At 38.9% G+C, this 144,179-nt stretch overlaps 1 protein-coding gene across 1 annotated transcript; it reads left to right on the plus strand.

Annotated features, from left to right (window-relative positions):
• The first annotated feature begins 14,541 nt into the window (after nucleotides 1-14,541).
• On the plus strand, nucleotides 14,542-89,160 carry LOC128660131 (cryptochrome DASH). The gene is made up of 14 exons (XM_053713778.1): nucleotides 14,542-14,699; nucleotides 18,592-18,764; nucleotides 20,593-20,686; nucleotides 22,924-23,054; nucleotides 24,213-24,361; nucleotides 27,103-27,188; nucleotides 39,053-39,126; nucleotides 43,760-43,849; nucleotides 46,098-46,177; nucleotides 47,093-47,152; nucleotides 47,271-47,428; nucleotides 71,739-71,858; nucleotides 73,137-73,313; nucleotides 86,947-89,160. The coding sequence occupies exons 1-14, from the start codon at nucleotides 14,634-14,636 to the stop codon at nucleotides 87,052-87,054; spliced, it is 1,566 nt and encodes a 521-aa protein (XP_053569753.1). The 5' UTR covers nucleotides 14,542-14,633; the 3' UTR covers nucleotides 87,055-89,160.
• The last annotated feature ends 55,019 nt before the right edge of the window (nucleotides 89,161-144,179 follow it).

Here is a 144,179-nt window from a genome sequence, read left to right on the forward strand (position 1 = left end):
CTCGTGTCGTACACCCTACATACTGTTTCTGACAAAAGGTACAAGTTATTGCATAGATTGCAAATTCAGAACGGCAGTTGGTACAGAAGTTACAATCAAAAACTTGTTGCGTGTAGCATGACTGAAAAACTTTACTGCTTGTAGTGTAGCTACATGCTGTACAGCCATGTGAACCACACTTATAATGCCCTTTACAACTGAGCCAACTGCTTTCCTTCTGAGGCTTCTTGAGAGCACTAGGTGAGACAATGTTGCCAATTGTTAAGTTTCTTTTTGAGACAAATTGGCAACCTTTGTCAATCACATCTTTCAGTGCTTCATCTGCCCTCAGAATTGGCAGGTATCTCTTAATAATCTCACAGACCTCCCTATATTGATTAGAATAGTTGGTCACAAAGGCTTTCTACTTGGTAATCAACTTCTCTGGAGCAGTTACGTTTCAGCCTTATGAACTGTCCCTTTGCCACGCCATAATTCATATGGCGTGGATGACAGCTCTTTGCATGAAGAAGGGCGTTTGCAGAAATTGGCTTTACATATAGGGTCGATATTACAGCTCTTTCTGCTATATTCCCTTCCAATTCAACATCTAAATATGGTACTTTCTTGGTGTCAAAAGCATATGTAAACTGCAAGCCTGCCCTATTGCAGTTTAAGTATTCCACAAAGGATACACTCTCAGCTTCCGTACCTGACCAAACCATTATCAAATCATCAATGTAGCGTTTGTATGCTACAATTGAGTCTCTAAATGGATTATCATCTGCATAGACGTGGGACAGCTCCCACCAACCCATGTAGATGTTGGCAAAAGCCGGGGAAAATTTTGCCCCCATGGCTCTCCCACGTCTCTGCAGATAAAACAAACCATTGAACTCAAAATAGTTATGAGTTAATAAAAAGAGGAGTGTCCGCAAGATACAACTTTTGAAGTTGGTGTCATAATCGCTGAAGCTGTCCAACATGTATTTAACAGCTTCTAAGCCTTCCTTGTGGGGGATAGCCGAATAAAGGCCCGCCACATCTATGGTGAGCCAATTATAGTTTGGTTCCCAAACTAAGTCATCTGTTAAATTTAACAAGTGCTTAGTGTCCCTTAGAAACGATGGCAATTTCCAAACGACGGGCTGGAGCAGAGATTCAATCCAGTTGGACAGGTTCTCAAATAGAGAACCTATGCCAGACACGATTGGGCGTCCTTTGACATCCTCCAAGGTCTTGTGCACCTTCGGCAGATGGTGGAAGATCGGAGTGACCGGTTCCTCCACCATCAAATACTCAAAGGTATCTGGATCTATCACCCCAAGCTCCAGCCCGTCGTCCAGCAAACTCCTCCTCATGATTATTTTCAGGTGAAAGATGCAGTAGATTTTCTATATTTGTACCAGCTAGAAAAAGATAGCAACATACTTGAAAACACCAAAAGTTCACATACAGGTTATAGACCTAAGTCAGTATTTTACCCTACCAGAAATAGAGGGAATATATTAGAACAATTTCACAAGAGAGTGGAGGAAGACTTAGTGATACTCAAGTCACAAGGCAAAAGCCATAGAGAGAATCTAACAGCTAAACAAAAAAATGACCTAAAACTTCTGAAACAAAGGGATGATGTGGTAATAAAGAATTTGGACAAGGGAGGCTCCATTGTCATCATGGATATAAGCTCCTACGTCCAAGAGGCATTGAGGCAACTCAATGATGAAGAGGTGTACCTTGTGTTACGGGGGAACCCAGTTTTGACTTTCCAAAAAGAGATGAGGAGTTTGCTGGACGACGTGCTGGAGCTTGGGGTGATAGATCCAGATACCTTTGAGTATTTGATGGTGGAGGAACCGGTCACTCCGATCTTCCACCATCTGCCAAAGGTGCACAAGACCTTGGAGGATGTCAAAGGACGCCCAATCGTGTCTGGCATAGGTTCTCTATTTGAGAACCTGTCCAACTGGATTGAATCTCTGCTCCAGCCCATCGTTTGGAAATTGCCATCGTTTCTAAGGGACACTAAGCACTTGTTAAATTTAACAGATGACTTAGTTTGGGAACCAAACTATAATTGGCTCACCATAGATGTGGTGGGCCTTTATTCGGCTATCCCCCACAAGGAAGGCTTAGAAGCTGTTAAATACATGTTGGACAGCTTCAGCGATTATGACACCAACCTCAAAAGTTTTATCTTGCGGACACTCCTCTTTTTATTAACTCATAACTATTTTGAGTTCAATGGTTTGTTTTATCTGCAGAGACGTGGGACAGCCATGGGGGCAAAATTTGCCCCGGCTTTTGCCAACATCTACATGGGTTGGTGGGAGCTGTCCCACGTCTATGCAGATGATAATCCATTTACAGAATCAATTGTAGCATACAAACACTACATTGATGATTTGATAATGGTTTGGTCAGGTACGGAAGCTAAGAGTGTAACCTTTGTGGAATACTTAAACTGCAATAGGGCAGGCTTGCAGTTTACATATGCTTTTGACACCAAGAAAGTACCATATTTAGATGTTGAATTGGAAGGGAATATAGCAGAAAGAGCTGTAATATCGACCCTATATGTAAAGCCAATTTCTGCAAACGCCCTTCTTCATGCAAAGAGCTGTCATCCACGCCATATGAATTATGGCGTGGCAAAGGGACAGTTCATAAGGCTGAAACGTAACTGCTCCAGAGAAGTTGATTACCAAGTAGAAAGCAAGTTACTATGGAAGAAACTTAAGGCTAGGGGTTATCCTGATGGGCCTTTGCGTAAGGCTTACTTTGATGTTCAAAAAATCTCTAGGGCAGATTTACTTAAACCAAAAACACCAGGTACTACTAAAGGGTCAAGTGAGATAGCCTTTGTGACCAACTATTCTAATCAATATAGGGAGGTCTGTGAGATTATTAAGAGAAACCTGCCAATTCTGAGGGCAGATGAAGCACTGAAAGATGTGATTGACAAAGGTTGCCAATTTGTCTCAAAAAGAAACTTAACAATTGGCAACATTGTCTCACCTAGTGCTCTCAAGAAACCTCAGAAGGAAAGCAGTTGGTTCAGTTGTAAAGGGCATTATAAGTGTGGTTCACAAGGCTGTACAGCATGTAGCTACACTACAAGCAGTAAAGTTTTTCAGTCATGCTACACGCAACGAGTTTTTGATTGTAACTTCTGTACCAACTGTCGTTCTGAATTTGCAATCTATGCAATAACTTGTACCTTTTGTCAGAAACAGTATGTAGGGTGTACGACACGAGAGACACGTGAACGGATACGAGAGCATCTAAATGACATTGAGAGAGGGAGGACAGCAACAGGGGCATCAAAGCATTTTATCTGAGCATGGAGGTAGTGCAAAAACATTCACCTGGATGATCATAAATATCATCAAAAATAAACCAAGAGGAGGTAGTAAAGTAAAGGAGTTATATAAGAAGGAGGCTTTTTGGATCTTCAAATTGAACACACGTATGCCGAATGGTTTAAACATTGAGACCGATTTCATCAATCATTGGCAATAATAATTGAAAATCCAATGCAAAAAAGGAATACTGTATATTTTAGGTCTTCTAATCCAGGTTATAAATAATGTCAATATACAGATATGAATATTGCACTACTAACAGCGTAGCACATAGGTATTACTATACTAAGTATGAATAGTCACAATAAGGAGGAATTAGAAGGTTTCCCCAAATAGTTTGATGTTATCAAGCATACATCAGTTTAGTTGACAAACTGAGGGAGATATCAAAAACCTATGTAAACCCCTCCTATTATCTTCTTTTGACCCCTGCTTTTTCCCTCCCTCTTTCTCACTACCAAACATTCCTACCGCGCCCCTCCACCTTGGCTGTCAACAACATACTAGTATTTGGTATATTACAACATATATTACCTGAAATATTACTAACTGGTCACAACAATAGGAATGAGGAAATATATATGAATATAAAAGCAAATACAAGTTGAGTCATGTGTAAATATGGTGACACATTTAATCAGAGCAAGAAGCCATAGGTTATAATGGGCATTATAAAACAAAAGTAAATGATGTATTAATGTCATATTAACTGTGTTACATATAAGGTAATAATTATGGCCAAGAGTCTGATTTTGATGAAATTGTATATACTTTCTTATATATAATCCTTTGGAGCAGTTTACAAATTAATATTAATTATTTTAAATCTAAGGAGCATATGGTGAGCACAAGAGTATAATTAGCGTTCTCTGATAACTAGGGTCATAGAATAAGGATTACAAAGCACAGACAACCAATCAAAGAAGAGGGAGTGAAATAAAAGTCACCCAGCTGATTTTGACAAGGAGAGTCTATGATTAAGGCTAATTATGGCTGAAACATGTTAGACGTGTCTATCTGTCTGTGCCATGTTTTTACATTGAGCTATGTTTTAAGATGAAGAAATAAAGATTCTATTTTTAAGTTTTAAACCTGTGCCGGTCTTTTTGGTGATTGCTGCAGTTACGGCATAGGAGAGTGCCGTCCGGCCAGGTGAAATTAAAACTTTTTGCATCCAATTCCCAGTGGTATCTGGGTCATCCCACAGTACTTGCCAAAGTGGACCGCCAAGACCGGTGACACCCCAATCCATAGAGGAACCCCTCCAGACCGAGCGAGCAGAGGAAACGCTACAATCCAACACCAGAGGCAGAGATTAAGTCACATGACCGGAGAGGCCGGGTGATGTCAGACGCCACAATACTGGTGAAAGGAGTAGAAGCTGAGCGGCAATAGTCGGCACTTTCAAACCGAGTAACCGGAGTAGGTGAGCCGTGAAGAGCCGCCGGGAGCCGCCCAGAGCTTGCTGCAGGTTAACCTTAAAACTCGCTAGAGGGAGGTGGAAGATTTGGAGAAAAATCGCTGAGGACGGGGTGTCACTGAGAGCGGTAAGATTCTTTTTGCTCATTACATTGCTTACTCTTACTGTTAATTGTCTGTCAGTACCTATAAAAAAAAAACATTTTTAAAAAGAGTTCTGTAGTGTAGTGGTCCCCTCCCCCCCTCTGGACCGTTAGTTAGGAAGAGCCCCCAAACCCCCACCCCCACTTTTTCTGTAGCGTAGCTCCCCATCCCACCCTGTCCCTTTATTTTTAAACACAGCAAACTGGTAGTAACATATGTTGCAAAGTTATTCCCATTCGTAGAACATTGTAACACTTCAGGCCGTGTATCAAAGTGAGCGGCCAAAATAATCAATCGTCTTCAAGTGTAACAAACATAGAAATTTGCATCCAGAGTACGATATTAATATGTTGAGTTGAACGACTTACTGCAGTATTATCACATAGTTATGGCACCCACCACCTGATCCCTTCCGTGAGGTCTGTGAATGTCTGTCGATTCACCGTGCAGTGTAACAGTATGTGAACACAATTGCATGGTTGATACTTAAGTGTGCATCCTTCTCCCACGCCGGCTTGCCTTGGTCCAGCTAGCGTCCGCTAACCGCTCACGCTGGAAGGGCTCTCCCACACACCCTCAGTAAACAGATACAACTCTCCGAAAGTCAACGTTGATGCGGAAAAAATTTGAAAAGTCAGTGTCACGAAAACCTCAGGATTTAGCAAAGAAGGGGTTAATTCTGTGTAGCTTGAACTCAAAACAGTTATTTGTTTTCAAGAAGAATTGTGACTTGTGTTTTCTTTGAACTGCCAGGAGTCTCCTAAATAGCCCCACCAAATGTTATTGTGTATGCATTGAGTCATAAAGCCACTCAAGCTCTTAGTCCCAGAGATACACAGGATAAAGTTTATGGCTTAGACTGTCAATAGAATGCATAATGCAAGACAGGCCCTTCATCACAAAAACTGACCAGGTCACTGAAAGGACATTGGTATATTATGTACATATGTGTGTTAAAACTGTTATAACCTTAAAGGAAGGTAAATATGACAACCTAGGGCATATTTGATATCAAACCGATTCTCCCAATAAAACTAAAAGGTTCTAGATATGTAAATATAGAAATTGAGTTACCTAGCAGAACTTATAATGTATTGTATAATTTCAGGCAAGAAATTAGTCTATTGAAGGTCATAAAGACAAGGGGGTTTTCTTAGCCGCCCAGGAGGGTGTGGTCAGGCAACTTGATCTGTGGAAAATGGTATAAGAATTTTATGTTTTAACAATAAGATTGTCATTCTTACAAGGGAGGCTGTGACAACACAGAGTAAGGACCCAATTGCTTCATGCCATCTCTCTGGTAACAGATTCCAAAGACTAGTACAGTGTAAGGTTTCTAATTTTCTTCTTTTTATTTTGAAAAAACTGCGTGTGTAATTTTATTTGTAACAACTTTTTATTAATAATGCATTGTGCATAATATTTTTGGCATAATAAATAATTCCTTTATTAAGTTTGGCCTTTGTCTAATAATTGAACCAGGTTACTGAAAGAGACTGGAATATTAGAACTGTATAATTTAGGTTATTTTCTGCTAAATTGTAATTAGAGAGTTAATGTGTAAAGTCTGGGTTTTTTTCTTAGGATTTTCCCTTTAATAAATTTCAAGTGGTGGCAGTATTTGAGCTATAGGATTGTTGGTTTAGTGTGGGTGGCATTAAAAGGGAGTCTAGGGCATTTCTCTTACGTCTAGTACAGACTAGGGAGTGGGATTAACCCTTGCACCCACTAAACTGAATCACAAGCTTGCCTGGTGTGGCTAGATTGTGACCTATTGGTGACAGAAAATGGGGGCTGATAACCCTTTCTGTGCCAAATAAGTGACTGGCGCAGGGTTGGATAACCTTGGTTCATCACAGTCAGGATTAAAAAAAAGTAAAAAATTCACTTCATTTTGTACAAAAGATAGAAAGTTCATGCAGGGCACAGCACACAGACGTCACAGCTGACGCGTTTTATGCCTTTACGGCATTTAATCAGAGCTAACATACAGGTAACAGATATGGGGTGTTAACAGTTAAGGAGTTGTCCAAACCATCCAATCAGATTGCATTGTGTAGTTTTTTTCACAACAATGGTTAGGGAACAGATACAAATATCCTTAACATAAACATGTTATTATAATACTTAGTTAAAAACACATAACTCAAAAGTGGACGCGTATTTTAATTTTTATACCATTTATGCACTATTAGCTTTTTGAGGCTGACCAGGGTAGCCTAATTAACAATACTACGGAGTTGAAAGGAAAAAGGGTTCTGCACTACCATCAATAGTATTAGTCACTATTAATATTTAATAACATAGACCTTACTTTTGTACACAACATTTTAATGCTTATTAGTATATGTGTATTTAAATAGATAAGGCACAACCTTTCCTTATACTCCTCACATTTCTTTATTACCAAAAAACAGACACTTTCAGAACATGTTGGTTTCTGATCTAATTCTGTCCTAGATGAGACTTATGTATGGTCTATATATAATTTCACATCACTGATTTTTATTCATACCAAGCGGATGTCCAATCTTAAGGGTATGGATCCAATAGATTTCACGCTTGCTCAATGCTGCAAATCTATTTCCTCTTCTGAGACCCATTCTATACATTGGAAGCAGAAAGCATTGGATTGTGTGCCATGTTGGGCAAAATGTTCCGCCACTGGGGTCCGTGGTATTTCTGCCTCCAGGGATAGAAGGTGCCCCTTTATTTTTATGTAGGACCATCCCACTCCCTCTCCATTGCTGGACGGCCCACTCACCTCCTGGATTGCCTCCCACACCTTCTGCCGGCACTAGCAGATGATTGTTACAGACGGTGACACACACAGTGTCACCGTCTGTAATGATCTGGCATCTGCCTGCACATGGAAGCGGAGCACCGATCTCGCTCTGTTCCATATGCAGGCAGATGTAACTTAACAGTCAAGACGGCTGGAGCTTCCTGCAGCTCAGACGTATATACAGTATATATATATATATATATATACGTCGGGTTGGGTTAAGGGGTTAAAGGTCCATTACACTGGAAAAATTAATTCTTTACATGCTGTCTTCTCACTAGAGACCCATCAACTGTATGTGTTTAACCCCTCCAAAGGTGTTAAACACATAGTAAAAGTAACTTTTTGTTATGGCGGAGCCAGTGAATCCCAGGTTCTAATGAAAATGTTAACAGTGAATATGGACAGCTCAAATAAAGGTTAAAACACTTATTAGTAAACAAAAGCCAACTATACTTTAAATTTAAAAATCTCCACGCGTTTCAGAGGATAGTAGCGCAATTAAAAAGTAAAACTATTACCTTTTTATTGTGTTCCTGCAGCGTTGCACTTTGTCATATCTCTAGCGGACCTTGTTCTCTATCTATCCTTTGGCCTCTAAATCCTTGCACCTTATTTCGAGTTCATTTCCTCCTTACCCTATAAATGATTACCGCACTCATTCACACCTGCTTGGAATTCTTGTGCCGCCTACTCGCAACACTTGTTCACAAGCTTCTCAACCAAGCTACAGACTGTTAGCAATTCCGAAGCTCCCGGCAGGAACAGTTTCGGCTGTGATGTCACACGCCACCGGAACCTCACTCGACATCGGGAACCTTAGCCTTGCAAAGCACAACCACTTGCAGGAAATCTTCTACTGCTCTGCTCGCTTTCAAACTAATCTTAGAGTGCTTACCGGTAAGTGCCTTACTCCATTGTGACTTACATGAAATTACTGCATAACCGCAAGATCTATTTTGGAAAATGGAACTTTACCCTATGTGACAAATATGTCTTATGGCTAATAGGATAACTAGACAATATTTGGAAGTACACTCTCTGTATATAGATTAATCCTTAGCAATTAATATGTTTGTCTAACCTGAATAAGAGTCGGATTAACCTCTCAAATACCAGATTGATACTTTCCAGCTCTGACATTATCAAGTCTAAATCGAAACAGGTTTCTTTTGTCTTTTCCTTTTATGGTTAGCTGAACTTACTCTGTGCAAAGATATAAGGTCTGTCATCTCAGTTGTTAAGTCAGCATTGCCAAATATTATAAGGAAGGAGAATGAATGTACACTGTAGCAATATGTAAATATATTTTCCTTGATATACAGTGTTCAACATTCCCCCATTCAAACATATCAATATATTCTGCAGTTGTGGTCCTTTTCTTATGAAACTTATTCTTATTTCAGGAATAGATACGTAAGCCTGACATTAATTCCAAGCCCTTACCATGGACCCAGCAGCTTTAATCTCCCATGTGGAAGCTCTCACTCAGACTGTTGACAACTTAGCAAAGGGAATGACAGCCCTACAGACAGAGAATACTTCCCTGAAACAGTATATCAATGAAAAAATTGATACCCTTAAGATCACTTTAAATACTCATGAACCACAACCCAACCCACCTCTACCTTTTACTGGACAAAGGAACGAATTCAGGGAATTTAAGAATTCGTGTTATCTATATTTCCAGTTAAAACCTAAGACCTACCCCAACGACCATTTAAAGGTCCTTACCACTATAATATCCTACCTACGTGGTGAACCACGAGTATGGACCAATCTCTTCTTTGAGTCAGATGATCCTATTCTGTATTCACTCGACCAATTTTTTAAAGCGATGGCTCAGCTTTACGACGATCCCTTTAAAGAACTCTCAGCTGAGACAGCCATGCGATCTCTTCGCCAAAACAAAAGACAGGTTGAAGAGTATATAACCGACTTTAAGAAGTGGTCCTCTGATACCCTCTGGAACGATTTGTCCTTGCGCAATCAATTTCGCTTGGGCCTATCTGATGCTTTAAAGGACGAGCTAGCCAGACAACCTTTACCAGATACCCTAGACCAGCTTATCGACCTGTCAATCACTTTAGACAGACGCATTAGAGAGTGACGTACTGAAAGACGATACTCTGACTCTACACAAAGATTTCCACAAGTCTATACAGCTTCCCCCTCCAAGAATAAATCAGCACCCAAATCTTCTACAGTGCCTATGGAACTGGGTTTCATCCGAGGACCTTTAACTCCACAAGAGAAGCTCAGGCACAAGGCAAATGACTTGTGCATGTATTGTGGAGGCTTAGACCATACCATCAGAGAATGCACTCAACTTCAACGCAAGACTGGTAAGCACAGGAAATTTGAGATTTGCTTTTCATCAAAACATTTACAAATTAATCATTGCTCCCTACCTGTTTTGTTACAGTGGGAACACCTTCGACTAGACTCTCAAGCAATACTTGATTCCGGTGCTAGCCACAACTACATTTATGAAGACTATGTACGCATAAATAAAATACCACTGGTTAAAAAGTTCAAACCAAGTCTCCTTCGTTTTGTTGATGGTAATGAGATCTCCTCCGGTCCAATATTATTTCACACTATCCCTATACGTGTTACCACTAACACCCATCATACTGAATTTGTAACTTTTGATGTGATTCCATCACCTCTGTACCCTGTAATCCTAGGTATTCAATGGTTCAAAAAGCATGACCCCAGTATTGTATGGTCAACTTCTGAAGTAACTTTTAACTCCTCTTATTGTAAGGACAACTGTTTATATCATGAACAACTACTTATAGTAGATCCTCTCATAATACCCAAGGAATATACATTTTCTGATGTATTCAGTAAAAAGGAATCCGAGACATTGCCACCACACAGGGTGTATGACTGTCCCATAGACCTACTACCAGGCGTGGACATACCCTACGGCCATATCTTCCCCTTATCTGAACCAGAATGATATATTTAGGGACTTACTGGACCTTTTTGTTGTTATCTATTTAGATGACATTCTCATTTTTTCTCCCTCTCTTGAGGAACACATAAAACACGTAAAGATTATTCTCACACGTTTAAGAGATAATTCCCTCTATGTGAAATTAGAGAAATGTATCTTCCATTCAAAACATATTAATTTTCTTGGCTATGAAATCACACCAAAGGGTATTCAAATGGAAGGAAGTAAAGTATCAGCTATACTTGACTGGCCTCCACCCAAAACTAAGAAGGATGTCCAGAGATTCATGGGTTTTGCCAATTACTATTGTAAATTTATTAAGAATTTTGCCGCTTTGACTAAACCACTAAGCAACCTTACCAAAAAAGAGGGCAGATTCCTATGGACTCATGACTTGCAGTATATTTTTGACTATTTGAAATCTGCATTTACATCTGCTCCCATTTTACGGTTCCCGGAGCCCAAAAATCAATACGTATTAGAGGTGGATGCTTCCAATTATGCACTAGGGGCCATACTGTCCCAAAGACAAACCCCAACAGACCCTCTTCATCCAGTAGCTTTCTATTCCAGACTCATGAAAACTCCTGAAATAAATTACCCCATAGGGGACAAGGAACTCCTGGCCATCAAGGCCTCTTTAGAGCACTGGAGACATCTGCTCGAGGGAACTAAGATACCGGTTTTGATATACACAGACCACAAAAACCTAGAATATCTCAAGAGTAATTGTACGCTCTCTTCACGACAGGTGCGTTGGAACTTGTTCCTCTCACGCTTCAACTACCTTATCACCTACAGATCTGCTTCAAAGAATAAGAAGGCAGATGCTCTATCACGTCAACTCTCGCCCCCGGTATCAATCCCAGATGAAAGCTCACTCATTCCTCTGGAAAACTTTTTAGGTCTCTCATTAGACCAGATGGACACTTTCAAAACAGAACAGACACGGGATACAACCTTACCTAAAAGAGTTCTGGCTCAACATAACAATGGGTTGTATTACCGTCAACATCAGGTATACGTACCACCATCTCTCAGACAGCAAGTACTTGCTACCCTCCATGACTCAGTTCTAGCGGGACACCCGGGTATTAACAAGACACAAGAATTAGTTGCTCGATTCTTTTGGTGGCCCAATTTCTTGAATGAAACAGCGGCATATGTGAAATCTTGTAAAGTGTGTGCCGTTTCGAAGTCCACCAGAACATCGCCTACGGGTGAACTGATACCGCTTCCTACTCCCGATCGTCCATGGACAGATATAGCGTTGGACTTCATTGTAGACTTAACTCTTTCGAAGAAACAAAATACTATCCTGGTAGTTGTCGATCTTTTTAGTAAGATGGCTCATTTTATCCCGTTTCATAAACTACCCACTACTATGGAGACGGTTACGTTGCTTCTATCCCAAGTCTTCAAACTCCATGGCCTTCCTAATTCCATAACCTCAGATAGAGGTACTCAGTTCACTAGTAAACTTTGGAGACAAATATGCCTTAGCCTGAACATCACAAGGCGTCTCAGCACCTCTTTCCATCCGCAGACCAACGGTCAAACAGAGAGGACCAACCAGTGGATAGAACAGTATCTTCGCTGTTTCATATCAGCCCGTCAGGACGATTGGGTTGACCTCCTGCCCTCAGCGGAATTCGCTTTCAATAATACATACCACAACACCACCAAAACTTCTCCTTTCTACATCAACTATGGTTTTCACCCCACGTTTCAATGGCAGCGTAGCAATCTGAACACCTATCCAGTGGTGAACGAATTGATTAACACCATCTCTGATGCTTTTGCTGTTGCCACTGAAAACATCAACCTCGCTAAGGAACGTTATAAACGCCACTATGACAGAAAACGGTTGCCTTCTCCAAACTACCAGGTAGGGGATTATGTTTGGCTCTCCACTCGTAACCTACGACTGCCTTTCCCAACCAAAAAGTTGGCTTCTACGTATATATAGGCCCATTCCTGATAGACAACATAGTGAACCCGAATGCTGTAACTCTTTCTCTGCCTGCTCATATGAAGATCCATCCTACGTTTCATGTCTCTCTTTTGAAACCTTATAGAGCTTTGCGTCACCATACCGTCCAGGATCTACATCTACCTACTGTTCCAGTTCCGCAGGATGTATATGAGGTCCAGCAGATCCTTGACTCCCGCATACACCGCGGGGCTTTACAGTATTTGATTCATTGGAAGGGTTACCCTGACTCTGAGGATTCCTGGGAACCTGCCTCGAATTTGTCTGCGCCCCGGCTCCTAGCTCAGTTTCATGGACGGAACCCTGACCGTCCTGGTCCTGATCCCCGGTGTTGATCATTTGGGGGGGGATCCTGTCATATCTCTAGCGGACCTTGTTCTCTATCTATCCTTTGGCCTCTAAATCCTTGCACCTTATTTTGAGTTAATTTCCTCCTTACCCTATAAATGATTACCGCACTCATTCACACCTGCTTGGAATTCTTGTGCCGCCTACTCGCAACACTTGTTCACAAGCTTCTCAACCAAGCTACAGACTGTTAGCAATTCCGAAGCTCCCAGCAGGAACAGTTTCGGCTGTGACGTCACACGCCACCGGAACCTCACTCGACATCGGGAACCTTAGCCTTGCAAAGCACAACCACTTGCAGGAAATCTTCTACTGCTCTGCTCGCTTTCAAACTAATCTTAGAGTGCTTACCGGTAAGTGCCTTACTCCATTGTGACTTACATGAAATTACTGCATAACCGCAAGATCTATTTTGGAAAACGGAACTTTACCCTATGTGACAAATATGTCTAATGGCTAATAGGATAACCAGACAATATTTGGAAGTACACTCTCTGTATATAGATTCATCCTTAGCAATTAATATGTTTGTCTAACCTGAATAAGAGTCGGATTAACCTCTCAAATACCAGATTGATAGTTTCCAGCTCTGACATTATCAAGTCTAAATCAAAACAGGTTTATTTTGTCTTTTCCTTTTATGGTTAGCTGAACTTACTCTGTGCAAAGATATAAGGTCTGCCATCTCAGTTGTTAAGTCAGCATTGCAAATATTATAAGGAAGGAGAATGAATGTACACTGTAGCAATATGTAAATATATTTTCCTTGATATACAGTGTTCAACATTCCCCCATTCAAACATATCAATATATTCTGCAGTTGTGGTCCTTTTCTTATGAAACTTATTCTTATTTCAGGAATATATACGTAAGCCTGACACACTTTGTGAATTTTTCTTCTGTGAGAGACAATTTTTAGAAGAAAACCTGATTTTTTTTTTCTTCATTAGAACCTGCGTTTGCTCTTCATTGCTATAACAAAGAAAGATTTCCAAACCTGTCTGAGAAGAGACCAGGGGTCATTTGTATTTATTACTTAACACTCTACACGTTTTGCTATTTATTTATACATAAAGTACCTCCCTAAAGCCACAGATAACTGTTTGTCCCCAGCAGAAACTGACCATGACCCTGCAAGCAGCAATAGTTGCATGACCCAGAAGTGTGACTACTGCTGCTGATTGTCTCTGTGGCAGGATTGACTCAACAGCAGTTTCTGCTCAGGACCAGCAGTTCTCTGCAGCTCTCATGTGATACTTTAACTATTTTAACATCTAATTGTCCTCAGCAGAGATTGATAAGGGAAAACCCTAGGTTCCAACATGGCAGCGCCCATTTACTTTATAGAAATGACAACTTTACACTTATATTTTTAATATTTAAACAATATTATCTTTTTATCTAGTGTGTGTGAGATCTTTGGCACAGGCTGTTGGGGACCCCTATACTTTTCTATGGCTGCTAGAGGAGCTGTCAGTGCAGGAGTGAGGAGTGGCCAGGAGGGATCACTATGACCACCCTTAGAGGAGGAGCAGTAGGAGGAGGGGCGGGGGTTCCTATGTGCTGTAGTCCTGGCTGGGTCTATGTGTTGTTGTCTGTTTAACACTTGGCTTCCTGCTATATTTTGTGGTTACTATGAATTCCCCGGCCAGGACCGTCATCTGCTTGTTGAGAAATGATTTGCGACTCCATGATAACGAGGTAACGTGCTCCGTGCCTTCTACATCCTTCTGTAGTGGGGCTCCTTGTGCATTACAAGGTATGCCAGCCTATTCTAGCAGCGTGTGGTGCAGGTATAAGTCATTGTTCTCCCCCAGCCTGCAGAATATCATTGTAATTCTAAGTTATAAAATAGCTAAAGTTACAAGTAGCTTCACAGAGTTTTGTTTCACTGACTGACACAGATTATTGTATAACACCATTTAGTAGACGCTGGCTTGATTTGTTATACAACATGACGCTGTCGTGGTGACATCTAGCGGACACTCACAGTATTACACTGATACACGTGCGTGTTTGTGCTGTGTGAAACATCATATGAAGTAGACGCTGGCTTGATTTGTTATACAACATAATGCTGTCGTGGTGACATCTAGCGGACACTCACAGTATTACACTGATACACGTGCGTGTTTGTGCTGTGTGAAACATATGAAGTAGACGTTGGCTTGATTTGTTATACAACATGACGCTGTCGTGGTGACATCTAGCGGACACTCACAGTATTACACTGATACACGTGCGTGTTTGTGCTGTGTGAAACATATGAAGTAGACGTTGGCTTGATTTGTTATACAACATGACGCTGTCGTGGTGACATCTAGCGGACACTCACAGTATTACACTGATACACGTGCGTGTTTGTGCTGTGTGAAACATCATATGAAGTAGACGTTGGCTTGATTTGTTATACAACATAATGCTGTCGTGGTGACATCTAGCGGACACTCACAGTATTACACTGATATACATGCGTGTTTGTGCTATGTGAAACATAATATGAAGCGTCAGCTCTTGTCTATAGCAGTTTAACAAACTACAGATTAAATCTGTAGTTTGCAGAATAACATTCGTATTATCAGTACATACCTGTTAATGTTATCAATTTGCTAGAAGTTTAAGTGACAGTAAAGTCAAAAATTTAATTTTCTAAATTAAATTTCCAATTTACATCTAATATCAAATTTGCTTTGTTCTTTTAACATCCTTTGTTGAAGAGTAATCCAGGTAGGCTAATTGGAGCTCAGTAGTGTTCACGTGTGTTTAGCACTCTTTGGCAGCTGTGTTTGCAAACATATATAGCATTATTATAAACAACATTGTTACAAATAGATATGTGCATGGCCAAAAAATTTGGTTTGGATCGATTAGAATTCGGAAAATTTTGAATCGGTTTGGATTCGCAGAAATTCGACTGGATTTGGTTCGGAAATTGGAATTTCGGTAAGTGTTAGGTGGGATTAGACTAGTATTATGTACTGTATATTAGGTGTAACCCATAGCAGAGTGATATAACCTAATATACTGTACAATACTAGTGTAATCCATGGCCATCCGAATTTACCGAATAAATCCGAACTAATTCGGATTTATTCGGTCAATTCGGCAGTATTTTAATTCGGAAATTCGGTTCGATCCGAATCAATCCGAAACGAATTGCACATATCTAGTAGTTAAAAACTGCTGCGAAGTGACACATGTGCACGCTCCTAAGGTCACCTGGCATTGCTCTTTCTCAAAGGATTACCAAGAGAACTAAGCAAAATGTATTACAGGAGTAAATTGTAAAGTTGCTAAAAATGTGCTCTATTAAAAGTAATTTTAAGTTTAGTGCCTGTCAGTTGCTGTAATTTACTGTGAGATATATAGTGTTCTACCACCTGTTACTAGAGACAGCTATAGATAAACAGCACAAAGTTTTCCCCTTGGTGAGAATGAAGACCCTTGGTGAAACTCTGAGAGCAGATAAACACTAAATAATCCACCAGCTTTATTTACATATTTTTTTTCTGAAGTTTATAAGCTCAGAATATCCAGATGCACAGCCTTGAATTTCCTTACATTATATGTTCTACATAACCACCTGTATTGTCCGAGGAATAAACCACCCTTTCTGGAAAGAGGTGTTTGCACAAATCTACTACTCTACAACTTGACAATGACACCATGTCCCCCCCCCCCCCCTTGTTCTTTTTGTGAAATCTATTTATATACCTGAAATATCAAGGTATTTGAAAAATAATTTTTAAAGGGACACTAAACCTTTTTTTATTTCTTGATTCAGACAGAGAATACAATTTTAAGCAACTTTATAATTTACTCCTATTATCAATTTTTCTTCATTATTTTGCTATCTTTATTTGCAAAAGCAGGAATCTAAGCATAGGAGCCGGCCCATTTTTGCTTCAGAACCCTGGATAGCGCTTGCTGATTGATGGATAAATGTAGCCACCAATCAGCAAGCGCTACCCAGGATGCAAAACCAAAAAGGTATTTTTTAGGCCTCATGTTTTAGTTGTATTGTCTTTCAGTATTTCCAATCATTTGCCGCCTATAGGTTCTACAGTTTTGTTCATCTTGATTCAGATAGCAACTAACTTTATACAACTTTCCAAATGATTTATATTCTAAAATGTACTTGGTTCTCTTCGTATCCTTTGTTGTAATGAATACCTAGGTAGGCTCAGGAGCAACAATGCAGTACTGGGAGCTAGCTGCTGATTGGGGGCAGCATATATATGCCTCATGCCACTGGCTCAGCCAATGTGTTAAGCTAGCTCCCCGCCTAGAGGCAGAACTTGTTTTCACTTTCTGCAATGAGATTTTTATAGTGAATTATTTTTGCAAAGTTACACTAAATCACTCGCTCAATTTCAATGTGTTGATTACTAGAGAATAAAGCAATTTTTAAAGTTTTATAAATGCATTGTAAATTAAATGCAGAGAAAAAATACAGTTTTTTTAAAAACATTTTAAATTGTCTCTGAAATAAATTTGTTTCCTTTTGCTTTTGGTCTAACATCACTTAAATATAAAAAAATGTAGTAATAAAAAATAGAATTTCTCACAAGAACTTAAATTCAGGAGTCATAGCTTTGCAGACAGAGAAAGAGGGGGCAGGTTTAAATAAAAAAAATCCCTGAGAGACAGCATCAATCAATGTGCTGCTGCTTGGTATTTGACTGTTCTCTTCAAACAGTACTTCTCTCGGGCTGCACTGTGCTAAGGAAAGCTTATACAGAGCAGCCAGAGCACAGCACTGTTTGAAGAGAACCGCCTGATGTGTAGCAGCGATTCAAAGCAAAAGCGCTAACCACATGTGTCCCATTGTTTCTGCAGACATGCTGCATTTTCTGCGATGGCATCTCAGATAACAGCATGTTCTGACCTTCGGGGCTGTCAGTAATGCATTCCTTCTCCTTCAACAAAGTATACCAAGAGAATGAAGCTAATTTAATAATAGAAGCAAACTGGAAAGTTGTTTTAACCCTTTGAGTGCTAATGACTGTTTCCCACTCTGGTGCTAATGACGACTCAGAGCCGTCACTAGCAGTCTCCCACCTTGAGGGAGATCTGGAGGCTCCTACCCCGACGATTGTGCCTGTAGAGTGACAGGCATTGCTGAGGCTTCCCATTTTGCGTGGTGACATCACGCGCAATAACGTGACGACGTCACCGCGCAACTTTATTTATACTTAACAATGTTAAGTATAGGAGCAGGGGGCATGCTGCTTAGAAGCCTGTATCTCAGGCATCTAAGCAGCTACAGATCCCCAAGACCCACCATTGGAAAGGTAATTGCCAAACCTTTCCAACAGTGTAAGTCTTGGGGGTCGGAAAAAAAATGTTTAAAAAATAAATAAAAAAACATTAAAAAATCTTAGCACCCAGGTGGGAAAGTGCTTAGCACTCAAAGGGTTAAAATTGTATGTTCTATCTGAATCATGAGATAATCATTTTGACTTTCATTTTATTTTTATGTTTGCATCATGTGATATTTTATGATATATTAGAACCATTTTATTCTCACTTCTCCAGCTGCGCAATTTTTTTTATTTGAATATTTTGATCAGTCCAATCTCCTGTTTTCTAGGTGCTGCATTGGGCTCAGAGGAACGCAGATTATATCGTCCCCCTCTATTGCTTTGACCCCAGACATTATGTACAGACGTATTACTACAACTTCCCTAAGACTGGGCCACATCGACTCAAGTTCTTGTTGGAAAGTGTTCAAGATTTGAGGAGCACATTGAAGAAAAGAGGAAGGTAACAGACTTTGCTATGTGGGTCTTCGGAGGCTGGAGATGAAATTGTTCACGACAGATTCAGGCTTCAGTTAAAGACAGGCTTGATAGCCAATTAGTTTCCCTACAAGTGTCACATGGCCTTCACTGTGTGTTTAACTCCGTGTATCCACCAATCAGTGGCCTGTGTCCAGCACAGGAAAAGTGCATTGCTGCTCGGAAGCCGACATAAGCTCTTTGTAGGGGTGAAACACAAGTAATTGTGCAATAATATAACACCCTACATTTCCTTATTACAGCTTTGTCTCTTTAAAAAGCACAGCTAATTAAAATTTTATATGTAATTATTTATTTCACAATTTTCATAGATTTTATCCAAGGCAATGTTTTTTTTTATGCCTATTGATTTTAATTGGGGCAGCTATGACCATATTCCTGTAAATTTGATAATAGATAAATAGAATATTATAAATATTATAATTATGTTGGTAATAGAATTAGTAAAAAATAGAAAAGTATCTTAAAATAACATGCTCTGTCTGAATCCTGAAAGTTTCATGTTGGTCATTTGGGTTACTCTGAAGGCACAGGTTTTGATTTGAACCCAAGATTTGAGTATATACAGACAGTAAAACTTCCTTAAAGTGGTATTCATTTGTAAGCACTTTTTGTGGAACCGGAGCTAATAGTAAGCTATGTTATATTGGGACACTATCATTTTGGCCAATCTAAGGGAGATGTCCCTGAGGTTTTTATGTGATTTTAAATCTTGATAAAATTGTTTTTGTGAAACTCTGCTCCATTAAATGTTTTCTTTTCAATTATCCTAGTCTGTCTCTGTTTTAGATATTTAGTATAGCAGTATCTTTTTAAGAATTATCAGCTCTACAGTGGAATCCTGGAGTTTCAGGTTTTATAGTTGCACTTAAAGGGCCACTGTAAGTAAATATTTTCTATGCCTGTTACTAACTAACTACCCCAAATACGCTTTTTATCAATAGCATTTCATTAACATATCTCTACCGTATATCAGAAATCTTGTCTGCAAATTTAATTGTTTTCCAAACCCACTCTGTGGGTATCCTTTGCTCTGTACCAATCCGTTTACAATACCTAGGTTTCAAAATGGCGCTTTAAACACAAAGTTATAGGTTTAAGTATTTTGAACACTCAGTGCTGAAAATAGTGGGCAGGATAACGTGACATCATCGGCGAATAAAAGATATAACTTTTAGAACGTTATGAAACTTCGTTTTGGAGAAAATATAGGTCAGTAGGTTTTAATTAATGTTTATTAACTTTAATGTTGTTTAGCTTAAACATTATAACAGAAAGTAATCCTTTAAGGGAATATATTTTTTCAGACTTTAAAGTATTTTTTACTGAGTTTTTTTAGCGCCCTCTAATCGAATAATTTTTATTTTAAAAATACTGATAACCCTGTGAGGAGGCTACCTCTAGAGAGTGGCTTACACACAATTGGTGTACCTCACTTTTTATTCTTATACAGAAAACAGGGACTCATTGTAACTGTGGCTAGATAATAGCTACAGGATCATGTCCTGTTTAGTCGCAATAAGGCAAAGTTGATGGATTCTGATTGGTTGTACCGCCTGCTGTCAGTCAAAGGTTTAAGTGGAATGACGGGGAAAGCTGGTAAATCACATCTAGCAGGCGCTTCATTTAAAGTTTCAGTTGCATTAAATTCTGTTTTAACACCATCAATACCTCTCATTTTAACACAAGCTCTATTCAAATCTTAGTGTACTGAAACAAAGTGATTGTTATGTGATGAACATACGCTGACACTGGTCTCCTTGGTTCACCTGTACTTGTGTTTTACTCTTCAGTAATCTGCTGCTGAGGAGAGGGAAGCCAGAAGAGATCATAGAGAATCTGGTGAGACAGCTGGGCTCTGTGTCTGCGGTGGTACTGCAGGCTGAGGTGCGTATCACACATCACATGATCTTTAGTCTTCATCAAGAAGGGCAGAGGTTATACTTTAGGGAATAATTTGTAGTCTGCTTATGGATATTATAAAGGGTTTCTAACAGAATAAACCATTTCATCAGAGGAGGTTTTCAGTTAAAGGGACAGTAAAGTTAACATTAAACAGTTATGATTCAGACAGAGCATACAATTTAAAAAGAAATTCAAAATTACTTCTATTATCTAATTTACCTCATTCTCTTTGTATCCTTTGCTGAAAAGCATAGCTAGGTAGTCTCAGGAGCAGCAATGTACTACTGGGAGCTTGCTGCTAATTTGTGGCTGCACATAGATGCCTATTGTCATTGGCCTACGCCATGATCTCAGCTAGCTCCCAGTAATGCATTGCTGCTCCTTCAACAAAAGATACCAAGAGAATGAAGCCAATTTGATTATAGAAGTACATTGAAACATTTTTTTTTTTTTTAAAAATTGCATGCTCTATCCGAATCTATGAAAGAAACATTTTTGGGTTTCATGTCCTTTTTAAATAAGCTTGCCTGGGAATTCTAAACAAGAAGATCCTAGCACCAAATACTTATGTTCCTCACAAAGCTTTATTAACATAGACGTATAAAAGGTTTAGTTATCTGTAATGAAACAACTTTGCAGTATATTTTATGATATTTTATCCCCTTTTCATGTAAATTCGCTCTGAAAGTTGAGAATTTTCTAATTTTCAGAACTTGAAATGCACCCAGCTGACTTCTCATGGCTAACTCTATGTATCTGTCCCTTACTTTTGTTGTCTACAGACTAAAGCTCAGCTTGGCTTTTATAGCAGCACAGAAATGTTTTGTAATTCGGTGTTTACTGTCTCTTTAAGTGACACAAGGACCACACTTTTTTTTTTTCTTCTGCTAAAATCTTCATTAAAATAAATAAAAATAATTAAACTAACAGGAAGTGCAGCTTTCTAAACATCATTCTTGAGTTTAATGCGTTTGAGCATGTCATTTTAGCACTAGCGACACTGCCAGTCTATTTCTTTCTCACATATTTTTTAATATAATTTCAAAAACGTTTTCAATTTGTTTCTATTATCAAATTTACTTCACTCTCATGTTATTCTTTGTTGAAGAGATATCTAAATAGGTAGCGTGCACATATCTGGAGCACGACATGACAGGAGATAATGCTGCCATCTAGTGTTCTTGCTAATGTATAACATTGTAGCAAAACTGCTACCATATACTGCTGCAGACACGTGCACGCTCCTGAGCTTTCTTTCCTTCTTTTCAGCAAAGTATAACAAGAAAATTTGATAATAGAAGTAAATTGGAAAGTTATTTATAATTGTATGTTCTGATTTATGAAAGACCCTTTAAAGTACCTCTTGCAAGCTGCAGAGAACTGCTGGTCCCGAGTGGATGCGGTGCAGTGAGCCAATCAGCAGTGGAAGCACACGTAACTTTTGATGCTCTTTAGGTCACTGTCAGTTTCCACTTGGGACCAGCAGTGTTCTGCAGCAATCAAGGGTCACTGTAGCTGTTTTTAAGGGTGTTTGTGAGCCGTGTACTATTTTAATTGATGTCTAAATAAAGGTGAATATTATTTTTACTATTTTTTGCCCTCTGACTCCTTTGCTAAAGTGCTGCTGTATCACCACATTCAATATTCATATAAGGCTTCACCGGCCGTTTCATTCAGCAAGCACCCCTGTTTACCTACATGCTGCATGGACTGGTCCACCTCTGCTCACCGGTGACGTCGGGACTTCCGGATCTGCAGCGGTCTGGATAGCGTGTGTTTGTAACTTTTTTTAACCCCTTTGCGAGAGTTAAACACACAGACTTGCAGTGTCGCTAGTGCTACATTATATTCTAGAATGGCCCTATTAATTGCTGACTGGCTGATGAGAGCAACTTCCACACGACCAGTGAGCCAATCAGGGGCTACAGTTGCATGACCTGCCTGTCGGCAGCCATGTTCTGCTTATGAGCTGCAGCACTTGCAGCTACCATGCAGGACTTTACCTATGTGTTACCCATTTGTAGGGTTTAAATACCGTTCTCTAGGATCAGTAATGCAAAAATGACATCTTCTAACAAACTAGAACACATACAGTTTGCATTGAGAAGAGCAAATAATGAACTATGAATAAAATAAAGACACGCTGGATACCGTTGTCGAGCAAATTGTTTAGTTCTTCTGTTAACAGTAACTGATCTCTGTTTAAATTTTGTTCACAGGCAACAAAGGAAGAGCTTGACGTTGAAAGTGCTGTAAAACAAGTCTGTAATCGCTATGGAGTTAAATATCAAACGTTTTGGGGATCTACCCTGTATCACCGGGAAGACCTTCCGTTCAGACACGTCTCCGGGTAACTATTCCCTAAAGTTTTACTTAAAACCAGTTACTTATGCATTGTAAAAAGAGCAGTTTATTTTGTCCTGATTTTCATCTTTCACTCCTCGACTTTCTAATCCTTAAAGGGATAGCAAAGCCAAAATTAAGCTTTTTTTAAAAATTCATATAGATCAGTGGTTCTTAAACTTTTTCAAGTCACTGCCTCCTTGGTTCTATAAATCTGGAGTTGATATCTTTTCTTGGAGCTTAGTTGTTCTACTGCACCAATTAATCAATTTTTATATAAAGTGTATTCTACTTACCAGTTATGTAGTGAACCCCCAGATTATTTCTGATGCCGGAAGACCTAAAAACATTAGATGGTTGTCTGTGTACAAAGCTACTTAGACAAGCACAACAGACCTTTTCTGTGTTTCCTGCTACTAAACAATTATTCTAAACTGTGCAGTTAATATAAATAATAATAAAGAACACAAGCCCACCGCACAAATGGCTGCAATTTATCGTAGTGAGAGAAAGTGTAAATTGCTGACAAGCATGAACTATTGTAGAAGAAAAATCCTTGCTGAAGCATTAAAACTTCAAATACAAAGCAAGAAAGTTGTTTTACTTTGCACATCTAGGATAAAGCGCCACATATTATGATAATTGGAGGGGCCCACTCACTTCCTCTTTAGTCTTTTCCTGTTAACTCCCCCTATGGTAATCTCAGTGCCCCCTTCCACCTCTTATGCATATTAGTGCCCCCTAAGTAATCCCACCACCCCCAGTGGGCAGAATTGCCCACTTTGGGAACTACTGATATAGAAAATGAGATTTTAGACAACTTTGCAATTTACTTCTATTATTTAATGTGCATCTCTTGGTATCATTTGTTAAAAAGCATACCTAGGTAGGCACAGGGGCAGCAATGCATAACTGGAAGCTAGTTGCTGATTGGTGGCTGCAAATATATGCCTCCTTGTCATTGGCTAATCTGTGTGTTCAGCTAATTTACAGTAGTGTATTGCTGCTTATTAACAAAGGATATTGTAAGAATAAAGCAAATTTGATAATAGAAGTAAAATAAGTGACTTTCATACCCTTTTTCCCCCTCTTTTCTATTAGTGCATATTTATAATGTTGTTGCTGGAAATGTATATGCTCACGGCTTTCTCTGTATGTGCGACAGCTTACCTGATATCTACACCCTGTTCCGAAAGGCTGTTGAATCTCAGAGTAGGGTGCGGCCGACTATGCAAATGCCGGAGAAGCTAAAGCCCTTGCCAGCTGGCCTGGAGGAGGGAAACATCCCAAATCAGGAAGATTTTGGACAACAAAGTAAGAACCTTTACCTTCCCGAGATCTTCTTAATTAATAAGCGTACCACAAAACTTGTCCTGCGTGCAGCGGTGATCGCTGGTCTCATCCTGTCACTTTTATAGTTTTATTGGCAATAATTATGTTAAAATTCATGAGCTTTAACTCTGTACTTAATATTGGTGTATCCCTTGCGCAAGGATTTAGTGATTGATAGAATTTTATTTTTTTTTCTTACAGAAATTTTAAGGTTGAGAGAATGAACATAGAATGATTTTAATGAATCAATATATTGCAGTGAAACCTAAAGATGAGTCTTGCCCAGTGTGTAGCATTGAGATATATATATATATTGGCAGGAATTTTTTTACTATTTAATGTAAGGTTTTTTGTTTTTCATAAAAGCTTATACAAACTGCACAATACAACAGCATATAAAATGCACACCAGCCCCTTTAGGGGAGAAGTAAAAATACAGTTTTCAGTGGTGTGGATCATCTTTCACTATAGTGAAGAACATTTACACATCCTATATCCCTTAGATATAGATTTGGAGAGTAAAAGGTCTGTTTTTCTTACCATAAATAGATTTTTTTTTTTTTTTACTTTGCAATTGTTTTGCTACCGACAAGTTCCCACAGTCAGTGGCGGTTCTAGACACATTTTATGGGGGGGGGGGTAAGGTGGGCCAGTGTTTAATCAGAGAGGCACATTAAAAAACGGAAACAAATGATGTTTAAACGTTAAATACTTTAATTTTGCTTTACATTAAAATCATACAAACGTTTATTTTGTACATAAAGAGTGCATCAATTGAAACAATAAGGTAAGGCCATCACAAATTAGAAATGAAATACAGTAGGGCAATGGTGCAAAAGGTGGGCATGAACCCCTGAAAAAAATGTCACCACAGATAATATTTAACTGATGATGAGCCACTGTCATCAAAAACAATGTAATTTCCCCACACTTTATAACCTTCTGACATGAAACTATGGAGGCCTTCAGCATGAAACATTGTGTAGACCTAGCAAGGATACTGACATTCAGATATTTGCTTCTGCTTCGATGAGTTTGCTTAGATATTTAAACATAGCGAGACCAGACATTTACAAACTTGATTTTGTTATCGGAGTGAGGATTAGGAACAACAGTAACACAGTTACGTACAACAAATTTACTTTACGAGATGAAATCGTTTTGCTTACCTTCACCTATTGCAAAAAGACATTAATAGCTCCTCTCTTTGACTTCAATACTTGTTGCTGCCGTTCTCATTCTCATCTCGCATCCGGCAAGGCAGTGTTTAGATGCGTCGCTATAATTAATCCGTGTAGAACACACTACATAAGTTCCACTTTTGGCGCTAGCTCGGGGGGGGGGGGGGGGTTTGGGACAGTTTTACAGGGGCACTGGCCCCTGTAGGCCCCCGTGTAGAACAGTCACTGCACACAGTGGATCAGAAAATAATATTTAACAAGAGTATAGTTCAAAATTGAGTTTTTGTAAATATTACATTACATTTTTTTTTATCATAAATTTTATATCTAAAGTTCAGCAAATTTTGTATTTTTTACAGCACAGTCCCAATTTCCATAACAATTGTGGGCTTGCCATTAAGAATCTGTTTTTCTTTTGTTTTGCCTGAAAACCTATGAAGTAAACACTGTTTTAAATGAAGTGACTGTAGACACCTTGTAATTACAAGACCTTTTTTGCATATATACAATCAAATGTTCAGCATCCCTGCAATATCTAGCAGAGGCCACTCTTACCCGGGGGTCTGCACAAGAATTCCAATAGCATAAAATCATGCTATCCAATCACATTACTCCTTTAATATTACATAATCTTCAAATGCTTTCTTGGGTGCAGAAGCAATATATCAAGACAAAAAACAAACCACTCTCAATCTATTCAAACAGCATTCAATATAAATAATATAAATGCTAAAAAATACTCCCATTTCCTTTTTAAAAGGTATATACCAGCATATGTAATTCAGAGATAGTACCATCAACTGCTTTCTTTTTATCATTTTTTCTTCAATATGTAAAAATGTAACTAATACAAAACAAATGCATAAATACACCTATGCTTTTATATTAAAATTGGGATCTTAGTCACACATTATGGCCATATTCTGCTTAGCCAGTCACCATCTTACAAGGAGTCCCAATGTAGACTGGTCCTAACACTACAGCACTTTGCCTTTATGGGCTGATTTATTCCTGCTTTTTCTCCTTATACCAGAATGAGACTCCCTGGCTTTATATACACAACTCCATTACACTGTCAAGAGTACACTGGCGACTGGCTAAGCAGAATATGGCCATATTGTGTGACTAAGATCCTAATTATATTATAAAAGCATAGATGTGTTTTGCAGGCAATTTGTTGCAGCATTTAAAAATGTGTTATTTATTTGTAAATGTATGTGGGCCAATACCCTTTGTTTTGTGTAACTGTTTGGTCTCATTGACTGCACTCCCTAAGATGTGTATGTAAACCTTTTGTAAGGTGTGCTAAACCAAACCTGGTATTTGTGTTTGTGTGTGTATGTCTCAGTGTTAATTGACTTGTTGGTGAACATTAGCAGAAGCTACATATCAACCAATGATTCACAGGAAATAGCCATCAGCAATAGGAAGTGCCAAGTGTGTTGGTTCATTTGGTATCATTGCACCAACAAAACTCCTTTTCAGCATTTTGGTTATGGCTTTTTATTTTTCATTTTGCTCACATGACTTCTTCTCTGACAGAACTTTCAGACCCAAGAACAGCATTTCCCTGCACCGGAGGAGAAACACAAGCCTTACAGAGACTGCAGTATTACTTCTGGGATATGGTTGGCAAATCAGGTTTTTTTACAATAGAGCTGCTTCTTGTTTAAGGTTAATGGGACCTGGATTTGTATCTGTGTGTCATTGCCACTTGTAGTAAAAGGACACAAAACTCAAAATTTTAGTTTTATGATTGAAATAGAACATACAGTTTCCTTCTCTTGGTATCCTTTCTATGAGAGCAGACCTAGGTAAATGTCTTGAGAGCTGTATGGCAAAAGTGTATGCAACAATCATAACATTGTTGCAAATACTACTACTATATATTGCTCAAGGGATGTGCGTGCTGGTGAGCCTACCTAGATATGCTGTTAGAGCACAGAGATAAGTTTCATCACAGGAAGCCAGCCATATAGGTACATTTGATCATTTAAAAGTAAATTGTAAGGATTGTTTATGTATTTTTCCATCTTAAAGGGACACTCAGGTCAAATTACATTTTCATGATTCAGATACAGCATGTAATTTTAAACAACTTTCTAATTTACTTCCATTAAAAAAAATGTGCACATTCTTTTATATTTACACTTTTTGAGTAACCAGCTCCTACTGAGCATGTGCAAGAATTCACTGACTATACGTATATGCATTTGTGATTGGCTGATTGCTATCACATGGTACAGGGGGAGTGGAAATATACATAACTTTGAAATTTTGTAAGAAAAAAATCTACTTATTTGAAATTCAGAGTAAATGCTATTGTATTGTCCTGTTATCTTGCATTTGTTGATTATGCAAATATACTGTGTTGACTGGTCCTTTAATGGGAGGAGAGTCCCCTGCTTCATTCATTACTTGTGGGAATTAAGAACCTGACCACCAGGAGGAGGCAAAGACACCCCAGCCAAAGGCTTAAATACCTCGCCCACTCCCTCATCCCCCAGTCATTCTTTGCCTTTCGTCACAGGAGGTTGACGGAGAAGTGTCGGAAGATTCGGAGTAGTCTCTTATGGAGGGTAGTACTCTTTGCAATGGGACTGGAGTTTTAAGTAGTCCTGTCAGCCTCTCAGTGAGAGCATGGCTGAAAGTTAGAGTCCGGAGATGCAGGGAGAGTCTTTCTGCGAAACCATCCCAACTCATGTTAACAGCTCCTTAAGCATTCAGCGTTGACAAGTTTCGCTGCCTGCTTTCTGCTCTCAAGTCCATGTCAGGAGCCATGCTACTAATCTGTCACACTTGAAAGGCTGTGTTCCTGTTCCACGGCATAGATTCTGGTAAGATTGTTTAATTTATACATATATGATAACGTAAGAAAACAGGGTCACAGTGTGTCTCCTTTTTATCTGTATAGAATCAAGGGTTAATACCCCAGGAATAGAGGTTATTGAACAGGGGGATTTGTGCACAATATTGTCTACCGTTTATTATGTTTAATGCTGCGACATGTGTGAGATGAGGCTCTGTCAATGTGCGAACAGTTAGTTTTTTTTTTTTTTGGAAATATGGCGCAGCCTTTTTTGGCGCGTTTTCTCTTCAGTGCAGGGGCGGTCCTGCATGGCACTCTATGTGACTGGGTGTGGCCTCTTCAACTTCCTCTTTCTTGACCGGTGGTTGTAGGAGACAAAGCGTTATTTCTGTGGTCCTGGTCATAGGAGGTGTTGAGTGCCCCGGCCATTGGGTATAAAGGTGCCATTTAATTTATATCTAGTCCGTAATTAAGACACAAGCTATGGAGGACTCTGATATGTTAGAGGGTACTCCCTCTTTAATTAAACCTAATAACTGTGTCTATTGTGAGGAGGTCCCGGTTGATCCACTTGCTCAACTCTGTTCCACATGCCTTGATAAGATTGCTATATCTAAAAAGAATAAGCTATTTAGTACAACTGAGCCGCCCACCTCTGAGGGTTTTCCATCCCGCAAGGTGCGTTCCCTACATTCATCTCCGATTGCACATGCAACTCCCTAGGCCGATACTAATCCTCCCGCGGGAGGGGCCTTTTGGCCGCCTGATTTCGCTGAACAGTTACAAACGGCGGTTCCTGTGGCCTTTAATGCCTTGCCACGCCCTGCTAAGCGCAAACGAAAGGTGAATCATAGCTATCTGTCCCAGGGGTCATCTACTCCGCTGGATGTTTCTGACAGATTACCCCCTGATGAAGGCAGCCGACTCTTCCGAGGACGCTCCTTCTGGGTCGGAATCGGCAACATCTAGGCCTCTATCTGCGGGGGAGCCAGATTCTAAATTTAAGATGGAGCATTTGCGCTTCTTGCTAAAAGAGGTGCTAGCTACGAAAGAGGTCCCGGAGCCGAAACTGCCGGAGGAAGCTTCGATCCCTAAACTAGATAGGGTTTACGAGGACAGGGTGGTACCACAGACCTTCCCGGTTCCGTCAAAATGGCTAATATTATTAAGAATAAATGGGAGAAACTTTTCTCGCCATTTTCCCCCTCCACTTCTTTTAAAAAGCTGTTCCCCGTTCCGGAGCCTCAGCTCAAACTGTGGGTGGCATTCCTACGGTGGATGGTGCCATTTCCACGCTCGCTAAGCGTACGACTATCCTGCTCGAGTATAGCTCTTCGTTCAAGGAGCCCATGGATAAAAAATTGGGAGTCCATGCTAAGGAAGATGTTCCAACTCACGGGCTTCGTTTTTCAACTGGCAGCGGCAGTCGCTACGGTGGCTGGAGCTGCTACCAATTGGTGTGACGCTATGGTCGAGGTGGAGACTCCACTTAAAGAGATTCAGGAATGAATTAAGGCCTTAAAGGTAGCTCATTCATTCATCTGCGATGCAAATATGCAAATTATTCGCCTAAATGCCAAGACATCAGGTTTTTCTCTTCTGGCTCATAGGGCTCTGTGGTTGACTTCCAAGTCTAGATTACTTTCCCTTCCATTTCAGGGGAAGGTTCTCTTTTGTTCCAGGTCTGGACTCCATCATAGCCATGGTCACGGGAGGCAAGGGGGCTTTCCTACCGCAGGATATGAAGAATAAACCTAAGGGGTCTACTTTTTGTTCAGACAAGTCTCAACGCCAGCAGCCAGCCGCAAAAACCGAGCAGTCCAAGGGATCTTGGAAACCAGCTCACTCTTGGAACAAGTCCAAGCAGAGTAAAAATCCCGCAGAGACAAAATTGGCATGAAGGGGCGGCTCCCGACCCCTCTCTGGATCGTGTTGGGGGCAGACTATCTCTTTTTACAGAGGCCTGGATAAGAGACGTTCAGGACCCTTGGGTTCTGGAGGTCATAGCCCAGGGCTACAGAATAGGATTCAAGACTCATTCGCCCAGAGGCAGATTCCTCCTGTCAAACCTATCTTCAAGACCAGAGAAGAGAGATGCCTTCCTAGGTTGCGTAAGGGATCTCTCCTCTCTCTGACTTATCGCCCCAGTCCCTCTAGCAGAAAGAGGTCTGGTGTATTATTCAAACCTTTTTGTGGTTCCAAAGAAGGAGGGCATGTTTCGCCCAATTCTGGACCTAAAGTGCCTAAACAAGTTTCTGTCAGTCCCATCGTTCAAAATGGAGACGATCAGATCGATTCTTCCCCTAGTTCAAGAGGGACATTTGACGACAATAGACCTAAAGGATGCTTACCTTCACGTGCCAATCCACAAGGACCACTTCAAGTTCCTGAGATGTGCATTTCTGGACCAACACTACCAGTTTGTGGCCCTACCATTCGGTCTGGCGACTGCCCCAAGAGTCTTTACGAAGGTTCTGGGAGCGCTGCTCATGGTTGCGAGAGCCATAGGTATTGCAGTGGCTCCTTATCTGAACGATATCCTGGTCCTGAGACAGTGGAACGGTGATCACTCAGATCTATCCCAACAGATTAATCCGGACAGTTGAGTGAGGGAATCCCTCTCTTGGTGGACCCACTTGGGACAGCTGTCCCAGGGGACATCCTTATTGTGACCACGGACGCAAGTCTATTAGGATGGGGTGCTGTTTGGGGTGCCAGAAGGGCACAGGGCAGCTGGACTTGAGAGGAGTCGACTCTGCCAATTAATATTGTTGAACTTCGAGCGATATTCAAAGCTCTGAGGGCTTGGCCTCATCTGGGGTCATCAGGATTCATCAGATTCCAGTTGGACAACATTACCTCGGTGGCTTACATAAACCATCAGGGGGGAACGAGAAGCTCCCTAGCCATGAGTGAAGTATCTTGGATTCTAGAATGGGCAGAGACCCACAACTATTCGCTCTCAGCGATCCACATTCCGGGTGTGGACAACTGGGAAGCGGATTTTCTCAGCAGACAGTCTTTTCATCTGGGGGAATGGTCTCTCCATCCCGAGGTGTTTGCGGAGATCTGCAACAGATGAGGGACGTCCGAGATAGACCTCATGGCGTCCAGACTCAACTTCAAGCTACCCAGATATGGGTCGCAGTCCAGGGACCACCAGGCAGAGCTAATAGACGCCTTGGCGGTGCCTTGGGAGTTCAACCTAATTTACATTTTCCCACCGTTGCCACTCCTTCCTCAAGTGGTGGACCGCATCAAACAGGAGCAAGCTTCGACCAGTCTGATTGCTCCGTTGTGGCCGCGGAGGACGTTGTTTGCGGATATGGTGGGGATGTCATCGTCTCCTCCTTAGAGGTTACCCTGTTGCAGAGATCTGCTGGTTCAGTGTCCCTTTCTTCACTAAAATCTCGATTCTCTGAGGCTGACTGCATGGAGATTGAATGCCTAGTCTTGGCCAAGAGAGGTTTTTCTGAGAGAGTGATCGATACTCTCATCCAGGCCAGGAAGCCGGTCACTCGTCTCATCTATCATAAGGTGTGAAGGACCTACTTATCCTGGTGTGTGGAACGTAGATATCCCTGGCACAAGGTTAGGGTATCCAAGATTCTGCCTTTTCTCCAGGATGGTCTGGACAAAGGTCTTGCCGCTAGTTCCTTAAAGGGACAGAGCTCGGCTTTATCGGTGCTGTTACACAAGAAGCTTGCAGAGCTTCCTTACATTCAGTCCTTTGTTCAGGCTGTGGTTAGGATCAGTCTTTAGAAATTCGGCTCCTCCTTGGACCTTAAACTTGGTTCTTAAGATTTTGCAGAGGAATCCGTTTGAGTCTATGCATTCGCTTGCCATTAAACTTCTTTCCTGGAAGGTTCTATTTCTCCTGGCTATCGCATCAGCTCGCAGAGTCTCTGAGTTAGCGGCTTTGCAATGTGAGACACCTTTCTTGGTGTTTCATGCTGATAAGGCTATTCTTCGCACTGGATTGGGGTTTCTCCCTAAGGTTGTATCGAATCATAACATCAATCAGGAAATAGTAGTTCCTTCCTTGTGTCCTAACCCTTCTACATCTCAGGAAAGGTTACTTCATAACTTGTATGTGGTTCGGGCATTGAAGTTTTATCTTCAGGCCACAAAGGCCTTTAGACAGTCTTCGTCTTTATTTGTGGTGTATTCAGGGAAGCGCAGGGGCAGAGGGCCTCTTCCACTTCACTGTCTTTTTGGTTGAGGAACATTATCCGTTTGGCCTATGAGACAGTGGGACATAAGCCTCCTTTTGAGGATTACGGATCACTCAACTAGGGCTGTGGCCTCTTCTTGGGCCTTTAAGAACGAGGCTTTTATGGAGCAGATTTGTAAGGCGGCTACTTGGTCTTCCTTACATACTATTATTAGAAAGGTTTTGCAGACTGTGGTGCCCTCAGTTTAGGGTCCGCGTCCTTTTACCCTCCCGTTTTTTCATTGTGTCCTCTAGAGCTTGGGTATTTGTTCCCACAAGTAATGAATGAAGCAGTGGACTCTCCTCCTATTAAGATGGAAAACATAAATTATGCTTACCTGATAATTTAATTTCCATCTGTGGGAGGAGAGTTCACTGCTCCTGCCCGTTTCTCCGGTGGGCGGACCTAAATTTAGTAGTATTCTTCTGGCACCATTTATACCCTGATATTTCTCCTACTGTTCCTTGTTCCCTTGGCAGAATGACTGAGGGGAGTGGGGGAGGTATTTAAGCCTTTGGCTGGAGTGTCTTTGCCTCCTCCTGGTGGCCAGGTTCTTAATTCCCACAAGTAATGAATGAATGAAGCTGTAGACTCTCCTCTCACAGATGGAAATGAAATTATCAGGTAAGCATAATTTATGTTATTATATTTATACTGAGTTTACAGTATAATAGTAAAAAAACAAAGAAGTATCATGGATATAAGTAATCTGAAATAGAAACAAAAAAAGATGAGAAATGAGGCACAAGTAAGCATGAAGTTAGTTATCACATACAGAAGAGCATAAGATTAATACCTAACCTACAAGCTGAGGTGTCCGGTTCTCTGTGTTTGTGTACTAGACAGTTTCATATGTCAATGCCCCTCCAAAAGGGATGTAAAGTCCCTGTTTTGTGTTCTACAATATACAGAAAAAGAACAAATATTAAAAGGACAATGTACTGTAAAATAATATTTTCCTTTAATGTGTTTAAAATGTTTTGCTTGTCATACTTTTAACAAATCTGCAGCTGTTCATATTGTTCCCTTGTGTTTATTTTTGTATATGAAATAGCTGTTTTGATCATTTAAACCACAGCCCAATTAAATGAGCAGAGCTTTTAGGGAAAGCAGACTTCATCAGATTATATATATTTACGCAAAATTCTCCTTATCTCTCTAAGCATAGTGAGACCGATACTTAGGACCTGTTTCTCTAAAGCTCTCGTCTGTCGTGATTATATAAGATGCCTTGTTAATATTACAAGGCCCCTCCCTGATTGTGTTAAAGGCAATTTTTACTTTGGGAACTGTGTATCTCATTATGGGGGTTCTCAAATATACTTAAAGGGACAGTAAAGTCAAAATGCAATGTTCTTGATTCAGATAGAGCATGCAAATTTAAAAAAACTTTCTAATTTACTCCTATTATTAAATTTGCTTTGTTCTCTTGGCATCTTTTATTGAAGAGTAAAATTAGGTAGGCTCTTAAGAGCTCAGGAGTGTGCACATGTCTTTAGTACTCTATGGCAGCAGTGTTTTGTATAATACAGTTACAAATAATGTTGCACACGTGCACACTCCTGAACTCTTATGAGCCTACCTAGTTTTACTCTTCAATAAAAGATACCAAGAGAACAAAGCGAATTTGATAACAGAAGTAAACTGGAAAGTTGTTTAAAATTGCATCCTCTATCTGAATCATGCAAGTTTAATTTTGACTTTGCTGTCCCTTTAATGTTAAAGATGACACTCACTTGTGTTTTAATGCTGATGATTTCTTTCCATGCTGGCAAGGTTTTGAGAATTGGGCCCTTTTTATTTTATTAAATCTCTGTCCCAACACCGCTGGATGTGTAATTTCCTCTTTAAAAAGGCGAGGGGTTAAGAAGGAGGGTCCTTTCCCCTCTCTTCACCAATACGTAGAGTTGAGAATTGTTATCCTGATGCAAGTGGAAGATGCTGATTTAAAAACTCCTCCCAGTAAGATTTTACCGCTTGAAACATTTTGAGATAAGATTTGGGACGTTCTAGTTATCTACAGTAGGGACAACTTCTAGTGTTTTTCAAAAACAGATTTTGCTCCATTAAATGAATAGTAAACACCTTGAGATTTTTATATAATATGTTTAGTTATGTGTAATGAAACAACTTTGCAATATACGTTAATTATTTATTTTGCCCCTTTCAAGTAATTTAGATCTGAAAATGTAGCAATTCTAACAACTTTAAATGCAACCTGCTGACTTATCAAAGTTAACCCTGCTACATATAAGTCCCTAATTGCCTTTGTCAGATCACCACTAGCTAGCCTTGTTGTCTGCCAACTAAAGCCCAGATTGGCTTCTCCAAATAAGGCAAATGGTTTGTGGAGTTTTGCTATTGAAAATGAATTGCAATAAAAAGGGTGTTTGTTTTAAAAATGTTAAGACTTGGGTGATAGGTTATTCTATAGCAACACAATGCAAATGTCTTGTAATTAAAAGGCGTTTACTGTCCATTTTGAGCGTATAAGTGCAGTCGGAGCTGGTGTGGATGCTTCAATGGTTTAGCCATAAAATATTTTGAACAGTTGCAGAAACTGCTGACTATGGGCTCACAATTTTAGGACCGCTCCACAAATTGGTGCATAGAACCCTAGTTCACCACAGTCCCTCAAACAGCGATTGCAAGCTTGATGATAAAATGCTTTTAGGCCTAATTGCACTAAGATACCATCTCATTAAATGTTTTGCATTGAGCTTCAGGATAGTGGATGATGTAGTAGAATTATAGGTGTACTTAAAGGGACATGATACCCAAATGGTGAAGCACGTGAAAGTGATGCAGCATAGCTGTAAAATGCTGCTAGAAAATATCACCTGAACATCTCTATGTAAAAAAAGAATATATTTACCTCAAAATGTCATAGTATTCACACCCATTGTAAAGGGACTTTAAGCAGCCAATCAGGATATTAGTCCCAGGGAGTATGCATCTGGCATGTGCAGGCACAGTCATATTAATTAATTCCCTATTCAGTTTAAGGAGGTTTACTGTGGAATCTCACAATATTTCAGTGAAATCTCATGAGATCAAAGCATAGCATGACCTCAGTGCTGCTGATGCTGATTTGCTATTGTTGTTGGGGTTTTTTTTTCTGCTGAAGTATAACTGTTACCAGAGCACTCTTGTGAGCTAAAGACATTTTGATGTAAAATATCTTCATTTTTTTACATAGAGATGTTCATGTGATATTTTCATGTCCGCTTTTTACAGTTATGCTGCATCACTTTCAATTGATTTAGAATATGGGTATTATGTCCCTTTAAATATACATATATAAAAAAAAGCCAGATTCACTTTCTCAACAGCTAACATAATTATGAGAGTGAGGTGTGCTTGTGTCCGATAAAAACACTTCTTTATTTTATATCTGTCCATAAACCAATCACCAATACTTGGAGACATCAATGGAAAATTAACATTTTATGACCTTATCTCTTCTATAACCCACTGGGAGTGTAATTTCTTCTACTGGCTGTGTTAACACAGCTTGGCCTTGAGGCCAAAAACTTTCAGGATAGGTGGGGATACCACAGGCTAAATCGGCTATTTCAAATGCCAATATAAAGGTAATGTAAATACTTGTAAACAATGTAATACACTCCAGCAGGTAAAGTGGATCATTGGGAACAAATTAAAGGTTAGAAAGTTTTTGAGTAAACTGTCCCTTTAAAGGGACATTAAACACTTTGAGATGGTAATATAAAAATAAATGATACATTGTATATATAAAAAAAAAAAAACTAAGCCGTATACTTGCATTTTTTATTTTGACTCCTCTTCCTGTAATTCGAGCTTTTCATTTTGTGTTAAAAATGTAAGTTATATTCCACACAGCCATTGGCTGCACACTCCTATTTTTAACTGTCCCTAATTGGCCACAGCAGAGAAGGTAACCTAAGTTACAACATGGCAGCTTCCATTGCTTTATAGACACTAAATATTAACAAAACAAGTTTAAAGTTTTAAACTGCTAATGAACCTTTAAAAAATACTTCTAAACATTATTCTCAGACTAATCTTTTCTTTGAATGCATCATTCTATCTAGTGTTTGTTTAGTGTTTAATGTCCCTTTAAGAATAAAATGTCATGCATGTAGGCCTTTTAATAAAATAACTGCTTCAAAATGCCTGAGAGAGAGGAACTTAAATACTAAACTCCAAAATTTAACTTTCATAATTCAGATAGAGCATGACGTTTTAAGATACTTTCCAATTTACTCCCATTATCATTTTTTTTATTTGCACACTTTCTGAGGCACCAGATCCTACTGAGCTTGGGCAAGAGATCACAGTGTATACGTATACTAGTCGGTTATTGGCTGATGTGTCTATAAAACACTGGGAGCTGCCATGTTGTAACTTAGGTTACTTTCTCTGCTGTGACCAATTAGGGACAGTTCTAAATAGATCACTGGAGTGTACAGCCAATGGCTGTGTGTAATATAACAGTGTTCTGCACATCCATTTCTAACAGGAACTGAAATGCTCAGAATTACAGAATGGAATTTCAGGAAAAGAGAACAAAATGAATAGTGAAAGTATATTGCAGAGGTTTTTTTTATATATACAATTAATCATTTTATATTACCATCTCATCGTGTTTAATATCCCTTTAATGGTCCTTTAATTCTTATGGAAGATGTGCATATATCAGGGATTCTTGAGTTCACGTGCAGTAAATGTCCTTACAACCTCTTCTGGAAGTCTATGTACTTATGAATGCTGAGCCTTCTACTCTCCAACTTTTTCTGCTATTTTTGTTTTTGTTAATTTGTTGTAAACCTTCCTTTTTACATTTTCTAGCTCTGCTGCTGCATTATTTACCAAGTTTTAAATTGTCTGAAATAACACCTAAGTCCCATTCCTCTTAGGTTACCTTCAGTAAAGTGCCATTGAGTCTGTAATTTCACTTTACGATTTTTGCATTCAAAATGCATAATGTTGTACTTTTGTTGTGTAAAATGTTTGATACCACTTAGTTATCCAATCCTATTTATTTTAATATCTCTAGTAATTTGCTTTACCGCTCTTGGAGTTGCAAAGACTTCCATTCCTTTAAAGTAGATGCCAATGCCCCTGATATGGCACTCCCCAGCTATGACTGCATCCTAGTGAATAGTTTACACATTTAATCTCCTGCTTAAATTGTTAAATTAAGGAATATAGGACATTGCAATATACAGTCATTATTTTGCCTGCTTGTTCATTTTTTCTTATTTTATTAGATGTGTTCCCACTTACCCTCCTCTCTTCACCTATCACTTAGAAACTTTATTTTCATAGTGGACAGTACAGCCAATCAGAAGCTACTGTCCTCCTCTTAACGTAGAATAGCAGAGTGCACATGAATCTCTGCTTACTCTGGACTAGATTACGAGTGTCGCAATAACTGTTGCGCACAAGCGAAAAGAGGTTTATGTCGGATCTTTGCCGTGTTGGAAGTAGACTGCATAATACAGGTTGAATGTAAACACGTTCACTTGAGCGCAGTTGAATTTACAAGTGTCGGGATAACGCGACTTCAGAGTTCTGGTTAACTGTTACACAAGTCAATATAGTTGCCCAAAAAACATCAAAAATAAATTTAAACGTACAGTTACACTTATAATAACACTAATTAAAAATTATTTTTTTAAAACAAATTGTAATAAAACGTTATTAGGGCTCAAAGATATGAGGTCACTGTCTAATGATCACTGCAAGCTCTGTGGCACCATTCAAGTACATGTAGTGCGCTCCCATGTAAGGTAAAACAGCCAACAGCTTTACCTAGCAGGGGAGTGCTCTACATGCAGTTGAATGGCGCCACAGATCTCGCTGTGATCATTAGACAGTGAGGCGTGACGCAGTATTTGTAAAAACTGCCGTGTAGAAGAGGACAGCTTCAGACAGGAGGTAAGTATCGTTTTAGGTGCAAAATGAATCATTTACAAAAGCACATATAAAAAAGAAAACATCCGTATGTTACATAATTCTGCACATTTACTGTCACTTTCATTTTGAGTTTAGTATCCATTTAAAGCTATTTGTGTGCGAGTGCCACCTACTTCCTGTTGCCATTTATTGGTACATATAAATTACAGAGAAACCACTAGTCTGGGATAGGGGGTAGGAGAGCCATGTTAAAGGAAAAGGGAGAGCTGAGAGACAAAAACAGTAATGATACACTTTTAAAACTTCTCTAGAGACCCACAAACAAAGCTATAAGGAAGAGAATGGATAGAGAGGAATTTATCCAGGCTAATAATAATTGTGTTTGTTTTGTTGTGAAAATAGAACATCTGCTGACTTAACTTGTGTGCAGCATTTAATAAACAGTTATGTATGCACTGATATTGTTTGCTGTGTATATGGTACATGGGAAAGAACAGTTGTGTAGCTTCAATGTGTCAGAGGGAAAGCTATCGTCTAATATAAATATACATTTCCCTATCTCTTCCAGAATCTTATTGCTTCCTACAAAGACACACGGAATGGACTCATGGGACTGGATTACTCAACCAAATTTGCTCCGTGGTAAGGATCAAATGGCTACGTTTTAAATCACAGCATTTTAGTAACAAAACCCTTGTGCTCTGATACTTTTAATGGCTTGGAGAGTAATTGTTCCTCTCTTACTAGATGGTACAATGGTGCATAATAGTGCAGAAGTTTGCCTTTAGCATGGGTGAAACAGAAGAAGAATGGGAATTATAAGGAAATGCTCCAGCTATTTTAATTTTAAAACGTAAAATAAAAATAGAGGATCAATGGAATTGGTTGAAAAGCTTCCATGTATTCAAAACCTTTTAGGTAAAAGTGGATTGATCCCTAATCAGCCAGTTTATATTAATTTGTCAGAAACCAGAAATATGTTTAAAAAAGGATTAGCCTTCAAATGTTCTCTTTCTAGTGTGAAGTCTCACTTTTTATACTATTGCACTTCTATAGAACCATTCTGGTGGGCTATTGCACTCATGTAGAACCATACTGGTGGGTTGTTGTACTCATGCAGAACCATACTGGTGGGTTGTTGTACTCATGCAGAACCATACTGGTGGGTTGTTGTACTCATGCAGAACCATACTGGTGGGTTGTTGTACTAGTGCACTGACGTAGAACCATACTGGTGGGCTATTATACTATTGCACTCATGTAGAACCATACTGGTGGGTTGTTGTACTGGTGCACTGACGTAGAACCATACTGGTGGGTTGTTGTACTAGTTCACTGACGTAGAACCATACTGGTGGGCTATTATACTATTGCACTCATGAAGAACCATACTGGTGAGTTGTTGTACTGGTGCACTGACGTAGAACCATACTGGTGGGCTATTATACTATTGCACTCATGTAGAACCATACTGGTGGGTTGTTGTACTGGTGCACTGACATAGAACCATACTGGTGGGTTGTTGTACTAGTGCACTGACGTAGAACCATACTGGTGGGCTATTGTACTATTGCACTCATGTAGAACCATACTGGTGGGTTGTTGTACTCATGCAGAACCATACTGGTGGGTTGTTGTACTGGTGCACTGACGTAGAACCATACTGGTGGGTTGTTGTACTAGTGCACTGACGTAGAACCATATTGGTGGGCTATTATACTATTGCACTCATGTAGAACCATACTGGTGAGTTGTTGTACTGGTGCACTGACTTAGAACCATACTGGTGGGCTATTATACTATTGCACTCATGTAGAACCATACTGGTGGGTTGTTGTACTGGTGCACTGACGTAGAACCATACTGGTGGGTTGTTGTACTAGTGCACTGACGTAGAACCATACTGGTGGGCTATTGTACTATTGCACTCATGTAGAACCATACTGGTGGGTTGTACTAGTGCACTGACGTAGAACCATACTGGTGGGTTGTACTAGTGCACTGACGTAGAACCATACTGGTGGGCTATTGTACTATTGCACTCATGTAGAACCATACTGGTGGTCTACTGTACTATTGCACTCATGTAGAACCATACTGGTTATCTACTGTAATATTGCACTCCTGTAGAATCATACTGATGGGCTATTATACTATTGCACTCATGCAGAACCATACTGGTGGGTTTTTGTACTAGTGCACTGACGTAGAACCATACTGGTGGGCTGTTGTACTATTGCACTTCTATAGAACCATTCTGGTGGGCTATTGCACTCATGTAGAACCATACTGATGGGCTATTATACTATTGCACTCATGCAGAACTATACTGGTGGGTTGTTGTACTAGTGCACTGACGTAGAACCATACTGGTGGGCTATTGCTCTCATGTAGAACCATACTGGTGGGCTATTATACTATTGCACTCATGCAGAACCATACTGGTGGGTTGTTGTACTAGTGCACTGACGTAGAACCATTTCGGTGGGCTATTATACTATTGCACTCATGCAAAACCATACTGGTGGGTTGTTGTACTAGTGCACTGACGTAGAACCATACTGGTGGGCTGTTGTACTATTGCACTTCTATAGAACCATTCTGGTGGGCTATTGCACTCATGTAGAACCATACTGATGGGCTATTATACTATTGCACTCATGCAGAACCATACTGGTGGGTTGTTGTACTAGTGCACTGATGTAGAACCATACTGGTGGGCTATTATACTATTGCACTCATGCAGGACCATACTGGTGGGCTATTATACTATTGCACTCATGCAGAACCATACTGGTGGGTTGTTGTACTAGTGCACTGACGTAGAACCATACTGGTGGGTTGTTGTACTAGTGCACTGACGTAGAACCATACTGGGGGGCTATTATACTATTGCACTCATGCAGAACCATACTGGTGGGTTGTTGTACTAGTGCACTGACGTAGAACCATACTGGTGGGCTGTTGTACTATTGCACTTCTATAGAATCATTCTGGTGGGCTATTGCACTCATGTAGAACCATACTGGGCTATTATACTATTGCATTCATGCAGGACCATACTGGTGGGCTATTATACTATTGCACTCATGCAAAACCATACTGGTGGGTTGTTGTACTAGTGCACTGACGTAGAACCATACTGGTGGGCTGTTGTACTATTGCATTTCTATAGAATCATTCTGGTGGGCTATTGCACTCATGTAGAACCATACTGGGCTATTATACTATTGCATTCATGCAGGACCATACTGGTGGGCTATTATACTATTGCACTCATGCAGAACCATACTGGTGGGTTGTTGTACTATTACACTCATGTAAAACCATATTGGTGGACTATTGTACTATTGCACTCATGCATAACCATACTGGTGGTATTTTGTACTATTGCACTCATGTAGAACCATACTGGTGGTCTATTGTACTATTGCACTCATGTAGAACCATACTGGTGGTCTACTGTACTATTGCACTCATTTAGAACCATCCTGGTGGTCTACTGTACTATTGCACTCATGTAGAACCATACTGGTGGGCTACTGTAATATTGCACTCATGTAGAACCATACTGGTGGTCTACTGTAATATTGCACTCATGTAGAACCATTCTGGTGGGCTATTGCACTCATGTAGAACCATACTGGTGGGCTATTGTACTATTGCACTCATGTAAAACCATACTGGTGGGCTATTGTACTATTGCACTCATGCAGGACCATACTGGTGGGCTATTATATTATTGCACTCATGCAGAACCATACTGGTGGGTTGTTGTACTATTACACTCATGTAAAACCATACTGGTGGGCTATTGTACTATTACACTCCATGTACAACCATACTGGTGGGCTATTGTACTATTACACTCCATGTACAACCATACTGGTGGGCTATTGTACTATTGCACTCATGTAGAACTATACTGGTGGGCTATTGTACTTTTACACTCCATGTACAACCATACTGGTGGGCTATTGTACTATTGCACTCATGTAGAACCATACTAGTGGGCTGTTGTACTATTGCACTCATGCAGAACCATACTGGTGGGTTGTTGTACTAGTGCACTGATGTAGAACCATACTGGTGGGCTATTATACTATTGCACTCATGCAGGACCATACTGGTGGGTTGTTGTACTAGTGCACTGATGTAGAACCATACTGGTGGGCTATTATACTATTGCACTAATGCAGGACCATACTGGTGGGATATTGTACTATTACACTCATGTAAAACCATACTGGTGGGCTATTGTACTATTGCACTCATGTAGAACCATACTGGTGGTCTATTGTACTAGTGCACTCATGTAGAACCATACTGGTGGGCTCTTGTACTATTGCACTCATGTAGAACCATACTGGTGGACTGTTGTACTCATGTAGAACCATACTGGTGGACTGTTGTACTCATGTAGAACCATACTGGTGGACTGTTGTACTCATGTAGAACCATACTGGTGGGCTATTGTACTATTGCTCTAATGTAGAACCATACTGGTGGGCTACTGTACTAGTGCACTCATGTAGAACCATACTGGTGGGCTATTGTACTATTGCACTCATGTAGAACCATATTGGTGGGCTATTGTACTATTGCACTCATGCAGAACCATAATGGTGGTCTTTTGTACTATTGCACTCATGTAGAACCATACTGGTGGTCTGTTGTACTCATGTAGAACCATATTGCTGGGTTATTGTACTATTGCACTCATGCAGAACCATACTGGTGGTCTACTGTACTATTGCACTCATGTAGAACCATACTGGTGGTCTACTGTACTATTGCACTCATGTAGAACCATACTGGTGGTCTACTGTACTATTGCACTCATGTAGAACCATCCTGGTGGTCTACTGTACTATTGCACTCATGTAGAACCATACTGGTGGGCTTTTGTACTACTGCACTCATGTAGAACCATTCTGGTGGTCTATTGTACTATTGCACTCATGCAGAACCATACTGGTGGTCTACTGTACTATTGCACTCATGTAGAACAATACTGGTGGGCTATTGTACTATTGCACTCATGTAGAACCATCCTGGTGGGCTTTTGTACTACTGCACTCGTGTAGAACCATTCTGGTGGTCTATTGTAATATTGCATTTTGGGGGGTTGGGATTGTAAAAAAAATTTTGTTTAATTTTCTAAATAACATTAATTGAAACAGTTTTTGCTGCGTGTCCTCTGACTTTAATAAATAGATATAAAGATGGGTTATTATGATTAAATGGTTTCTTGAATTTTGTGCTCTGATCTCAGGCTTGCTTTGGGTTGTATCTCTCCACGATACATTTATGAACAGATCAAAAAATATGAACAAGAACGAACTGCAAATCAAAGCACTTACTGGTAAGAAAAAACAAACACCCATAAAACTTAAAGGGACATGAAACTCAACATTTTTCTTTCATGAGTCAGAGAGATCATACAATTTGAAACAACTTTCAAATTTACTTCTATTATCTAATTTGCTTCATTCTCTTGATATCCTTTGTTGAAGGAACAGTAATGTGCTACTGGGAGCTAGCTGAACGCCAATGACAGGGGTTTAAATGTGTAGCCACCAATCAGCAGCTTCTGAGTCTACCTAGGTATTTTCAACAAAGGATACAAAAAGAACAATAAAATAGGTAATTGGAACTTCTTTTTTTTAATTGCATGCTATGTCTGAATTATGACAAAGTGAAAATTAAGCTTAAATGAATTAGATAGAGCATGGAATTTTAAACAACTTTTCCAACTTACCGCAGTTATCAGTTTAGCATAGTTGTCTTGCTCTCTGTTAAAAAAAAATACTAGGTGAGCTTAGGAGCGTGCACGTGTCTTTTGCCGTCTGTCAGCATTGTTTGCAACAATATTTACAGTAATGTTATACATAGTTGCCAACACATCTGTCATGAAGTGCTGCAGGCACGTTCACACTTCTAAGATTGTATCAGTTTACCAACCTTTAATGTTCAACAAATGATACCAACAGAACAAAGCAAATTTAATACAAGTAAATTGGAAAGTTAAAAATTGAATGCTCTATCGAAATAAACATTTAATTTTGTCTTTTCTGTCCGTTTTAAGTGTGTAAAGAAACAGCAATTTTAACCTAGTGTAAACATTGTTATGAAACCATTATCCTATAATTGTATCAGCTGATACTGTATTTATAAAGGACTTGCACAAAGGTTTCTTTCAAAGAGTAAAAAAATTGGTGAACCATTTATAAAAAGAAAAATTGAAAGTGAGGCGCAATTTGTTAATTTGTGCGATTCTTTCTGTTAAAAAGTTCCTGCAGTGTACACGTTCCCTTCTATATATTCATGCGACAAATAAACAGTTACTCATGTCTGGTATTCACTGATGTGGTAGAAATGCTGAGCGCTCATGATTCAGACACAGCATGACCGTCTGTTTAAGTACTTTTCCAATTTACCGCTATTATCAAATGTGCATTGTTCTCTTTGCTTTTGTTGAAAATCATCATACAGTACCTAGGTAGTCTTAAAGAGGCCGAAAACCGCAAAAAAATATTTTGTGATTCAGATAGAACATTCAATTTTAAACACCTTTCTAATGTACTTCTATTATCAAATTTTCTTCCTTTTCTTGCTATCCTTTGTTAAGAAGCAGGAAGGTAAGTTCAGTAGTGTGCACGTGTCTGCAGTACTATACGGCAGCTGTTTTGCAACACTGTTATACTATAGCAAGAGCACTAGATGGCAGCTCAGGCATGTGCATGCTACCTATCTAGATATCTCTTCAACAAAGAATAACATGAGAACAAAGCAAATTTGATCATCACCAAATATGTTCATCTAGTTAACATAAGTGCATTGCTGATCTTGAAACAATCTAGGTTTTCTCTTTAACCTCTTAAGGACATGTGACGGAATTTTTCCGTCATAAAACAATTGAGCAAACTGAAAGCTGTGTCCTTAAAGGGTTAACAAAGGATACCTAGAGGACAAAGCAAATTTGATGATAGAAATAATTTGGAAAGTTGTTTAAAATTGTGAAACAAGTGTAATATGGCAGCAATTTAAAATCCTGTGTTCTTGCAGATATAACATATAGTCACATATGCTACACTTCCGCAGGCTCTTTATAGGTGCGCACAAGTACAAAAAAGAAAATGCTCTGTGTGTCCATTTTATTTTTGCACTACTTATAAAATGTTTAGTTATGTCCCTTTCTATGTAATTTAGCTCTGAAAATAGAGCAATATCTGACTCTCAGAACTTGAAATGCAACTGCTGACTTCTCAAGGCTAAATCTGCTACATATCTGTCCCTAATTGGTTTTATCAGATAACGGCAAATAATTATGGCAGTGGCCCTGTTGTCTACAGACTAAAGCCCAGATTGGCTCCTACAGATAAGGCAAATAGTGGGTGGAGTTTGGTTATTGAAAACTAATTGCAGTAAAAAGGATGTTTAATTTGTTTTAAAAATGTTAGGACTTGGCTGATATAATCTATAGCAACACAACAAAAATGTCTTCTAATTACAAGTTGTTTACTGACCCTTTAAAATAGCTCTAAAATTAGAAATATAATGAGTTCTACAAATCCGATGTATATAATGTGTTTGATTTATTTGTGTTTTAGGGTCATTTTTGAACTTCTCTGGAGGGATTATTTCCGATTTGTCGCACTGAAGTACGGAAAAAGAATATTTTTTTTGAGAGGTTAGTATGGTGTGTTAAAGGGACAGTCTACACCTTAGTCATCTTAAAGCCTTACCTTAGATTAAAGGAATAAACTAGTCAAATTAAACTTTCATGATTCAGATAGAGGATGCAATTTAAAGCAACTTTCTTATTTACTCCTATTATCAATTATTCTTTGTTCTTTTGCTATCATTATTTTTGGTTCTCACCTGGGTAGCACTTTCTGATTGGTGTCTAAATATAGCCACCATTCAGCAGGTGCTACCCAGGTGCTGAACCAAAAATGGTCCGGCTCTTAAACTTACATTCAAATAAAGATAGCAAGAGAACAAAGAAAAATTATCATAGGAGTAAATGAGAAAGTTGCTTAAAATTGCAGGCACTATCTAAATCATGAAAGTTCAATTTTGACTAGACTATTCCTTTAAGTTGCAAATATCATCCTGCACCCCTTTCTATATCATGCAGCAGGAACCGTATGAATGAATATTGTTTCTGGCCACTTTGAAATGGTTGCTAAGCTCCACCCACTGATGACATCACAGTCCGGGCTACATCTAGGCACTCTGCTGAATAGCATTGACAGTCTGTTGAATCTAACTAGTGAGCCTTTTGTGATTGGACGTGATATTCAGCCCAGATTGTGATTTTATGAGTGGGAGGAGCTTGACAGCCATTTCAAAGTTGCCAGAAACCATATTCTGTTTAAAATAACTTTTTAACAATTCCTGCTGCATGAAGTAGAATAGGTGCTGGGGGCTTTTTGCAGCTTAATCTAAGGGAAGAGTTTAAGATGACTAAGGTGTAGACTGTCCCTTTAATACATTTATTGATTCATTTTGACAAACAATTGTGTGTGTATGAATTAAGTTCATAATCTTTAGTGCAACTGACCATTAAATAGAAATGTTTGTAAACCGCGATTCTTTCTAGGACTTCAGGACAAGGAGGTTCCATGGAAGAGAGACCCAAAGCTGTTTGATGCATGGAAAGGTTTGTGATATTTCTTTTTCCAAATACTTCTACAACTTCAGATTGAAGAGTAATAAGTAGCTATGGAACATATATTAAAAATTATATTTAATTATTTATTATTATTATTATTACACAGAAGGCCGTACTGGAGTACCCTTTGTTGATGCCAACATGCGTGAGCTGGCTGCAACAGGCTTTATGTCTAACAGAGGACGGCAGAATGTTGCCAGTTTTTTGACCAAGGACCTTGGTCTCGATTGGCGGATGGGCGCGGAATGGTTTGAATACCTTCTGGTAAGTAGAGAGTTTTCCCAGTTTAGCATTGTTTTTCAACCGCAGTCCTTAAGTACCCCCAACAGGCCAGGTTTTCATTATAGCTGAACTAGAGCACAGGTGAAATAATCAGCTTATGGGTGAGAGCAGGTTAGTAACCATGGTTACTGATCAGCTGATTACTTCACCTCTGCACTGGTTCAGTTATGAGCAAAACCTGGCCTGTTGGGGGTACTTGAGGGCCGCGGTTAAGAAACACTGCAATAAAGCATCTTAACCCTGAGATTGTTACTCTAGTAGCTTTTTAATTATCCCTTAGAAAACCTAGGTTACAACATGGCAATGCCTGTTACTTTTTAATTACTAAAACTGTTCACGTGTTTCTTCAATAAAAGAACAAATTATATATTTTTTTATTTTTTCAAAAAGAACTTTATTGAACATCCAAAACAACTGTATTACATCATACAGATTAAGTATATAAAGATAATTGGGGATATATTACATAACTGAAGTGTAATGTCCACAGCAAAACTATTCCCCTCTGATAAGGAAAGTTGCAAGGAGAGTAGAGTGAGGAGGAAAGTTAGTAGTGGTGAATCCTACTAGTGATGTCGTCTCTTCATATCTTTAGGTATTAGCTCTTTTGTGTTATTTCCTTTCTTCTTTTTTACATTTTGAATATTATTTGATTTCATACAAACATAAACTATAAATATAGGTAAATAATTAGAACAAGTAACAATGAGTTAACATAAAGCACAATAATAATTGCGTAAGGTATCACTTTACATTCCAGTGTTAAACTAGTGTGTTCATAAACAATAATCAAATTTATTAGTGAGGGGCTTATTATGCCAGATCCAAGAGAGAAAAAAAAAAAAAGTGGGTAAGTAAGAGGGGAGTATGCATGTTTTCTGGGGGAAGGAGACAGCCTCTGCAGAGGTCACTTTTCAGTTCTCACCATTGCATTATTTCATGTACAGGTATACCTCACTTTACAGCGCTTCACTTTACAGCGATTCGCTAATACAGCGCTTTGTGGAGCTGAAGTTCAACCTCCAAGCATTTTGAAACAGTGCTGTAAATCATTGTGAGATTGCAAGAAAAGTGACTGGCACCATTTTGTTATGCTTAGTTCACTCTGTTAACTGCATTACAGTGCAATCTGTGTCTCAATATTGTACTCTGGTAAATTTTACTACAGTAATTGTCACTATTTTACAGGTACAGTATTTATTGAATACTTGCTGTGCTAGTGTTAAACTAAAACGTAGCACTACTGCACCCCTAATATATGTTAGTTCAAACATGTTTTTAAGATTTTAAACACTGATAAGAAAGCTAAAACTGCCTTGTTTCACTTTAAGGCGGTTTTCATTTTACAGCGGGGCTCCGGTCCCTTACCCGCTGTATGAGCGGGGTATACCTGTATCTCAATTTGTGAGGTACACAGGTAGTGATACCTCTCTAACTGCAATGTCATCGTCATTTTGCTCTTCATTCCTCCACAGTAGGAATGTTAGTTGTGTTCCAATAGGCCGGAATGAGGCTTTTAGCGCATGCTAACATTAGGACCAAGAGGGATTTTTTTAGGTTTGTTTTGGAGTTTGGTTGTGAAGCGGAATAGAAGTGTCTTGGGTGTTCTAGGTATTTCTAGTTCTAAAGTTTTCCACATATCTACCCATATTGCTTTCAGCAGCAAGCAGTCCTACCATATTTGTATGAGGAAGCCATCAGACCCGCAGCCTCCAACATTTGCCTGTTGTTTTTGGGTACATTTGTTTTAATCTGGCTGGTGTAAGGTACCACCTACTCAGTAATTTATATTGTGATTCTTGTGTGTGTGTGTGTGTGTGTGCTCAGACTGATAGGCACTTTTCTATTTTAAACATTTGTCTCCATTCTTTAACTGAGAAGGTAGCGCCCAGTTCCCAGTGCCACTGAGTGGTGTATGTTGGGAGGGTGGCCTCTTTTGGTGTTAGTAGGAGTTTATTGATTATTGAGATTAGGTGTCTAGGCATGTGGGCCATGATGCAGGGATTTTCAAATGGAGATGTGTCTGGTGAAATGTTGCTTGTGTTTGTGTGTGCCAAGGTAGTGTCTAATTTGTGAGTAGGTAAACCATGAGGAGACAATAGCGGGGTGCTCTTCTGTAGCTCTTGTGGTGTTTTCATTTTTTTTGTTCATTGTATCAAATTTAATTTAACATGGAATGAACAATCTATTCAATTTTTGGATACATGTATCTATAAAGGTGAACATGGCTTGAAGGCTGATATTTATTCTAAACCTACAGATAAAAATAACACTTTGTTATTTAACAGCTTCCATCCACCTTCTACCTTTAAAGCTATACCGAAAAGTCAGTTGTTGCGAGTAGACCGTATTCTTCAAGATCTGAAAGTCCTATGCCTAACACAGTAAAGGGAGAAAGAAACAAAAAAGATAGGTTAATTTTTGTGTCACAATACAACACTAGGAGTAGTCAAATAAACAAAATCATACGTAAATATTGGCATATTTTACAAAAATGCCACCCAGATATTAAAGCATTTTCTGAGTTACCTATGCCAGCTTACAAAAGAAGTCCTAACATAAAAGATCAGTTAGTAAGAGCAGATGTTGGTAGTAGCAAATGTACTCAGAGAACTATTACTGGGAAGCGACGTACAGGATGTTTCCCTTGTCTTTCGTGTATCAATTGCAATTCAATGATTAAGGGAGATAGAGTTTTTCATCCCTACACGGGTAAAAAATACATAATTAAGGAATATTTGACTTGTAGATCAGAGTTAATTATTTATGCCATTAAGTTTCCATGTTCTTTATTATACATTGGACAATCGACCAGAGAGGCAAGAGAAAGGATCTCTGAACACAAGTCAAATATCAGGTGTGGTAAGGATGCTCTGGTTTCTTCACATTTTTTGCAGGCTGGGCATAATATTAGTCAGCTTCGTTTTCAAATTATTGAGCAAATTCGTATGCCTAGAAGAGGTGGAGATAGTGAGGCTCTTTTAAATAAAAGAGAGGCCTTTTGGATTAACAAATTGGCCTAAAGGACTTAATAGAGAATGCAATTGGACAACTTTTAAAATTTAAGATTTAAATTTAAAAACTTGGAATTTGACAATTTACATAGGGCTCCTTTGATCTACTTTACCTAGGTGTTTAAGTTTTTTTTGTTTTGTGTTTTTTTGCTTCTTGTGTTCTTTTTTTTTTTTTTTTAAGGAAAAATTGTTTATTTCTGTTTAAAACATACATGTGTCAAAAAAAAACATGATGATCATTTGCAAAACAAAGATTAAAGGCTTAGGCCTCGTGTTAAATATAGAGTCCATACATATCTCAGATAAGTGAGTCCATAAGGAGTCCATAAGGAGTTCAATAGAGTCCAAACCGTAGAACCCCTTTGAAAGATGAACCAGTAAAGTTCCCAACATTGAGGACCTTGCATTTTCACAATTTTTCCTTCTTTTTTGTAACAAAATAACCAAAGTAAACTAGTAACAATAAACATTGAACAGTTATAATTTCCATGTGTGTCCATTAATTCTTGGTCGAAGCATACATGTATCTGTGTGTTTTCATCTAAACAAATACATCTGGTATCAACGCAATATGACATTAAGGAGTATTAACATCTAAGCCTGGAATGTGAAAGTCTGTGACAACCCATAGAACACAACGTCGTCTTAGGAAAGTAGAGGGATTCGTCTTGAGTAGTCTGTATGTAGTTGATTAGTGTATACAAAAGAGTCGTGGTAGGGCCCTAAGTGGGTCTAGAATCCCACAGAAGCAATATCTCTGCATGAGTGTCTAGTTTGTTTATTAAAAGATAGTGATATCTTTCCAGCTTGAGATTGAGTTGTATCTCTTGTATCCACTGAGCTAGGGTGGGAATTGATTCTTTTTTCCACAGTCTTGGAATTAGTTGATTTGCACTGTTAATCATTATTTGTAGTAGTTTATAGTGTAGTTGTGAGTTAAGTTTGGGGTATTTGTGGAACAGGTAGATAGTCGGGTCGTGAGGCATCGAAGTGCCAATGGTGTTTTGTATATATGGTATAATAGATGTCCAAAATGCTTGAATTTTAGGACAGGCTCACCAAATATGGAATAGCGTGCCCTCTTCCCTACACTGTCTCCAGCAGCGGTTAGAAGAACCAGGAAAGAGATGCTTGAGTCTCTGTGGTGTGAGATACCACCTAGTTAATAATTTCATGTTGGTTTCTATAAGTTTAGCCGAATATGCCGACCGTTTCACCGCTGTGAAAATTGAATGCCATTCTGTAATTGGGATTAAAAATGGTAAGTCTCTATTCCAAGCTTTAGTAAATGTTTTTAAATCGGTTTCAATTGCTGTAGTCAATAGTTTATATTACGAGAAATTGTGTGAAAGTTAGAAGAGGAAGAACTGCACAGTATCTCAAATTGTGTTCGCTGCCTATTTAGGTGGGATTTATGTGAGGACTGAAAGTAGTGGCTAAGTTGGAGGTACCGAAACCACATACTGAAAAATCCATTGCCCAAGGATTCCATGGAATATCTAGGTAGTAAATTACCACCTTCTGTCAATACATAGGCTGGTAACAGAAGATGAATGTCCTTGGTACCTGTGGGGGTGAAAGTGAGTCCCGGTGGAAAGTTATCATTCTGTAGTATAGGTGTCAGTGGGGAGGGTATTGAGGACAAATTAGGGTGTGTTTTAACTATCTCTATCCATGTATTAAAAGTCTCATGTATGATTGGGTTATTAAGGTATTTGGTCTTGGATCGATATATATCAGTCCAACACATAGAGCCCAATTGGGTACAACCGGAGAGTTCATGCTAAAGTTTAACCCATTGTTTATGATGATGCTCTTCAAACGAGCACCAATCTATAATTCTTAAAAGAAATATGGCATTTCTGTATTCCCTTATGTTTGGGACCCCTAAGCCTCCCTGGGTGGTGTTTCTGTATAGGGTTGATTTGTCAATTCTTGGTGGTTTGGCTTTCCAAATATAAGCATTAATGATTGATTGGAGTTTTGGGATCATGGATTTTGGGAGGGGGATGGGTACAGTCTGTAAAATATATAAAATCTTAGGGAGTAATGTCATTTTAGCTGCTCCTATTCTACCCAACCAGGATATAGATTTAGGGGACCAAGTCTCAGTGTTTGAGAGTATATGTGATGTTAGTGAGTCATAGTTGAGTTTGATGAACTCCTCTTGAGTTGGGGATAGATATATGCCTAAGTATTTAAAGGATTGAGTATTTAATGTAAATGGGGCAATATATTGGAGGTGTATTAAGTCTGTCTGAGTGACGTGAACTGGTAGAATGACTGACCTCATAATTTATAGAAAAATTAGACAAGTCTCCATAGTCCTTGAGAATTGAGTGAGCCGCCTTGAGGGATCTTACAGGATTTGTGAGTGTCATAAGGAGGTCGTCTGCAAATAGGGCCAGTTTGTACTCTGAAGTTTTGATTTTAATACCTTCCACTAAATTTGAGGAGCGTAAAATAGCAGCCAGAACTTCCATAGACAAAACAAATAGTAAGGGAGAAAGAGGGCAACCTTGACGGCTACCATTTCGGATTGGGAAGGGATCTGACAAGAGGCCATTGACCTTGATTTTTGCTGTAGGGACAGTATATAGTGCAGTAATTTTAAATATAAAATCTTTTGGTAAGCCAAATTTGTGTAAGGTGCATGTCAAAAATGTCCAATCCAACCTATCAAACGCCTTTTCGGCATCTGTAGAGATAAAAAGGGTTGGAATATTCTGTCTATATGAATATTGAAGTAAGTGTAATGCCTTAACTGTATTGTCCTTGGCTTCTCTTTGCGGGACAAACCCTGTTTGGTCATTGTGGATCAGATATGGAAGTGATAAATTCAGTCGATTGGCCAGGATCTTGGAATAGATCTTGAGATCTACATTCAGCAAAGATATAGGTCTAAAGTTTGATGGTGTATCTGTTGGTTTACCCGGCTTGGGCAGGACTGTAATAAGTGCCTCCAGCATGCTTGGTGGGAATGGATTTTCTGGGCCTATGGAATTGAAGAGTTGTAAAAGGTGAGGAGAGAGAATTGGTTTATAAGTTTTGTAATAGAGATTACTAAAGCCATCCGGCCCAGGGCTTTTACCATTCTTAAGTGACTGAATAGCAATGTCTAACTCCTGAGGAGTGATGGCTTGGCTTAGGAGCTGGAGGTGTTCAGGATGGACTTGTTGAAGTTGGTCTAAATATTTTTTGCATTTTTGAGCGTGTTCCTCAATGGGACGGGAAGGACATAGATTATAAAGTTTATTATAATAATTACGAAACTCATTGGCTATTATTTTAGAGTTTGTGGTTTTTGAGGATGCATTAACCTTTAAGGACTGTACATAGGTAGAGGATTGCTTACTTTTAAGAGCTCTAGCCAAGAGTTTTCCCGGTTTGTTCCCTTGTGTAAAGTATTTTTGGTGCAAGAGAAAGGCAGTATTCTGAGCTTTAATATCTAGGAGGTCATTAAGTTGGAGTCTAGCCACGTTTAACTTATTTAAAATATCTAAGTCTGTGGGATGACGAATGTGAGTGTAGTCTAGTTTGTTTATTTCTTGTGAGAGCGTGAGATATTTCTGTTTGGTTTGTTTGTTTTTAATGGCCTTATGCTTAATTAATATCCCTCTGATAACACATTTATGTGCTTCCCACATAATAATCGGGTTAGATACACTAGGGGAGTTGATATTAAAGTATTCCTGGAGGTCTTTTTCTATTTCTGAAGATATTAAGGGGTCTGACAACAGCAATTCATCAAGCCTCCATAGAAAAGGACGTATTGGGATCGAGGGCCAGAAAAAGGAGCTACTAACAGCTGAGTGGTCTGTCCAACTAGTAGGAATAATACGAGAATGGCGTAGATTTAATAAGGATAGGTTGTCGGCCATGATGTAATAGAGTCTGGAGTAGGATTTTTTTGGGTTAGAAAAAAAACGTGTAATCACGTTTCTGTGGGTTTAGATGCCGCCAAGTGTCATGTAGGGTGAGTAGTGATAGGTTATTCCAAACCGAGTGTAGAGTAGTGCCCGGAAGTTTCAGGGTTTGGTTGGAACTATCCATTTGTGGGTCTAGTGGGAGGTTAAAGTCCCCCGCCAGTAACAGCGGGCCCTTTAGATACATTAGTATGGAATTAGTAATATGCTGGAAGAAAGAGGCTTGGTTCATGTTTGGAGCGTAGATGTTTACAAGTGTTATTGGTTTCCCAAATAATAGGCCTTATAAGCCCAAATACCTCCCTTCCTCATCTTGGTCTTTGTGTATAAGTTCAAATGGGATTGATTTGTGTATGAGTATACTAACTCCGTTGATTTTTTTTTTTTTTAGTGTTACTGCTATGAAAATGATTTGGATAATGTGAAGAAAAGTATCTAGGTTCACTACCTTGTTTGAAATGGGTTTCATGCAGAAACAGTATGCTGCCATTTTTATGGTGTAGGTCATGGAACGCTTTGGACCTTTTTAAAGGGGGAATTTAGGCCCTTGGCATTGATTGTGAGTAAGGTAAACAACTGGTCAGGAGTCTTTTGAGTCATTATGTCAATGTATTATGGAGTGAGTTTGGAAGGTATCTCAATAATAAGTCACTGTCAAGGATACTGTTCAGGTTGTATGTTTTGCATAGAGGTGTTACATGGAATAATAATGCATAATAAAACAAGATAACATCAAACATAGTAATAACAAGTAGAACATTTTTGATCAAAAAATGAACTAACAGATAGTCCCTGCTTGGAATAGCAAGGATTGCGATAGAATATAGAATTCGTAACCTAATGTTACAATTCATATAGATAACTTAGAGTTCCTAAAAGAGGGCTAGTGGAGCCCCAGATTTTGGTAGATCATAAGTCTGTGAAGGCACATTGATAAATCTATCTAAAAAAAATAGTGCTACAATATTATTAAACACAAAACTAGTAACAATAAATTAGGAACAGGGTCCCTTAGAAATCATGAAAAGGTTAGGGATCACAAAAATATTGGATCAATCTCACCCATTTTCTGAAGCACTTGCTGTAGTACTTTTCTGTCTCTTATGGGTTGCTGTTTGCCATGGTGTTCTTTGAGGTTTGGGAGCTGTATGAGGTAGAGTATTCAGCTGTTTGGTAATAGGTGCAGATGTGTGGTTGTGGGTTGGAGGTGCAAGATTCAACTCTTTGCAGAAGTCTTCGATATCTCCTGGATCCATGCATGTTTTCCTTTGACCTTCCAATATCAGTTGTATATGGCAAGGGAAGCCCCATCTATATGAGATGTTGTGATTTCTTAGCACAGTGGTGAGCGGGGCAAATTCCCTTCTTCTTTGCAAAGTTCTTATGGAAAGGTCAGAGTAGATGGAGAGTGCAGATCCTTGGAAGCGTAGTGGTGAAGAAATTCTGGCTTGCTTCATGATGTTTTCCTTTTGTTGATGATCTTGAAATTTTATGATCACGTCCCTAGGTGGTAAGCCCTCCTTGGGCTTGGGTCTGAGAGCTCTGTGATATCTGTCCATGACAGGAGGTGTTGTAAGTGATGTACCTTGAAGGTCTTTGAACAAATCTTGTAGATAGGTGTGAAGATTTTCTGTAGTGATGGACTCTGGTATGCCTCTTATTCTGATGTTCTGTCGTCTGCTCCTATTTTCAATATCTTCCAGTTTATCTTGGAGTTGGGAAAGGATAGTATTCTGAGCTTGTACATTCTGAATAAGGCCTGCAATATCTGACTGCTGTGATTCAGATTCTTCTTCAAGAAATTCCACTCTGTCTCCTATCTCGTGCATCTCTTTACGTAGCTCTGAGATTTCTTCTTTGATACAGGATTTCACCTGGGAAATGAGAGTTGTAAAGTCTTGCTTAGACGGAAGAGTCTCTAGAAAAGCTTTTGTGATTTGCATAGACTCTGGAGCTCTGGATGCCGTAGCAGTCTGGAGTTGTGGTACTTCATCCGCAGAGTCCATGGTCTCTGGAGACGAGTCTGGGTTTTCAAGTGGTTAGAAGAATTTATTCATAGAGGCTGTAATACTGTGATGACTTTTGCTCACCTTATCCTGCTTTGCTTGCCTCTTTGGAGACATTTCTGTGCGGCAGAATTTTGATTCGTCTGTATAACTGGGGCACTTTTATGTTAGTGCGTAGTAAAGTGATTTGAAGCAGGAAAAAATGTAGAAAAAGCAATGTTCATAATTTGAGCAATCCTGCAATAAGCGGTAGAAAACTGCCAAAATAACCCACAGCCAGGATTAATGTAATATGTAGGCCTGGAGGGGAATAGGTCACCCCATGTGGATGTAAGTAGTTGCTGTTTGTTGTTCTCAGATGAAGGATGTATAAAAGTGCTGCATGATATGTGATTTGTGGTTATATTATATTTATAGCAGGCTTCTTTATCATGGTAGTATACAGCTCTAGTTAATCCTCACAGAGATGTGAATCTTGTATAGGCCTCATGTGGGTGATGTGTGAGGTACTTTAAAATACATATGTCATGCTAGTTAACCTCCTGTAAATATATATATTAATACAAGCTTAATGTTATTATGATTCTGCTGAACAGAATTGATTTGATTACCTCCTCAGATGATTCCTTATGGTAAGAGCTGATCTTAGAGAGACCTGAGTGGACCGGTATAGGCCTCAAGATAGCCTGAAATCAGTAGAATGTAAAACTGGTAATCCGGTCAGGAAAAAGCAGATTCAGGTACCCTGAGGAGCTGTAGTGACCCTAAGAGGCATAGAGAGAATGATCCAGGCCTTGTCCTCCTGTTTGCAGCAGTTTTGTGTTAGGCCCAAAATGAAGCCGGGGGCTGTAGTAGATGGCTGAGGCCGAATCCGGACCGAAAGTGCGATCGCGTCTTTTTCAAGTCGAATAAAGTGTGAGGATTGATCTTCAAGTGTTAGTATCCATGGCTAAAGTAAATTTCTTGTACCTTGTACACGGTTTTAGGAGTTTAATCTGGGGCTGCCTCAGGAGCTCACTCAAAGTGCAGCCATTCACCTTGATGGCTGGCTCCGCCCCCCCTTGTGTTTTTTTTTATTCCTCTATGGGTTATATATAATTTTTTACATAATTAGCATTATGTATGCATTGGAAATTAACCCATTAATATACTGAATGTCCAATAAGTTGTTTTATTATTTTGACATATTAGTGTATGTGGGAATTTTCTTTTAGTATTTTCTTACACTTACTCATTTTTAATAAATGTATTTGTCACGAAAACCTCAGGATTTAGCTAAGAAGGGGTTAATTCTGTGTAGCTTGAACTCAAAAACAGTTATTTGTTTTCAAGAAGAATTGTAACTTGTGTTTTCTTTGAACTGCCAGGCGTTTCCTAAATAGCCCACCAAATGTTAGTGTGTATGCATTGAGTCATAAAGTCACTGAAGCTCTTAGTCACAGAGATACACAGGATAAAGTTTATGGCTTAAGCTGTCAATAGAATGCCTGATGCAAAACAGGCCCTTCATTACAAAAACTGACCAGGTCACTGACAGGACATTGGTATATTATGTACATATGTGGGTTAAAACTGTTATAACCTTAAAGGAAGGTAAATATGACAACCTATGGCATATTTGATATCAAACCGATTCTCCCAATAAAACTAAAAGGTTCTAGATATGTAAATATAGAAATTTCTTACCTAGCAGAAATTATACTGGATTGTATAATTTCAGGCAAGAAATTAGTCTTTTGAAGGTCATAAAGACAGGGGGGTTTCTTAGCCCACCCAGGAGGGTGTGGTTAAGCAACCTGATCTCTGAAAAATAGATTTAAGAATCTTATTTCTTAACAATAAGATGGTCATTCTTACAAGGGGAGCTGCTGTACAGAAGGAGCCATCATTTTCATGCCATCCCCGGGCACAGAGCTTGAAAACTAGGAAAGTATTCAATTCTGTTTTTCTCCTTTTTATTTTAAAACACTGTTTGCGTGTGTAATTTTATTTGTAACAACTTTTTATTAATAATGCATTGTGCATAATATTTTTGGCATAATAAATAATTCCTTTATTAAGTTTGGCCTTTGTCTAATAATTGAACCACGTTACTGAAAGAGACTGGAATATTAGAACTGTATAATTTAGGTTATTTTCTGCTAAATTGTATTTCTAGAGTTAATGTGTAAAATCTGGGTTTTTCCTTAGGATTTTCCCTTTAATAAATTTTAAGTGGTGGCAGTATTGGAGCTATAGGATATATAGTTTATTGTGGGTGGCATTAAAAGGGAGTTTTGGGCATTTCTCTTACGTCTAGTACAGATTAAGGGAGTGCGGTTAACTCTTTTTACCCACTAAACTGAATCACAAGCTTGCCTGGTGTGGCTAGATTGTGACCTGTTAAAGACAGACAAGGGGGCTGAAAACCCTTTCTGTGCCAAATAAGTGACTGGCGCAGGGTTGGATAACCTTGGTTCGTCACAGTATTGATTGTGTTTTTATGGATGGAATCTTTGTAGATGAAATTTGTAACATAATGAATATTTAGGAATGGCACAAATTTTTTTAGAATATAAAATATTTTTTTTTGTTAAATTTTTATTTATATTATGTCTGAAGTCTTATGATGTCACATTTTAATCATGTATATGGAATTGCTAGGTACTGTATTTTCTAGTATATACATTGTTAATTCTGTAGCACATAAATTGCAACAAATTGTTAGCGATAGATTTTTGTATTTTTTATCACTAGATGGCGATACTAATGCAATTAACACAATCACTTGGCGCCATTATGGCTATTTAAACACTGTTTTAGTCACTAAATGTCAGGCTTGAGAAAGGGCTTATTGTTAGCCCGAAACGTTGCTTCACTGGTTCTTGTATGTAAAATAAAGGTCAACTTTTCATCACAGCTGGAGACTACTCTTTTACTTGGATATATATAGGCTTGGTAAGTCTTCTCTGTGCTTTTGTGAATAGTGGGTGCTGTATTCAATTTGTTTGTTTCAAAGTGTTTTAATTCTCCCAGTGCTAAGTAGTTTGCTTACACAGTTCAGTAAGATGGTCTGCAGGGGATAGATTGGATTAGTATATAAGGAGGTTCGTGATTTTCATATATTGGAGTCAGTGGAAATATGAGAGCTTGTATATCCCATTCGGTAAATAATTCTCCCTCGAGTGTGAAGTCAGAGATTGATAGGTCTGTGTTGTTTGTCAGTCCACAGCAATGTCCTTTTGTTTGGAGGACAGTGGCGTCTATTTGTTTTCATACTTTAGAGATCCCACTATGGCACCACTCAACAGCTCTTTGGAGCAATATGGCCCGTCTATATAGTTGGAAGTTAGATTCCCAAGCCCCCATTCTCATGGAGGAGGTATAGTGATTGTGTGCTAACCCTTGGTTTGATACCCTTCCATATGTAGTCTTCAATAAGGTGTTAAAGAGAGGGTAGAAACGTGTGTCTGATTCAATGCTGTGATTGGAGGAAACCGGATTCCTCATTTTAGACGGGTGGAGAAAGCTGGAGCTGCTGTCAAAATTAAAAGGTAAGTTGTTTTTTTTTCACAACAGGAGTGAAATGTAAATTTATTTTCTTTTTAATGACACGATGAGTCCACGGATCATCTTAATTACTAATAGAATATTGACCTCCTGGTCAGCAGGAGGCGGCAAAGAGCACCACAGCAAAGCTGTTAAATAGCTCCTCCCTTCCCTCCCACTCCAGTCATTCTCTTTGCCTACGTTAGTGATAGGAAGTGGTAAAGTGAGGTGTTAGAAAAGATTCTTCAATCAAGAGTTTATTATTTTTAAAGTAGTACAAGATTGTGCTGCTTTGTTCTGGGGTATAGCCGTAGTCCATATCAGTCTCCTCAGTAGAGCAGTGGTTGCTTTAGAGCGATGGGAACTTGTGGGACATAATTCTCACTGCGCCTCCCATACATTTATGCTGCCCTAATCCTGATAGCCTAAGCAAGATTACTCGGGCTTTATCCTTTTTACACAGGGCTATGTGAGGGAGAGGACCTCTCAAACCTGCTGAGTTGCCCTGCTGTCGGGCAGATGTTAGAGGTAAGTGCTGACATTTTATTCTGGGTCTGGGAGATCTCAGAAAGTGGAGCACTTTATTGGGACATAACTCCTATATATACTGTATATACAAAGGGAGGGGATCCTGTGACAGCACATTGAAAGCAGGCACTGGGGCTGAGGAGACTAGAAGGTGACTTTTACTCTGGGGGTTAAAAGGACTCGCTAGAATAATTGTTTGGGTCACATATATGGGCTAACGTGTTATCTAACATGTGGTAGCACTATTTGACCCCAGGTTCACAACATTGTTTGTTAAAAAGGCTTCATTAGCTCCCGGTGGCTTCTCTCTATACATAATCATGGCGACCGGGATATTGTTTGTTGTAACGCCCACGATGGGCGGAGCTAGTTTTGGCACAGTTTTGGGCTGCGCAATCCTCTCTATAAGCACAATACTAATAGTGGCCGGGAGATTGAGTGTTATCACGCCCACGGGGGCGGAGCTATGTTCAGCACAGTCCTTAATGTTTTTGCATATATGTGGATCCGGCCAGCGCTACTAAAAGCTGTGTTCCGGATCTGTTTAGGAACAAAGATGTAACGCTTATTTTAAGCTCTGTTTTTAAGAAAATAAACAATGTTGGGAATGTAGTAGGTTCTGATGGACAGATGAGCACCTCAGCAAGATTACGCTGAGGTGTAGAAAGATTCTGCAATAGTTGCTTGTTAATTTAGCTTCTTCTACACACACAAAAAAAAGTTACTTTTTAAAATTTAAAGAGACAGTAACGTTTTTGATGTGTTCATTTTTATAAATAAATTCCAGCTGTTTATTTGTTTAATTTATTCTTTGTGACACAGGATGGACCAAGAGGCCCTGCTAGGGATCTTTTGTTTTAGACTTGGATGCCAATGTGGTACTTCCAATCCGCTTCTATTTCTCATTTATTGAGAGATCTTTAATTGATAAAGATAGACTTGTTCTGAACCTAATTCTCCTAAGGCGCATGCTGCTTAGGAGCTTATTGACAATGGTCAAGATATGCCACACATTTCTCCTAAGGTGTTCCAAAAAAATGTATAGCCCATATGCAGTGCCCTACGTTTCCTCTCACACTCTACCTGGAGTTACCTTGCATTTAATGCATTGTTTTTTTTTTCGCACGCGGTAGGGACATATTCACTCAGAATAGTGTGATTGATTCAGTTGTAGCTATTCCGACTGTTTCTTTCCTGTAACTAAGAAGGAAGATACTTCGGTAGTATTGGATAAGGAATTCTCAGTCTCAGATGAGGTAATACCTTTATCTGATCCTGAGTTTGTTTTCCTTCTGTTTTAGCTTGAATACCTCCATTTGCTACTTGAGGAGGCTTTGTCTTTTCTCCAAGAGGGTTTGGAGAAAGGATTATCGACAAGTTCCCTAAAGGGTCAAATTTCTGCCTTATCTATTTTGTTACACAAACGTCTGGCAGATGTTCCAGATGTGCAATCCTTTTGTCAGGCCTTGGTCAGGATCAGGCCTGTGTTCAAGCCAGTTAATCCTCCATGGAGTCTTAATTTGGTTCTCAAAAGTTCTTCTAGGGGCTCCATTTTTGAGCCTATGCATTCCTTAGATATTAAGTTATCTTGGAAAGTTTTATTTCTTGTTGCTATTTCTTCTGCTCGCAGAGTGTCGGAGCTCTCGGCATTGCAGTACGAGTCACCTTATCTTATATTTCATTCAGATAAGGTAGTTTTACGTACTAAGTTAGGATTTCTTCACAAAGTTGTTTCTGATCGGAATATTAATCAGGAGATTGTTGTTCCTTCCTTGTGTCCTAATCCTACTTCTCAGAAGGAACGGCTTCTGCACAATTTAGACGTGGTTCTGCCTTAAAGTTTTACCTGCAGGCGACTAAGGATTTTCGTCACTCTCTTGCTTTGTTTGTGGTTTTCTCAGGAAAACGTAAGGAACAGAAAGCTACGGCTACTTCTCTTTCTTTTTGGCTGAAGTGTATCATACGTTTTGCATATGAGACTGCTGGACAGCAGCCTCCAGAGAGTGTTATGGCTCATTCCACAAGGGCTGTTGCTTCCTCATGGGCATTCAAAAATGAAGCTTCTGTGGAACAGATTTGCAAGGCTGCAACTTGGTCTTCTCTTCACACTTTTTCAAAATTCTACATATTTGACACTTTTGCCTTGGCTGAGGCCGTTTTTGGGAGAAAGGTTCTTCAAGCAGTGGTGCCTTCCGTTCTCTATCTTGTCCCTCCCGTATCATCTGTGTACTCTAGCTTGGGTATTGATTCCCAAAGTAATTAAGATGATCTGTGTGACTCATTTTGTCATTAAAAAGAAAAGAAAATTTATGCTTACCTGATAAATTTATTTCTTTTTTGACACGATGAGTCCACGACCTGCCCTGTTTTTGAAAGACAGGTTGTTGGTTTCCTTTCTCTCCTTTACTTCGGTCGAATGACTGGGTTGGGAGGTAAGGGAGGTGATATTTAACAGCTTTGCTGTGGTGCTCTTTGCCGCCTCCTGCAGGGCAGGAGTGATATTCCCAATAGTAATTAAGATGATCCGTGGACTCATCGTGTCAAAAAAGAAATAAATTTATCAGGTAAGCCTACATTTTCTTTTTGATGAATTAAAGTGCCCCTGTTTTTAATCAAATTTTTAAAAACCGAGCACTTTAGCATCAAAATTTACATTCACTTTAATATCTACTGAGGAGGGATTATTGAACAGTCGGGTCTAGTTAATCATGTTTATGTGATTTTGACTGTGTATGTGTAGGAGACATTTTGGGCTCATAGGCTGATGTGGAACATACAGGTTATAGAGCTGCGCATTTTTATTAAGCTGGCGCGTTTTTCCTTAGCAGGGGGGGTCCTGCATGAGGCACCATGTGACTGGGAGTAGTCACGTCTTGTTTTCCATTTCCGATTCCTGACCGAGGGGCTGCGGAGAAGAGTTAAAGGGACACTCAAACAAAATTAAACTTTCATTATTCAGATAGAGCATGCTATTTTAAACAACTTTCCAATTTACTTCATTAACTAAACTTGCACAGTCTTTTTATATTTAAACATTTTGAGTCACCAGCTCCTACTGAGCATGTTCAAGAATAAGTGTGTATGCATTTGTGTATGGCTGATGGCTGTCACATGGTACATGTATGCATTTGTGATTGGCTGATGGCTGTCACATGGTACAGGGGGAGTGGAAAAAGGCATAACTTAAAATTGTCAGAAAAAAAAATCTACTACTCATTTGAATTTCAGACTAAGTGCTATTGCATTGTCTTGTTATCTTGCATTTGTTGATTATGCAAATCTACTGTGTTGACTGGTCCTTTAATTTCTAAACCTGTCTTGGTCATAGGAGGTGGTGAGTGCCCCAGCCATTGGGGGTTTAAGGTGCCAGTTGTTTTGGGGTTTTTTTGGTTAAAAATTTTAATTAGAACTATGGAGGATTCTGATATTCTAGAGGATTCCTCTGATACAGATTTTGATACCTGCGTTTGTTGTGAGGAGGCCCGGGTAGACCAGCTCGCTCAATTATGTTCCGTATGCCGCATTAGGGTGTTCTCTTCAAGAAATCTTGAGATGTTAGAGACCACTGAGCCATCTACCTCTGAGGATTCCTCGTCCCGTGAGGTGCGTTCCCTAGAATCTTCTCCTACACATGCAGTTCGCCTAAGTACCATTACTCCTTCGTCTGAGGGAGACTTTTTTCCACTGGAGGTTACTGCGCGTTTTCGCGTCTGGCTTTAGCGAGTTTGCCTATTCCTGCTACTTGCAGGCGAAGGGTTAATCCGTGCTCTCCTACCCATTGGCCGTCGTGGAAAATGACGATTGTGCATCTGGGGATCCGGTTCCTTCTGAGACTTCAGAGGTAGAACCTCCGGGGTCGGAGTCGCCTGATTTGACTCCTCCGACTGAGGAGGATTTGGCATTTAGATTTAGAATGGCACGCCTGCGTTTACTTCTAGGAGAGGTTTTGGCGATGCTAGAGGTCCCCAGTCCTGATCCTTCAGGTGGATCTCAGTCCTCTAAATCGGATAACGATCTTGATTAGATGAGTGGAGAGGGTTGGATCCTCTTCTTTATCGCCTATATGTATATAGTTATAGAATCCCAGTCCCGAGCTCTATGGGGGGTTGTGTTGTATAACAGGCAGGACCTGTTTGTTTTAGTTTGCACATCCTTTGACGTCCCTTTTTTGTGCGTTTACCTATTTTCATTTCTAATCCGTTTCGGATAGTTTTTGTTTTAGAGCTCGGGGTCTTGTGGAAACTCTTTTTAAGAAGAAATTTCTTCACTTGGGTTGTTTTTGGTTATATCGACTTTGATGATCGTGATGGTTGGAGTCTTCTGATAGAAGCTTCTAGGTCTCTGTTCGGTGTGATGATTCTCTCAATTATCTAGAGATAAAAATTTAAGCCTCCGAGCTTATTTTCTTTATTTTGTTTATTCTCAGTTTTCCAAGCACTGCTGGAACTTAAGAATTTGCCATTTGTTTATGTTTTATATGACAAGATGTTTTCTACCCTTGATGATGGACAGGACCTAGGGGCCGGAGTCGAGTTTTTCCATTCCGTCTTTCTGGACTAGGTGACTTTGAAGCCGTGTCATTACACTGTTAGTGACTGGTCCAATAAGGGGAGGGGTTTCCCGTCCTTTTTTGGTCCGATAATTTTTAAGGAGAGCTTATTAGATCTCTTTGTTCAGAGAGAATACTCGGTTCTCTCTACCTGGATTTAGGAAGAGAGAGATCTTTCCTGTCTAGAGCAGCCCTGTGTAGCCTGGTGGTTATCTCTGTGGCTTTGCAACTCGAAGGTTGATGGTTCGAATCCAGCTGCTGACGCTGGATCTCCATTTAAAACATCCTTGTTTAAGCAGGTCCGGTTCATAGGGACTGTTTTCTTCTGAAACAATGCTTGGATCCTAAGTTGTTTTTTTTTGTTGTTGTTGTTGTTGTTGGGGTTCTGGGGTTTAATGTGGTAGTAGCCTGTTTCTAGGTGTTGCGATGGCTCCCGAGTCTTGATGGTTCTGGTTTTTCCAGCGTCTGCTAGTAGACCTTTGGGATTGGCTTCTTGCCGGTTCCATCCTCGGAGGTGGACCTAGACCTGTGTTCTGGTGTTGGCACCAGGTTGGATCCTTTAAAAGCGGCTTGGTCTGTCAGACTGGAAGGCTCTTTGCCTTAGAGCTTATGAAGTTCTGCCCTCCAATTCACCTTCAGGGCTTTGTTGGCGATGTGGTGGAGGGTGATGGATTCAGCCCAGGCCGAGTCTTCGACATAGCATTGGGATTTTGTCTCTGTTTTACCAATCGTTTTTGGATTACCGGTTGGGGAATCGTTCTCCAGTGTTCAGTCCAGTTCTCCCAGTGTTAAGGATTTTTATCCTAGTTCCCCCTGGGCAGTTTTGTCTTGGTATTTTTTCTGTCAGCAGGGTGAGAGTGTTTTCTGGGGTATGTGGATCAGAATTTTCCTTCCAATTATCCTTGGGGGGGGGGGGTTAGTAGAGCATTTTGCTCTGAGGTCTGGTCTTCTGGGTCCTTGTCAGTCGGGTCCTCTTGGTGAGTGGATTATTTCTGAGTTAGTGAGTTCCTCCTGCGTAGACGGGAGGGTCTCGAGTTTGGTAGTGGGCAGAGGCCCACTACGGCTCTTGGCAGCAATCCATTCTCTGAGCGTGCTCTTCCGGAACGGATGTTCCTTATGATCATCCATTTGATCTGACTATCCAGAGGTTTTTGAATGTGTATCTGAGGAAAGCAGATTGAGTTTCTAAGCTGTGGCCTAAGAGATTAATTCCTGGCCTAGCAAGCTGTAGGCTTGGAGTTTGAATCCTGCTGTGGCAGTTTTCTTAATTCTGAGGAGGTCTATTTTAACCTTCTGTTCAGCCATGTCACTCTTTTTCGAGGATGGCTCGATCCTATCTGGAGCGGGCATCAGTGAGACTGTTGCTCCATTTTTGCCCGCAAGTTCATAATCACGGTTTAGAGGCTTGCTGCCATGAGAGTTCCCTTGTTGCAGGGATCTACCGGCTCAGGGTCTCTTTGTGTCTTGGGATCTTTTCTTCCGGGGCGAATTGCTAGGGTCGCTTGGCCCTAGCCGAGAGAAGGTTTTTTTCTCAAGGGTTTCGGTCCTTTCCTTCAGCTCGTACCTAGTTTCTCATCACCTTTTTTATGTGGGGAGGACTCCCTCTCTTTTTGTTGCTAGGAGCTAGCTTGTCCCGACTCCCTTCTGGATCCGGGAGTATTCTTCTTCCCCTCTTGAATGAGCTGGTGAAGTGCTTGTCTAGTAAGTTGTTGTTTGAAGGGGCAGCCTGCAAGGAAAGCCTTTTGGTTAGCTTAGCTGCCTGGCAAGCGGAAGGTTGCAGATGGATACCAGCTGTGGTTCCTTTCTCTGGTATGTGTTTTCGCAAGCAGTTTTTGCTCTTATGTTTGTGCGCCAGTTCCAGAGGTTCATTGATCTTTCAGGTGTTAAGTAGTTTTTGCTAGGGCACTGCCTGCGGCAGGGCCGGCAAGTTAATTCCTTGCTCCTTTTTGGGGTTGGATTTATCCTGCAGGAGTTGCATTGGGTTACCTTTGTACCTGTACAGGAGGTGGTCTTTGAATTCTTATTCAAGGACCTATTTCTTCTGTAGATTGTTTTTCTACATGTCATAGTTTCTGTGTTGCAATTTGCAATTCGTTCTTCCTTATTGTGGTCTCCCTTCTAATAATGCTATCCGAGTTTTTTCTCACTAAGATTGTCGTATTCCTTGTCCAAATGGGAAGAGGTTCTTCCTTTTTTTGGGGAATCTTACCTTGAGGTTTCTGTTAGGAGAAAGGTTTATGGCTCAGTTCGAGTACAGTGTCATCTTTTTGGGTCTGTGACATGAGATCCTATGGTTCTGATTGTTGGGCGGCTGCTTGGTCCTCCTAACATTCTTATTCCTTTTTATTTTTTATTTTTGGCTCCTATCAAGAAAGCCTTCGGGAGTTTGGTTTTCTTGCAGGCTGTGGTTCCCTCAGGTTGTGCTGCCCTTTTATTTGTACCCTCCCATTAGCATTTAGTGTCCCCTGTAGCTTGGGTATAATTTCCCACAAGTAATAAATGCAGCTGTGGACTCTAACTGTATTTAGAAGGAAAACATAAATTATGACTTACCAGATAATTTCCTTTCCTTCGATACAGGGAGAGTCCACAGCTCCCGCCTGTGCTCTCCTGTGGGCGGCCCTGAATTTAAGTTGTTTCTTCTGACACCTTTTTCACCCTGATATTTCTCCTACTGTTCCTTGTTCCCTCGGCAGAATGACTGAGGGAAGTGTGGGAGGTATTTAAGCCTTTGGCCTACGGTGTCTTTGCCTCCTCATGGTGGCCAGGTTCTGTATTCCCACAAGTAATGAATGCAGCTGTGGACTCTCCCTGTATCAAAGGAAAGGAAATTATCTGGCAAGTCATAATTTGTTTTTTTGTTCTGGGGAGGCCCCTGTTGGAGAGTTGGGTATGGTTGTAGATTTGAGGTTGTATAGCATATCATAATAGTTACGGAAAGTCTTAGCTATATTGTGACTGTTGTGGATATGTGATTTTAATTGGCAGTGCCTGCTGCAGGTGTCCAGGTCTTCCACACGATCCATTAGACTTTGAACCATTTCAGAACTGTATTAGGCTTGAGTAGAAAATTCTTTGATTTTCTCATGTATAGTTTCCTGTTTTTGTTCTATGGTGGTAACCCTTTGGGAAAGTTCTGTAATATCTTTTCGTAACTCACTGAATAAGCTTTTGACTTCTGCCATAATCCCATTAATATCCTCTTTTTGATAAAAGGGTCTTCAGATCTTCTTTAGTGACATATTGTGATGGAAGTTCAGGCATTGCAGAGGTTTGTGTAGAGGATGCTTGTCTAGGCTCTAAGTGAGATGGGTCACCTTCTTGTGTGTTTTATGTCGGCCGTTTTAAGATAGTGGTTTATTCTCCTAGATTTTGTGCCCTTGTCAGTGTAGATTTCTTTTGGGCATTACAAGGGAGTATTTTTAAGGCTATAGTATGTGTAGTCTTATCTGCGGTTAGTTACAGATATTGTTTGCAGGCATGAAGTTATCTATACAGCATACGAAATATAACAGTATTATTGCTCTCTAATACTGTGATGAATTCCCCTTGCAAAGTATCAGAATCTTTCCGTAGATAAGTGGAAAATAAAAATATATATTTACTGAAGTTCCACAGTAGGATGCAGGTAGCAGTTAATATCAAGAAGGTGGTTGCAGGAGGTCTGTTTGTATGTGAATATATTGACCTTTTCTGTTCTCTCTAGGGTTGTGTATATCCATTTTTAAAGCAATTGATGACCTGTATATTAGGTATAATTAGTGGGTGTATGTTTCAAGTGTTAACTACACAATCTGCCTACACAAAAATTTATATGGGCCTGGGTACGTTTCACAGTGTGAGAATATGGCCCCTTTCAATTATATTTCCACTCTTGGCGTTATAGCCGGTTAGGTCACAGCCGGGAATGTTCTGCTGTGTGGGCTTTTGGTTGTGATCAGCGCCACTATGTGATATGGTAAGCAGAGTCTATGTCGCTGTTATTACTTACTTCTCTGTTACTTCTGCTGTTTAAATAGCGTTGCAGAGTGCAGCGTTGTATGTCACTGCTCTGATGAAGTGTTTTTTGTTGCTTCATTTGTACACAGCGGTTTGAGATCTTCAGTATCGCTCGAAGTCTCCCTGCTGCAATGTCTTGCCTGACTGTTCCGGCGGGTCTGGTCTTGTGTGTGTGTGTAGCGGTGCTAGAACAGTTTGTAGCTCAGCTCCACTGTCAGGTGCAGGCCAAAAAAAGGGTGCTGTAATCCCTTTAGTCACAATAAATCCACAGAAGAAGGCAGCACCTTGCAGTATAAAAATATCTTTATTTCCACATGCTGGAATAAAACAGTGACGTTTCGGGTGGAACACCCTTAATCATGTAGCGGTGCAGTAGCGGTTATGTTGGTAGGCCGCATTAATTTTTTTCCCTCAGTGTATTTGTCCCTTTAGGTCGAATATTTTGCTCTTGGCATGGTTTTAACTAGTGTGGGCCTTTGCAGATAGCAGGAGCTGTAAGCTAATTCGGCCATCTACCAGCACGGCCAAGATCCACGCTGTGTTTAGCAGGCGGCACCACAATGGGAGGGGCGTGGCCTTGGATGAGACAGGGGCTCTGCAGTGATGGGCAGAGTTGGGGAATTTGCTCTTATGGGGGGGGGGGGTGCAGAATGGACAGCAGGCAGACCTCCCAACTGTAACCATCCCGCAAGATATTGTTGAATGGTCTGTATATGCATATTTATCTCTGTTTAATCTTTTGCTTCAGATACATCATTATATATAGCCTTTATTTAGTATTTACAGTCTCTACATACATTGAATACTAACAGCCTGCTACAATATGGGCCTTCACTTGAATACATTTATTGTCTCTAGTTAGTTGTGTGTTTTTTTACTGTGTTACTAGTTACCTTTATAGGATACATATAGAGAGACTGCTGAAGAGAAGAATGCTGTGTGTTGTAGACAGGGAAAGTTACAGGAGCAGTGTGGGGTGGGGATATGGGAAGGGGAGATGAAAAGCATTGTGGTCCCCTACTCTTAGGTTTCATATCCTGTGACTCATTATAATAAAGGGTTGGCAAAAGCTCAAAGCCTTCTGTTTGTCTATTTAATGTTATAATCCCAATGCCCAGAAAACAGTCCCATGTTATCAACTTCATTGTATTTTTTACCTCTACAAGTTTTATAATCGTAGATTTTGTTTTGTAATTGCATGTTCTGTCTAAAAAACATACGGTAAATATTATGCAATAATCTTCTAGATCAAAGCAAGGGCAAAACATGAAAATCTCTCTAAAATGTATTATTTGTTGTATACATGTTTATAGATACTTTCACTATTTTATTTTGCAAGATTACCTGTAACTTAAAGGGACATAACTCATCTTTATTTTGTGTAAAAACTGTGCTTTTCTTCCACATTCCCTAAAGAGACCAAAAAGCAAATTGTATAACCTAGGTTTATAGTGCCGTAAATTGCCTACACCAGCTATTTGATTTTGCAGCATTTGCTAATTACAGAACTTGCTTTTTGGCCAGAGAGGCTGGGATGCATCCTATAGAATCCAGAATTTTAGACTCTGCTACAAATTGTGATTGGTTGATAAGTGCTGAAGCGTATTTATATCTTCCCCAACTGGTCACAACAAAGGCATAAGCTTCAAATAGTCAAGATGTTTTTTTAAAGGGATAATTATCATGGCCGCAAACCAATTAAATATTTGTTGACAAAATATATTGAAATGCTTATAAAATGTTTTGTCTGCAGATATTTTGCAATCCAGCACATAATTACTTCTATATAATATGCACACTTAAAAGCAAAAGCTTTTTTTTATCAAATAGAATGTTAAAGTATGCAGATTTTTTTAAAAAAAATATTTGCAATGCACTTTCATTATTTTATCTGCTTTCAATATAATTTTACCATTGAGGCAGCAGTGCATTCTGTGGAATGCAGAACCCTAACACTTGTACATGCTGCACAGTGATTTGCTGCAGTAGATTGTTTTTATGTGTCCCTAATTTGCCACAGGAAAGGAAGTAAGAGAACAGTAAAGGGATATGAAACCCAAACATTTTCTATTGTGATTCAGACAGAGCACACAATTTTAACAATGTTTACAATTTGCTTCTATTATCAAATTTTGCTTCCATCCCATGATATTCTTTGTTGAAGAGATACATAGGTAGGTATCTGGATCACTACATGGCAGGAAATAGTGCTGCCCTCTAATGCTCTTGCAAATAGATTACATTCTTGCAAAACTGCTGCCATATACTGCTTCAGATATGGGCAGGCTCCTAGCGTATGTCCCTACTTTTTAACAAAAGATAGCAAGAAAATGTAATGAAGTAAATTAGAATGTTGTTTAAAATTGCATGCTCTATCTGAGTCATGAAAGAAAAATTTTGGGTTTTATGTCCCAGGACTGCAGAATGAGGCCTAATTTTTCTCACAAAATGACGTTTTCAATGCTTATAGAACATTTTTTTTGCATACAGATCGTTTGCAAAATGTAGTTAATAATTTCTGGTGGGGGAAAAAAAACGTTAATGTCCCTCTTTAAGTTAAAAAATAATGATCCATTTCACTTTCAGATAAGAATACAAGTTCTTTCTATACCCTAATTGCATTAAGTCCTGATGGTGCCTGTGAAATGAAGTTGTAGAAGTAATGATCTCATAAAAACCAATAGCTGCCTTGTTAGCTGAAAATACTAAAATAATAAACAGATCTTTATGTCTTCTTTCTAGGTTGATTACGATGTGTGTAGCAATTATGGCAACTGGCTGTATAGTGCTGGAATTGGCAATGATCCCCGAGAGAACAGGAAATTCAATATGATTAAGCAAGGCTTGGATTATGACGCCAATGTAAGTTGGGGGGGAGCAAAAAAATATTGGCCAAAAAAGACAGAGCGTGCATTTAAAGGGACAGCAAGCGTTGACATCTAATTTTGAAGCCCACAGAAAAAGCAACTGTACAATCCATTTTAAAAAGGCTTTATTTTTTTTATTTTTTTGATGATACCAAGAATAAATAACTTGACCTTTTAACTGCAAAGGCATAAACAAATAGTGACCTACCAATAAATAATGCTCGTTTTATCCATAAAGGTCTATGGAAAATACTTAGATTTGCCATTTTTCTTATTCTGTAGCACCTTGATTACAACCTTTAAATTTGTGCCACCTCTCAATCAACTTAAACTAGCTTTGTCCTGCTGCTGACCCCATTACCCTAGTTGTATAACTATGGAGGCATTGTCTGGTTTTTAAATTGGTTCACTTCATAACTTGTTGGTTTTAAACGCTTGATTCAATCACGTTGCATAAATCAAATTGGCTAAACAAACTGATTGAAAACTATAAACCAACCAGCACAAGAAGGTCTTGAAATGCTTTGGTAAGAAAAACAAATTAATATTTCTAAAATACACACAATCAATAACCATTTATAAATGAGCTCTTTTGGAATCGGTCTGCAACTTTATAACACAATATATTATGAGTTTTTAGACTGATTACTGGCTGATCGCGACAACTCCAATAGCACAACCATAGAATTAAAGTACAAGCACAAAAAAAAAAAAAACATTTAGATACGACAATCTTCTACAGTCTCACATTATTTTTGTTGTCCTTTTTTTTTTTTAGTGTGAAGATTATTTACTTTAATCTTAACTTTGGCTCATATAAAGCTAACAAAAATAAAATAAAGATAATTCTGCAAACTCTTGATCGCTGATATCAGTACCTCTAATAACAAACAGAAGCTTTTAAATTCTGCCTGCCTAGGAAGTTGCTGGAGTCTTACAGGAGCTAACAGGCAGTATTTTAAAGCATGAATGTTCATCTTTTTTTCTTCGAAAAATAAAAAGTGTGAGACTTTAAAATACGATTCTGAACACCAGGTGATATCCAGCGCTTATAGGAATGTAACACTGTCCCAGAGAAAAGATGATTTTAAATGGTAAATCCATTCCATCTTATTTTAGTTTAATCCCAAATAGCAAACTGCCATCTACCCAAGACAAAAACTAAATACTGTACTGACTGACTCACCTACCTGTGCATAGATATGTATCTGCTCAGCTGCTGGGGCACTTACATTATTTCACAAAGAAATTTAAATCTCCATATATTTTGCAGGGAGATTACATCCGTCTTTGGGTTCCGGAGCTGGAGCAGATAAAAGGAGGAGATATCCACACCCCGTGGGCACTAAGTAATGCCACACTGGCACACGCTAATGTGTCTCTTGGGGAAACCTATCCCTTACCAATTGTGATGGCCCCAGAGTGGAGCAGACACATCAATCAGAAGCCGGTAAGTCAAACTAAAAAGACTATTCATATAACTTAAAGGGACATAAAACAAGTTGGGATAGAGACAGAATATAATAATATGTACTTTAATTACTTTACCTGCAAATTTATACTGCAGTGCCTCGCCATTAACCCTTTATTTTAAGTTTCCGAATTGTAAAACTCTAACTCCCCCTACACATTTCCTTCTATGGCTGTATCTATATCTATTGTTCTTTTGGTAGAATGCAAAAGTGCATAGGGATTATCTGCTGGAGCATGCCTAGAAGCTGTGAACTCAGTTGAAATAAAATGCCTGTGTCTAAACACTGATAAGGGGGGTGGAGTAGACTGCTCCAGGCAGCTTAGCTATTTAAGTATTTTTGAAAATGATTTTACAATACTTGCCAGCAATTTTGAAACATTTTTTTTATGCAAACTATTTTAATTTAATGTTTTATTTGTTGAGTGACCGTATATGCACTTATGTGAGGCTAATAAGGATATGTAGTGTTAAGGCTTCTCCCTTACACACTGTGTCACTATGTAAAGAGATCTAAAACAGTCTGTTTTATTGTTATAATAAAAAAACACTAAGCAGTGGGTTATACTCAACAGCAGTCATTGCGACATGTAATCATCATTTTAAACAGTGGCTAAGTGCTCGTTTTGCAAGTAAACAAGTAAGTTCTTTTGCTGTTTTTAACATCATGTATTTTTTATGTTCACTTTTTTATTTAAAGGGGCATAATATTATCAATTATTTTGTTATTCTTTGTTGAAAAGCAGGAAACTATATTTAGGAGTGTGCACGTGTCTGCTGTACTTTATGGCATATGGCAGTAGTTTTGCAACAATGTTATACATCAGTAAGAGCACTAGATAGCAGCACTGTTTCCTGTCATGTAGTGCTCCAGACGTGTCTACGCTACCTATCTCTCTCTTCAACAAAGAATAACAAGAAAATGAAGCAAATTTAATAATAGAAATAAAATGGAAACTTTTTTGAAATTGTATTTTCTGTCTGAATCATGAAATAAAAATTTGTGGGTTTAATGTCCCTTTAACATATAAGTTAATACAATTATAGTAGAGTTGTTGTTTTTTTTAAAAAATGCTAAAAAAAACAGTTAGGTTTTCTGAGCTCTTAATGCATTACAGGTAGAAATCCCCAAATCCAGAATTCCAAAATCCAAACTTTTTAATTATTTATTTATTTTTTATTTTTTTTTAATTCATCAAAAATGACTATTTTCCCTGCCTGTAAGTCACAATCATCTCTGCCTGTGTTTTTTTTTTTTTTTTGTGTTATAAAATGCAAATAGTCTATATTTAAAACAACAAATATTATTACCTTTCTGATTACAGTAATGTGTACTATACAGGCATACCTCATTTTATTGCGCTTCGCTTTACTGCGCCTTTGCAGATATTGCTCTTTTTGCAGATTGAAAGTTTGTAGCAACCCTGAGTTGAGCAAGTCTATCGGTGCCATTTTGCCAACTTATGCTCATATAAACACATGAATACTCTTGTATACACACATTTACAGTATAGACACCACCAGCAAAAGAATTATGATTTACTGAAGTCTCAGATAATGGTTAGCAGTTTTATTAACTTAATAGACTACAGTATAGTGTAAATATGACTTTTATATGCACTGGCAACAAAACAATTTGTGTGAGTGACTTTATTGTGGTGGTGTGGAACTAAACCTGCAATATCTCCGAGGTACACCTGTACATACAAAAGTATTACAAATTATATAAAACTACCTAAGTTAAGTTGTACTGGGACATGTAAATATTGCCTAAATGACATAAGATGTTGTTGTTTACACTTGGTTTTATCCCTTCTACCATTTTACATATGTAAATATTCCAAAATCCGAACAATTTCCAGTCCCAAGTTTGGATAAAGGTATTTTTACCTGCAATTCAACTATCATTAAAAATGCCTACTTTTTTTTTTTTCTTCAATACTTTGTGCAATAGTGACTTAAAATGGATAGGGCAGCACTGATATTTGCATGAATGCGAATAATTTTTGCTGTATACTTCCATTAGCAAAATGCTTTTAGTAAAAGTTATTACTGTTTCAGCAGCATACGTACATATACCTGCTCAGAGAGTAACGAGTTGTCTTCTATCTTTTCCGTGTATCATTTTATTCTTCTGCAGATCTGTTCATTCAGTTGTGTTGTATATCTTATTGTACTTTCTTGCACATTTAATAAAAATAATTTTTAAAAAATGCAATATTTAAAAAGATCAGGGTGACAGCCAATCAAATGTTGTATCATCCGAGCAGTAAAAACCTATTTATGTGTACTCCCAGGGTTGAACCAGGCTGCTCTGTGTGTAGCTATATACTGCAGCAGCTTTGTGTATGTGTAGATCTAATCCAGTCTCAAACATGAAGTTAGACATGCAAGCTGCTTTAAAACTGGCATGTTTACTGTTAATATGCTATGACTACTGAGCATAGAGAAGCGGTAGCAATTAGCGCTCCGAAAATTAACCAGATATCCGATCTCTGGTTAATTTTCTAAAAGTGCCCCAAATGCCCTCAAAATAGACGGCATTGTAGTTTTTTTATTTTAAAAAATGCATTATTTTTATTTTAATAAACAACTGCACTAGCCAATTTTTGGGTCTAATGTTGGCGGGAGTGGGGTGTTAGATAAAAACGGCACTGAAAAGTGCCTTTTCATTGTGGACTATGGGAACTGTGTGTTCCCGGTAACTAAATATGTATATGCTTATATATATTTATATTTGCTGCGCTACTTAACCCCTTTGCTGTGTGATGTTCTGATGCGTCTCTGACCTATGCAAGCTCGCGTTAGCTTTGCTGTTAATTTGTAATACCAGCGCACATTACCATGCGCTGGTATTACAAAGTGGAGGGCTAATATTGCTTTCTTGAAAGTGATGTTTAGCAAACCACTTGTAATCTGGCCCTAAGTGAGTATGAAAAAATTGAATGCATTAGCACCTTGTTTTCTAACAGGCAAACTCCACTCACCACTTGCTCTCTTTGTGGGAGCCAAACAAAACCTGTTACTGGGCTGGACACCGCTAACAATGGTCAACTTCCATCGTTTTGTAGTTGTATTTGATCTCTGCTGAGGCCAGTTTGGGACTAATGGCACAGGGTTAGGCTTGTGAATCCTGTCTTGTGCTTTGCCAGTCCTCGGAATTGGAGAACTTTTCAGACTTAAAGGGACAGTAAACATACAAAATAAAATAATGTTATATAATTCTGCACATAGTGCAGAATTATATAACATTATCTTGGCAGCAGCATTATAAAACTAAAGCATTTCCTGATATTCTTTTTTTTATTTCAAAGTTGGACTCCAACAAGAGCCGCTCAATAGAACCTTGAGCGGAGTCAAACTTTGAAATAAAAAATCAGGAAATGCTTTAGTTTTATAACGCTGCTGCCAGGGGCGTGACTACAGAGGGTGCAATGGTCGCCACTGCGACCCGGTCCACCCTGTCAGAGGGCCCGCAGTCACTGCTCCCTCAAAGCAGGATATATTCATTTCAATCCTATATTCTTATTGTGCCTTTACAAGGTCATTACGTGACCACAATGCACCTAATACAGTCAGTGCTTGCGGTTGCGTGAGTCTTCACCTTACTGCATGTGCATGCCGTCTCAACTTGTGTCTGTGAGGAGTGAGGGGCAGGCATTAAGCACACAGCGATAAGCTTTGTCTCGAGGACTCAAGACAACTCACTGTCTAGTGGAGTGTGCAGTGTGTCTGTGAGGACACCGATAAAGGAGGTCTCCACTGTGGTGATGGCTGCCGGGTATGATCTGACTGACACAGAAGTCAGATCCAGCATCAGGGGGTGCCGTCACAGCTAAGGCAATGTATCGCTGAATTAAGCAGTGTGATGTATACACGTTGAACAGTTAAAGCATAAAATGTGATGATTAGCTCCAAATTCTCCTGCTCTGGACAGCTCTTTTAGTTTGTGAACCAGCTCCCAGTCCTCTAGTTTTCCTCATTTTTAATTTGTGCTACAAGTCTACAACTTACATGTCAGCAATCTGCTATGCTCAGCATTAAAGTTTTTTTTCTTCTTTTAACGTTAGATGCTTCTACTTCATAAAACTATAACCTGCAATGTATTTGTGTGTTTAACCCATAAGTTGAACTTGCACATATTTTAAATGTATGTGTGTGTATGTAAGTGTAAATGTGTGTGTGTGTGTGTGTTTATGTAAATATGTGTATGTAAATGTGTGTGTGCGTGTTTATGTAAATGTGTGTGTGTATGTAAATATGTGTGTGTATGTAAGTGTAAATGTGTGTGTGCGTGTGTATGTAAATGTCTGTGTGTGTGTAAGTGTAAATGTGTGTGTGTGCGTGTTTATGTAAATATGTGTATGTAAATGTGTGTGTGTGTGTATGTAAGTGTTAATGTGTGTGTGTGTGTGTGTTTATGTAAATATGTGTATGTAAATGTGTGTGTGTGTATGTAAATATGTGTGTGTATGTAAGTGTAAATGTGTGTGTGTGTGTTTATGTAAATATGTGTATGTAAATGTGTGTGTGTGTATGTAAATATGTGTATGTAAATGTGTGTGTGTGTATGTAAGTGTAAATGTGTGTGTGCGTGTTTATGTAAATATGTAATATAACATCTTAAACAAACACTGGGGGATACTACAAAAAGATCCGTTGCTAAAAGATGTGATTGGAAACAATCCTGACGTCATCTATAGAAAAAACCAAAATCTGAAGTCAGTGCTTGCACCTAGTGCTCTCAGAAGTAAAAAGTCCACTAATCTAAATAAGAATCTAACCACCTCTGTGCTAAAAGGCTTTCATAAGTGTTTTAGAAAGAACTGTGTCTGTTGTGATCACACACATCATTCAAAGCAATTTAATAAATTTGCAATAAAAACAGAAAATGAAGAAAAATTCCCAATAAAGAAATTACTAAATTGTAAATCGGACTATGTAGTCTATATGCTGGAGTGTACCTGTGATAAGCCCCTGAGGTACATTGGACGCACTAAAAGAAATCTTAAAACCAGATGTTTGGAACACATGAAAAATATTGAAGCGGGCACACTAAATACCCCTCTCATCCAACATTTTAGCCAAAAACACAATAAAAACAAAAATGACTTCTATATTAAAGCAATAGAGCAAATTAATACTAACAAGAGAGGTGGCAGCAGACTACTCGAGCTGAGAAAAAGAGAAACTTTTTGGATCTTCTCATTAAATACTCTTGAGCCAAATGGGCTAAATAGGGATATAGATCTAGCGGCATTTCTTTGACATACAGCCTGGCGAAATATAGAAGTTTCAGTACAGCCAATATCCATTTATTTAATATTTAATAGTTAAGTACAGAGTCAAAGATCTGCCAGTCCCATTGGCCTGATCCCTCCACCTTCCCTGTTTCATAGTAACCCCTACAAATAGGTTTGAATAACATAGATGCATTTGTCTTTCACTCCTTGTACACACTAGGTATCTCATCAGTAGCAATAGACTGTTATGTTTTCCTACTTCTGTAAAAATGAAGCATCAGGGCTTTGATTACTATATTATCCCCTCCACACAGATATACAGTTACTATTGGGGGTAGAATACATAGCCTATAAATGAAAATTTCGGTCACTCCTGTTATATGTTAGAGTCTTCTGTGATTAAGCTTCAACAACACTATATATAGCGAGACATGGCTCAATACAGAAAGTTTTATGAGATTATATGAAATGCAGAATGCATTGAATTGTTAGATCCATTATATATTCAGCCACTGGCATTATGTTGTGTGCCATGTGTATCTTGTATTAGCCATATGTAGATTTACATGTCGCCTAAATTATGTTTCACATAGTTTTACATACTTTTATGAATGACCGTTTTACTATTTTTTACTATTTTAAACTTTTTTACATTTCAACATTTAATTAGTTCTAACTTGGACTATTATATATATTTTTTATTCTGCCTGTTCTATTTAGACAAGGCGCTTTTCTAGGTTTGAAATTAACAGTTTTTAAACATTCAGATTTTAAATAAGGGAATAGTATTTCAAGAACATCTATGTATGTATCTTATACACTAAGATGCCCTTAAGAAATATGGCGACGGCTGTTCCCTGCTACGGACCAATAGAGCCCCACTACGCTATAAAGGACAGAATGGGAGGGGGGCGGCCCCTACCTCTGACGAAGCAACCAATAGCGTTGCGAAACGCGTAAGGCTCCGCCCCCCGCCACACTCACCACCCGCTTCTCCGTACACGCCGATAACCCCCAGCTCTCCGTATCACACACCTGGTTGTGTGGTCGGGGGCAAGCTGGTATCGAGCTGAGAGAGGGTTTGTTATTTCATTGAATCACACAGCAGCGAATTAACGGTAGCTATACAGATCTCCTTGTTAGACTGTTATATATGCTATACCGGTTAGTGCTGCATTTTATCAGTCACTGGAAATAACTTGTGACTTTGTATGTTTGGTATGTCTATATTCTGCACCAATAAATATATTGTTTGAATACATATAAATACATATATTTGCACTTCCCTTTTGTTCTGCCCCTACACCTGCCCCTGAGTGCTGCAGTGGATGCAGATCCACATCTCTGTTTTAAAGATCTCAGAGACGACTTCTGCACAGCCCAGGAATACAGGGATCATCGGTGGCAAACAGAAAAGGAACATTCAAGGAGGAAACAGCTATAACCTGGGTCCGATTGATACCTCATACAAATTGAGGTTGAATCACGTGAGTGGTTTAATTGCATCTTATTATTTGAGCATCTGTACCTACAGGCTTCACTAGGGGTGCCTTTCTTGTGCGCTTCTTCACATCTTCTTTTCCAGAAACCCACGAGAATCCGCTTGTTCAAGAGGATACTCCTAACCTCCAGACGAAGCAGCAAAGATTTACTGGCACAAGGGAACTGTTTATTTATAAGTCCATACAGACTATTTAATCTACAGCCAACGTATATTTATTTACAGGATAGCTGGACTTTACATGTGTCTTAGTGATACTATTGTGTGGATATATATATATACATACTCATTACCTATGTGAGTAACTCATTACAGTGCTAGATTGATCGTCATTGTGTAATGTTCAGTGTATGATCTGAGAATTATTCATTGATATTACTGTATTTGATTACTCTCGCAGGGTCACACCATCACTAATCACTGATATCTTGGTATATTATCTAATATCCTGGTACATTGTTGAAAGTGCAGCTATAATATTCCTAAGCGCAGATTGTTCCCCCTCTTTTTGTTATGTAAATATGTGTATGTAAATGTGTGTGTGTGTATGTAAGTGTAAATGTGTGTCTGCGTGTTTATGTAAATATGTGTATGTAAATGTGTGTGTGTGTATGTAAGTGTTAATGTGTGTGTGTGTGTGTGTTTATGTAAATATGTGTATGTAAATGTGTGTGTGTATGTAAATATGTGTGTGTATGTAAGTGTAAATGTGTGTGTGTGTGTTTATGTAAATATGTGTATGTAAATGTGTGTGTGTATGTAAATATGTGTGTGTATGTAAGTGTAAATGTGTGTGTGTGTGTGTGTTTATGTAAATATGTGTATGTAAATGTGTGTGTGTGTATGTAAATATGTGTGTGTATGTAAGTGTAAATGTGTGTGTGTGTGTGTGTTTATGTAAATATGTGTATGTAAATGTGTGTGTGTGTATGTAAATATGTGTGTGTATGTAAGTGTAAATGTGTGTGTGTGTGTGTGTGTTTATGTAAATATGTGTATGTAAATGTGTGTGTGTGTGTGTATGTAAATATGTGTGTGTATGTAAGTGTAAATGTGTGTGTGTGTGTTTATGTAAATATGTGTATGTAAATGTGTGTGTGTATGTAAATATGTGTGTGTATGTAAGTGTAAATGTGTGTGTGTGTGTGTGTTTATGTAAATATGTGTATGTAAATGTGTGTGTGTGTATGTAAATATGTGTGTGTATGTAAGTGTAAATGTGTGTGTGTGTGTGTGTTTATGTAAATATGTGTATGTAAATGTGTGTGTGTGTATGTAAATATGTGTGTGTATGTAAGTGTAAATGTGTGTGTGTGTGTGTGTGTTTATGTAAATATGTGTATGTAAATGTGTGTGTGTGTGTATGTAAATATGTGTGTGTATGTAAGTGTAAATGTGTGTGTGTGTGTTTATGTAAATATGTGTATGTAAATATGTATGTGTATGTAAATGTATGTGTGTGTATGTAAGTGTTAATGTGTGTGTGTGTGTTTATGTAAATATGTGTATGTAAATATGTATGTGTATGTGTATGTAAATGTATGTGTGTGTATGTAAGTGTTAATGTGTGTGTGTGTGTGTTTATGTAAATATGTGTATGTAAATATGTGTGTGTATGTAAGTGTAAATGTGTGTGTGCATGTTTATGTAAATGTGTGTGTGTATGTAAATGTGTGTGTGTGTGTGTGTGTATGTAAATGTGTGTGTATGTAAGTGTGTGTGTGTGTGTATGTAAATGTGTGTGTGTGTATGTAAATGTGTGTGTGCATGTTTATGTAAATGTGTGTGTATGTAAATGTGTGTGTGTGTGTATGTAAATGTGTGTGTGCGTGTTTATGTAAATATGTATGTGTATGTAAATGTGTGTGTATGTATGTGTATGTAAGTGTGTGTGTGTGTGTGTATGTATGTGTATGTAAGTGTGTGTGTGTGTGTGTATGTATGTGTATGTAAGTGTGTGTGTGTGTATGTAAATGTGTGTGTATGTAAATGTGTGTGTGTGTGTGTGTGTATGTAAGTGTGTGTGTATGTAAATGTGTGTGTATGTAAATGTGTGTGTGTGTGTATGTAAATGTGTGTGTGCATGTTTATGTAAATGTGTGTGTATGTAAATGTGTGTGTGTGTGTATGTAAATGTGTGTGTGCGTGTTTATGTAAATATGTATGTGTATGTAAATGTGTGTGTATGTATGTGTATGTAAGTGTGTGTGTGTGTGTGTATGTATGTGTATGTAAGTGTGTGTGTGTGTATGTAAATGTGTGTGTGTATGTAAATGTGTGTGTGTATGTAAATGTGTGTGTATGTAAATGTGTGTGTGTGTGTGTGTATGTAAATGTGTGTGTGCGTGTTTATGTAAATATGTATGTGTATGTAAATGTGTGTGTGCGTGTTTATGTAAATATGTATGTGTATGTAAATGTGTGTGTATGTATGTGTATGTAAGTGTGTGTGTATGTAAATGTGTGTGTATGTAAGTGTAAATGTGTGTGTGCATGTTTATGTAAATGTGTGTGTGTATGTAAATGTGTGTGTGTGTGTGTATGTAAATGTGTGTGTATGTAAATGTGTGTGTGTATGTAAATGTGTGTGTGCGTGTTTATGTAAATATGTATGTGTATGTAAATGTATGTGTATGTAAGTGTGTGTGTGTATGTAAATGTGTGTGTGTATGTAAATGTGTGTGTGTATGTAAATGTGTGTGTGTAAGTGTAAATGTGTGTGTGCGTGTTTATGTAAATATGTATGTGTATGTAAATGTGTGTGTGTAAATGTGTGTGTGTGCGTGTTTATGTAAATATGTATGTGTATGTAAATGTGTGTGTGTGTATGTAAATGTGTGTGTGCGTGTTTATGTAAATATGTATGTGTATGTAAGTGTGTGTGTGTATGTAAATGTGTGTGTAAGTGTAAATGTGTGTGTGCGTGTTTATGTAAATATGTATGTGTATGTAAATGTGTGTGTATGTATGTGTATGTAAGTGTGTGTGTGTGTGTGTGTGTGCATGTAAATGTGTGTGTGTATGTAAATGTGTGTGTGTATGTAAATGTGTGTGTGTATGTAAATGTGTGTGTGTGTAAGTGTAAATGTGTGTGTGCGTGTTTATGTAAATATGTATGTGTATGTAAATGTGTGTGTATGTATGTGTATGTAAGTGTGTGTGTGTGTATGTAAATGTGTGTGTGTGTGTATGTAAATGTATGTGTGTGTGCGTGTTTATGTAAATATGTATGTGTATGTAAATGTGTGTGTGTGTGTATGTAAATGTGTGTGTATATGTGTAAGTGTAAATGTGTGTGTGCGTGTTTATGTAAATATGTATGTGTATGTAAATGTGTGTGTATGTAAGTGTGTGTGTGTGTATGTAAGTGTGTGTGTGTGTGTGTAAGTGTAAATGTGTGTGTGCGTGTTTATGTAAATATGTAGGTGTATGTAAATGTGTGTGTGTGTGTGTATGTAAATATGTGTGTAAATGTGTGTGTGTGTGTACAGTATGTAAATATGTGTGTGGGGGGGTTCCTTTCATGGATTCTTGCACCAGGGCCCTGAGGTTTCTAGTTACACCTCTGGCTGCCGCCAAAATAATGTTATATAATTCTGCACTATGTGCAGAATTATATAACATTATTTTGTATGTTTACTGTCCCTTTAACAGGAAACAGGGCCAAAATGAATAATGAAAGTCTATTGCACAATTGTTTTACTAGGCATAATTAAACATTTTATATAATTATCTTAAATTGTTTACTAACCCTTTTTAAAATGTTTCCCTTTAAAGGGACAGTCTACACCAGAATTTTTATAGATAATCCCTTTATTACCCATTCCCTAGTTTTGCATAATCGACACAGTCATATTAATACTTTTTACCTCTGTGATTACCTTTTATCTAAGCTTTTACATACTGCCCCCTTATTTAAGTTATTTTGACAGACTTGCATTTTAGCCAATCGGTGCTTACTCCTAGGTAACTCCACTTGCGTAAGCACAGTGTTATCTATATGACTCACATAAACAAATACCCTTTAGTGGTGACAAACTGTAAAAATGCATTCAGCTTAGAGGCGGCCTTCAAGGTCTAAGAAATTAGCATATGAACCTCCTAGGTTTAGCTTTCAACTAAGAATACCAAGAGTACAAAGCAAAATTGGTGTTAAAAGTAAATTGGAAAGTTGTTTAAAATGACATGCCCTATCTGAATCATGAAAGTTTATTTCGGACTAGACTGTCCCTTTAACACCATTATTGGTCCTTCTACGTGGTTGTTTCTTTAGAGTTCTCCGTAGAACTTTAACATTTTTTCTTCTTAGCGTTTATATGATCAGAAATAAAAGCTGATTCCGTACCCACTTCTGCTTTTTGTATTATGGTGAAATTAAAACAGCCTGCTGTATCTTGTATGATTTGAGATCCAAATCCTTCTCTAGTGCAGGAAATCAATCATGTGAGGACGCTTTCACAACAGAGCAATGTAACTAAAGTACTCTTCTGACTCTAATGCATATGCCATTGTACAATATTGTGCTCAAAACTGCTCACTGCACTCTTGAACAAATTCCAATAAAGCAACTTTTAATTTTTTTAAAAACTGTTCGTAAAATGTGTGTTTTAAAAATATTCTGCAATCTGATGCTTATTTATATCTTCACTTTCTGGATTTTAGTTGGTACCTCTTATGTTTTTTAGGTATACATTTGATTATTTCATTAATGCTAGACATACTGATGTAGTAAAAGTAAAGAACAGTTTTTGTAGATTCAATTAATAGTATTTGTCAAAATATTGAAGATGTAAGTGTGGAGTTTTAGTTTCTATAAACCTAGAATTTGACAGCAGATAAGAACCATAAACGCAACAAGTCTGCCCATATTTCCTATAAAGTATAAGCTTAAAGGGATGTGAAACAGTCTGTTTCATTATTGTAATAAAAAAAGCACTAAGCAGTGGGATATACTTAATAGAAATCATTGCAAAATGTATAATTTTAAATTGATTTTATTTCTGTGCAAGGGGGCTGGGTTCTCTGCAGGAAGACATATCTAGATTGATGTTATAAATCTTCTAGAGTATCATAAGCTGGTTTAGTATTCAGGGAATAATCAATAAACAGGTAGTCAGTTTTGCCCATGCTCAGTAAAGTCAGATTGCAACTTAACACGTCAGTTCTCATCTCCTTGAGGATAGTGGCTACAGTTAGAATTCTAAGTGTTCATTTTGCTAGAAAACAAGCAAGTTGATTTCTGTTTTTAGCACAATCTGTTTCTTTTTATGTTTACTGCAAAATAACATTTGTTTTTACTAAAGGAGCACTGTTTCATATCATTATTAATTAGCTCATAGGATAGCCCTATCCTTATCCCGAGCATTCTTGAAGTCCCCCACCATTGCTTTTACTAACTCAGCCACCCTTTCTGTGAAGAAGTGCTTCTGTAAATCCTGAACCTGCTGCCCTTCAGCTTGAGATCATGATCCCTTGTTCTGGTGTTGCTCGTTTTGTGAAAAATGCTTTGTGTCAACTTTGTTAAGCCCAATTTTTATAAATTTTCTATCGTAACACCTCTTTCCCTTCTGTACTCTAAGCTATACATAGTTAGGTTATTGAGCCTTTCTTAGTATTTATTTCTTTAGACCATGTTCCATTTTATAAGCCAAACTTTGAACAGATTCCAGTTTATTAATACGTCTCACTAGGAATCTGTCAAGTGACATAAGGACCTTACTATTCCTTTACATATACAAGCATTCTACTGGCCTTTCTGCAATACTGCTTTGTTTACCAAATATCAAATCTGGAATAATAATTCCCAAGTCAGGTTCCTCTTTTGTAACAGTAAAGTGTTATTGAGTCTGTAATTAACCATTAGATTTTTATTTCCTTAATGCATAGTTTGTACTTTGTGTAGTTTAACTTTAGATTCCAGTCATTTTGTCCAGGCTGCTTCTAATCTAATCCACCCCTCTGGAACATCAGCTCTACTATCAATACTGCAAGCAGACATATCTTCCCTGTAGTCCTTTGTTAACATCTCTGATAAATATTGGCAGCCTTGTGAGACTCACTCAAGTTGTTCACATTACTACACTTGTGCATGTTGAGGCTTTTGGATGTACCCAAATGTGGAAGAAGGCGGCCGCTCACGACATTCGGTTTTTTTCGGAGCCATATTTATTCTTGTAAAAGCGCAACACACTAAGATCTTTATTTGCACAGATCTTAGTGTGTTGCACTTTCACAAGAATAAATTGTCACACCTATATGGAATAAAACAGCACTAGAGTTAATTTCCTGCTAAAGGGACATGAAACCCCAAAAAAAGATTTTGTTTGAGATAGATTATATAATTTTAAACAACTTTCCAACTTTCTTCTGCTATTTTATTTGCTTCGTTCTCTTGGTATCCTTTGTTGAAGAAGCAGCAACGCACTACTCAGAGCCAGATGAACACCAGATGAGCCAATAACATGAGGCATAACTGTGCAGCCACCAATCAGCAGTTCCTGAGCCTATGTAGGTATCCTTTCAAAGGATACCAGGAAAACAAAACTAATTAGATAACAGGACTAAATTAGAAAGTTTTTTTAAAATCACATGCTCTATCTGAATCATGAAAGAAAAAATGTGGGTTTCATGTCCCTTTAGCAAAAAAAAAAAAAAAAACTGCTGATCTTAAAGGAGAATTATAACTATAGTGTTTGTATAGAGATATATATAATTATTTTTATTATACATTATGCTGCATAAACAATATTTTTACAGGGTTTTTATTGTTGCATTGTATAAATAGGCCTTGTAGTGAGCTCTGCCGAATTAAATTTACCTTTTGCATATTGTGGTTTATATAATTTGCCTATATTGTTTTTAATTACAGAATAGTCGGCCATCAACTGCAGGAAGACAAAAAGGACCCTCCTATACACCAAAGCAGCACAAGAACAGAGGAATCGATTTTTACTTTTCTCGCAATAAAAATGTATAATTTAAAGCATCTATTTATCTGACAACACTCAGTTAAACCTAGCAGCAATATATCTACCAGCTGTAATCATTTTCTACCAAAACAATTCAGTTCTGGACAAAAACTTTTTTTTTACCCGATTTATTTATTTTAAAAAGGTCATGATATTAAACATACCCTTTTAATCTGATGTTGCATTGGGTTGTTATGGTGTGGGTATTTATTGCATTCTTTGTATCTTTCACATAGAGGGCTAGTATCTTGTTAATCAACACAGTAACGTTAGTGTTCCTTTTCTTATGAATAAACTTATTGTGGGCTTTTATGACACCATTTTTCGTTGCTCCTGGGAATACCTTAAAGGGGCAGTAAACCTAGAAAATAATGTTATATAATTCTGCACATAGTACAAAGAAAAATTGACAATAGGAGTAAATTAGAAAGTTGCTAAAATTGCATGCAAGTCAATCCTGAAACATTACTTTATCCTACGCGCAAGTTTCCCCAATGTTTCAGGATTGACTTGCATGCAATTTTAGCAACTTTCTAATTTACTCCTATTGTCAATTTTTCTTTGTTTTCTTGGTATCTTTATTTGAAAAAGCAGCCGTGTAAGCTTACAATCTGGCCCATTTTTGGTTCAGAACCCTGGGTAGCGCTTGCTGATTGGTGGCTACTAGGTTTAGTATCCCTTTAATATGGAAAAATGAAACTAGTTGGGGACAGGAAAACTGGGCAAACTATTTCACACTGTGGGCTTGATGATAAAATACTCTCCTGCTTGGAGATAAATTGTAGTGCAGACTCACTGAACGCTAAAAGAAAAAGGCCAGCACTGTGAGATATCTCACAAGATTCTAGACATGAAAATGTTGCTATAGTAGTCTAAGGGATGTTCCCTGCATTTCTGTATGTGAAGGAAAGACTAGCCCAGGGCAATATGGCACTGCATGATGTGTTACGCTTACACTTGTGCTTTGTATTTTATATGATTTTAAATTTCAGATTGGGTCCTTTCAGTATTATTACATTTAAGCTTTGCACTTTCTGTTTTTTATATTTTTATTCATTTTAAATTTAGATCCAGCAGTGATTTTACAAATTCTTGTTATGTTTTGAAAGTTTCTGTGTTTAACAATATATATATCTTTATCTTTTACAAATTATGTTGCCCTTTTGTATTTTCTCTATTGTAAAATAAAACAGAGCTTCAGAAAATGGGAGGCACAGGGCAGCCCCCCTGGGCTGAACAGGGGAGTTCCCTGGGTATCCCTCAAGCTCTCACGATTCTTGTAAAATGCTGGTCTCACTGAATTATGCCACCAGCTGTATGTAGGTGAAGTTTGCTCAAAATTCACAATACACTTATTTAACTGACAGAAAATTAATATATACTAAATTGCTGGCAAAAACAAGTTAAATTGTAATGAAAAGATTTCAGTTTAATTTGTATTTGCTGCAAACTGAGACTTTATGACCGCCCAAGATGTTCTCTTGTTTACTTCTCCCACTACTGTATCCCAGAGAACCACATAACTCTCTATGGAGGGAATCTCTTATCTCTCTGGGGCTTCCACGTTCTGCCCTTTTTCTTATAGAATTCAGTGAGTTCAATTCCTGTCAAGTCTGCGTTATAATTTCTCTCCAAACTGGAGAATATTTGCTTATCAAACCTATAGAAAGTAATGAAACTCTCTGTGAAACTGAAGCTGCCAGCTTTTTTTCAGTTTTATTTTAAATGGAATAATACAAGGTAATCCTAAATACTCTGCTGTATCCAAAATAAAATACAAAATAGAAATTGCAGAGTTTAAATGTAATAAAACTTAAAGTCTAAAGTAATATAAAATAGAAAGCACAAAGTGTAAATGTAGCAGAACTCTCATGTCATACAGTTCTATATTGCTCTAGGCTTGTCTCTCCTTCACATACATAAATGAAGGGAACTCCCCTTGGAGAAGTAAATCAAATTCTGCCTTTTTAGAATTTCACTTGGGATCATTTTATATCATGTTGTCTGAGTGGAGAGGTTTAAATCAACAGGCCCCTGTGTGTGTTGAGCATGTTAATAATGTCAAATGTGTAAAATTGTAACTTAAGAAAATAAAATAAGTTATTTTTTTTGCATTCATTAGTTTATTTTCTATAACTGTCATATCATGTATAGAGCTGCTTGTTGAGTAGAATTGGTTTTAAACCATGGATTTTGCTGCTTAAAGGGACAGTCTACACCAGAATTTCTTTTTAAAGACACAATGAGTGGGATTATGCCTCCTGGTCAGCAGGAGGAGGCAAAAAGCACCACAGCAGAGCTGTTATATAGCTCCTCCCTTCGGTAACAAAGGACTCAGAGGAAGGGTGAACACTGCACTATATACATTTATACCTTTAATTCTCATAAGGCAAATGGAGCCTTGAACTTTGGACATAAGGCTCTCTATGTATGGGCCTTTTATTTGGTGATGACTTATGTACAGGCACTGTGGGCTGGGAGTAAAGCTGGTCTTTATCGGTTTATTTGTTAAAAATAAGCCGGTATGGGCTGTGTACACGCTAACGCCCACGATGGACGGGACTATCATTTTGTGCGCTTCAGACTCCCTTAGAGGACGCTGCGCAGTCTCTCATAGTGTTTTCTCCGGAAGCGTTCCGGTTTTTGCTACATCTCTACTGTTAAGCTCCCCACGAGGATTGCAGGATATTACTGGGAGACCGGTGACTCTACGCATTGCCCTGGAACCGCGTGGTTTTCAAACAAAGCAAGCGGTTGTTAGGGCTCTGAACCTTTATCTGGTCATCACTGAAGCATTGCTGGGAGACCGGTCAGCAGGTAGGAGCCTCAGCAGATCTGCTGAGGCGTAGAGGTGTCTGTGGGAATCAAAAACGTGTTAGTATCTCATAAGGGCAACTCGTTTTTTGTTTGCTTAACACAGGAAAATAGTTGCACTTTAGTATTTAAAGGCACAGTATCCTTTTTACACAGGTAGGATTTATAAGTATTCGTTTTAAAAAAATTGGGCTTATTTTTCCAACATTCTTTTTCTCATGCAGTAAAAAAGTTCATTTAAAGGGCCAGTAACAATTTTTTTTTTTGTGTTTGTGTATTAAAAAATTGTACAATATTGTCTGTTCTCTAAAATGGATTCAGAAGCTGTGCATAATGTTACTTGCCCCATGTGTTTGGATGCCAATGTGGAACCACCTGTTCCTTTTAATTTATAGAGAAAAACATTTTCATACTCCAAAATTTTTCAAAGGCGGATGCTTCTCAGGAGTCTAATGATGAGATGCAGAGTATGCCGCAGCTTTCTCCCCAAACGTCCCAACCTTTAACGCCCGCTCAAGCAGTGCCCTGTACTTCTCTAGCTTCTACTGCAGTTATGTTAAAAGACATCGCTGCGGTTAAGTCTTCTACACTTTCTGATGCCTTATCTGCCTTTCCTATACTTCAAGGCAAACGTAAAAGGAAGGACAACTATGTGGTCAATTAAGTTTCTGATGCTATGGTGGCAATCTCGGATGTACCCTCTCAGGGATCTGAGATGGAGGTTCTATCAGAAGGTGAAATTTCAGACTCAGGGAGTTCCTTACCTTTGACTGATTCAGAAGTTGTCTCGTTCAGGTTTAAACTAGAACACCTCCGCCTGTTGCTCAGGGAGGTTTTAGTGACTTTGGACGACTGTGACTCCACGGTAGTAGTCGTTCCTGAGAAATCGAGTAAGTTGGACAAATACTTCGAAGTTCCTTCTTACTCAGATGTTTTTCCAGTTCCCAAGCGAACTTCAGAGATTATTTCGAAGGAATGGGAGAGACCAGGTATTCCCTTCTCTCCTTCTCCTATTTTCAAGAAGATGTTCCCTATAGCTGACGCTGTCAGGGAAACTTGGCAGACGGGGGCTATTTCCACCTTGGCCAAACAAACTACTATTCCTATTGAGGATAGTTGTTCCTTCAAAGACCCTATGGACAAGAAGTCGGAGGGTCTACTTAAAAGGATCTATGTTCACCAGGGTTTGCTATTGCAACCGTCTGCGTGCATCGCTACGGTCACTAGTGCAGCAGCTTATTGGTTCGATGCTCTTGCGGAGTCTCTTAAGACTGAGACTTCTTTAGAAGAAATACAGGATCGGATTAAAGCTCTGAAGTTAGCCAATTCTTTTATTACAGATGCTTCTCTGCCAATTACTAAATTGGCTGCTAAGAGTTCAGATTTTTCTATCCTAGCCCGCAGAGCCTTATGGTTGAAGCCTTGGTCTGCGGATGTATCATCCAAGTCTAAACTCCTGGCAATTCCTTACAAGGGAAAGACCTTGTTTGGACCTGGCTTGAAGGAAATTATCTCTGACATCACGGGAGGCAAGGGTCATCTCCTTTCTCAGGATAAAAGAACCAAGCAGAAAGGACGAAAAAGTAATTTTCGTTTCTTTTGAAATTTCAAGGGAAACTCCTTCTCTTCTTCCTCTAAACAGGAAGGAAACTATTCACAATCTAAGTCTACTTGGAGACCCAACCAATCTTGGAACAAGGGTAAACAATCCAAGAAACCTGCTGCTGCTTCCAAGTCAGCATGAAGGGTTTGCCCCCGATCCAGGACCGGATCTGGTAGGGGGCAGACTTTCCTTCTTCATTCAGGCTTGGGTGCGGGATGTTCAGGATCCCTGGGCTATAGAAATAGTGTCTCAGGGGTACAAACTGAAGTTCAGAAATTCTCCCCCCCACCCAAGGAAGATTTCTTCTTTCAAGATTATCTGCAGACCAGATAAAAAGAGAGGCATTCTTACATTGTGTAAGAGACCTCTCTTCCATGGGAGTAATTTGTCCCGTTCCGATACAGGAACAGGGGCAGGGTTTTTATTCAAATCTGTTTGTAGTTCCCAAAAAGGAGGGAACCTTCAGACCTATTTTAGACCTCAAGAGTCTAAACAAGTTTCTCAGAGTTCCATCATTCAAGATGGAAACTATTCGTACCATTCTTCCATTGATCCAGGAGGGTCAATTTATGACGACGGTGGATTTAAAGGATGCATATCTTCATGTTCCTATCCACAGAGATCATCACAAGTTCCTGAGGTTTGCCTTTCTGGACAAACACTTTCAGTTTGTGGCTCTTCCTTTCAGTCTGGCCACGGCACCCAGAATTTTCACAAAGGTTCTGGGGTCTCTGCTGGAGGTTCTAAGACAGCGAGGCATTGCGGTGGCGCCTTATGTGGACGATATTCTAATCCAGGCATCATCTTGTCAGCAAACAAGGTCCCATACCGACATTGTGCTATCCTTCCTGAGAACTCACGGATGGAAGGTAAATCTGGAAAAGAGTTTTTTTAATCCCGAAGACAAGGGTGCCCTTCTTGGGAACTCTAATCGATTCTATATCCATGAGAATTTTTCTGACAGAGGTCAGAAAATCAAAAATTCTGGATACATGTCGAGCCATTTAGTCCACTCCTCAGCCGTCAGTGGCTCAGTGCATGGAGGTAATCGGATTGATGGTGGCGGCAATGGACATCATACCATTTGCTCGGTTTCACCTCAGACCTCTGCAGTTAAGTATGCTCAGGCAATGGAATGGAGATTATACGGATTTGTCTCCTCGGATAACCCTGGAACCAGAGACAAGGGACTCTCTTCAATGGTGGTTGTCTCTGGGTCATCTATCCCAGGGGACATGCTTTCGCAGACCTTCATGGGTGATTGTGACAACGGACGCCAGCCTTTTAGGATGGGGAGCAGTCTGGGGCTCTTTAAAGGCTCAGGGAGTATGGACTCAAGCAGAGTCTCTCCTTCCTATCAACATCCTAGAGCTGAGGGCGATCTTCAATGCTCTTCGGGCCTGGACTCAGTTGGCTTCAGCCCAATTCATCAGATTCCAGTCGGACAACATAACGACAGTGGCTTACATCAATCATCAGGGAGGAACAAGGAGTTCCCTAGCGATGACCGAAGTAGCCAAGATAATCCAGTGGGCGGAGGCCCATTCTTGCCATCTGTCAGCGATCCACATCCCAGGGGTGGACAACTGGGAGTCGGATTTTCTGAGCAGGCAGACCTTTCATCCGGGAGAGTGGGAACTCCATCCGGAGATATTCTCCAACCTGATTCTCAAAAAGGGTCGGCCGGAGTTGGATCTCATGGCATCTCATCAGAATGCCAAGCTCCCGAGATACGGGTCCAGGGACCCCCAGGCGGAACTGATATCTATTCCCCCCATTTTGCTCTTCTTCCCTGGGTTATTGCTCGAATCAAACAGAAGGCATCAGTGATCCTCATCGCTCCTGCGTGGCCTCGCAGGATTTGGCATGCCGATCTGGTGGACATGTCATCCCTGCCACCTTGGAAACTTCCATTGAGGAAGGACCTTCTCATTCAGGGACCCTTCCTTCACCCGAATCTAGTTTCTCTGAAGCTGACTGCTTGGAGATTGAACGCTTAATCCTATCCAAGCGGGGGTTTTCTGATTCAGTCATAGATACCTTAATTCAGGTGCATAAACCTGTAACTAGGAAGATTTACCATAAGATATGGCGTAAATATTTTTATTGGTGTGAATCCAAGGGCTACTCATGGAGTAGAGTTAGGATTCCCAGGATTTTGTCTTTTCTCCAAGAAGGATTGGAGAAGGGTTTATCAGCGAGTTCCCTAAAGGGTCAGATCTCTGCCTTATCTATTTTGTTACGCAAGCGTCTAACAGATGTCCCAGATCTTCAATCCTTTTGTCAGGCTTTGATTAGAATCAGGCCTGTGTTTAAACCAATTGCTCCTCCATGGAGTTTGAATTTAATTCTTAAAGTTCTTCAAGGGGTTCCGTTTGAGCCTATGCATTCCATAGATATTAAGTTGTTATCTTGGAAAGTTTTATTTCTTGTTGCCATTTCTTCAGCGCGAAGAGTGTCTGAGCTTTCGGCATTACAATATAATTCACCTTACCTTATTTTTCATTCGGATAAGGTGGTTTTACATACTAAACTTGGTTTTCTTCCTAAGGTTGTTTCAGACAGGAACATTAATCAGGAGATTGTTGTTCCTTCCTTGTGTCCTAATCCTCCTTCTCGGAAGGAACGTCTTCTGCACAATTTGGACATAGTCTGTGCTTTAAAATTTTACTTACAAGCGACTAAGGACTTTCGTCAATCGTCTTCTCTGTAATTTTTTCTGGAAAGCGTAAGGGTCAGAAAGCTACGGCTACCTCTCATTCTTTTTGGCTAATGAGTATCATCCGTTTTGCATATGAGACTGCTGGACAGCAGCCTCCTGAAAGAGTTACGGCTCATTCCACCAGGGCTGTTGCTTCCTCATGGGCATTCAAAAATGAAGCTTCTGTTGAACAGATTTGCAAAGCTGCAACTTGGTCCTCTCTTCACACTTTTTCTAAATTTTACAAATGTGATACCTTTGCTTCGGCTGAGGCTGTTTTTGTGAGAAAGGTTCTTCAAGCAGTGGTGCCTTCTGTTTAGGTTCCCTGTCTTGTCCCTCCCTTATCATCCGTGTACTCTAGCTTTGGTATTGTATCTCACAAGAAAGGATGAAATCCGTGGACTCATTGCGTCTTTAAAAAGAAAAGAAAATTTATGCTTACCTGATAAATTTGTTTCTTTTTAGACACGATGAGTCCACGTTCTATGAGACAGGTTATTAATTTTTGTAAACTTCAGACACCTCTGCACCTTGGCTTTTTCTTCCTAACTTCAGTCCAATGACTGGAGTGGGAGGGAAGGGAGGAGCTATATAACAGCTCTGCTGTGGTGCTCTTTGCCTCCTCCTGCTGACCAGGAGGCGTAATCCCACAAGTAAGGATGAAATCTGTGGACACATCGTGTCTAAAAAGAAACAAATTTATCAGATAAGCATACATTTTCTTTTTTATTATTTAAAAAGATAATCCCTTTATTTCCCATTCACCATTTTTGCACATCCAACACAGTTATATTAATATATATTTTACCTCTGTGATTACCTTGTATCTAAGCATCTGCAGACTGCCCCCTATCTCATTGCTTTTGACAGACATACAGTTTAGCCAATCAGTGCAGACTCCTAAATAACTCCACAGGAGTGAGCACAATGTTATTTATATGACACATATGAACTAGTACTGTCTAACTGTGAAAAACTATGCTCTGAGCTAGGAGGCGGTTTTCAACTTTTTAGAAATCATTTTGAGCCTTCCTAGGTTTAGCTTTTTAAAAAATACCACCAAGGGAACAAAGCAAATTTGATGATCAAAGCAAATTGGAAAGTTGTTTAAAACTGCATGCCCTATCTGAATCATGAAAGTTTAATTTTGACTAGACTGTCCTTTTAATGATCCCATGAAATATGAAAAAAAAATTCAAATATTGTGTAACTAAAAGAAGTGCTCCCTTAAATACACATATGGGAAAAATGATTGAAGAACATATTGATTTAGAATTTTTTATATTTGGAAAACATTTCATACAGATGATTATTTGAAAGTAAAAATCTTGTGGGATGGAAGGCATTACTAAACATAGGGGTAAGCTTTTTTTTAATTATTTCTATCTCAGACCATTGTATGAAACTTATTACATTTACAAAGTGTAAAGGGATGGAGGATTAGTTTACTGTGGATTTTGATGTGGTTTACTTTTTTTTTTTATCCTATTCTTGTAATTTAGGGTCAAATATACAGAAGAGTGTTATATGAAGGCCTTTTTCATCTTTTGCATTTTGTACTAACATGTACTAATGTTATTGTAATATTTCTTTATTCCATTTTCTGTCTTTTATATTATATGGAAAAACTAATAAACATGTAAATAAAATAAAAAAACTTTACTTTACAGGTAAATAAAGCTACTACCCAATACGATCCAGCAACATCCCTCACAGATGATAAATACATATGTTAGCCCACAAGTATAGAAACATAGAATTTGACAGTAGATAAAAACTAAAAAGGCTTATCAAGTCTACCCATATTACATGTAACTTTTTCTTAGGATAGCGTTATGCATGTCCTGATTATTTTTGAAATCATTTATAGTCTTTGTGTTTACCACCTCAATTGGAAGTTTATTCCATGAATTCACCACCCTTTATGTAAAAAACAAACTCAAATTTTGCCTGAATCTGCTACCTTCTAACTTAAGATTGTGACCCCTTGTTTTGGCATTTGTGTTTTTGTGGAAAATGCTTTCAGCTTCTATTTTATTAAGTCACTTCATATAGTTGAAGGTTTCTATCATGTCACCTCCTTTCATTCTCTCATCTAAACTATACATATTTAGGTCATAGAGTCTTTCTTTGTACGTTTTATATTTTAGTAGCCCTCCTTTGTTCAGTTTCTAGTGTATTTATATCTTTCTGAAGATATGGTCTTCAGAACTGTACACAGTATTCCAGATGTGGCCTAACTAATGAGTGGCATAAGAACCTTGCTATTTCTGATATGAATACCTCTCCCAATGCAACCAAGTAATCGACTGGCTGCACTGCTGCATTGTGTACCACATTTTAAATCATCTGAAATAACAATTCTCAAGTCCCGTTCCTCTTTAGTTTACAGTCAGTAATGTACCATTGAGACTTTAACCCCTTAATGACCAGACCATTTTTCGATTTGCTTACCGTTAAGGACCAGGGCTATTTTTACATTTCTGCAGTGTTTGTGTTTAGCTGTAATTTTCCTCTTACTCATTTACTGTACCCACACATATTATATACCGTTTTTCTCGCCATTAAATGGACTTTTTAAAGATATTATTTTCATCATATCATATAATGTACTATTAAAAAATGATAAAATATGATGAAAAAAATTAAAATAAAACACACTTTTTCTAACTTTGACCCCCAACACACATCTACAACCACCAAAAACACCCATGCTGAATAGTTTCAAAATTTTGTCCTGAGTTTAGAAATACCCAATGTTTACATGTTCTTTGTTTTTTTTGCAAGTTATAGGGCAATAAATACAAGTGGCACTTTGCTATTTCCAAACCTTTTTTTTCTCTCTCAAAATTAGCGTTAGTTACATTGTAACACTGATATCTGTCAGGAATCCCTGAATAACCCTTCACATGTATATATTTTTCTTTTGGTAGAGAACCCAAAGTGTTGCTCTAGGCCCATTTTGGTATATTTCATGCCACCATTTCACCAACAAATGCGATCAAATAAAAAAAATTGTTACCTTTTTCACAAACTTTAGGTTTCTCACTGAAATTATTTACAAACCGCTTGTGCAATTATGGCACAAATGATTGTAAATGCTTCTCTGGGATCCCCTTTGTTCAGAAATAGCAGACATATATGGCTCTGGCATTGCTTTTTGGTATTTAGAAGACCGCTAAATGACGCTGCGCACCACACGTATATTAGGCCCAGCATTAAAGGGGTTAATTTTATCTTTAGTGTAGAGATCAGTCTCCCACCTGACATATCCCACCCCCTGATCCTTCCCTTGCCCCTCTCAAACAGCTCTTTTCCCTCCCCCTTCCCCCAAGGGTCACCCTCAACTTAAGTGGTGGCAGAAAGTCTGCCAGTATAAAAATAATTGTTTTTTTTATTATATATTTTCTGCAGTATAGGTTCCCCCTTACCACCCAACCTCCCTGACACCCCCCCCCCAAAAAAAACCCCCCAGCTCTCTAACCCTCCCCCTCTATCTATTTACCGCCATTTTAGGTACTGGCAGCTGTCTGCCGGTACCCAGTTTGCTCTAAATTAGGGTTAATTTTTTTATTAAAAAAACAAAACTTTTTTCCTTAGTGGATCCCTTTGGCACGGATCCCACATAGGATCCCCTTCTCCTTCTCCCCCCTTCCCACTCACTGTCGTGCTGTAGCGGTCCCACCTTCTCCCGGCCCCCCCCTTCACGCCCCCCTCCCGCCTCCTCCAGCAATGGGCCGCCAACCTCCCTCCAAGCCCTCCCACACTGCTAACGATTGGCACCACTGCTGGCTGATGCAGAGAGGGCCACATAGTGGCCCTCTCTGCATCGGTTACTGCCTAAAAGGTATTGTAAGATGCCTCAATATCGAGGCATCGCTGCAATACCCTGAGAGCGTCTGGAAGCAATCATGATCGCTTCCAGCGCTCAGTTTAACTGAGGACGTGCTATGTACGTCCTCAAAAAAACAACAGTTAACTACCAAGGACGTACATAGCACGTCCTTAAGAGGTTAATTGGCCTTTGGGTTTTGGATCTCATATGCAAAAGTTTGCTCTTAGTATAATTAACTTAAAAATCCCATTCATTTGCCCAGTCCTCCAGTTTTTTTAATATTACTGTTCATTTGATCAACCCCCCCTGGAACATCAACTCTGTTACACATTTTTGTATCATCGGAAAACAAGCAAACCTTCCCCTGAAGCCAACTTTCAATATCACTTATGAACATGTTAAACAAAAGATGCCCAAGAACTGACCCTTGGTTAACACCACTAGTAACTGACCCCTCAATTGAATGTACTCAGCATTCTACCGACTTAACAATCTTGGTATCTACTGCAAGGCAATACATTTTGTGAATAAGTTTATATGGGACAAATGCTTTGCTAAAGTCTAGATAAGCAATATCTATGGCTCCTCCCAAGTCTATTAATTGAGTTGCATGGAAGTATGTACGTTTTTTTTTTTGTTTTTTTCTTCTTCTTCTTCTTACATTTTAGATTTTGGTCGATCCTGACCTCATTGAAAGGACAGCTCGGAAATGTGATATAGGCCCTGCCTGCCTGTTTTCTTTCACTTCTAACTCAGGGCTGGATTCTATAAGATGTCTCACCAGTATTGTCCTTCACGCATTGTTTTAAAGGCTTTTTTTTCTTGTTAAGGGGAGTTCCCTAATATGTTGTATGTTAAGGAGAGTTCTTTACAATATGCTCAGTAAAATAAGCTGATGATTTATCTCCATGCTGGTGAGTTTTTGAGAATTGGGCCCTCAGTCAGCTTGCTGCTAACACTTGCTTGTTCCACAAAGTGCTTCATACTAGAAAGGGATAGGGGAGATACATGTGGGGGGGGATAAAAATATGGGGCAGTAATTCTGGGCAGCCGCCATGATGAGACGCTAACACAGGGTCAGCTCCAAGGGGGGGGGCTATGCCCACCCAAATGGAATGCTGTGCCCCCTCAAAAAATATTGATATGATCATACGCTTTAAAAATAATAAATAAAATAATGAATTGTTATGTAATGCTGAGGGCGGAATTAGCTGCCGAACTGTGAGGTCGCATCACGCATTTTCAAGGAGCTCCGTGTCTTAACCTCTTATTTGGAATTGGACGTTAATTAGAGACTTTTTGGACTTGTCTTTAACCCTATTAATTTTACCTAACTATTGTGAGTTACTCATTTTCTTAAACAATAGACCATGATAAGAATATGATTGTATCATATAAATATAAGTCTATAAATGGCTACCGGCTTCTATCGACGCCTCAAAAGTGCACTGTGGTCTTAGGCCAGGCCGAAGATCACAGTGCACTTTTGAGGCGTCGCTAGAAGCCGGTAGCCATTTATAGACTTATATTTATATGATACAATCATATTCTTATAGGTTGTAATAAGTAGTCTGATATCCGTTAGTTATTGCGAAACAGGTATAGCTAAATTTAATCTACAAAATTACCAGTACCTGAAAACCTAGTACCCTCACTGCTATTGCAAACAAAGGGGTTAATTGCATTGGAGGGTTTGGGGTGCATGGCTGTTTAGGGGACATGATTGAGAATGAGTTTAAGGGTTTTGGATCATGGTGATTAAGGGGTGAATTGTTTTTAAGGAGCTATTGCACTGGGGGTCTCAAGTTTAATGGCTCTGTTTTAGTGCACTGCATAGGATTTTGACTTAAAGGGACACTGTACCCAAAAATTTTCTTTCGTGATTCAGATTGAGCATGAAATTTTAAGCAACTTTCTAATTTACTCCTATTATCAAATTTTCTTCATTCTCTTGGTATCTTTATTTGAAATGCAAGAATGTAAGTTTAGATGCCGGCCCATTTTTGGTGAACAACCAGGGTTGTCCTTGCTGATTGGTGGATAAATTCATCCACCAATAAAAAAGTGCTGTCCTGAGTACTGAAACCAAAAAAAGCTTAGATGCCTTCTTTTTCAAATAAAGATAGCAAGAGAACGAAGAAAAATTGATAATAGGAGTAAATTAGAAAGTTGCTTAAAATTGCATGCTCTTTCTGAATTACAAAAGAAAAAATTTGGGTTCAGTGTCCCTTTAATTCTTTTACCTAGTGATTTAGCACATATTCTCCAAATGTTAATAGTGGGGGATAAGCCAGCCAGAAGCTGCACTTTCCTGCAGAATATGTAGGTCTGCTCTTATTTTGACTCTCATACATGCTTTGTAAATGCGTGCCCCCTCGTGAAAAAAATGCCCCCCCCATTTCATTTGTTCTGGAGCCGACCCTGCACTAACAGAGGTGTGTCTCTCGCTTTTAGGGGCCAAATTATCAAGCGCAGAATGGAGCTTGATACCCCAGCAGTTATGAAGCAGTGATCTAAAGACTGCTGCTCCATAACTTGTCTGCCTGCTCTGAGGCTGCGGACATCAATCCGCCCAATCCTATACGATCGGGCTGATTGACACCCCCTGCTAGTGGCCGATTGGCTGCGAATCTGCAGGGGGTGGCCTTGCACAAGCAGTTTACAAGAACTGCTTGTGAAATGATAAATGCCAACAGCGTATGCTGTCGGCATTTATCGATGTGCGGCGGACATAATACGCTACATCGTATCATGTCCATCCACACTTTAGTAAATCAGCCCCACAAAGTTGAGAAATATACTGTAAAGGGACATAAATTAATATTACTTTCTCTTGATATCCTCTGTTGAAGGAGCAGCAATGCTTTACTGGGAGCTAGGTGAACAGATTGGGTGAGGCAATGACAAGCAGCAAGCTCACAGTAGTGCATTGCTCCTGAGCCTACCTATGTATGCTTTTCAACAATGTGTACAAAGAGAGTGAAGCAAATAAAATGAGATAATAGAAGTAAATTGGAAAGTTGTTTAACATGTTCTATCTGAATCATAAAAGTTTAATTTTGACTTTACTCTCAATGTAATCCCATTCTCCCCTGCAAATCTATATACACAGAATCAACCCTTACTAAGTTTAAAGAAGCTCAATGACCAGAAAATTGTTTGGAGTGGAATAGATCTGCCCAAGGACCTAAGTGTGAGGAGGGAGGGGCAAGCAGTAAAAATAACATATAATGTTATTATTTTAGTTAAATAAAGCTATTCAAATTGTTAATAACAGTACAGCTGAAAGGTTGATCAAATATGAACCTATTAAACTCGATATAGTTCACCTCCCAATAATTTAATTAGTTTCAAAGATCTATCTATGTATTTCTAATGGTATATAACTAAATCAGACTTTTCTGATATAACTGGAAAATAATCTGAATTATTTTTATTATTCTAAAAATGATACCTTTATGTAGAAAACCATGATTGAAATTGAGTCTTCTTGCAAGTAATTTAAAATGTGATTTCAATCATGATTTAAAAACACCAGTAGCCAGACAACTAAAACTGTAAATAAATGGTGAACGTATATTGCATAATTAAATGTCATATGACAATCCCAATTTTTTCATGTCACATTAAATAGAAAACAAAAGTATATTTATTATCATCAGTTATTTGTAGAGCGCCAGCAGATTCCACAGCGCTAATATAAATATATATATATACATATATATATATATATACACAGTATATATAAATTCATTAAAATTATGGTGGAGATAAAAGTCTGAAATTAAAATCATCCATGTTTTAAAAGTAAAGCAATATAAATTGTTGCATAGGAAATTATCACATCTAGGCAAGTATTCCCGCTTGCTTTTACCCAGTAACACTCCATATACACTGCTACCAATGCACAAGAGGATTCTGGGTAAGAAATGCAAATTAGATATCCAACATCTCAGATTTTTTGCTTCATACTGTGTTAACACACCATGATTCCCTAATAGAGAGAATGCAGCAAGATAGATTTGGTGATTTCTGTATTGCTGCATTCTCCCTATTAGGGAATCACAATTACTAATTTCCACTATTTACTAGCCATTGGCGAGTGGAAATGTAATGGTGGCGAGTAAAAGTTAGTGAGTGAAAAAAATGTACACTCCTATTGCAGCATTGACAAACACACATTTTGGGCTATGTGCTAAACATATTATCTTAAGGAATATTATATATCCTAGAAAGGGCAAGAATATGTTATTCCTCTAGGGCTGTAGGAACACCATTGGTGCTTAGACTGTTACTTCTGAGTGGGTAAATGGGGGGCAGAGAGGGATGAAAAGTAAAAGTGGAGAAGAAAATAGCTTTAAGAGAGAATGGAGAAAAAAAACAAAAGAATAAAAAGATGTGAGAGGGGAAAGAGAAGATATGGCCTGAGAGATAAGGGAGAAGGTAAAAAGAGAGATTGCAGAGAGAAGGGAGGGGAGAAATAAAAGTAAGAGAGAGATGATAATTTAAAAAAAAAAAAAAAAATCTCCAGGTCTGCTATGACCTTCCATGACTGTCAGCTCCATTCTCTCGCTTCAACAAATTCCTATTGTCTTACACAGAACCACCAGGTTGATGTTGCTAATTGTTATGCACCTATTTTTGTTAAACTATTATGGTATCTAGCATTATTTAATTTAAGGTATAAAATAAAAAATATTTAAAATGACTGCACAATCACAATAACAAAACATATGCAAAAAGGGGGTGGAGTAGTGGGTAGGATCAGAAATGTAACATTTTGACCTGGCTAGTAGCTTACAACCTGAAATTATGAGCCCTGTATATATATACACACACACACTATGGCCTCTAGTTATGAAGCCGTCTACTTTCCTGCATTCCCCGGCCCAATACGCTCGCCTACCATCGCTCCTACCATCGCTGCCGTGGACCTGAATACGTTCGCCAAAGTTATCAAGAAAGCTGTCAAGAAGCCACGCACCAAGTACGGAGCGATGAGCAGCGGACTGTTGTCTCGCTGCTCATCGGCTTCTTCGCAGCTTTCTTGCTATACTGTCACTAAGCACCCACACTAAACTATACTGTTTTACCCCCCTTACCCGCCGCTCCCGGAGCCCCCCACACCTAAATAAAGTTATTCCCCCTAAACCGCCACTCCTGGACCCCGCCTCAACTCTAATAAATGTATTAACCCCTAAACCTCCGCTCCTGGACCCCTCCGCAACTCTAATAAATGTATTAACCCCTAAACCACCGCTCCTGGACCCCGCCGCAACTCTAATAAATGTATTAACCCCTAAACCGCCGCTCCCGGACCCCGCCGCCACCTATATTAAACTTATTAACCCCTAAACCTAAGTCTAACACTAACACCCCCCTAACTTTAATATTATTTTAATAAATCTAAATAAAACTTACTATTATTAACTAAATTATTCCTATTTAAAAATAAATACTTACCTGTAAAATAAACCCTAAGCTAGCTACAATATAACTAATAATTATATTGTAGCTATTTTAGGGTTTATATTTATATTACTGGCAACTTTGTATTTATTTTAACCAGGTACAATAGTTATTAAATAGTTATTAACTATTTAATAACTACCTAGCTAAAATACTTACAAAATTACCTGTAAAATAAATCCTAACCTAAGTTACAATTAAACCTAACACTACACTATCATTAAATTAATTAAATAAATTAACTACAATTACATAAAATTAAATTCAATTAAATAAACTAAACTATAGTACAAAAAAAACAAACACTAAATTACAGAGAAAAAAAAAAAATACAAGACGTTTAAACTAATTACACCTAATCTAAGCCCGACGGACTAACGACGAATAAAGGTTCCTTTAAGGGATGTCATCCAAGATGGCGTCCCTCGAATTCCGATTGGCTGATAGGATTTTATCAGCCAATCGGAATTAAGGTAGGAAAAATCCGATTGGCTGATTCAATCAGCCAATCGGATTGAAGCTCAATCCGATTGGCTGATCCAATCAGCCAATCGGATTGACGTTGCATTCTATTGGCTGTTCCGATCAGCCAATAGAATGCGAGGTCAATCCGATTGGCTGATTGAATCAGCCAATCAGATTTTTCCTACCTTAATTCCGATTGGCTAATAGAATCCTATCAGCCAATCGGAATTCGAGGGACGCCATCTTGGATGATGTCCCTTAAAGGAACCTTCATTCGTCATTAGTCCGTCGGGCCAGCAGGATGTTCCGCGTCGGAGGTCTGGAAGATGGAGCCGCGGTTGGATGAAGATAGAAGACACCGCTTGGATGAAGACTTCTACCGGATGGAGGACCTCTTCTTGCTCCGCTTGGATGAAGACTTCTACCGGATGGAGGACCTCTTCTTGCCCCGCTTGGATGAAGAATTCGGCTTGGCTGAGTGAAGACGACTCAAGGTAGGGAGATCTTCAGGGGGTTAGTGTTAGGTTTTTTTAAGGGGGGTTTGGGTGGGTTAGAGTAGGGGTATGTGGTTGGTGGGTATTAATGTTGGGGGGGTTGTATTTTTTTTTACAGGTAAAAGAGCTGATTACTTTGGGGCAATGCCCCGCAAAAAGCCCTTTTAAGGGCTGGTAAAAGAGCTGATTACTTTGTAATTTAGAATAGGGTAGGGCATTTTTTTATTTTGGGGGGCTTTATTATTTTATTAGGGGGCTTAGGTTAGGTGTAATTAGTTTAAACGTCTTGTATTTTTTTTTATTTTCTGTAATTTAGTGTTTGTTTTTTTTGTACTATAGTTTAGTTTATTTAATTGAATTTAATTTTAGGTAATTGTAGTTAATTTATTTAATTAATTTAATGATAGTGTAGTGTTAGGTTTAATTGTAACTTAGGTTAGGATTTATTTTACAGGTAATTTTGTAAGTATTTTAGCTAGGTAGTTATTAAATAGTTAATAACTATTTAATAACTATTGTACCTGGTTAAAATAAATACAAAGTTGCCTGTAAAATAAATATAAACCCTAAAATAGCTACAATGTAATTACTAGTTATATTGTAGCTAGCTTAGGGTTTATTTTACAGGTAAGTATTTAGTTTTAAATAGGAATAATTTATTTAATCATAGTAATTTTTATTTAGATTTATTTAAATAATATTTAAGTTAGGGGGGTGTTAGGGTTAGACTTAGGTTTAGGGGTTAATAAGTTTAATATAGTGTTGGTGGTATAGGGGGGGCAGGATAGGGGTTAATAAATTTAAGATAGGTGGCGGTGGTATAGGGGCAGCAGATTAGTAGTTAATATATTTATTATAGTTGCGGCGGGGTCCGGGAGCAGCGGTTTAGGGGTTAATAAGTTTATTTAGTTGCGGCAGGGTCCGGGAGTGGCGGTTTAGGGGTTAATAAGTATAAAGTAGGCAGCGGCGGTGTAGGGGGGGCAGATTAGGGGTGTTTAGACTTGGGATACATGTTAGGGTGTTAGGTGCAGACACTTCCCATAGGAATCAATGGGATATCGGGCAGCAGCGAACATGAGCTCTCGCTGCTGTCAGACTCCCATTGATTCCTATGGGATCCGCCGCCCTGGATCCAGGGCGGCGGATTGAAAACCAGGTATGCTGGGCCGGAATAGTGGCGAGCGTACCTGGTAGGTATTTGATAACTACCAAAAGTAGTCAGATTGTGCCGAACTTGCGTTCGGAACATCTGTAGTGACGTAACCATCGATCTGTGTCGGACTGAGTCCGGCGGATCGTATGTTACGTCACTATATTCTACTTTTGCCAGGCTGTAGGGCTTGATAACTACGGCGAATCAGCCTCGCCACAAATACGCTGCGGAATTCCAGCGTATTTGTGGTTGACGGCTTGATAACTAGAGGCCTCAACATATATATGTATATTATGCATTGTATAAGATTTGAACATAAAATGAATGTGTCCTTATTAAGTGAAATGTGTGTTGTTTTGATTTTTAGGGATACGTCCTTGAGTATCTCTTTTGCTTTGAAAGGTTAAAGAGAGATATCAATAAACTCATGCACTGATCAAGCAATCACTGTATATTGTGTTACGTGTCTTTAATTTGAAATCTGCAAGATCCAACTTTGCATTCCAGGCATGTGACCATGTACTTTATTCTTTCAGATTAAAGGAGCAGTTTATTGTAAAAATATTAGAATTAACTTTTTCTTTAGATCATTTTTTTTTTTTTTTACCAGCCACTTTGCTCCTGTGCTGCTGATGAGGGTACAGCGTATGAGCTAATCAGGATGAAACATACATGGGTATGCTCTAATACTAGCTGTATTTGGAGCAGAATAGTGATGTTTTAGAAATTCAACTTTGACTAAGTGTAGTCCTTTTGAAGGCTTGAAACATAAATGAATAAAATAGGACATTTCTTTATAAATAAAATTCTCAAAAACATAAAAGTTTTTATTTTTATAGTAGAATGTTATTTTAATACACAAGAACCTACAGAACAAGTCAGACCAAAAAGGGAACTGTGTTCTTGTGACTGCGTAAAGTTCAGTAAGATGACTTTAAAAAAAAGGCAGAAAAGATGAAAAAGAGAATGTGAAACGGGAAGATAAGAGAAAATGTGAGTATAAAATATGAAGTTTACGAGAACATACTCATTTATAGTCAATGTCCCAGATGAACATGGCTCATGAGTCTTGTAATTCCTTAGAGATGAGTTTTTGTTAAGTAACACTGTATTTCAAATCAGCTGCTACCAGTGGAGGCTCCTCTATAGGATCACTTGAGCATGTGAACCCCCTGTGAACCTGACCCCTGATGAACAAAAAATATATTTATTTTTTTTAAAAAAGAGTGAAAAATTAAAAAAAAAAATTTTTTTATTATTTGTGGACTAAATAAAAAAATCCCCAGGCTCCAATGCAGTTTTGTCTATAAAACATTAAAATTGCAGTTTTAGGCTGAAGTGTGGAATGGGCTTTTGCCCAGTGATGTGCAGTCACTAGAGGCAGGTGAGGCAGTGCTTCACCTCTCATATGGGCAAAAATCTATTTTTTTTTATTGACTTTAAAAAAAAAAAAAAAAAAAATTATTTTTTTTCCCCAGCATTTTTTTTTTCTCACAGCTATATGTTGTGCAATGAAGAGGCACAAGCAGGTCTGCCCACCATTACACAACATGCTGCGCCATCTACTGGATGAAAGTGGTTAAGATCATTGCATGGCCCATTAACTGCTTATTTGAGGCAGTCCTATTTGGGCTGAACCAATCCAGTGAGAGGCATTAGTAAATGGAACTTAGGGTTGGGGCTGGATGTTAAATGATATAAAATAAAACAAAAACGGAAAAAAACAACTTTCATTTATTTTGTTGCTGTCCTGTGAACCTGCTAGCTTTGCTAAAGTGAAAAAGAGAGTTCTGTTCTTCCCCTCTAAGTGCAGTGGAATGTGCCACTGTCACTTCCTGAATCCTTACAGAGCAGGAAGAGAGAGAGGCACAGAGAGCACTGTTTCAGCCCCATCTTATTAAAGTAAGATTTTACTGAAAAGGATTCTGTTAGTGAAAATGATAATTCAATGAATGTGGTTTAGTGTTTTTTTTACTCTTTTACAGCAAAGGATCGTTTTTGTATTTTGTTTACTCAAACTTTACACCCACTAACTTAGCAGCTTGCCTCTGTACTGCACACTAATGTATGGTCTCATTTAGTTATAGTCTCACTTAGTCTCTGTAGCTTTGCTGTTTTATTACTTAAAAATGCAGTGGTCCCTCTCCCCCCCCCCCTTGTATGTGTGTGTGTGTGTGTCTCTCTCTATCCATCTCTCTCCTTATGTGTTGTTCTCCCCCATGGTCTCTTTCTCTCTCTGTCTCTCTTCCTCCCCCTCAGACTCTCTCATCCCTTATGTGTCTCTCTAACCCTCTGTGTGTGATTGTGTCTCTCTCTAACCCTCTGTGTGTGATTGTCTCTCTCTCTCTTTCTCTCTAACCCTCTGTGTGTGATTGTGTCTCTCTCTAACCCTCTGTGTGCAATTGTGTCTCTCTCTCTTTCTCTCTAACCCTCTGTGTGTGATTGTGTCTCTCTCTCTCTCTCTTTCTCTCTCTCTCTATCTCTCTCTATCTCTAACCCTCTGTGTGTGATTGTGTGTGTCTCTCTCTCTCTTTCTCTCTCTCTATCTCTAACCCTCTGTGTGTGATTGTGTCTCTCTCTAACCCTCTGTGTGTGATGTCTCTCTCTCTCTCTCTCTCTTTCTCTCTAACCCTCTGTGTGTGATTGTGTCTCTCTCTCTCTCTCTTTCTTTCTCTCTCTAACCCTCTGTGTGCGATTGTGTCTCTCTCTCTTTCTCTCTCTCTAACCCTCTGTGTGTGATTGTGTCTCTCTCTCTCTCTTTCTCTCTCTCTAACCCTCTGTGTGTGATTGTGTCTCTCTAACCCTCTGTGTGTGATTGTGTCTCTCTCTCTCTATCTCTAACCCTCTGTGTGTGATTGTGTCTATCTCTCTCTATCTCTAACCCTCTGTGTGTGATTGTGTGTGTCTCTCTCTCTCTTTCTCTCTCTCTATCTCTAACCCTCTGTGTGTGATTGTGTCTCTCTCTAACCCTCTGTGTGTGATGTCTCTCTCTCTCTCTCTCTCTTTCTCTCTAACCCTCTGTGTGTGATTGTGTCTCTCTCTCTCTCTCTTTCTTTCTCTCTCTAACCCTCTGTGTGCGATTGTGTCTCTCTCTCTTTCTCTCTCTCTAACCCTCTGTGTGTGATTGTGTCTCTCTCTCTCTCTTTCTCTCTCTCTAACCCTCTGTGTGTGATTGTGTCTCTCTAAACCTCTGTGTGTGATTGTGTCTCTCTCTCTCTATCTCTAACCCTCTGTGTGTGATTGTGTCTCTCTCTAACCCTGTGTGTGTGATTGTGTCTCTCTCTAACCATCTGTGTGTGATTGTGTCTCTCTCTAAGTCTCTGTGTGTGATTGTGTCTCTCTCTCTTTCTCTCTAACCCTCTGTGTGTGATTGTGTCTCTCTCTAACCCTCTGTGTGTGATGTGTCTCTCTCTCTCTCTCTTTCTCTCTAACCCTCTGTGTGTGATTGTGTCTCTCTCTCTCTCTCTCTCTCTTTCTTTCTCTCTCTAACCCTCTGTGTGTGATTGTGTCTCTCTCTCTCTTTCTCTCTCTCTAACCCTCTGTGTGTGATTGTGTCTCTCTAACCCTCTGTGTGTGATTGTGTCTCTCTCTCTCTATCTCTAACCCTCTGTGTGTGATTGTGTCTCTCTCTCTCTATCTCTAACCCTCTGTGTGTGATTGTGTCTCTCTCTAACCCTCTGTGTGTGATTGTGTCTCTCTCTAACCCTCTGTGTGTGATTGTGTCTCTCTCTAACCCTCTGTGTGTGATTGTGTCTCTCTTTCTTTCTCTCTCTAACCCTCTGTGTGTGATTGTGTCTCTCTCTCTCTTTCTCTCTCTAACCCTATGTGTGTGATTGTGTCTCTCTCTAACCCTCTGTGTGTGATTGTGTCTCTCTCTTTCTCTCTCTCTAATCCTCTGTGTGTGATTGTGTCTCTCGCTCTCTCTCTAACCCTCTGTGTGTGATTGTGCCTCTCGTGCTCTCTCTAACCCTCTGTGTGTGATTGTGTCTCTCTCTCTCTCTCTAACCCTCTGTGTGTGATTGTGTCTCTCTCTCTCTTTCTCTCTCTCTCTAACCCTCTGTGTGCGATTGTGTCTCTCTCTCTAACCCTCTGTGTGTGATTGTGTCTCTCTCTAACCCTCTGTGTGTGATTGTGTCTCTCTTTCTCTCTCTCTCTCTAACCCTCTGTGTGTGATTGTGTCTCTCGCTCTCTCTCTCTAACCCTCTGTGTGTGATTGTGTCTCTAGCTCTCTCTCTAACCCTCTGTGTGTGATTGTGTCTCTCGCGCTCTCTCTAACCCTCTGTGTGCGATTGTGTCTCTCTCTTTCTCTCTCTAACCCTCTGTGTGTGATTGTGTCTCTCTTTCTCTCTCTCTCTAACCCTCTGTGTGTGATTGTCTCTCTCTCTCTCTTTATTTCTCTCTCTCTAACCCTCTGTGTGTGATTGTGTGTCTCTCTCTCTCTCTCTCTAACCCTCTGTGTGTGATTGTGTCTCTCTCTTTCTCTCTCTCTAACCCTCTGTGTGTGATTGTGTCTCTCTCTCTTTCTCTCTCTCTCTAACCCCTCTGTGTGTGATTGTGTCTCTCTCTTTCTCTCTCTCTCTAACCCCTCTGTGTGTGATTGTGTCTCTCTCTTTCTCTCTCTCTCTAACCCCTCTGTGTGTGATTGTGTCTCTCTCTCTTTCTTTCTCTCTCTCTCTAACCCTCTGTATGTGATTGAATCATTGTGTCTCTCTTTCTCTCTCTCTCTAACCCTCTGTGTGTGATTGTCTCTCTCTCTCTTTATTTCTCTCTCTCTAACCCTCTGTGTGTGATTGTGTGTCTCTCTCTCTCTCTCTCTAACCCTCTGTGTGTGATTGTGTCTCTCTCTTTCTCTCTCTCTAACCCTCTGTGTGTGATTGTGTCTCTCTCTCTTTCTCTCTCTCTCTAACCCCTCTGTGTGTGATTGTGTCTCTCTCTCTTTCTCTCTCTCTCTAACCCCTCTGTGTGTGATTGTGTCTCTCTCTCTTTCTCTCTCTCTCTAACCCCTCTGTGTGTGATTGTGTCTCTCTCTCTTTCTCTCTAACCCTCTGTGTCTCTCTCCCCCGTCTGTCTCTCCCTCTCCCCCCGAATGCTTCTCTGTGTTTCTGTCTACCTTTTATTTAATTAATGAATTGATAGTGCCACCTGATGGTGTGGCTTTATTTAAAGGGGTGAGGCCAAGCGCCCCACCATCTTTAGATTTCACCAGCCGCCACTGGATCAAGACATTTTTATATTTACTGCATAATGAAAGAATCTATAAGCATAATTTGCAGCATTAAAGTAAAAAGTATGTTTTAAACATATTTTAATGGGCATGGATTTCTAGATCTCATAATCAGAGCAAGCCTTGTGTTATCTGGCAAGAGTTTCTGTTACAATCCTTTTAGACTAAAATCAGATGTTTACTAAGTTGACCAGTTTTCCAAGACACCATTTAAAGGGACATGAAACCCATATCAATCCCATATGCAAATTTAAATAACTTTCCAATTTACATCTAATATCTATTTTTTTTCATTCTTTTGATATCCTTTGTTGAAAATCATATCTAAATATGCTCAGTAGCTGCTGATTGGTGGCTGCACATAGATACCACATGTGATTGGCTCACCCATGTGCATTGCTATTTCTTCAACAAAGGATATCTAAAGAATGAAGGCGTATCCTAGCCACTGCCTCACCAGCCTCTGATGTCACTGCACGTCACTGCTTTTGCCTAATACTTCTATCTATCGCACATGCTGTGCAGTGCGATAGATAGAAGTATAGGCAAAAGCCCACCACTTTAAAACTGCATTGACTGCAGCGCCACCTACAGGCCAGCCCATAGCCTTCTTAATCGCACAGCTCTTAGTGTGCGAGATCCAGCTGTCACGTGACACTCGCACACTAAGACCTGTGTGTGTGTGGGACTCGGGAGGAGGAGCAGGGGCGGAACTTACTGACTGAGTCTGTCTGACAAGCTAAAAGGGAGGTCGGAGGCTATTGGCGCAGCGCAGTTCAGCCTCCAGGAAATTCAAATTTTATCTTTGGTGCGCAGCTCCTCCTGACTGGTCTGAGGGCCGAAAACATTGTGACTGTCGCATTGGAGTACCGGCACTTGCAGAGGCAGCACTCAGTTGAGGTAGGGGCCAGGCGAAGCATGCAGACGGTTAGCTCAGGCTGAGGGGGGCCAAGGAGGGCCGGGGGCCAAAAACATTTTTGAACTGTGTCGCATTGAACTGTGTATGATACTGAATAGCCGTTTACCCATTTCTCCAGAATCATTTATTCATTACTGACAGTAATAAATAAATGATTCTGGAGAAACGGGTAAACGGCTATCCGGTATCATACACAGTTCAATGCGACACAGTTCAAAAATGTTTTTGGCCCCCGGCCCTCCTCGGCCCTCCTCAGCCTGAGCTAACCGTCTGCATGCCAAATAACTAAAAAAGCATTTATCAGGCTCCTAATTCTTTTTCAATATGACCTGACATCATAACTTGTGGGATCAATACAAAGTTGAGATATGAGACACACACTTCTATGCTGTAACCTGTATTAGCCCCAGCTGTATGATATTCACTATCAGATCCATATTATTAGGTCCAAATGAATGACTCTATTTAGGTCCAGATGAGCTTTATATCTGCAGAAGTTGTGTGACATTCACTATGATACACATTTAATTTCCAATTTTGTGATACTTAATAAGCTTTGTGTGCTGAATGTTACCACAAACTGCACCCGCTCTGTGTACAAATATGGTGGGAGGTTTTTCTGTACAGCCATCTTGGAAACCCTGCCATCATATTTGTAAAGGGAATACATACACTTTTCTTACACTGTGTGCCCTGGCGTATGTGTGTGTGTGTGGGGGGGGGGGGGGCACATGGTCTGTCTGATAATTCTGATTCTTGTGTGTTTAGCAGTATAGTGTGGTTATCGATTTTTGCAAAATATGTTCTGTGGTGTTTAATAGAAATGTCATGATTTTACAATGGCACATAGCTGTCAGCATGGGTGTCAAACTAGGTGGTTAATTAAAGTGAAATGATGGGGAAAAATTGTACATAATATGAGATTTAATATTTTTTTCTAGAAAGCTGTTGGTGTTAGCTCTGGCTATATGTGTCTCTTTATTGCATAATGTTATTTATTTAATATATTTCTGTTTTATCGGCTTTCCAGTATGCGGGCCCCCTGTTTTGCAGCTCTTTTTGTGTCTGTGGTGGACATGTATATTATATATATATATATATATATATATATATATATATATATATATATATATATATATAAACTATTTTACATAACTAGTGAACCCCCATTTGAATAACCCACGAGCCGCCACTGGGTGCTACTGGGAATTGACATATGGCCTTGCTTCTAACTATTGCTACATAAATCCTGGGGCAGCTGAGCATAGATATGACCTGTAAAATAAACATATGATCCAGAGTTATCCTTAAAGGGACAGAAAACTATAAAATAATTTTTCCCTTAATGTGTTTCCAATTACTTTTTTTTACCAGCTGCAGAGTAAAAAATGTATGAGATTTGCTTTTTAATGTTTATTTGTGTACATCAAATAGATGATTTTGTGTTTTGAAGCCACAGCCAAATAAAATGGGTTGAGCTTGTAGCTATGATCATATCTCATTACTTTATCACATTGTGTACATATACCTGATCCTTTATCTTATATCTCTCCTTAAACCAATCACCAATACTTGGAGGGAACAATGGAAAATTAACATTTTATTACCTTATCTCTTCTATGCCCCACCAGAACTGTAATTTCTTCTGCTGGCTGTGTTTACACAGCTTATATATAGCTTGGCCTTAAGGCCAAAACCTTTCAGTATAGGTGGAGATACCACAGGCTAAATCAACTATTTCAAATGCCAATATAAGTGTAAAAGAAATACTTGTAAAAATGTAATACACTCCAGCAGGTAAAGTGGATGACTGGGAACAAATTAAAGGGGAGAACATTTTTGAGTAAACTGTCCCTTTAAAGGGAGAAACAAAACAAAGTAATATCTCTCAAAGCTTCAAAAGGAAAGAAGACAGTTAAAAAATAAACAAACTTCTTTTTTTGTTTTTCATGGGACGTTATCGGATTATGGATAATTGAAGAACCCAAGACAAATAAACAGACACTACATTTTCTGGGACTTCAAAGGATTATTACTCCTGGCCACATAATTCTAGAAATCCAATTACATCTACCGTTGTCTTTCCCACTTCCTGTAACTTGAAACTGGTTGGACTGGAAATGCTGTTTAAAAATATGATTTGATTTGCTAGAGTAGTGTGTATATACATATATTAGGTTTCTGGGAGTGCAGTATTAGAACATAAACATAAAGTGACCAACATTAGGCAACTGGGATATTCCAGCATTCTTTGCACTTACACAGGCAGAACTTAGTATAGTGGACAACAAGCAAAGGAGAATTGGGGGTGTGATAATTTTAAGGATATATGGTACTCAATAAAGAATGATTTCTAGACTCCTAAAGTCTGCACTATGTCCTGTTATATCCTTTTGAAAGTCGCTGCACAAACTCCCAGGAGGGGTCTCCATAACCACTCCCAGTGTGTGCTATGTAGGAATGAGACTAGTAGCAGGATGCATATAATTGTTTGAAAAATATCACAACAAATAATGTCCAGTAATCAATAAGGGCACATACCTCCGTTGTCTCTGAACCCACCAGCAAGCATCCTGGACCTGCATTAATTGTGTCTTCGCTAGATTCTCCGTAGTGATGTAGCTGGATATCATGAGATAGAATTCGGCAGGTTTTCCTATGCACCTTCTGATAGTAGCGTTCCGTGTCTTCAATCCCACAAATGCTTCCGGTGTAGTGCTTTGAACTATGCAGCCTCGCTTAGATACCTCCGTGCTCACTCAGGCCTGAAACCACAAACATAACAACAAAGAAAGCGAGAAGCACAAGGTTTGATTCAAGCCATTGGATAGACGATCCAAAAACAGCAAACTGTGAGTAGGGGACAATGTCCCCGGGGTAAAATACAAAAGCATACACAAGGCTGTCAATACGCTTTGGCTGGCGCATTTTGGCTTTCGCCTTACTCTTAGCCAAGTATAGTAGGGTTGCCAACTTTTCTTGAAAAAAATAAGGGAGACTTCAGAATCGACAAAACTTTAAGCAGAAAATCAGCATTGATGTGTGTATCTACGTATGCGTGTGTGTATGTGTATATATATATATATGAACCCCGAAAACGTTCCATTAAATTGGTTTTTTGTGGAAAAGTCCTGAGAGTGCACTCTTTTTGCTTTCTATTTCATGGTATATCATTGCACCCAGGCGAGTTGGCTACTGGTGGGCTGAACTGGAAATCGCTTACTACTTATTTTTTGACCAGTGGACCCCCTTTTCTTAACCTCATTTATTTACATCTCCAGTGCTCATAAGATTGGACTGCACAATTCTTGCTGTGCTGACAGTACTTTATACATTTGGATTTTGGCTGCAGTATATTAACTCCTTTCCATATCCTTTTCACCGGCACACCGTTATATGCTCCCCTCCAGCATGACATCACAACCCAGAACAGAGGATAACAACATCTCAGAGCCCAACACTCAGGTGGAAGACCTGACTTGCCAGGCCGTGGCAGCACAGACAGGCACTGCATCTTACACCTCTGATGATGCCGACCGGATTCTGTTTGCACCCATCTCCAAAACAATTGGTGAGACCCCAGTTAATTTGTATTACTCTTTACTAAAATTAAAAAAAAGAGAGGTTGATTTAGCGTTACATGGCAGCTATCTGTCCGATTATTATAGAACAGGACACATCCCCCGTGGATTTAGAGTCCACAATGTGCCCACTATTGGGCGTGATAACCCAGATTTCAGAAAAAAATGGTGTTCTATTTTAAATAAGTGCTCTTTAGACCTAATACTATTGGTTATTGAAGAGGTCACAGCAATTCTTAGTAAAGTTAGGACTGAAATACAAACATTTGAATCTCTACATAGTATCACACTCACTAATGACACCCAAGAGAACTGGTTATCAAAAATCAAATTACAAATTGACAAATACCAGAGTGATTTAATCACATTTAAAAACAAAAAACTGGAGACTGTCAATAGTGATTACACGCAGGGAAAAGTGTACAAATGGCTGACCAACACACAGGGGAATCAGACCAGGAGGAGACACAGAACCAGACGGGTACACTTTGACACGGTAGATACGAGTGGTGAAGATTCCACTGACACCGATAGAAACCCCTCTGGCACTGCGTTTACTCCACCTGGTCAACATAGGCATCAGGATCAATTCTCCTCACATGAACCCAGATCACACTCAACCCCTAGTCATTTTTTAGGGGTAACAACACGGTCTCGGGTAGGGGGAGGCATTACAGACCCCATATCAGGCGGGCGGGGTATCAGACACAGACCCCCCAGACGACCGCGACAGAGGACATAATTGTCAATTTGAGCACACATGCCTTGACTGATAATGAACGTAAAGTCCTTAATAAAGGCCTATCTTTTGTGCCGAGTACTTTAGTCTCTGAATTTGACCTTAAACAAGACCTTTACAAATTAAACAGATCCCTTAAGATTAAAGAATTTTTCAAAACAAGGATTCGTCTGTACAGAAGTCCCATATTGAACTTAAATGTAATGTACCCAGCTCTTTTGAACCAAGTAATAGCAGTCCAAGTACCAAAACATTTTTGAGGTTGATAACACAGGACTTGGACACAGAAAGGAAAAATACATTATGGAAACATAATCTCTCAAGAGATGAATTGAAGGCTATTAAAACTCTCCAGAATGACTCCTCTATAGTCATAAGGTCCGCCGATAAGGGCGGGGCCATTGTTCTTTTAGATTACAGTGACTATAGAGAGGACATCCTGAAGCAATTATCAGACACCGAGACATACAAATTGTTAACTTCTGACCCTACTATACCATACAAAATACAACTTGACAAATTGATCGAATTGGGATATGAACATGGGCATATAACCGAGCACATTCGTGACTTTTGTATTACCACACACCCTAAGATACCCATCTTATACTCAATCCCCAAAATCCATAAAACATTAGACCACCCACCGGGCCGTCCTATTGTGTCAGCCAGGGAGTCACTGACCCAACCTATAGCACAATATGTGGACGTACTCTTACAGCCAGTGGTGAAGGAAACACGGTCTTACGTTATGGATACGAATGATTTCATTCGTAAAATACGGACTGTTGACATCCAGCCAGATGATTTACTCGTCACTCTGGATGTCAACAGCCTGTATACCATTATACCCCATCTTGACGGACTTAAGGCTATACAGGAACACCTCACGGGTAACCCCCTTTATGAGGGTCCCCCAGTAGGATTTCTAATGTCCCTCATTGAATTCTGCCTGTTTAAAAACTATTTTCGGTTTGAAAACAGTTTTTATTTGCAAACTGCTGGTACAGCCATGGGTTCCTCCATGGCCCCCTCGTACGCCAATATTTACATGTTACAATTTGAAAACATGTACCTGTGGAATACGCCGAATGTATCCATCATTTGTTATTACAGATACATAGATGACATTTTCTTGGTGTGGCGAGGGGGCCTGGAGGAACTCCACAAATGGTTTGATGTGTTCAATAACACAACCAACAACGTCAAGTTTAAGATGACAGCTGATACTTTATCCATTCATTTCTTGGACTTGACAGTTTTCAAGGATTCTAACCGTTTAGGAACCACATTGTATCATAAACCTACCGACCGCAACTCTATACTAAGGGCAGATAGTTGCCATCCCCCAGCCCTATTAAAGGGCATAGTAAAATCACAATGCATAAGAACAATGCGCAACAATTCGAATCCTGCAACGGGGGTCTCCCAATTGAAAGAAGTGGGTGTGAAGTTCCAGAACAGGGGCTACAAGATCCCGATAATCCATGATGCTATGGAATCTGTTTCAAGGCTAACACAGACAGAATTAATTATACCTAAACCCAAGAGGGACGCTAGTGATAAGCTCATTATGTCCACCACTTTTACTCCAGTAACAAAAAATATTGGCCAAATTCTCCGACAACACTGGCCAATTATGTCTTCAGACCCTAAACTCACATTTACCCATAACCTACGACCTATGGTTGGGTTTAAGAGGGGAACTAATCTCAAAGACCTTCTGGTGAAAACGGACCCCAAACAGTGTTATTCAACTGGGATGAAAAGAAATATAAGGGGCTCTTATCGCTGTTTGGGCTGCACAACGTGCAATGGCCTAGTGGGTACTAAAGTTTTCCATCACCCACACACCAATCGAACATTCTCTATCCAGCACTCTATAACGTGTACCACCACTCACGTTATATATTTATTGTTTTGCCCATGTTCCTGTTTTTACATAGGGAAGACCTCTGGCACACTTCGTGAGCGTATGGCCAATCATCGCCACGCCATAAGGACAGCACTTAAAAATGGCGATTCCGAACAGCCAGTAGCGCGACACTGCGCTAACAAGGGACACTCAGTATCCTCCATCCGCTATATTCTAATCGACCACATACCCCCATTGGATCGGGGTGGCGACCGGAACAAGCAACTCCTGAGACGAGAGGCCCAGTGGATGTTCAGATTAGGCACAATACAACCAGGTGGCCTGAACACCATGCCGGACTTTAAGAGCATTATGTGATCAACAACTGGGGTGCTACATACTTGGGGTATGCCAGGTGGACATTGTGGCTACGTTTTGGCACACATTTCATTTTCCCCTAGTTGTAGGGGCAAGTGTTGTGCGCCTAACAACATGGTTTAGGGGGGACATCTGTCTCCACCTTCTCTGTGGAAGCCTGGTCCGCCGAGAGCCATTACCCATTGCCTTCACATGCACCAACAGTCTTAAAAACGGACACCAAAAAGTCACATCCACTTGGATAAGTTCCAGAGGTGGATAGTATCTATATGAGCTATATATGTCCATGATCTTTACCTCTATTACCTTTTCTCAGATATCCCTGTTTTTTGCAATTATACTGAGGCTAGAATTCTGAAATAAGGTTAAACCCCCCCCCCCATTTGATTGTTGGCACAGATATTCACATTTTGGCCGTTGCAAGCTATAACCCCCTATTGGCCAAAGCTTATCTCAAGTGCAAATTGTGCCCTTACGTGCCCCTACGAAACAATAGCAAAGTCTTATAACATTGTTATATATTCACCCTTTTGTATACTGCTCTAATTTGATACTCATCTGCTTATGAATTCAGTGTAACATTATACATGTTTAATGCCGCTTTGCTACAATATACTGGCGATACATTGTAGGTCATAGCAATCACATTTGCAACATTACATTTGTAACTTGCCATTCCAATTAATTGTACTGTCGTAAAGTCCAATTTTTAATTTTAACTTTAATTTTTAATTTTTAAATCATTTTTCTATATACACAATATGATTGTATATAATTTGAGTGCACGCTATTTCTTGACACTATGAAAATGGTTGTTTCATTCAGCTGACATACTATTGTAAATTATGGCACCTCTTGGTAATCAGAATTGTATATGATTACCATAGTTACCGTTTCTATGCCGACCGGATGTAGCAACATTTGTCAATGTATATTTATCACAAATTTTCTAGGCACTTATTATAATGTGGCACACTTTTGCTATAATAAGTCCCCCAAATTAGTATGTCACTTTAATTCGTTTGAAATTGTAGAATACACTACTTTATTATTAATTCCACGTTTTGTCTGTTGAATCCGTAAACCGGAAGTGAGGTAATACAACTTCCGGTTCCGGGTAGCACTGTGGAACGCAATATGCGTTCCAAACTCGAAAAATTGGCGCACTTTTTCTTTGGAGAGTCACTAAGGTTGATATGATGTAATTGATATGTAACACTATAAATGAGTTGAATTTTGTTTGTTTTGCATGCTGATGAAGGGGTTGTGAACCCCGAAAACGTTCCATTAAATTGTTTTTTTGTGGAAAAGTCCTGAGAGTGCAATCTTTTTGCTTTCTATTTCATGGTATATCATTGCACCCAGGCGAGTTGGCTACTGGTGGGCTGAACTGGAAATCGCTTACTACTATATATATATATATATATATATATATATATATATATATATATATATATATATATATGTGTGTGTGTGTGCATGTACATAAGTATTCAAATTGTGTCCATACAGGGATGGTATCAATAGACAAAGGCACCCTCTTGAGGCTTCCGTGAATAGCAAATAGGCACCAGGATCAGCTCTTTCTTGGATCAAGTGGATATGCTGAAAATCAAAAAAAGAGAAAAAAAGGCGCTCCAATGGTGCAGGGAATTAAAACAGATTTGGTATAAAATTCAATACTCCCCTCCACCGAAATGATATTCACAAGGGAGGTGAACTATAATGCAGTGCAAGTCATACAGGCTGGATAGATTAGAGCCCCCCCAGCTGGCTCACTCTGACAAACAGGAACGTATCCTCCAGGATGGTAGAAACAGACAATCTCAAGGCTTATTTTAGGTCTCAAAATTACAACTCACAAGACCTTAGAAGCATACACCCCTAACCGAAGGGGGCAATTTATTGTATAAAATGCTAAAATATTAAAACAATCTGCAATGCGTTTCTTAGTGCTTCTGGCACCGTTTCATCAGGCAGTTCATACAAACAAATGATTAACACAACCTATATAAAGCAGGATACCAAGCAACAATTCAAATTGTCCAATCCCTGTTTGTTAATCTGCACAAATGGTCTTGGTTAATGATGTGCTACTGCTGGGTGTACCACTGGTTTAACCCCTTATGGCTATCACTCCATGCCAGAGACTTACAACATTAATCATACATTCTAACTTCTCATTCGATTATAACTTACCCTATGTCCATAACGCCTTCTCTCCCCATTACCACATTTACAAACCAATAACTTGTGACTTGAAAAATTGACTCCATCCTACTAACTAGTCGCTCTGTCCCGATTGTGCTGTAACCATTGATGTGTAATATTGCTTCCACATTCTGTGACGCCCGTACCATGTGGCCGATCATCACCATCCAATCAGAGTCGGGCAACGAAGCTCATCCTTTTTACAATTTTCCGTAGTCTGCAAAACTGTAAGGGACATTATTGAGCCATCTTGGATGGTGATTGCTTCTTTTATCAATAATAACTGTTGCAATCTACCTTTTTAAAAAACTTTTTGGAACAATCGCTCCCATCCTCATCCCAACCTAGAGTAACATCCAGAAAATCTATGGTCTCAAAATTTATATTGTGTGAAAAAGAGATCCTAAAACTATTGTTGTTCAAATATTGCACAAATGTTCCTGCCTCATCTTCCGTGCCCCTCCATACAAAAATAAGGTAATCTATGAACGACCATAGTAGACAACATTCGCCCAATAGCTTGATGGATACAAATGCTGTGATTCAAAATAACCTATAAAAAGATTTGCAAAGCTAGGGGCAAATGTTTTCCCCATGGCCGTTCCACAGAACTGCAGAAAAAAAGTCTCCTGGTATATAAAATAATTGTGGGTTAACACAAAATGAATCGCTTCCATAATGAAATTCCTTTGTTTCTCTGGCATATAAAGATCCAATTCCAAAAAATATTGTACAGCCTTAAGTCTAATACTATGTTTAATATTGTAGTATAGGGCTGTCACATCACAACTAATCCAGATACTATTTTCAAGTTTGGATACTTGAAGAGCCCTAAGCTTGTCTAACAAGTCGGTAGTGTCACTGATGTAGGATTCGAGGTTTCACCATAATTTTCTTAAGAAAGATATCTATATAGTAGGATAAGTTGTATGTTAAACAACCAATCCCCGAAATTATGGGTCTCCCAGGGGGATTAGTTAAACCCTTATGTATTTTCAGCAAATTATAGTAAAATGCCATATATAAATGCCAGGAAGTATCCTCCATCTATCTAGACAATATCATGGTGGGATCATAAGATAATGTTTGATAAAAAGAATAATCTCTGAGTATACAATCGGCTTCCTTTAAGTACTACTCCCCCACCCTTGTCTGCCTGCCTTATAATGATCTCTGTGTCTGCCATTAAATTAGATATTGCTTTTCTCTCAACTTTATTGAGATTCCCCATATCTAAATTAAAATGTTTTATTACTTCCAAGTCATTTAGAACAAGTTTTCTGAAAACTTCCAGACTAGAATTGGCCTGTATTGTGGGGTTAAAATTAGAAACAGGATGTACATCAGTATGTATCACATCATTGCACATATGGTCCAATAGTCCCTCTGGATCAAATCACACAAAATCAGTAGTATCTCTTTCTGCCAAATCATTAGAAATGCAGGTCATCATATAATTAAGGTAATTATAACTGATGATGTGAGAATATTTGAGAATTCCCCTAAATTTGTGACACAATTTAATAGCAATTATAGAGAAATCACTAATGAAAAATACTGGCCCATCTTACAAAGTGATCCAATGTTAAAATAAATCATTGGGGACAAACCACTATGTGTTTTCAAAAGGGCTCTGACACTTAAAGTGAATGTAAGTTTTGATGCAAAAGTGCCCGGTTTTTAAAAATTCGATTAAAAACAGGGGCACTTTAATTCATCAAAATTTACATTTCACTCGTTGTGAAAAAATACTTACCTTTTAAACAGCCGCTCCAGCTTCCCCCGGTCGTCGCAAAGCCATTTCTGACATCAGAAAAGATGGATAGGTCATCCTACAATCACGGCTTCTCCCCCCCCCCCCCGGGGGAATCAGTTTCTGATTCAACGCCATGATAGGAGGAAGCAGAAATCCTCATTTTAGACCCAGGAAGAGGCTTTGCGATGGGCGAAGGAAGCTGGAGCGGCTGTCAAGATTAAAACGTAAGTTTTTTTTCACAGCACGAGTGAAATGTAAATTTTGATGAATTAAAGTGCCCCTGTTTTTAATCAAATTTTTAAAAAACGAGCACTTTAGCATCAAAATTGACATTCACTTTAAGAATTCTCTAGCCCCCCGTAAGATAGTGGCAACTAAGAAAGACTTTATTAAATCTGGGAAATTATATAATGCTCCAGGTTTTTTTTAATCTTAAATAAGGCATTTACAAATGTGGCAAGAGCAGATGTTAAACATGTAGCTTCATTGGTCATATGGAAACATCTTTTAGGTCAAATAAAGACTAGGATGACTTGCGAAAATACTTATGTGATATATTTAGTTACATGCATATGTGGAAAACAATACTGTGGCTGTACCAGTAGGGCCTTGAGAACATGCTGGGGGAACATCAAAGAAATATAAAGAGAAAATATGAGAAACAAAGTGTGTCTTTTCACAGTACGCATAAAAATGAGGGGAGAGAGGATACATACAAAGTTATCCCTATTGAGTTTATTCAAAAATCTATCCATTATAATCTGTTCAATAGACTCCGTCAGAAAGAGACCTATTGGATATGGAAATCATATAGTAAAAACCTGTGAAAAAAATAAAAACAATGCTAAGAACAATATAAAATACTTGTTTAGAGTATCAGAAATCCTGAGTCTTGAAAAAGGCCTGATACCAGGCCCGAAACGCGTCAACATAAATAGTGATTATTTCTGATACTCTAAACAAGTATTTTATATTGTTCTTAGCATTGTTTTTATTTTTTTCACATGTTTTTACTATATGATTTTTTTATATTTTTATTGGTATTTATGGGACCTTAAGCAAGTTATTTTTTCTCTCTTTTGTATTACACAACCCTCATCACAGGATGCATCACTCCATCTAACATTGGAATCCCCATCTTTAAAAAAAAATTCACACATTGTTTCACTTTGTCACTCTGAAGATTTATCTTTTGTATTTTATCTAACACATTTTTAGATTTGACTTTTTGATTCCCAATTTGGATTTATATATTTTTTGGATATTTTTTGGATTTTTCAATATATTTTTTGGATTTTTTCATTTTTTGCATTTTTTGAATTTTTGAATTGGAACATTCTTCAACAGGATTTGTGTGTTTTTTTCAGCACTTTGAGCACCTTATCCCCCAGGACACACAGATATATATCATTTTTTGGATAAATTCACTGGATTGTTTACTATTGGACACATATTGATCTAATCATATCCTATTTGTGACTTTGACCTAACTGTATCAGATAAGCCTTATCATTATTTTTTTCATCCAGACATTCTATTCGCTGTGCTCTTATCAGATTTTACCTATATCATTGTAATTTTTGCCACTATTTCTATGTACACATGGATCCATGTTTTTAACTAACTATTATATTTTGTATTAACTTGTCTATTAGATTATGCACTGTATTGTATTAAATTTATAATATATATTTTTGAACCAACCATTAGCTAATTGTTTTATCACCTCTGCCTTTGGCGCTCACTCCTAAACTCCACTTTGTGATGAAAACATAGATCTGGCAGCATTTTAAATTATGAGTTATGTAGTCATTAGATAGAGACGATAGTCTCTTCTGTTTTCATGTGGGGTCATACATTTATTTATGCCATGTAGCATTGCACGGGAAAATATAGATCTTATCTTTTTGCATGAATCAGATCAATATTGGATACGTTGATTGTAGACATACTGCAGACATAGACCCTTTAGTGATGGGACTTGAATATGCACATATTGCGCTTTTTCAGATTTGTGGGGGGGGTTAATTGTATTTTCTTCTGAGGTACATGAACATACACCCAATCCCTCTTTTTATCAATATGATGTGTTTATATTAATGGATGTTACTAAAGAACAGATATATTTTTAGCGTGTTTGCAGTAATCACTGTGGCATATTGAGAGTATTGATAGCGGCTATAAGTTTTTACCCTTTCTCTATTTACTTGTTTCTCCCATGTTCGCAACGCTCTGCTTTCTTAGTCGTTCTGTCTCTATGGTGACGCCATGACAGTTTCGCTGCCCGACTCTGATTGAATGGTGACGATTGGTCACATTGTACGGGTGTCACAGAATGCGGAAGCAATATTACACGTCAATGGTTACAGTACAATTGGGACAGAGCGATCAGTTAGTAGGACGGAGGCAATTTTTGTACGTATATATGTGTGTGTAGGTATATATGTATGTGTGTGTGTGTGTGTGCGCATGTACATATTTATGTATGTGAGTCTGTATGTACATATGTATGTGTGTGTTTGTATATATGTGTGTGTGTTTGTACATATGTATGTATGTGTGTCTGCATGTACATATGTATGTTTGTGTTTGTACGTATATATGTATGTATGTGTGTGTGTTTGTACGTATGTATGTATGTATGTGTGTGCAGGTACTTATGTATATATGTGTGTCTGTATGTATATATGTGTGTCTGTATGTATATATGTGTGTTTGTACATATGTATGTATGTGTGTCTTTATGTACGTGTATATCTGTGTTTGTGCATATGTATGTGTGTATTTTAGTCAGCCACCAATTGTGCAAGTTCTCCCACTTAAGAAGATGAGAGAGGCCTGTAATTTTCATCATAGGTATACCTCAACTATGAGAGACAAAATGTGGAAACAAATCCAGACAATCACATTGTCTGATTTGGAAATAATTTATTTGCATATTATGTTGGAAAATAAGTATTTGGTCACCTACAAACAAGCAAGATTTCTGGCTCTCACAGACCTGTATCTTCTTCTTTAAGAGGCCCCTCTGTCCTCCACTCATTACCTGTATTAATGGCACCTGTTTGAACTTGTTATCAGTATAAAAGACACCTGTCCACAACCTCAAACAGTCACACTCCAAACTCCACTATGGTGAAGACCAAAGAGCTGTAGACCTGCACCAGGCTGGGAAGACTGAATCTGCAATAGGCAAGCAGCTTGGTGTGAAGAAATCAACTGTGGGAGCAATAATTAGAAAATGGAAGACATAGAAGACCACTGATAATCTCCATTGATCTGGGGCTCCACACAAGATCTCACCCCGTGGGGTCAAAAGGATCACAAGAACGGTGAGCAAACATCCCAGAACCACACGGGGGGACCTAGTGAATGACCTGCAGAGAGCTGGGACCAACGTAACAAAGGCTACCATCAGTAACACACTACGCCGCTAGGGACTCAGATCCTGCAGTGCCAGACGTGTCCCCCTGCTTAAGGCAGTACATGTCTGGGCCTGTCTGAAGTATGCTAGAGAGCATTTGGATGATCCAGAAGCGGAATGGGAGAATGTCATAGGGTCAGATGAAACCAAAGTAGAACTGTTTGGTAGAAACACAACTCGTCGTGTTTGGAGGAGAGAGAATGCTGAGTTGCAACCAAAGAACACCATACCTACTGTGAAGCATGGGGGTGGCAACATCATGCTTTGGGGCTGTTTCTCAGCAAAGGGAACAGGATGACTGATCCGTGTACATGAAAGAATGAATGGGGCCATGTATCGTGAGATTTTGAGTGCAAACCTCCTTCCATCAGCAAGGGCATTGAAGATGAAGCGTGGCTGGGTCTTTCAGCATGACAATGATCCCAAACACACTGCCCGGGCAACGAAGGAGTGGCTTCGTAAGAGGCATTTCAAGGTCCTGGAGTGGCCTAGCCAGTCTCCAGATCTCAACCCCATAGAAAACCAGGGAGTTGAAAGTCCGTGTTGCCCAGCGACAGCCCCAAAACATCACTGCTCTAGAGGAGATCTGCATGCAGGAATGGACCAGCATACCAGCAACAGTGTGTGACAACCTTGTGAAGACTTACAGAAAACGTTTGACCTCTGTCATTGCCAACAAAGGATATATAACAAAGTATTGAGATGAACTTTTGATATTGACCAAATACTTATTTTCCACCATAATATCCAAATAAATTCTTTCCAAATCAGACAATGTGATTGTCTGGATTTGTTTCCACATTTTATCTCTCATAGTTGAGGTATACCTATGATGAAAATTACAGGCCTCTCTCATCTTCTTAAGTGGGAGAACTTGCACAATTGGTGGCTAACTAAATACTTTTTTGCCCCACTGTATGTATGTGTGTCAACGTGACTTTGACAGGGCATAGGGCGGGCCAAGTCAGACTTCTCAGTTTATATTTACAACGGTTGTCATGGCACCTACAGTTTTAGCAGGGGCGGAATTACCATTGGTGCAGCAGGTGCAGTGGCACCGGGGCCCAAAGGCTGGGGGGCCCCATAGCAGTCAGTTTATAAATAGGCTTGTGCAGAATGTGTACAATCCTAATAAAGGTGATCCTTTTATTAGTGCAGGTTGCAGATGTAGCTACCTATTTATCTATTTATCCTCAAAATCATTATGCAGAGTTACCTTTTGGGGGGGCCCAAAAAATAGTTTTGCACCAGGGCCCTCTGTTGAGTTGGTCCGCTACTGAGTTTTAGTTTGAGCAAGTGTTAACCGCTATCAAAGCAATCATGTTTACATATTATAGAAGCATTTTAAAAAAGTCCACTTTTATTCATCGGTAAGAAAATACATTTTTTGTTATCATAGTAATTATCCTTTAATTTGCGGAATTGTTATTCACAATTACAACAATTGAATATATTATAAAGGCATATGGCAAATTTTATTATAATCATGAGTCTGCATAATATTTATTTATTTTACATCACTCCATTATGTAATTTTTATACATATTTCTTTGCCCTATATTTATAATAAATTATCCATTCATTGTTTATAATGTTACATAATTAATATCTCTATAAAAATACACAATATAGGGGGCGTGTCAATGCAGCGATCCTGAGCAGTCGCACTATCCATGAGCTCTGATAGATTAGACATAATCTGCCGATTTTTTACTTCATCCTACAGTTTAAGAGATACCTTCAACTACAACATCAATAGACAGCTCTGTTGCAAGGATATCATTGCCTTTTGAACTGTATACGTGACATCAGGGCCCAGGATTGGACATCATAGGCCTGAAGCAGCGACCTATACCAGGCGGCGTTCCCCCCTCGGCAGGTCGAGGTATCTGACCATAACTGACTACGGCATATTAGCATTGCCTGACACCACCAGAACTAATACTGCACTACATTAAAAAGCAGCGCTTCACAGTGTCATATCAGTTAGCACAGATGGAAACCATGTGGCAGCGTCATGACACACGCTATCAGAGGATTTAGGTGATCTTACAAAGAATGCTGGATAAAGCTCCATCGGAAAAACAGCTACAAAGCTTGTGTCAAATACCGTCTTCAATAGCACCTAATGATGAATCTAAGGATTCTACAAAACCGGAGCCCTTCGCATTAGAGGAGCAGCTGCAAACTGCATGTCCGCAACTCTTGATCATCACATTTTGTCCATGCGACCACCTAAAGGAAGAAGCAAGCTGATTGCTAAACTTACTTTGCAGCACCTGAACTTGTTTCCAGGAAATCTACCGATGAAACTTCAGAATACCATCACAGAGAACTCATTGAGCTGCCTGGCCTTTACCGAGGGAGTCAAAACAGCTACTGGTAACGGACGTGATCCATTCCCTACATTTCCGGCTCCATCGAGGTCAGAGAGAGTCATACAGACTGCGTCTCCTCCACAGGCTCTTGGAGTTTCGCAGATTGAGGCGATCAAGCAACCATCTGAACTGGGACATGGCTCAGCTAGCATTTTAACACAGCATAAAAAGAGTGTACCTACGGATGCAAAACTAACTGCCCTCCCTTGGCTTAACAAAGAGACGGTCAGTAAATTCTCTGTTTTTATATCCACAAGATGTGCACGCAGCAAGCTAGTGGAGCTAATAACCAATATGCTGCCTATCCTTCTACCTCTCTTATGAATTTCTACAGATGAGACTGAGCCTAACCAGGGGCATATTAAGGCATAGGCCAACAAGGCCGGTGCCTAGGGCAGCAGATTTTTAAGGGGCAGCAGAATTTTGAGTCCCTAGGGCCACTCTACTGAACTCAGGGCCAGGTGGCTAAATCAACCAATTACTAATGACTTAAATGGCTGACCCGGCTATTGCTATCCTATGGGATTGTATGTGGGTGCGCATGACGTGGTGACAGTGGAGGCAGAGCCTGGACTGAGAGGGAATGCGGTATTCTTCCTGGCTCCACCGCGTGATTGAGACTCACACAGACTACACAGTGCAGTGTGCACTAAAACGTGACCATATTTACTGTACTGTATATTTACTGTTTGTCTATCTGTCATACATGCAAAGAATAAGTATTTATTGCTGAATCTATACAACTATGTGACTTAAAACACAACTGAAAATATGTTGTATGCATTTAATACATTCAGAAACAATACAAGTATATACTTTATTATGATTGTATCATGTGACTTTATCCCCTAGGATACAATTCCTAAACCTATCATAACTACTGTTGTATTTTTTAAGTACTTTTAAAGGCCAGTTTGTATATTCATTACATATTTATCCAAGCAGATATTTTGCTTAAATAACTGTCAATCACCAAAGAAGATGTTTAAGGTTAAACAACTACCTACTGACAAACTATCATACAGTGAAGGATATTTTTTTCTGATATAAACACTTTAATCATCTGACTTGCAAAATAATGTCTTAATATATATATATATATATATATATATATATATATATATATATAATATATAATATATATATATATATATATATATATATATATATATATATATATATATATATATATATATATATATATATATATGTGTGTGTGTGTATGTGTGACAAGAGTGAATGTAAGCCCTGGTGAACATCTACTTAAAAAGACATTATTTTTTTAATTTTTTACACTCTGCCCCAAAAATATTATGTCTAAAAAAGGCCTTAAACCTGGCCTTAAACCAGCAGAATGTTGAGTGCCTAGGGCAGCACAAAACCTAAATACGCCCCTGAGCCTAACTATAACATAGAGGGAAATGGAACCTTACTGGAACTGTTTGGACATGTTTAAAGCAAATGTCACACATAACAATATCGGACAATATGTCATAACCTGTATCTATCCTGGTCCATATAGGTTTTAGTATTCTTGTTGGTTAGCTTATGTTTTGCTGTAAAGGGTTTGGATTGGTATGTTTATATGGTATAATTAGACAAGGATAATATTCTTTTTGGCACATATAGTGTATTATATTTATGTTAGCCACACCATGCTATGTTACAAAAGAGGTTTAGAATATTATATTAAAGTGGCAGGGGTGATATTATTGTCTGTGATAACCTGATGATTGTCATGCAATTTAGAACACACAGGGATTGCAGTTTAGCTTAATACCTCCAATAATTGAATTGGCATAATACCTAAATATTTTAAAATACCATAGATATATTCTGATACGGGGTCTCTGGGTCTCTCTGGTGTACTGCCATTTGTTTTCTACTGCTATAGCAGGAATCTCCTACTCATACACATATATAAATGAAGCAAAACTTATACACAGTTATTATAAGTCCTCCCTATATACTGATCGCATTACATTATATGAGATATAACGGCATAACCTCAAGATTGGCGCTCGTTCTGCGGCTTGCGGCCGGAGCTGTGGAGGAGGGTTGCATATCGTTATAGGTCATAGATCCCTTCCACATTTGTTAAGATTTGTATTGTTATTGATGCTGGTTTTTATGATGATTACTTGTTATCCGCATGTTCTCCAACCTTTATATAATTGTGCACTGTTATAATACCATACCATTAACATGACAACCTACTAGCTGACAACCAGATGGCTTTATGTACATACTACCAGGCTCAATTATAAGCGCCCCACAACAACAATCCTAGGTGATAAAGGAAACACCCTTGTATTTATTAACAACTCACTTTCTGTTAGTACTGCTGTGTGGTAGCAATTATATTGATTATACCATTTGTGCGCAACTATACTTATGTTAATAGCTATTTATGCCGTTGGACTGTCATATAGTAACATTTTGTTTGCTGTGCTCAGTTATGGTCTTTGCTCCTTATACTAAGAAGCAAATTTTGTTTTGTTATTTTCACTCTATATTATAATCTACTATAGCAATACAGGTCCACGCAAGACCTACATAGGAAAGTAAAGAGAAAATAGAGGACTGTATTTCAATTTTTACAATTCAGTTTTTCAGATATGATGCAAATATTTGATGTAACACTTATGCTCTTATGTTTTCTGTAATGTGTATTTGTCATTATGTCCTCGATAAAAAGATAAAAAAATAAATAAAAATACACAATATGGATGTTAAAGGGCAATACTCAAAGGGAGAAATGTATCCCCTTAATACTATCAGTAGGGATCTCTTATCATGTTTATAATTATGCCTTTTATCCATATGTTATTCCCAATATCGATCATTCTTATTTTCAAAGAAAGCAATTAAACGAGAGTGCCTCATTTGGTCCCTTAGGAGATACAGATTGTAATTCATGTATCCATCTGGATTCTTTTTGAAGCAACATTTAGTTAATATTTCCTTTCCTTCCTTTGTGTTTAATTTGTTCAATTGCAAAAAAATGTATTTCATATTTATTATCTGAGTGTCTTTTATTCATATGTTGTGCAATTGGGACTGGATGTCCCCATTTTACGTCACCTATGTGTTCCAATACTCTAGTATGTAACACTCTCTTAGTTTCACCTACATAGATTAAAGGACATTCACATATAGCTACAAAAATTACCATCTTCGATCTACAGTTAAGAAAAGAGGTAATTTCATATCTATTTCCAGTCTTTGGGTGTAAAAAGTACTTTTTTGGGGCCGTGTTTCTACATGCTTTACAATTAGCACATTTAAAAAGAATCATTTTGTGTCATTCAACCCCGTTGTGGTACTGAGAAATGGCTATTAGTAAATATGATACCTTTTAAATTCTGTGATCTTCTGTTGATAATCATAGGCCTCTCTGTAATAAACTCTTTCAGATCTGGATCATCCTGAAGTATATGCCAATGTTTTTGAAAAATATCCCAAACTTTATTATTTTTCTCATCATAGGTGCCTATGATTCTGATGGAATTGTTCGTAGTTATATCATTCTTAATATTGGTCTTAGTATTAGTCAGCAATAAATTCCTGTCAGTTTCTTTGGCTCTCTGGTATGCTTTTTTGAGACATGTATTTGGGTAAACTCTCTCCTCTTTCTTAATTCTTGTGCTTCATTTTTTTAAATCTTTATCTGTGCTACAGTTTCTCTTTGGTCGTAGATATTGCCCCATGGATATTCCAAATTTTTGCTGTTAGTAGATGTAATTTTCCCGTATAACATAGAGTTTAGTGATCCATCATCTTCTTTCTGGTCAATAAATTCAAAAATGAGATTAATCTCTCATTAATTGTATAGGTATATTTTATACCAAATCTATTTTTGTTTAACTAAATCATGAATTGATTACATTCATTTTTGGTACCTGTCCATAGTATTATAACATCATCAATGTAGTGAATATGAAGATCCATATATTTCATATATGGATTTTCATCATCATTTAAGATGCTGATTTGTTCAATCCATCCAAGAAACATATTTAGATATTTATCATTACTCATAATAACTATATATATAATAACAGCTAAATGTGTAGAATTAAAGGATGTGAGCAGGAAGGGGGTGCACCTAAGTAGGGAGCAACTGTCTGTAGAACAAAACATCTAAATCTGCTGCTGCTTACCTGCTGCCAGTTCTTGCTTTACATTCTCTACTGCTGACCTGCCGTGCTTAGCTTCTTGAGTTCCCGCTCTCTTCATTTACCTCAGGAACTCAAGAGGCCTTAAAAAAAAACAACACAATTTAAAAAAATAAGAACTAAGTCCAACCATTATGGCTTTGGTTTTATTTGGCCACAAAAAAAAACCAGGAAAAAATTGAGAGGCAGCGTGATAAATACAGGAGCCGTGAGACAGTGGAAATGTTACCTTAATTATGGGAGAACCTGGGAAATACTGGAGGGCTTGCAACCCTATAGTGTAGTGTAGATAAATCAGGATAGAGCTTTGTATGTTAAATGTTTCTCTTCCCACTCTTGTATATATGTTTGGTATTTAATACATTTGTCCTCTTTTAAACTGGATTAAGAAAGGATAACTGGTATTTAAACACATTTAAAATGGTAAACTACATGATTATGAAGCTTCATATATAAGAATAATTTTGCAATGAAAACTGCAGCTTTGTTTTGTCAAACTAGTATATTGTTTTATGTTTATTCTTTTAACTGATTTCCCTGTCCCTCAGAAAAAAAGAACCCCTGCTAACCAATCACAAACTAATATTCAGATATAGCACAGACTCTGTTTGCACATGTCCAGACCGGGGTAGCCTGCCCTCTTGTATTCCCTTAAGGAGGTTTAGCACTGATTCAACTTTGTTACTATTGCAAAGAATAATTTTGCTATCATGATTGTTGATGCAAAACTGATAATCCCCCATTTAAAAGCATTTGACACCACAGAAAAGTAAACAAAAGCTCACATAAATTGCCTTTAAGTATTAAACCAAGCCTCCCTGGGAGAAAGTTAAACAAGTACAATATTTAGATGTATTTTACAGCAAAAGGCTGCAAAATAAATAATGAAATGCTTCTCTTGCAATAATGAAACATTTTATGCGCTGTTGAAATGTCAAGTTTAATGGACCTTTAAGGAAAAGCCTGACAGAGTTATAGTCACTTAGGCCTCAATGATCAAAAGTGCTAGGAGGCAGCAAAATATTCCAAGGGATCTGCCACTATGTTGAGTGAGCTTGTTGAAATATTCTAAGTTCCCGACATAGCGATGCTGGCTATAGACAACACCCAGCATCGCGCCCATATTGGCGATGTATCATAAAGGATCCCTGGAATAGAGCTGCCGTACATAGCCACTAATCCTAATGCCCCTAAACCGAAGTACCCCACAATCGCAAACTAACACTACACTAATAAAGATCTAAACTGCCACACATATACCCACTGCAAGTATCTATCCTATTAACCCCTATACCCACCGCAAGTACTAAACGATTAACCCCTATGCTGCCACATACCCACTGCGAGTACTAAACTATTAACCCATATACCACTCCTCTCGATCCGACTTTGAGCCCTCTTCCGCTGCCTCCGCTCCGCAATCTTCTTCTATGTTGGGCCGTCTTCATCCTGGCTCCTGGTGCCGGGGGCCCATCTTCGTTGTGGCAGAGGCAGACTTCGGCAGCCTCTCCCGCTGCCTCCGCTCAACATCTTCTTTTCTTTGGCTTTTTTCTATGAGCCCTCCTCTTCATGCAGTCGCTGCCACACACTGATATTTCAGAAGGGCGGAACCCCAATATATAGGGGTAACACTTAATCTCAATCATAATGACCAAGTGATTTTCCATCCTGATCCAACACAGATAGAGTATTAGGGAAACACATAAACAAGGTTGGCCTCAAAGCATCACCCCCTAAGGATCTGAGCATAACATAACATAGCTAAAATAATTGGGAACCTGGTAGTTGGAACCAGATAACATAAAATCTATTTGTGGAAGCTTCCAACATTCAGGTCTGAAAGACAGATAGATGCCATTCTGTCAAATCTACCTGGTGTTTGCTTGCTTAGATAATCCAGCACTTGCAAAGATGACCCTGAGTCCAGGAAAAAAAAGGTTCCATCTCCCGAAGAAGCTGAAAACGTCTTGTTCTACAATTCACTTGACATATAAAACCATGCTCAGATTGTATTTTAAGACTTTGAATGATTATGAAGAACAGACTCCAGTTTTTTCCTATGTCCATGAACATATTCATGACACAGGACTAAAATCTGTGGTTAACATTTGGTTCCACTAGAGGAAGTCTCTATTGAAGAAATTATGTGTTTGTCCACCAATGTAGTAGTTTCTGAGGTCTAGTTAGAAAAATAATTTTCTTTGACTTCCAATGGCTGAGGAAGTAATGCTGGAAGTGTCTTATATTATTTCTGACCCACTTTACCCGTGAAAATCATATAGGACATGTTCCTTAGAAGAGTCATCCACATCTGTGCTGAATTTTTTTTCTTCTGTCCACCGTTTATTAGGTGCTTGTTACTAGGTAAACTAATAAAATTCAGATTTTTTGCTACTGCAAATACATTTTGCTCAGTTGGATGTATTTGACTCTTGGTCATGATTTTTAGCCATCCTTGAGATCTTAGAAAAATTGCTTTTTTCTTGCTTTTGAAGACTAAAATATGTTAGGGTATATAAAGGATTTGGGGCTTTAAGCCCAGTGTAGAATTATACACTAATAATATCAAATTAGTAGGTTTAAAATGTAAGACTTTATTGAAAAAAAGACAACAACATAAATCTATTGCTGGGTCACAGGAAAGGGAATGTTACATCCAATCCTTCTATTCAATGTGAGCCCACCACTAATTAAAAACAAAGAGGAGAAGACTAAAAAGATATCCAAATTATGAAAAATATAAATGCTTGCTGTCTTAGGTATACTAATAACAACAACTTTGAAAAACAAATTATTGGAGCTGTCACTATGGCTAAGGGTAATGTTTATCTGTTATTGAGAACCTAAGGTACTGTTGGTTGTTGGGAAAAATAGGAAGGTGAAAATATGCATTACGCAAATTAGAAAGGAATGGAGAGGATTTAATTTTACAACTATTGTGAGAGACTCCATTTTGAAAGTTCTGCGATGAAGACTGCGGTTTAGCTGTCTTTATTCTAAAACAACTCTCCAAGTGCCCTGCCTGTTCTGGGAAAATGGATTTTTCAAAATAATCTCCTCCTTTAGCAGGTTTAAAATGAAATTGTGAATGATCTGCTGTTTGCTGGAATCAAAGGCAGTGAAAGTTTGCTTAACTCTAGAGAATATCTCTTCACATGCAGGACTAAACATCCAAACTCACCCAGGCATCTATGAAGTGATGAAGTCTTTGCACTTACTGGAAGCACCTGGGTACATGCACCATCATTGTGACTTCTTTTGGAAGTGACCGTCCTTGTATTCTGCCTAATAACCGAGGCAGGAGCTTCCATGCTTGGGAGTGAAATGTCTCCATGGATTGGGATGACCTTGTCAGAAAGTGCATGTTAATTCAAAATAGTATATAATAGTTTTTATTTAAAGGCCTGAGGCACACAGAACTGATACTGATTCTGTTATATAATTGCATGTACATTAGACATGTGCGTTTCGTTCTGAATCGAAATTCGGACTAATTTGACAAATTTGATGATTCAAATCGATTTGAATTTCCAAATTACCCTGGCAACGAAAAACAAAACGAATACAAATAGATTTGTAACTAATAAATCCGAATTAGTTCAATTCAACTCAACTCAATACAATTCAATACAATCGTTTGCGCCTCAGTTGTAATCTAGCCCATATTTGGGTAATGACTAAAATGAAGGTATGGATTATATGGGAAACTATGTATTATTTGTTTTAATTGATTAATAACCATGGGAAATTTGCTATTAACAATCGTTAATGTATAATGAAACTAAATGAAGAACAATCAATAAAATTATGATTGGATGATTACAATAAAATACACATGGGTATAAATGTGCATATATATTTATATATATATATATATATATATATTGCTAATAGCTGCAAAGATCTTGTTTGTAACTCTTTTTAACTGAAGACCAATAAAAGTCAAGTTTTAAGTTGGCGTGGATTATTCTTCCTCTGATGACCTATCTCACTATCCTGAAATCCACTGCCGATGCTGCTGTACACCGCACGCCCTGACAACTAGCCAATCCGCAAAACCCCCAACTAACGCTGACGTCACCCGGAATCACCGGGCTACCTGGAGCACTTCCGGCCGGAGACGCCGAGGGAGGCGGAGGGTGCCGAGGAGCAGTCTGTTTGTGAGACAAGCGGTCCCTCGTTCTCGGAAGCCGGATAGTCTAAGGAGTAGGGTAAGAAAGCACACATCTGGTGCTAAGTTTGCCTCATTACTGTTTGGGAAGAAGAATCGTGTATAACCCTATAACCCTGCATGTAACGGACACTTGGGAGGTTTGTGCATACCCTTGGCTATGTTTGTATTCAGGATAGGCACAGGATCTCAATTGTGCTAAGGAATTAATGTGATTCGCACTCGTTTTTTCATATTGTGTGACTATATATATAAAACATATATATATATATATATATATATATATATATATATATATATACTGTATATTTATATATACAGTATCTCACAAAAGTGAGTACAGCCCTCACATTATTGTTAATATTTTATTATATCTTTTCATGTGACAACACTGAAGAAATGACACTTTGCTACAATGTAAAGTAGTTAGTGTACAGCCTGTATTATAACAGTGTAAACTTGCTGTCCCCTCAAAATAACAACACACAGCCATTAATGTCTAAACCGTTGGCAACAAAAGTGAATACACCCTTAAGTGGAAATGTCCAAATTGGGCCCAAAGTGTCAATATTTTGTGTGGCCACCATTATTTTCCAAAGAGAAAAGTGTGGTGTGAGAGCTACCTATGTATGGCCAATGCTAAAATCCCTAAATGATCACAATATCTCCAAAATTGTGATCTTTTATGCAATGGAATAAAACAGGGGGGCAGGAAAAAAGCGCTCCGTAGAAAGAGCTGACCAATAAAAAAGGTGCTATTAAATTAACTTAGTTTAAGGTATCAGTAAAAAATAAAGAAAACATTATTAATAGAGTAATAGTAAAAATGACTTTGTGACAATTGTAACAATGACGTAAATAGGATAAACCTATCAATAAATAAATCAAATAGGAAAAATAAGATTGATATAACAAAATTTAATATGCAAGTTAAAAAACTAATTTGATAATAATGTATAACAATTTCTAAAAAAAAGATGCCGGTATCAAAACGACAATTTAAAAACAGTGTTAGAAACTAAGGTCTGTAGATATATTAGAATATTTGCTTAAAACTTCAAGAAATTCCTGTGGAGAAAAGCACAACACACACAATTGCGTTATATGCTATTTTGAGCAAACTGGTGTTGGCAATATTATTGCATTAGATGGTATAAAAATAAATAAGTACAATACAAGTGAATATGTACAGAGTAGAGCAACTATTTTCACAAAATGATGTAGAGTAAAAATACTGTAGAGTAAAAATACAGTGAATTGAGTCAATTTGTGTAAGGGCTCTATAGGAATCTTCAGCTGTGCACAGCTCTGGATGAATTGGGATGTAAAAAATCACTGTTCCTCGTTAGTTTGGATGATGCACCAGTTCCGTAGTGAGCTCCGAGATTGTGATGGCGTCAGATCATGTGACCAAGTCAGTGTGTTGTTATTGGTCTCTCCTCAATGGTAATTCTTTGTTGATTTGGAAACAAAAAGTATATTTGTGATTCTGGGTCCCGAAATAATTATGGAACAACTCTGGTTGCTCAATTTTGGCCCAGTGTAGATCCTTTATAGCTGGATGTGGAAATATATGTTGAGCACAGCAGGAATTATACATACAGTTTGTTTGTATATATCACAAAACAAACAATGAACCTGATATGGTCATAGTGGTCAATACAAGCTTTACTAGTAATTATTCATATGTCTATGTTCCAAAATTTAGAAATATAGATGAACCTGTATGATGCGAGTATACAGCCCAATGTGTGTGAAGAGCAAATATGTCAGTAAGCAAATTCTACGTGTTTCGGCAGACCTAACTGCCTTTATCAAGATCAAGATTTTTTTTACACCATTATTTTCCAGTACTGCCTTAACCCTCTTGGGCATGGAGTTCACTAGAGCTTCACAGGTTGCCACTAGAGTCCTCTTCCACTTCCACTGGTGGATGTCAGAGACCTTGCGCTCCCCCACCTTCCGTTTGAGGATGCCCCACAGATGCTCAATAGGGTTTAGGTCTGGAGATATGCATGGCCAGTCCATCACCTTTACCCTCAGCTTCTTTAGCAAGGCAGTGGTCATTTTGGAGATGTGTTTGGGGTCGTTATCATGTTGGAATACTGCCCTGCGGCCCAGTCTCCTAAGGGAGGGGATCATGCTCTGCTTCAGTATGTCACAGTACATGTTGGCATTCATGGTTCCCTCAATGAACTGTAGCTCCCCAGTGCCGGCAGCACTCATGCAGGCCCAGACCATGACACTCCCACCACTATGCTTGACTGTAGGCAAGACACACTTGTCTTTGTACTCATGACCTGGTTTCTGCCACACAGGCTTGACACAATCTGAAACAATACGTTTATTTGGTCTTATCGGACCACAGGACATGTTTACAGTAACAAAAATTTATAGGAGCGCCTAAAAGGCTGAGGTAAACCACAGGTTCCTTATCAAATGTTATGTTCCATATATAATGTTATCAATATTTATGATGGGTGGAGAGACCCAATAAGATCCAAAGTGATGTAAATTATGTACAAATTTCTTTAATCGTATAAAACCAAATTATTTTATAAAACACAAATTACAATGTATCTCCAAATATAACTAGATACTGGCACTGGTCCAGCATTAAGTTTAACACAGTAAACAAGATATGTCTGTTTCTAGAGATATCAGATCCAATTATCAATAAAAAATGGGAGACGTGGGGATCAATAAGAACCCCAATCTTGTGTATATGCGAAATAAAACTAGTGTAAGTGATCTCCTGTGATTACCACAAAAGAGACTGTATATGTGATAATAACACACCAAATGACAACAACTCAATAAATTACTAAATTGCAACACACAATGTTATCATAATCAACTCAGAAGGTAAATAAAAAATAGAAAATAATTAAATGAGAAGGTGAGTGTTACCAGAGTACCGTGACAGTAAGCTGGAATGCAGACATTTAGTGCGTATTCAAAAATCTAAACCTTATAAAAAATATATAAAAAATATTCAAATACAAGTGGAAAAAAGTGAAAGAAAGAACAAATATATACTTTGGTGCCTTGTGAAAAAAAGGGGATCGATACCGGTATGATCTGTTTGACATTTACCAGTTAAGGTAATATATGTGTCATCCCAAATGTGCCAAAAGATAGCTAATATTGGAAATGTGATATTGGTCTAAATACAAATCAATCAATATCTTAAAATATTTTCGAATGTGTTAAACCTTATAAATAAAAGCACAGTTTATCTGGCAATCATAAAAACACAGTGATAATCTAGCAATCATAAAAACAAACTGAGAGAAAATAAGGATTGGTAATAAACAACATGATAATAAAAAAAAAAGTCCAATGTCCAATGGGGAAAATAATCCAAATAATCCAAATTTGGGCCCGTTAATTGTAGAAGAAATCGGTCTTAAATCCAATAGTCCTCGAAGATCCTGTGAAAAAAGATGTAAAGTGCACTAAACAAAGGGCTTAATGGAACTGAGTCAATTGGTTCTCAACTCACCCCAAATAGCCTTGGTCCTGGTGGTATATGAGCCTCACAAATCTCTCCAATTGTCTACGCGTTTCGGCCCTTGTGGTGGAACATAACATTTGATAAGGAACCTGTGGTTTACCTCAGCCTTTTAGGCGCCCCTATAAATTTTTGTTACGTCTAAATTCTCTAGGACCTGATTAGGGGGCCCTTTATAGTGTAGCAAGTAGACAAATCTTAGTCTGATTGTCTTCAGCAAACTGTTTGCAGGCTTTCTTGTGCATCATCTTTAGAAGAGGCTTCCTTCTGGGACGACAGCCATGCAGACCAATTTGATGCAGTGTGCGGCGTATGGTCTGAGCACTGACAGGCAGACCCCCACCCCTTCAACCTCTGCACCAATGCTGGCAGCACTCATACGTCTGTTTCCCAAAGACAACCTCTGGATATGACGCTGAGCATGTGCACTCAACTTCTTTGGTCGACCATGGCGAGGCCTGTTCTGAGTGGAATCTGTCCTGTGAAACCGCTGTATGGTCTTGCCCACCGTGCCGCAGCTCAGTTTCAGGGTCTTGGCAATCTTCTTATAGCCTAGGCCATCTTTATGTAGAGCAAAAAATCTTTTTTTCAGATCCTTAGAGAGTTCTTTGCCATGAGGTGTCATGTTGAACTTCCAGTGATCCAGTATGAGAGAGTGTGAGAGCGATAACACCAAATTTAACACACCTGCTCCCCATTCACACCTGAAACCTTGTAAAACTAACAAGTCCCATGACACCGCTTAGGGGTGTACTCACTTTTGTTGCAAACGGTTTAGACATTAATGGGTGTGTGTTGAGTTATTTTGAGGGGACAGCAAATTTAAACTGTTATACAGGCTGTACACTCACTACTAGTAACAAAGTGTCATTTCTTCAGTGTTGTCACATGAAAAGATATAATAAAATATTTACAGAAATGTGAGGGGTATACTCACTTTTGTGAGATACTGTATATACGTATATACAGTATATATGCATGTAGTACAAAGCAGGTGGGATCTGCACTGTCACTATCCAATGGTCTGGAATAATCTTAATCAAGATAATCCGGTGCAGCACCTAATAGGACCACCCTTGACGTCCAAATGGCTGTATATAGAAAAAATAAGGTGGCACACGGTAGAAAAAGGCTAAACCTTTATTGTCGAGCAACGTTTCAGGGCACCTGCCCCTTTCTTAAGCTAGTTTATAAATGAAATAAACACGCCTTTTATAGGCCCATAGTTAAAAAGGTGACCAATAACAAAGCATGGGAGTGGTTTACAGGTATTGACATCATCAGACATCATGTGATTGATTATATGTAGTAATACAGAACAAAAAACTATTTAACCCCTTACACCCCATTAGTAGAATTGGAGACCTAATTAAAAACAAATGCAGCAAGTAAACAACCATACACCTTTTTAGAAAAAACAGTCTGTAAACACCTTAATATTAATGTATACATTACAATCCACAGTATATGACCATTAGATCAGGGGTAAGAGATCAAACTCTCTATTTAACCCCTTAGGGTGTAGAGTGTTTAATAGCCAGATCCATTTCGCTTCTCTATTTAGAATATCCCTATTTCTGTCTCACCCTCTAGGTTTTTTAGGGGCACTATCAATTATCATGTATCTTAATTGGTTGGTGGCCCATCTCAGCAAAATGTGCTGGGTGTCAGGGTTTTGTTTGCCATGTGCTGCTGGCAGCCATTTTACTCACCTCTCTTGCTGACTCTGGTGCATACTGTGTGATGCTGCTCATTTCCTGCACTTCCTTTTATGGCCAGACTGGTGTACATCATCAGTGTGAGACAGGATGCAGTCTCAGAATTGTGATGTCATCACTTATTATTTAAAGGGCCTCTGTTCAGTATGCTTTGCCCTTGCATTATCTCAGACCTGTTTGTGAGAGCTCCTGTGTATTACCTGGCTGTCCCTCCTGGTTCCTGATCCCTGGCTTGTTCCTGACTCTGCTGTTCTCCTTGTTCCTGATTCCGGCTCATGTGACTATTCGCTTTGGCTCCTGACTCTGCTCGTCTGACTACCACCTCTGGTTTTGATTCCTGGCTTGTTATTTGTTTTGTGGACTTTTTATTAATTTTTTTTATTAATAAAGGTGTGATTATTTTTGCACTTCTTGACTCAGTCTGATTACTGGCACCCTGACATTACGCAAGGGCCATGAATCCTGATGGTGCTAATAATCCACCTTTACCTGCCATAATTTCCAGTATGGATGAACAGGATCACCACTTGGATCAATTTGCACTAGCCCTGCAAACCCTGCTGACTCTCACTGCACATTTGGACCAAAGTGTCCCGCAAGTTATGGCTGCTCCTGTTTCCGCTGCTGCACCTAGTCCTACCAGAAGTATGTCCGGTTCTGCACCTCTACCTCAGCGATATGGAGGCAATCCTAATCAGTGCAGAGGGTTTTTGGACCAGGTAGGCATTTACTTTGAGATGTTACCTCAGGCGTTTCCCTCTGACAGAGCTACGGTGGGATTTCTCATCTCGTTACTCTCTGACGCAGCTCTTGCCTGGGCTAATCCCTTGAGGGAGACTAATAAACCTGTGATTTCAAATTACCCTGAATTTGTGGCCTCCTTTCGAAGGGTATTTGATGTTCCGGCTCGCTCCTCCTCTGCTGCTAAACGACTCATGTCCATTCAGCAAGGTACAAGATCTGTTGCTCAGTATGCCATTGAGTTCCGTACGCTTGCTGCAGAGGTAGGTTGGAACAATGAAGCCCTTGTTGCCGCCTTCTTTCATGGGCTCTCTGATGCGATTAAAGACGAAGTTGCTGCCAGATATTTACCAGAAGATCTCGAGGCATTGGTGTCTTTTTTGATCCTAATTGACATCAGACTAAGTGAGAGGCCCTCTTTCAAGGAGCACTTGCGGAAGCCTCCTGTTCCATTGTCTCCTACGTGTTTGTTCCCACCCATGCCTCCCTCTCCTCCCATGCCTCCTGGTCCCAAGTCCCCAGGTATTGCTGAACCGATGCAGTTGGGATTCACATGTCTCTCCATGGCGGAGAGGGCCTTTAGGAGGAGGGAGGGCCTCTGCCTCTATTGTGAGTTACAGGGCCACCTTTTGAAGTCTTGTCCTACACAGCCAGGAAACGCTCACACCTAAGGTCCTGTCGGGGGCAGACCTTGGGTGGTTTATCCTTGTCCCCGGAACCGCTTAAGGAGAAACCTTTGGTCATGGTTGTCCTTTCCTGGGTGAGCTCCTCCATAGTCACCCAGACTCTTGTTGACTCCGGTGCTGCAGGCTATTTAATTGACAGTGCTTTTATATCAAAGCACTACATTCCAGTTTTGCCTCGGTCCGTTCCGCTTGCTATTGAGGCCATTGATGGCAGGCCCCTTCAACCTGCACTTGTTAATCACGAAACTGCTCCGTTATCCATGGCTGTTGGGGCTCTCCATTTTGAAACCCTCCAGTTCCAGGTGATAAACACTCCGCATTTTCCAGTTGTTCTGGGTTATCCCTGGCTTCAAAAGCACAATCCTAGTCTCGACTGGCGCCGGTCCTGAAATTTTTTCGTGGTCTCCGCAATGTATTTCCACTTGTCTTCGGAAACCAGTTAAAGTCTTGTGCACTTCTTCAATATCTCAATTGCCAGAGGAGTACCGAGAGTTCCTAGACATTTTTGACAAGGTGCGTGCCAGTACGTTGCCTCCTCACCGGTCTTACGATTGTGTCATAGACCTGCAACCCGGAGCCATTCCTCCTCGGGGCCGGGTTTACCCTCTGTCTGTTGCGGAGAATTGTGCTATGGAGTAGTATGTTGCTGATGCTCTGTCGTGGGGGATCATCCTCAAATCCTGCTCTCCTGCTGGGGCTGGCTTCTTCTTTGTGAAGAAAAAGGGTGGCGAGTTAAGACCATGCATCGATTATAGGGGTCTTAATCGTCTTACCATTAAGAATGCTTACCCTATTCCACTCATTACGGAACTCTTTGACCGCCTCAAGGGAGCTACGGTCTTTACTAAACTTGATTTGAGAGGAGCGTACAATCTTGTTAGGATCAAGGAGGGTCACGAATGGAAAACAGCATTTAACACCAAGAGCCGGCATTATGAGTATCTTGTAATGCTTTTTGGCCTCTGTAATGCTTGTGCTGTTTTCCAGGAATTTATTAATGATGTCCTACGAGATATGTTGCAACAGTGTGTTGTGGTGTAATTAGACGACATCCTCATACACTCACCCACACTTGAGGCTCATCGTTCTGATGTTACACGGGTTCTTCAGAGACTACGTGAGAACG

This window comes from Bombina bombina, chromosome 5 (assembly GCF_027579735.1).
Source record: "Bombina bombina isolate aBomBom1 chromosome 5, aBomBom1.pri, whole genome shotgun sequence".
Lineage (NCBI taxonomy): Eukaryota > Metazoa > Chordata > Amphibia > Anura > Bombinatoridae > Bombina > Bombina bombina.

What these genes read in the sequence shown, in the direction of transcription:
- LOC128660131 (XM_053713778.1), top strand. Translation starts at nt 14,634, where the DNA reads ATGAATTCCCCGGCCAGGACCGTCATCTGCTTGTTGAGAAATGATTTG. An exon ending in GGAAGATTTTGGACAACAAA is followed by an intron (nt 24,362 to 27,102) that starts GTAAGAACCTTT and finishes CTTCTCTGACAG; the next exon opens with AACTTTCAGACCCAAGAACA. An exon ending in AATGGTTTGAATACCTTCTG is followed by an intron (nt 47,429 to 71,738) that starts GTAAGTAGAGAG and finishes TCTTCTTTCTAG; the next exon opens with GTTGATTACGATGTGTGTAG.